Here is a 104562-nt window from a genome sequence, read left to right as displayed (position 1 = left end):
GGCCTTCCTTCCCCCAGCTGCCGGCACCGGCTTCCCTCCAACACTTGGGACTCAGGCTTCCCTCCTCTGGCCACCAGCAGGCATCCGGGACCTGGGCTGGCTTCCCCTGGGCTGCCTGCAGGCACCTGGCACCCAGGCTGGCTTCCCCTGGGTTGCCCACACTCACCGGGTCCCGGGCTGGCTTCCCCTCGGCCCCGGCTTCGTCAGGAAGGACGTCCGGTCTAATTAGCATATTACCTTTTTATTATTATACATTATTGACTACTAGAGTAGTCTGTCCTTTTGCAGAGGCCCAGTGCATGAAATTCGTGCACAGGTGTGGTTCCTAGGCCTGGCTGGCGATTGAAATGTGAGCGTCTGGTATGGAAGGGCAGGTCTCAGCTGACCTCTGGGCTCTGGGCAGCACCTCCTCTCTCCCCCCACATGCACCCTTCGCCTGAGTCACAGCACCTGAGTCCCCACATGGAGATGCAATGAGCGCGGCCAGACGCTGCGGGCTGGGGCGCAGCATGGGCCTCTGGGCTGCCCAGCAGCACCACACGGAAGCTGGACAGGCCGCGCGCTCTCTCCCAGTTGGCCTCACAGACTGGTTCCTGCGTGAACCCACGGGGAGCCCAACCAGCCCCTGCCATCCAGGCGACTGCGGCCCGGCTCACCGGGAAGAGGCTGCGTGGGTGTGGGGCGGGCTCCTCATGGGTGCCTGGAACCTGAGTGCGGGGGCTTCCCCAGCATGCAAGCCCTGGTTTCCTGGGGAAGTGTAGTAGGGGGAGTGAGAGCGAGCTTGGCAGACAACCCACATTGTCACAGCACCTCCATCCCTGTCACTCCCACCCCCAAGTAGCTGGTGAGAGGTCGCAGCCCCCTGCCCTAGTGCCGCGGGAGATTGGTTGCCTCCACCCATCCCCAGATCCCTGTCCCAGCCCAGGGCCCCGGCCCCAATCTGGCTATCAGGGCGTGCTGGTTGCTGGTTGCCGTCTGCAGGGGCAATTGGTCGGGGCTGGGCCCCTTGCCTGGCCAGCTCCACTCCCCACCTCCACCACTGGTTGCCATCTGTGGGGCGATGAGCGGGGCAATTGGGCCCCCGCTCGCACCTACCGTGGCCTGGCGCCACCCGCTCACCTGCTCCACCATCCCACTGCGGTCCTGCTCTCGTCAGGGCCCATTGGGGCCAGCAGTGACTCCACTGCTACCTGCTGCCAGGGCCGTGTTGCTGACACCCACTATGTTCTGCGCCGCCCCTTGTGGTCAGTGCACATCATAGCGAGTGGTCAAACGCCTGGTCGAACAATTTACATATTAGTCTTTTATTATATGGGATATTTCCTATCTGTACACTACATCCCCTTGACTATTCTGTAACTTCCAATAGTAGTTCTTAATCCCTTCACCTTTTCACCTACTCCTCCAACCCCACTCATCTGACAACCATTAAAATTATGAGTATTTCTGTTTTGCTTGTTTATTCTGTTTTTTAGATTCTACATATAAGTAAATCATATGGCATTTGTCTTCCTTTGTCTGACTTATTTCAATCAGCACATTACCTCTAGATCCACCATATTGTAGACGGCAAGATTTTATTCTTTTTTATGGCTGAGTCGTATTTCATTGTATATATGCAACACTTCTTTATCATTTGTCTATTGATGGACACTTAGGTTGCTTCCATATCTTGGCTTCTATAAAAAATTCTGCAGTGAACATATGGAAGTATATGTCTTTCTGATTTAGTGTTTTGGGTTTCTTTAAGATAAATACCCATGCCCTAGCTGGTTTGGCTCAGTGGATAGAGCATCAGCCTGCAGACTGAAGGGTCCCAGGTTCAGTTCCAGTAAGGGCATATGCCCAGGTTTGGGCTCGATCCCTAGTAGGGGGTGTGCAGGAGGCAGCTGATCAGTGATTCTCTCTTATCATTGATGTTTCTATCTCTCTCTCCCTTCCTCTCTCTGAAATCAATAAAAATAAATTAAAAATAAATACCCAGAAGTGAAATGGCTGGGTCCCTTCTTTGTCTCTTGTTACATAGCCTTTGTTTAAAAGTCTGTTTTGTCTGGTATAAGTATTGCTTCCTAGCTTTTGGTTTGTTTGTTTCCATTTTCATAAAATACTAGAGGCCCAGTGCACGAAATTTGTGCACAGCGGTTGGGGTCCCTCAGCCCGACCTGCACCCTCTCCATTCCGGGACCCCTGCAGGATCGGGCCTAAACCGGCAGTTGAACATACCTCTTGCAATCCGGGACTGCTGGCTCCTAACCGCCCTCCCCTGCCAGCCTGGTCGCCCCTAACTGCCCTCCCCTGCCAGCCTGGTCACCCCTAACTGCCCACCCCTGCCGGCCTGATCGCCCCTAACTGCTCTCCTCTGCCGGCCTGATATTCCCTAACTGCCTCTGCCTCAGCCCCCAGCACCGTGGCTTTGTCTGGAAAGACATCCGGAAGGGTGTCTGGAAGATGTCTGGTTTAATTAGCATATTATGCTTTTATTAGTATAGATATTTTTTTCCTTTAATTTCAGTCTGTGTCTTTCGATCTGAAGTATAGACAGCATGTGTAAGGGTCTCGTTATCCATTCAACCTCCATATGTCTTTTTGATAGAAGCATTTAACCTATTTCCATTTAAAGTAATTGTTGATAGAAGAGTATTTATTGCCATTTTATTAATCATGGGTTTTTTTTTTTTTTTTTTTTTTTTAAATATATTTTATTGATTTTTTACAGAGAGGAAGGGAGAGGGATAGAGAGCTAGAAACATCGATGAGAGAGAAACATCGACCAGCTGCCTCCTGCACACCCCCCACTGGGGACGTGCCCGCAACCAAGGTACATGCCCTTGACCGGAATCGAACCTGGGACCTCTCAGTCCGCAGGCTGACGCTCTATCCACTGAGCCAAACCGGTTTCGGCATGGGTTTTGTTTTTTTGTCATTGTTCTTAATCCTCATCCAAGGATATTTTTCCGTTGATTTTTAGAGGAAGTTAAAAGGAGAGGGAGAGACACACAGAGAGAAACACTGATGTGAGAGAGACACATCAGTTAGTTGCATCATGCACACACTCTGACAAGGACAGGATTGAGCCTGCAACCAAGGTATGTGCCCTTGACTGGAATTGAACCCAGGACTCTTCAGTTTGAGAGCTCATGCTCTATCCACTGAGCCAAACCGGCTAGGGCTTATTCATGTTCTTTTTTTTTATCTTTTCTTCTTCTTCTTAAAGAAGACTCTTTGCCCTAGCCAGTTTGGTTCAGTGGATAGAGTGTCAGCCTGCAGACCAAAGGGTCCTAGGTTTGATTCTGGTCAAGGGCACTTACCTCGGTTGCAGGCTCCTCCCCAGCTCAGGCCCTGGTCAGGGCACGTGCAGGAGGCAGCCAGGTTATGTGTTTCTCTCCCATCGATATTTCTGTCTTTCCCTCTCTCTTCCACTCTCTAAAATGAATGAAAATATCCTTGGGTGAGGATTTAAAAAAAGAGATCTTTTAACATTTCTTGTAATACTGGTTTGGTGGTGATGAACTCCTTTAGCTTTTTATTTTCTGGGAAGCTCTTGATCTGTCCTTCAACTCTGAATGATAGCTTTGCTAGGTAGAATAATCTAGGTTGTAAGTCCTTGCTTTTCATCATTTTTTAAAAAATATTTTTTATAATATATTTTTATTGATTTCAGAGAGAAAAGGAGAGGAAGAGAGAGATAGAAACATCAATGATGAGAGGGAATCATTGATTGGTTGCCTCCTGCATGTTGGACTGAGCCCACAAGCCAGGTATATGCCCTATGACCAGAATCGAACCTGGGACCCTTGAGTCCCCAGCCGACGCTCTATCTACTGAGCCAAACTGGCCAGGGCTGCTTTTCATCATTTTGAATATTTCTTGCCAATTCCTTCTGGCTTGCAAAGTGTCTGTTGAGAAATCAACTGACAGTCTTACAGGAGCTCCCTTGTAAATAAATAACTGCTTTTATATTGCTGCTTTTAAGATTATTTTTTTGTTAATCCACACCTGAGAATTTTTTATAATTTCTTTATTGATTAAGGTATTACATATGTGTCGTCCTCATCTCCCCATTATTCCCCCCCCCCCAGAATATTTTTTCATTGATTTTTTTAGAGAGAGTGGAAAGGAGGGGGAGAGACACACAAAGAGAAACATCAATGTCTCGTATCAATTGGTTGTCTCCTGCACACAACCTGACCAGGACCAGGGATCCAGCCTGCAACCCAGGTATGTGCCCTTGATTAGAATCAAACTGGGACACTTCCGTCCACAGGCCAACGCTCTATCCATTGAGACAAACCAGCTAGGGCAACAATAAAGATTTTTAAAAATAAAAAGAATTTGTGGCAGCCTTGGCCCGTGTTTTTCAGTGGTTAGAGCTTTGCCCTGTGAAAGGAAGGTCATGGGTTCAATTCCAGGTCAGAGGTTGTGGACTCCATCTCCAGGGGTGAGTGCCAATCAATGATTTTCTCTCATCATTGATGTTTCTCCCTCTCTCTCTCTTCCTCTCCCTCTCTGGAATCAATAAAAATACATTTAATACTTTTTTCTTTTTTTTTAAGAAAAGAAAATTTCAGCTGGTGGGAAGCTCGGCCCTAAAGAAGATTCTGGGATGTGTAGGCCAAATGCCTCCTGTGATTGGAGCACTTCCGCTCTTGGAAAGCGCAGACATGTTCCTTGCTCTGGCGGGGAAATAGGGAGGTTTAATCAAGTGTTATGCATGTATGGAGGCATTTGGGTTACCAGAGGGTGAGGTTATGAATCCAGCTTCTTTCTGGGAATTTGAATCAGGCCGCCGGTGTTGGAGCCTGCCCTATCGCCCCAAGGGGGCGGGGCAGCAGGGATGCTGGGAAATGTAGTCCGTGAGCTCCGCGAAGTCGGAGGCACTTCCGCTGCAGAAGGCTGAGCTCGTGGCCTCGGTTTCTCCCGGAGGTGAGTGAGCCCCGGATCCCGCAGCCTCTTTTCTGACCTAATCACAGGATCAGCCGCCCGGCCCTCGGTCACAGGGAGGAAAAGCCGCGGTCAGAGGCCGAGAGCGGACTTGAGGGGCGGGGCTGCCGCTTGCCTTCCCCTGGACTGGGCCCCTGCTTTGGGGGCGTTTCGCGAGTACCCGGGTTAGGGGAGGACCGGGATCCCGCAGGGTTTGAGTGTCTCCCGGGCTACCCCGCCTTTCCCACCCCTTCCACACTCTGTCACTTTCTAGCCACAAACATTGGATGAGAGCTTTAATTTCTCGGTGCCTCAGTTTCCCTTCGATATAGTACGAGCCTTATACATTTGTTTTGAGAACTAATGGCATAGTGCAAGTGAAATGTTTTGAACAGCTCATGCGTCTGTCTGGCAAGGTGTTAGCTGTTAATATTAGTATTGTAATAATCAGAAAAATAGCCCTTTCTCTGGAATTCCTCCAACGGCCACTAGCTCGTTCTGATCCCCGCAGAAAAGGAGGCGATGCGTGTGCTACTTATGACCCGTTCTTTAAGGAGCGAGTCACGGATATCCTCTGATTTTTCCAGGATCAGGCAGGATCGAGGTGTCTGCCGCCTCCTTCCCGCCCCTGCCCTGACTTCCGAGAGGGGCCTGTAGACTGGAGGGGAGTGAGCCCAGGGCTCCTGGCAGCGGAGTTCCACCGCGACAGGATTGAGCATCCTCTTCCTTTTCTGTTCTGAATGGAAGAAGGTATTTTAATCATTCGTAGATGTTTCTGTTACGGAGGTGTTCGGTTATTGTTTAAATAACTGTGACATGTAGAACACGTGTGCCGCATGAGTACTGGACATAGTAGTTAAACATTGAGTGCTAAGTATCATTCTGAGGGTTTTATAAAAATTAACACAGTTAGTCTTCACAAGGCCCTATGAAGTGAATACTGTTATTACTTTACAGATGAGGAAATGGAGAGAGAGAGCAGTTACTTATCTGTCACGCTGCTAGTAAGAGCAGTGGGATTTGCACCTAGGGCTTGTGCTTCTTATATCTTTGGATATTCTTGGTCCCACAGCTTAAAATCCCATAATTGGAATTAGGAAACAAAATAGAAAAAAACAATCTACAGAAATATGCAACCATAGGAAACTGGCTGCAGAGGAGTCATTTGGGATCAAATTGTGGAGGAAGGTAGGAATTTTATTGTAGAGGATTTTGAAAGTAGGTTATAAATTTTTGAAAGCATTTAATTTTATTTGGAATAATAATTATAGCCCATATTCTAATTATAGTGTAAGTGCACTCTCATAGTGAATTCAGAAAATATATAAACAAAGAAAAACATTAAGATTTATCCATAATACTAAGATATAGACGATTGTTAAATTTTTAATGTATTTCTCCTTAGTAGTTCTAAAATGTGTATTTGTTTTATGACATTTATCACACTATTCATAGTTACCCCCTTTAACTCTTTACTGTGAAAATTTCCAAACATATTCAAAGTATAGTAAAATGAACTATATAACCTGCTTCAATCCTTGCTAATCTTGTTGCTTTTTCTTCTTCCCAGGTACACATTTTTCCCCTTGAGTGTTTTAGTTTTTTTTTATATATATATATAACTTGATTGTTGAAAGTATTATAGATGTCCCCTCCATTGTCCCCCTCCACCCAATTCCCACCCCACTCCAGGCCTTAACTACCCTATTGTCTGTGTCCATGGGTAATGCATATCCTACATAATAAAGAGCTAATATGCAAGTCATGCCTTAACTGCTCAGACACTCAACACTGGGAAGAGAGGAATGGGGACCAGCCAGGCACAAATGAGCTTGCGAGAGAGGAATGGGGACCAGCCAGGCTGTAGCCCAGGAGAAGGACAAGCTGCCCGCTCCACGGTCCCGGGTGCCAGTGGCTGCTCCTGCACCTGCGGCCCGGGAGAGGGACAAGCTGTACGCCCCGCGGTCCCGGGCGCCAGGGGCTGCACCTGTGCCTGTGGCCTGGGAGAGGGACAAGCTGCCCGCCCTGTGGTGCCGGGCGCCTGCAGCTGGGGCCCAGGCGAAGCCGCCCACCCACGGTCCCCTGCAGCTGCGGCCTGCCCAGGCAAAGCCGTCCTGGGTCCTGGGTGCCTGCGACAGCCAGAGGGAGGGAAGCCCAGGTCCTGGGTGTGTGGCGAGGCAGAGGAGGTTAGCGGTGATCAGGCCAGCAGGGGAGCAGTTAGGGGCGATCAGGCAGGCAGGCAAGCGGTTAGGAGCCAGCGGTCCCGGATTGCGAGAGGCTGTTGGACATCCCTCGAGGGGTCCCAGATTGAAGAGAGTGCAGGCCAGGCTGAGCCCCCACGCCCCCCCCCCCACGCATGAAGTTTATGCACTGGGACTCTAGTATGCATATAAGCTCTTTGGTTAATCTCTTCCCACCCCCTCCCCCCTTCCCTCTGAGATTCTTCCGTCAGTCTGTTTCATGTTTCCATGCCTCTGATATTATTTTATTCATCAGTTTATTTTGTTCATTAGATTCCTTGTTTGTTTGTTTTGATTTTTAGGTTCAATTGTGGATAGATATGTATTTATTGCCATTTTATTTGTCATATTTTTCTTCTTCCTAAAGAAGACCTTTAACATTTCTTATAATACTGGTTTGGTGGTGATGAACTCCTTTAGCTTTTTCTTGTCTGTGAAGCTCTTTATCTGACCTTTAATTCTGAATGATAGCTTTGCTGGGTAATCTTCATTGTAGGTCCTGGCTTTTCTTCGCTTTGACTATTTCTTGCCACTCCCTTCTGGCCTGCAGAGTTTCTGTTGATAAATCAGTTGACAGTCATATGGGCGCTCCCCTGTAGGTAACTGACTGCTTTTCTCTTGGTGTGTGTGTGTGTGTGTTTGTTTTTTTTTAATATATATTTTATTTAATTTCAGAGAGTAAGGGATAGGGAGAGAGAGATAGAAACATAAATGATGAGAGAAAAACATCAATTGGCTGCCTCCTGGATGCCCCCCATTGGGGATCAAGCCCACAACCTGGGGATGTGCCCTGACCCAGATTCTAACTCCTAGTTCATAGGTGGATGCTCAACCACTGACCCACACCGGTAGGGCTCTCTTACTATTTTTAAGATTCGTTCTTTGTCTTTAACCTTTGGCGTTTAAATTATGATGTGTCTTGGTGGGGCCATTTTGGGTTCATCTTGTTTGGGACTCTGTGCTTCCTGGACTTGTATATCTATTTCTTTCACCCAGGTAGGGAAGTTTTCTGTCATTATTTTTTCAAATAGGTCTTCAATTTCTTGCTCCCTCTTTTCTCCTTCTGGCACCTTCATGATGCAAATATTGGTACGCTTAAAGTTGTCCCAGAGGCTCCTTACACTGTCTTCATATTTTTGGATTCTTTTTTCTTTTTGCTCTTCTGATGGGGTGTTTTTTACTTTCTCATATTCCAAGTCACTGATTTTATCCTCTGCATCCTCTATTCTACTGTTCAATCCCTGTAAATTATTCTTCATTTCAGTTAGTATGTCCTTCATTTCTGACTGGTCCTTTTTCATGTCTTTGATGTTCTCATTAATTTCCTTTATTTTTTTATTTTATTTTTTTTAAAATATATTTTATTGATATTTTACAGAGAGGAAGGGAGAGGGATAGAGAGTTAGAAACATCGATGAGAGAGAAACATCGATCAGCTGCCTCCTGCACACCTCCCACTGGGGATGTGCCCACAACCCAGGTACATGCCCTTGACCGGAATTGAACCTGGGACCTTTCAGTCCGCAGGCCGACGCTCTATCCACTGAGCCAAACCGGTTTCGGCTCATTAATTTTCTTTATATTCTCACTAAGTTTCTTAACATTCTCACTAAGATCTTTGAAGCTCTCATTAAGTTCCTTGAGCATCCTTATAACCATGTTTTGAACTCTGTATCTAGTAATTTGCTTGCTTCCTTTTCATTTAGTTCTCTGGAGATTTCTTCTGTTCTTTCATTTGTGACATGTTTCTTTGTCCTGCATTTTGGCTGTTCCCATGTGTTCATTTCTATGTATTAGATAGAGTTGCTCTGTATCCTGGAGTTGGTAGAGTGGCCTTGTGTAGTAGGTGTCCTATAGGGCCCAGTGGCTAAGCCTCTCCAGTCACCTGAGCTGAGCACTCTTAAGTGTGCCTCTGTGTGGGCTGTGTGTGCTGTCTTGTTGTAGTTGAGCCTTGATTGCTGTTGGCATCACTGGGGGGAATTGACCCCCAGGCCAATTGGGTGTGAGGACCAGCTGTGACTACAGTGGAAGAGCTGCTATTCAGGAGACACCCCTGTGGAGCAGGACTTACTTCATTGGGGCTTTGGTCTGCCCCTTGAGTGGGTTACTCATGGATGTGGTAGATTTGTAATCTGGTGTGGTCTGAAGCTGTCCACCGGGTGCACTGGCTTTTGGGCCTCCTGAGAAGTGTGAAGTCAGCCACTGCCTGTGTCCTGCCTGGACCCACCCAGCATGAGCTACAGAGCCATCTTCAGATGGCTGCTACTTGCGTTGAGCTAGAACAGTGGTTGGCAAACTCATTAGTCAACAGAGCCAAATATCAACAGTACAACGATAGAAATTTCTTTTGAGAGCCAAATTTTTAAAATTTAAACTATATAGGTAGGTACATTGTTATTAACTTAATTAGGGTACTCCTAAGCTGGCCTTTGCTAAAAACTCAAGGGGCCAAAGAACCGCATGTGGCTCGCGAGCCGCAGTTTGCCGACTACTGAGCTAGGAGGTCCCCAAGCAAGGCTAAGCTGCTGCTTGTGTTGGGCCTAGGACTATTTATTGAGAAGTATGGGACACATTGAGTCCAGCTGCTGCTTGTTTGAGAGATTTTGTATAAGCCTGAAGCCTGAGCCGAAACAGGCCATAAATATGGAAAAGATACTGCAAACAACTTGGGCGGGGCTGCAAATTGGGTGGGGCAGGAACTCAGGGAATCACTAGGGCAGAGTGAACAATGTGGGCCAAGTTGATGGAGACTCAGATATGGTGCCTACCAGTCAGCTCTGTGGGGGCGAGGTCCCAGCACTTTAGTCTGGGAGAAAGCTGTCCCCCAGTTCTTGCCCAGATGCCAGACAATTTATTTCCTTCCCATATGTCCCTGTATTCTTTAAAGCTGCTGCTCCAGTGCTGGAGCTCAGAGGGAGTGAGTCCAAGTAAGTTCATGCACTGGCCCCTTAAGAGGAACCGTCTAGGACTCCAGCAGCCTTCATGTCACTCAGCCACAATCTCTGCTAGTTTTTATAGCCTGAAGTTATGGGGACTTGACTTCTCAGCAGTGGGGGCCTCGTGTGTGGCTGGGACCTCTTGTTCCTCATGGGAGACCTCCTGAGCCAAAACATGCCTTTCTTTGGATTAAAAACATACCACACGTTGATGTTGGACCAGCCCATCCATGCGTCTGCCTCTCCTACCAGTGCTTTCTTCTTTAATTTTCTAGTTGTAGGACTTCCATTCAGCCAGATTTCCAGTGTTTCTGAATGGTGGTTGTTCTGTGGTTTAGTTGTAATTTTGATGTGGTAATGGGAGGCAGCAAGTATCATTGGTTACCTACGCCACCATCTTGGTTCCCCCCTTGAGTGTTTTAAAGCAAACCCCAATGTTAACTCAGAAGGACTTAAAAACTAATTATCATAAATTGTTTATATCTGATGACCAAGGGAGGAGAGATTGTATTAGTTTGCTAGAACTCCTGTAACAAAATATCAAAGATTGGGTGGTTTACCCAACAGAAATTTGTTTTCTCACAGTTTTGGAGCTGGAAGTCCAAGATCAAGATGTCAACAGGTTTAGACTGGCTGGCGTGGCTCAGTGGTTGAGTGTTGATCTATGAACCAAGAGGTCACAGCTCGATTCCTGGTCAGGGCACATGCCTAGGTTGCAGGCTTGATCCCCAGTGTGGGGCGTGCAGGGGGCAGCCAATCACTAATTCTCTTTCATCATTGATGTTTCTATCTCTCTCCTTCTCCCTTCCTCTCTGAAATCAATAAAAGTATATTTAAAAAAAAAAAAGATGTCAGCAGGTTTAGTTTCTTCTGAAGCCTCTTTCCTTGGCTTACACATGGCCGCCTTCTTACTGTGCTCTCACATGGTCTTTCCTTTGTGTGCATGCCCCTCCTGTCCCTCTGTGTCCAAATCTCCTGTTACAGGGGCAGCGGTCAAATTGGATTAGGTCCCAGCATAATGTTCTTCTTTTAACTTAATCGCCTCTTTAAATGCCCCGTCTCCAAATACAGTCACATTCCGAGGTACTGGGGATTAGGGCTTCAAGAGATGAGTTTTTGGGGCATTCAACCCATATCAGAGATGCTAACTGCAGCTCTAGGCTTTCACTCTTTGCAACTAGGAGAATGTTACCTATATGAGAAAGTTGGAAAGAGTTGCTGTTGGAGAAGGAAGATGATGCATTTTCTTTGGTCCTTAGGAGCTGCTCTTTTTTTTTAAAAATACATTTTATTAATTTTTTACAGAGAGGAAGGGAGAGGGATAGAGAGTTAGAAACATCAATGAGAGAGACACATCGATCAGCTGCCTCCTGCACACTCCCTACTGGGGATGTGCCTGCAACCAAGGTACATGCCCTTGACCGGAATCGAACCTGGGACCCTTGAGTCCGCAGGTCGATGCTCTACCACTGAGCCAAATCAGTTAGGGCAGGAGCTGCTCTTGCTGCTGGCATATAACACTCGGTTTCTTTTTTCTCGCTCTCCTGTTAGGCTGCAGGGACCTCTGTTTTATGGACCTTCTCATAGTCTCCTCAGAGTACCCAGCATGAGGTCGGCAGGGAGTAAGTATGATTCACGTAGCTGTCCAAAAGGGTGCCACAGCCTGGGATTAGAGACGGAAAAGAAAGATACTTTTGGTAGGCTGTAGAATCCACAAACTTTCTCAGAGTATTTGAAAGTTGATGTACACTTATGTACAAAACAAATTTCCTTAGAGACAAATTAGTTTAATGTTCAATTTTTTGAAATCAGTGTTAATGTTCCATTTTTTGTTTATTGCATGGGGATCATAATGGAGATGATGAGAATAGTTTACTTATGTTGGGCACCTATGACTCAGAGAATTTCTAATGCTTTCCATGTCCTAACTCATTTATCCTATCTAATAAAAGAGTAATATGCAAATTGACCGTCACTCCAACACACAAGATGGCTGCCCCCATGTGGACACAAGATGGCCGCCACAAGATGGCCAGCAGGGGAGGGCAGTTGGGAGGGACCAGGCCTGCAAGGGAGGGCAGTTGGGGGCGATCAAGCCTGCAGGGGAGGGCAGTTAGGGGTGACCAGGCTGGCAGAGGAGGGAAGTTGGGGGCGACTGGGCCTGCAGGGAAGGGCAGTTGGGGGGGACCCAGGCCTGTAGGGGAGGGCAGTTAGGGGTGACCAGGCCGGCAGGGGAGGGCAGTTAGGGGTGACCAGGCCTGCAGGGGAGGGCAGTTAGGGGTGACCAGGCCTGCAGGGGAGGGCAGTTAGGGGCAATCAGGCTGGCAGGGGAGCAGTTAGGCATCAATCAGGCTGTCAGGGGAGTGGTTAGGGGGTGATCAGGCTGGCAGGCAGAAGTGGTTAGGGGCAATCAGGGAGGCAGGCAGGTGAGCAGGGGTCCCAGATTGGAGAGGGTGCAGGCTAGGCTGAGGGACACTCCCTCCATGCACGAATTTCCTGCACCCGGCCTCTAGTTTTTTTAATAATAGCGCTATTATTAATCTCATATTTTAAAAAATATATTTGTATTGATTTCAGAGAGGAAGGGAGAGGGAGTGAGAGATAGCAACATCAATGATGAGAGAGAATCATTGATTGGCTGCCTCCCGCACGCCCCGCACTGGGGATCGAGCCTGCAAACTGGGCAAGTGCCCTGACCGGGAATAGAACTGTGACCTCCTGTCATAGGTTGTCACTCAACCACATAGCCATGCTGGCTGGTCTGTTAATCTCATATTGAAATGGAGAATTGGGCACAGACTGTTGAATAAATGACCTGGAGGCACAGTCATCAGGGGAAAGAGCCAAATCAAACCTCAGCAGTTGGGTTTGAAACCTAGCTCTAGGACTCTGTGCATAGTAACTGGGCAAGTTACTTAACTTCTCTGTTCCTCCATTTTCTTACCTGTCAAGTAGGGGCAATATCAATACCTTCCTCTTGAAGCTTTTGTGAAGATTAAATGAGAGCTAATATGTCAAGTGCTTGAAATAGTGCCTGGCACGTAGTGAATCCTCCATGTATTACAGACTAGCTGTGGTCCTTTGTCTATCACAGATGAGTATACAACATGAAAGATGTAGCAAATCAATGAAAAGGCAAAAAGATGTTGGAAGGTATTCTTTTCTCCCCCACCTTCTGCTCTGATACTTCAGTTCTGTCATACAGTTGAACAAAAATAAAAAGCTTCTGTAATAACCATTGTTTAAACCTAAAACTAATTTGCTGCCTTTTGAACTTAGGGAGTCCCTGGGTGATGATTATGTGATCTCTAAGCCTTTAAAAGGTGTACGTCTGCACTATCTAATCTAGTAACCATTAGCCACCTATGACTATTGAGCACTTGAACTGTGGCTAGTGCTAATTAAGGCACACAACGGATTTCAAAGACTTAGTATGAAAAAAGAATATAAATTATCTCAATTTTTATATTGATTAAAAGTTGAAATGGTTAATACTTTAGATATATTGGGTTAAATAAAATGTATTGTTAATATTAAGCTGACTTTTTACATTTCTTTTTATTGAATTTATTGAGGTGACATTGGTTAATAAAATTATATAGGTTTCAGGTGTACAATTCTATAGTACATCATCTGTATATTGTACTGTGTGTTCACCACCTTAAGTCAACGTGTCTACTAGAAACATTTATTTATATATTTAAATATATTTTTATTGATTTCAGAGAGGAAGGGAGAAGGAGAGAGAGATAGAAACATCAATGATGAGAGAGAATTATTGATCGGCTGCCTCCTGCATGCCCCCTACTGGGGATTGAGCCTGAAACCTAGGCATGTGCCCTTGACCAGAATCGAACCCAACACCCTTCAGTCTGCAGGCTAACACACTATCCACTGAGCCAAACCAGTTGGGCCTGTAAATGACCGCTCCTGTAATTATTATTGGGAGTATTTTGTGAATGTCCCAGGTTGCCTTGTGGGTAAAATTAGGGGGTTAGAGTTGATTTTGGCACTCCCTCTGATTCTAACAAACCTTGATTCTAATCTTGCTTATTAGGATCAGAGGGAAAGAGAAGCTTGTAATGTGTGTTTCTCTTTCTTTAATGTTATTGTCTTTGGGCAATAGGGCAGGCTGTTGGGGTCAGAAGAAAAGTTGGAGGTAAAAAGCTCAAAGTCTCTCTGAAAGTATCTAGAGGGCTGGTTTTGATTGATTTTACTCCAAGTGTGATCCAGACATCAGCAGCATCAACATCACCTGGGATAGTTTTAGAACTGTAGATTATGAGTCCCTATCCTTGACCTTCAGGTTTAGAATTGTTGGGGGTGAGACATCGGCAGCTGTATCTTCATGGGTCTCCAGGCTCATGGGCCATTACAATTTGAGAAGTATTGGTAGAAAGGACAGACTTTGCATTTTTCACAAAAATATTGGCTGTTTCCCTCTGGCCAAATTACACCTCCTTCAGATGTCAGATATCAGGAGGCTCTTTCCCCTTTGGTTGAGGTCTCTCCTGAAATGGAAGAGAAGTGTTTCATGACAAAAGCTTATTCCGTAACAGCCCCTCCTTCTCCCTCCCATCCGGCCTTATTGTTCTCCAAAGTATCTCTCCCTGCATTATTGGATTTTTATTACCCTGGTACTCCATTTTAATATCAGCTCCAAGAGATCAAGGTCTTTGCCTGCTTTGAATTTTGAAGGAAGTGATTCTTTATTTTTAGATATTATTTATTTCAAACATTTACAATTTTTACTTTAAATGCAAAATAACTGATAAGAAAAAACATTGAAAAACATATCATACTAATAACCCTTTGCTGCATAACAGACATCAGCCTTTGGTATTTGCTTCAGGTAATTAGGTAAAAAACAAAAACAAAAATCTTAAAACTATTATTTCTCTCCAGAAGAAACCAAGTTGAGGTATTCTATTTAACAGGTGTGTACTCTCCATCCAAACACGGTTCCTCCATGAATGAACAGCCTTGCTCTGTGCTGTTCCAGTCCTTTCCTTCTAAAGCAGATCTTCGTTTGAGCCTACGTTCATAAAACTGGCAATGTTCATAAATACGGAACGCTCCACGAATTTGAGTGTCATCCTTGGGCAGGGGCCATGCTGATCCTCTCTGTCTTATTTCGATGTTAGTTTATGTGCTGCCGAAGTGAGCACGGAAGGGATTCTTGATGAGCTGGCTCCTAACAGTCTCCCTGGCCCCAGCCTCTTCCCCCTCAGACCTCCTGTCTGCTGGGAGAGTGATCTGTTTCCAACACGAAAGGAATCTTACTCTCCCTTCCTCAAGGCCCTTGCTGCTTTCCTGCTGACCTGTGGCAGTCGCTGGGACGTTCACATCGTCCTGGTTAGAACCCTGCATTCCTGCCACCTTCTGCCTCCTGTTTGTCCTCACTTACATTGTCACATTTGTTCTCTTGCAGTCTTTCAGGGGTTCTGTTTCTCTTTGGCTAATAGAGCTCAGTCATCCCCAGGGCTCAGACCAAGCCACCTGTACGTAGAACCCCCTCCAATCAAGTGTGGGCCTTGAGGTGTGACCCTGTGCTTCCAGAGGACCCTGGTCACTACTCTGCTACTTGCCACGTGTAGCACAAGTGCTGGTTTCCTCACCACTAGACTGTGAGCAAGGGGAGACCGGGTAACTGTAGCCTCTTAATAAGGTTTCCACACAAGTGTTTGTTGAGTTAACAAACATATTTATTTAATGAAGAATTATGCAGGCAATGAAACACTTGTTCTCGATATTTTGATGGACACATTCTGTGAATTTGGAACAGGATTCCATGAAGGCATTGACTCTGAAGAACAGAAAGCACCTTCCTAAAATGGCATTTTTAAAAATCCAGAGGCTCTTTTCCTTCCAAAGGTGACCTCGATCTTGCCCAAGGACAGCAAATATTGTGAAAGACCTAGAGCAGAGGTCGCCAACCGGTGGTCTGCGGAACTCTGGTGGTCCGTGAGGTCCGAAAGGTTGGCGACTGCTGACCTAGAGGATAACCTTAGAAAAAGAACCCCTGCTCTCCAAATCCTCGCAGCTGGGATCAGCCTCAGATTCTACAGCTCAATCCTTGGACCAGTCTCTCCACATGCCTCTGCCCGATGGCAGGCACTGACGCTGGCTCTGAGTGTCTGCCGAGCAGTTACTCTGTCACGGGTGCTGTTTCAGGTGCTTGGGACATGACGGCCAAGTAAGCACTCACAAGGGAGAGAGTTGACCTACTAATTAGCCCCCCCCACCCCCCAGAGGTAACGGAAAGGTCTCCCTGCAAAGCACTCTCACTGAGCAGAAGTCACCAGGCAACTAGAGGCCGGAGCAAAGAGAGTGACAAAGTCCAAGGGCATTTCTTCCAAGATGGGAAAGGTTTACGTTCCCCTTACCATACCAGGGTCCTTCTGTCTGAAATCAGATGACTAATAATGATGAACTAATAAACACTTAAACAGTGATTAGCTAATGATGACCTCTTAACCTGGGCATTTTACTCTCAATCTCGAATCAGATTCTTCCTGAGAGCTACAGGAGAACTTGTGTTAGGGCCCCGTGCGTGGTTGGGCGGGACACTCACTGTGCAGGGCTCCGGGAGGAAGGGCTGAGTGATGTCTGCTCATCGGGCTGTGTGCGGGGGCAGCTGCCCGAGGAAGGGGTTCCCTGACTCCTTCCTGTAAAGCAGCCATGTGGGTAACTTCTATTGAATGTTTAAGCTGCCGGACACAGTTCCAAATGTCTCCTGTGTCGTCACTTAGACTGACTAACCTTCCTATGCAGTTTTACAGGTGGTGGTTATTATTATCATTACCCCCAATATTTATTGAGGTGACATTGGTTAATAAGATTATATAGGTTTCAGGTGTACAATTCTATAGTTCACCACCCTAAGTCAGTATGTTTACTAAACATTTATTATTTTTTAAAATATATTTTATTGATTTTTTTACGGAGAGGAAGGGAGAGGGACAGGGAGTTAGAAACATCGATGAGAGAGAAACATCAATCAGCTGCCTTCTGCACACCCCCTACTGGGGATGTGCCCGCAATCAAGGTACATGCCCTTGACCAGATCGAATCTGGGACCCTTGAGTTCGAAGGCCAACGCTCTATCCACTGAGCCAAACCGGTTAGGGCTGTTCACTAAACATTTAAATGACACAGGTAGTTGTGTTTTATTTCTGTTGGGACAGTCCTTTTCACTCTGAGGATTTGCCTTCAGCGGCATGTATAAGTCACTGTTGCCTTATTGAAGCACATTGTGCCAGCACCGAGTGCTAACAAGTTGGAGATGCCAGTATTCAAACACCAGCGGTCTGATTCCAGAGCCTACACCCTTCACAACTCTGTTCTCTTCTCCCTCAAGCAGCTTCTTCGGCTTCAGGTCCTCTCCCGTTTCTGTCTGATCTTTATCCCAAGCTCTCAAGCCCTCACGTCTCTTCCCGTGAGCCCTTAAACTCCCACCTGCTTATTTTTGTCTTTAAGGAGCAACGAAGAGACAAGATCTAGAAAACTGGCTCTGATGTGAGATCTGGATTCAGGGCCCACCTGCCTCTTGACCTCCCTGCGCCTCAAATTCCTTCTCTGTGAAATGAGAACAGCGGTCATCATCATCACTTCCTGAGAACTTCCTACCATGCCAGGTACTGTGCCAAGGGTATTGCATGGATGATTAGCTCATTTATTCCCCACAAGAATCCTGTGCCTGACATTCCGTTACTTTCTTATTACAGCTCAGAATAGACACAGAGGGGTCAGCGATTGGAGCAAGGTCACACGCCTGCTACAGCAGTAGGTTCTTCACAGGTACCTTGATGCAGCAGTGCATGCCAGATGCTTCTCAAGGACCCTACCATGTCCTTGGTGCTTATTTCATGTTAAATATTGCCATTTTTGTTGTTTTTATCAACACTCTGATCACTGTAGCATGTTCTTTTAAATGACATATTGATCTCCAGGCTTATGGTTAAATAAATCCTGCAGCATCACAGGTTTTTCCTTTCTCTTCACCTCCATGGTAGTTTTTTTAAGACCCTGCTGTTTTTTTGTTGTTATTGTCTTTTTGTGTGTTTTTTTAAAAATATATTTTCATTGATTTCAGAGAGGAAGGGAGAGGGAGAGAGAGATAGAAACATCAATGATGAGAGAGTCATTGATTGGCTGCCTCCTGCACACCCGCTACTGGGGATTGAGTCTGCAACCTGGGCATGTGCCCTTGACTGGAATCAGACCCGGGACCCCCCAGTCCGCAGGCCGACTCTCTATCCTCTGAGATAAACCGCCAGGGCAAGACCCTGCTGTTAACAAAGTAAATTTGGAAAGGACTTAATAGCTTATTTTTTTAAATCCTCACCCAAGGATGATGTTGTTTTTAGGCTTTTTATTTTCGGGGTGTGTTGTGTGTTTTTTTTTAATTATTATTTTAGAGAGAGGGAGAGAGAAAGAGAGAAACATTGATGTGAGAGAGAAACATTGATCCTTTAACTCCCATGTGTGCCACGACCTGGGATCAAACTCACAGCCTTTTGGTGTACAGGACGGCGCTCCAGCCAACTGAGCCACACCTGCCAGGGCAGGACTTATTAGCTTTAAAAAAACAGTCATTGTACAGTCAGATTCATAGAGAAAGAATAGTGTTGAGCAGGGGCTGAGGGGAGGAGAGGTGGAGAATTATTGTTTAATGGCCGTTTCAGTTTGGGATGGTGAACAATTCCTGCAGATGGATGGTGGTGATGATTGCACAACAATATGAATGCACTTAATGAACTATATACCTAAAATGGTTAAATAGCACATTTTCTTATGTATATTTTATACAGGAAGAAATTGTCTGCGCTTAAATATTTTTGCAAAGGCATCAAATTAAGTATGCGAAAGCAAGAAAGAATAACATACTTCAGAGGTCATATGAAAGTCACATGACAGAACAACCACCTCTGAAGGCTCCACTGACAGGAACCATTTGTGAGACCGGTTGTATGTTACTTGCTTTTCTTTTTCTTTTTTCTTTTTTTAATATATGTGCAAATATATATTTTATTTTTTATTTTTAAAATACATATTTTATTGATTTCAGAGAGGAAGATAGAAGGAGAGAGTGATAGAAACATCAATGATGAGAGAGAACCATCGACCGGCCGCCTCCCGCACACCCCACACTGGGGATGGAGCTTGCAACCCAGGCAAGTGCCCTGACTGGGAATTGAACCACGACCTCCCGGTTCATAGGTCAACGCTCAACCCCCGAGCCACGCCAGCCGTGGGTCCTCTACCCTCAGTGTCCACTCTCCCAGAATTAGAATCGTCCCCTGAGGGCTGCTTGAACTTGCATTAGGGCCACCGTGTGTGGTTGGGCGGGTTGTTCACTGTGCGGGGGCTCTTGGCCGAAGGTGTCTGGAACGCTGTCTGCACTCTGCTCATCAGGGCACAGGCTCAGTGGGGTGTGTTCACAGGGTGTGTGTGCGGAGTTCATATAAAGCAGCCATATGGGTTAGTGATATCCTTGGCCCAAATCTAATGTTTTTTTCCTTCTTCCCTGGTGTGCCTTCCTAAGACTCAGCCCTTCCCGAGAAGGAGGAGGACAGAATGGCCAAGTTCAAGGTGAGTTGGGCTTGCCTGTCTAGGTTTTAAATTGTCATCTCATTTCTCAATGATTAGACACATCCTGTTTCTTTGGAAGGATTAAAGAGAAAAGTAGGCAATCAGGGCCCTTTTATGTGTCAGATGACCACTACTTTTTATTTTAGTGTAGGTTAATTTCTACGAGAGAGAGAGAGAAACATTGATGTGAGAGAGGAACGTCGACAGGTTGCCTCCATACATGCCTTGACCGGGGATTGAACCCGCAACGTAGGTATGTGCCCTGACTGAAAATCGAACCCTCAACCTTTTGGTGTATGGGATGACACTCTAAGCAACTGAGCCACGACTCATCTGTTCTTTTATTACAAAGAAATAGGATTATAAAATTTCACAAAACTTTTTTAAATTTACACAGGAAACGAAAATCCAACTGATGCAAAAAGACTCCTAGAATTTTACTTGGATAAAGTCAGAGAGACAAGGGAAAAGAATTCCCCCATCAGAGACTTAGCCCTGTGTGTGTGGTGCCTGGTCATGCTGGCGGGTAGAAAACACCTCAAATAATATGGCCTCTCCCTGCTCACTCTTCAGTGGCTCCATCTTCTCTCTGATCTGTTGCACCTGGATATGCTGCAGTCCAGTGCCGAACACAGTTTCCATATAAAAAATTAAGACAAAAGTGTATACCAGTGATTCTTAATCAGGGGCAATTTTGCCTCCAGTGAACACCTGGACACATTTTGGTGTCATAACTTGAGGACTGCTACTGGTATCTCATGTGTAGAAGGTAAGGATTCTGCTAATCATCCTACAACACCCAGGACAGCCCCCACAATGCAGAGTTACCTGGCCAAATACGTCAGTAAAGGATGAAAAATCATGCTGTATTCAAAGCTATATAAGACTAATAGTAAAATGTGGGTGGAAATATTTATAAAGCATATGATAAAGTAACAAAACTTAAATCTCCAATAGAAATTTTACAGTCATAAGATAAAAAATCCCTATCAGAGTCTGAGCAAAGAACATTAACAGGCAGGTACTAAAGAAAAAGTAAAGATGACCAGTAAACATATGAAAATGTGATGTACTTATTAATTATCATGTAAGTGCAAATAACCAAAATAAATTGTATTTTACTGATCAGATTACTAATGATTTTAACACATTTGTTGGCCCCGACCAGGTAGTTCAGTTGGTTAGAGCAGTGGTCGGCAAACTCATTAGTCAACAGAGCCAAATAGCAACAGTACAATGACTGAAATTTCTTTCGAGAGCCAAATTTTTTAAACTTAAACTATATAGGTAGGTACATTGTTATTAACTTAATTAGGGTACTCCTAAGCTGGCCTTTGCTAAAAACTCAAGGGACCAAAGAGCCGCATGTGGCTCGAGAGCCGCAGTTTGCCGACCATTGGGTTAGAGCATCGTCCTGATACACCAAGGTTGTGGGTTTGATTCCCGGTCAAGGCACATATAAGAATCAACCAGTGGGGTGCAGGGTGGGGGCCCGAGGTGGAGCTGACCTGTGGCCGGGAAGACCCTGGCTGAATCAGAACCAACCACAAAGCCCTCCCCTGCTCGCTGGAAACCCTGAACTCCGTGTCCCCCCAAGCCCTGGCCCCCCAAGCCCTGGCCCCCCTACGGGAATGTTCAAAAATGAGTATAGGGGTGTGTGGGGAGGGGCAATGGGAGGTAAAAACACATATGTAATACCTTAATCATTCAATCAATCAATCAATCAATCAGTCAATAAATTAAATTAAATAAAAAATGAATATCAGTGAGGTGCATTTGTTGAAATCTTTAGTGCTTACGGAAAAAATCCCGGAGCAAAGTGGAAGATCCTTGGAAGTCCATCTGTGATTTGGAAAGAGTTTGATAAAGAAGTGAAAAGTTTAGTGTTTGTCCTGGAAGGCAGCAGCCAGACAAACAAAATTCAGTTACCGAAGGAGAATAAGCAAATCCAGGGGTTTCTTGTACTTCAGATTTACATACCCCTGGGCCAGACTCTCCCCTGGATTGCTGTAAGATACACAGAACTTCTTTCAATGCTGCCCCTCTCCCGTGAGACTGGTTATGGACTGAGGTCATCTGTGTTTGGTGCTGTAGGAGGCGGTGACGTTCAAGGACGTGGCTGTGGTCTTCACAGAGGAGGAGCTGGGGCGGCTGGACCCGTCCCAGAGGAAGCTGTACCGAGACGTGATGCTGGAGAACTTCTGGAACCTGGTCTCAGTGGGTGAGGACAGGCGCTCTGTGACTGAACTTGAGCCCCTGCGCTGTTTGTGTCCTTTGATGTGTGGGGCTTTGGAGCTCTGTAGCTGGTTGCCAGTTTTCTTTTCTTTTTTTGAGGTTTTTATAAAAAATATGTATTTTTTTATTGATTTCAGAGAGGAAGGGAGAGGGAGAGATAGAAACATCAGTGATGAGAGAGAATCATTGATTGGCTGCCTCCTGCACGCCCCCACTGGCCATCGAGCCCACAACCTGGGCATGTGCCCTTGACCAGAATCGAACCCAGGACCCTTCAGTCTGCAGGCCAGTGCTCTATCCACTGAGCCAAACCGGCGAAGGTGCCAGTTTTCTAAGCAGCGGGAGACACAGCAATGGCATCTTTCTGGTCTTCCTCCCCCAGGTAAGGGTGTTTTGTAGATCAACTATAAATCGGCAGTGTGGCTGTTGACATGCTTTTGGCCTTTCTCAAATTGTGCTCATGTCCAGTTAGTGGGTCATGACACCCATCTAGGAAATTGAACCAGCACTTTTGTTAATCCGAGGATATTTTTCCATTGCTTTTTAGAGAGAGTAGAAGTGAGAGGCAGAGACACAGAGAGAGAAACATCGATGTGAGAGAGACACATCGATTGATTGCCTCCCGCACTCCCCTAGACCAGGGCTGGGGATCAAGCCTGCAACTGAAGTGCGTGCCCTTATCCGGAATCGTTCAGTCCCAGGGCCGACGCTCTATCCACTGAGCCAAACTGGCTAGGGCTGAACCAGCACTTTTTAGTGAAATAAAATGGGGTAGAAAATATCAGAGCCCCTGGCAATCACTGCACATGGCAGTGAAACCTGCAGCCTGTGCCGAGAATGGGGTGAGAAATGGTGGAGCGGGTGTGATGAAGATAGACTTTTTTTTAACATTTTAACAGGTTTATAGAGATGTAATTTATATACACATGCCCTACGTATCATACAGTTCACCCATTTACAGTATACAGTTCAACAGATTTTAGTATATTCAAAAATAAACATTTTCCCCCCAGTAATTTATACCTAACATCTATATGTCCTGGGTTTTTGCATCAAATGCATTTTCTCTGGCAGGCCATAATTAACAGTTTGGAAAACATGAATTTTGACGTTCTGAAGGTGATACAGTGAGAAGTCACATTTTTTATTAATTTTGGCCTTTAATGTATTAATTTTAAATGTTTGTCCCTTGCCTTTTCACAGGGCATCTGTCCTTCACAGCAGATGTTATCCCCCAGTTAGAGAGAGAAGAAATGCTTTGCATGATGAGGACAGCGACCCAGAGCCGCAGCTCCTCAGGTGAGAACCCGGGGACTCAGCCTGTCCTGCTTCTATTTTTTTTAAAATATATTTTATTGATTTTTTACAGAGAGGAAGGGAGGGGGACAGAGAGTTAGAAACATCGATGAGAGAGAAACATCGATCAGCTGCCTCTTGCACACCCCCCACTGGGGATGTGCCCGCGACCAAGGTACATGCCCTTGACTGGAATCGAACCTGGGACCCTTCAGTCCATAGGCCAACGCTCTATCCACTGAGCCAAACCTGTCAGGGCCATTTTTTTTTTTTTTTTTTTTAAGGACAGGATTCGTTTGTATTAGGGGCAGGGTTATGTTTTTAAAGGTGACAAAACACACTCCCAAGGAGCCAAATTAATATTAGAAGGTTAATTCAAGCTAAGAGTCACACCACATCAACTGGAAACAGCCTGGATTTAAACTCTGCCCTGCTTTTATTTTAAAAATATTTTTTTATTGATTTCAGAGAGGAAGGGAGAGGGAGAGAGAGCTAGAAACATCAATGATGAGAGAGAACCATCGACCGGCTGCCTCCCGCACACCCCACACTGGGGATGGAGCTCGCAACCCAGGCAAGTGCCCTGACTGGGAATCGAACCACGACCTCCCGGTTCATAGGTCAACGCTCAACCCCCGAGCCACGCCAGCCGGGCATATGTTACTTGCTTTTCTGCTGCTACTAGTAAGGTGCCCTGAAAGTGTTCTTTGAGCCTCCTGCCTACCACTTTATTCTTACAACAGTCCTATGTGATAGGCAGTGGTAATCCCTCCGTTTGACAGATGAGAGAATGAAGGCATGAAGATAGTAATAATTTGCTCAAGATTTCACAGCTACTAAGTAGCACTGTCATTTGGCCCCAGGGATTACTTCCCTGACCGGGGTCCTCTACCCTCAGTGTCCACTCTCCCAGAATTAGAATCGTCCCCTGAGGGCTGCTTGAACTTGCATTAGGGTCACCGTGTGTGGTTGGGCGGGCTGTTCACTGTGCGGGGGCTCTTGGCCGAAGGTGTCTGGAACGCAGTCTGCACTCTGCTCATCAGGGCACAGGCTCAGTGGGGTGTGTTCACAGGGTGTGTGTGTGGGGTTCACATAAAGCAGCCATATGGGTTAGTGACATCCTTGGCCCAAATCTAATGTTTTTTTCCTTCTTCCCTGGTGTGCCTTCCTAAGACTCAGCCCTTCCCGAGAAGGAGGAGGACAGAATGGCCAAGTTCAAGGTGAGTTGGGCCTGCCTGTCTAGGTTTTAAATTGTCATCTCATTTCTCAACGATGAGATACATCCTGTTTCTTTGAAGGATTAAGGAGAAAAGTAGGCAATCAGGGCCCTTTTATGTGTCAGATGACCACTACTTTTTATTTTAGTGTAGGTTAATTTCTACGAGAGAGAGAGAAACATTGATGTGAGAGAGGAACGTCGACAGGTTGCCTTCATACATGCCCTGACCGGGGATTGAACCCGCAACCTAGGTATGTGCCCTGACTGAAAATCGAACCCTCAACCTTTTGGTGTATGGGATGACACTCTAAGCAACTGAGCCACCTGGCCACGACTCATCTGTTCTTTTATTACAAAGAAACAGAATTATAAAATTTCAGAAAACTGTTTTAAATTTACACAGGAAACCAAAATCCAACTGATGCAAAAAGCCTCCTAGAATTTTACTTGGAGAGAGGCAGAGAGACAAGGGAAAAGAATTTCCCCATCAGAGACTTAGCCCTGTGTATGTGGTGCCTGGTCATGCTGGCGGGTAGAAAACACCTCAAATAATATGGCCTCTCCCTGCTCACTCTTCAGTGGCTCCATCTTCTCTCTGATCTGTTGCACCTGGATATGCTGCAGTCCAGTGCCGAACACAGTTTCCATATAAAAAATTAAGACAAAACTGTATACCAGTGATTCTTCATCAGGGGCAATTTTGCCTCCAGTGAACACCTGGACACATTTTGGTGTCATAACTTGAGGACCGCTACTGGTATCTCGTGTGTCGAAGGTAAGGATTCTGCTAATCATCCTACAACACCCAGGACAGCCCCCACAATGCAGAGTTACCTGGCCAAATACGTCAGTAAAGGATGAAAAATCATGCTGTATTCAAAGCTATATAAGACTAATAGTAAAATGTGGGTGGAAATATTTATAAAGCATACGATAAAGAAACAAAACTTAAATCTCCAATAGAAATTTTATAGTCATAAGATAAAAAATCCCTATCAGAGTCTGAGCAAAGAACATTAACAGGCAGGTACTAAAGAAAAAGTAAAGATGACCAGTAAACATATGAAAATGTGATGTACTTATTAATTATCATGTAAGTGCAAATAACCAAAATAAATTGTATTTTACTGATCGGATTACCAATGATTTTAACACATTTGTTGGCCCCGACCAGGTAGTTCAGTTGGTTAGAGCAGTGGTCGGCAAACTCATTAGTCAACAGAGCCAAATAGCAACAGTACAATGACTGAAATTTCTTTCGAGAGCCAAATTTTTTAAACTTAAACTATATAGGTAGGTACATTGTTATTAACTTAATTAGGGTACTCCTAAGCTGGCCTTTGCTAAAAACTCAAGGGACCAAAGAGCCGCATGTGGCTCGCGAGCCGCAGTTTGCCGGCCACTGGGTTAGAACATCGTCCTGATACGCCGAGGTTGTGGGTTTGATTCCCGGTCAAAGCACATATATGAATCAACCAGTGGGGTGCAAGGTGGGGGCCCGAGGTGGAGCTGACCCGTGGCCAGGAAGACCCTGGCTGAATCGGGGACCAACCACAAAGCCCTTCCTGCTTGCTGGAAACCCTGAACTCCGTGCCCCCCAAGCCCTGGCCCCTCTACAGGAATGTTCAAAAATGAGTATGGGGGCGTGGGAGGGGCAATGGGGGAATAAGGACACATATGTAATACCTTAATAAAGAAAGAAATAATAAACATAAATAAGAAAGAAAAAAATGAGTATCAGGGAGGTGCATTTGTTGAATCTTTAGTGCTCAGGGAAAAAATCCTGGAGCAAAGTGGAAGATCCTTGGAAGTCCATCTGTGATTTGGAAAGAGTTTGATAAAGAAGTGAAAAGTTTAGTGTTTGTCCTGGAAGGCAGCAGCCAGACAAACAAAATTCGGTTACCGAAGGAGAATAAGCAAATCCTGAGGTTTCTCTTACTTCAGATTTACATACCCCTGGGCCAGACTTCTCCCCTGGATTGCTGTAAGATAACACAGAACTTCTTTCAATGCTGCCCCTCTCCCATGAGATTGGTTATGGATTGAGGTCATCTGTGTTTGGTGCTGTAGGAGGCAGTGACGTTCAAGGACGTGGCTGTGGTCTTCACAGAGGAGGAGCTGGGGCGGCTGGACCCGTCCCAGAGGAAGCTGTACCGAGACGTGATGCTGGAGAACTTCTGGAACCTGGTCTCAGTGGGTGAGGACGGGCGCTCTGTGACTGAACTTGAGCCCCTGCGCTGTTTGTGTCCTTTGATGAGTGGGGCTTAGGAGCTCTGTAGCTGGTTGCCAGTTTTCTTTTTTTAAGGTTTTCATAAAAAATACATTTTTTTTTTATTGATTTCAGAGAGGAAGGGAGAGGGAGAGAGAGATAGAAACATCAGTGATGAGAGAGAATCATTGATCGGCTGCCTCCTGCACGCCCCCACTGGCCATCGAGCCCACAACCTGGGCATGTGCCCTTGACCGGAATCAATCCCAGGACCCTTCAGTCTGCAGGCCAGTGCTCTATCCACTGAGCCAAACCGGCGAAGGTGCCAGTTTTCTAAGCAGCGGGAGACACAGCAATGGCATCTTTCTGGTCTTCCTCCCCCAGGTAAGGGTGTTTTGTAGATCAACTATAAATCGGCAGTGTGGCTGTTGACATGCTTTTGGCCTTTCTCAAATTGTGCTCATGTCCAGTTAGTGGGTCATGACACCCATCTAGGAAATTGAACCAGCACTTTTGTTAATCCGAGGATATTTTTCCATTGCTTTTTAGAGAGAGTAGAAGTGAGAGGCAGAGACACAGAGAGAGAAACATCGATGTGAGAGAGACACATCGATTGATTGCCTCCCGCACTCCCCTAGACCAGGGCTGGGGATCAAGCCTGCAACTGAAGTGCGTGCCCTTATCCGGAATCGTTCAGTCCCAGGGCCGACGCTCTATCCACTGAGCCAAACTGGCTAGGGCTGAACCAGCACTTTTTAGTGAAATAAAATGGGGTAGAAAATATCAGAGCCCCTGGCAGTCACTGCACACAGCAGTGAAACCTGCAGCCTGTGCCGAGAATGGGGTGAGAAATGGTGGAGGGGTGTGATGAAGATAGACTTTTTTTTTTACATTTTAACAGGTTTATAGAGATATTATTTACATACACATGCCCTACGTATCATATAGTTCACCCATTTACAGTATACAGTTCAACAGTTTTTAGTATATTCAAAAATAAACATTTTCCCCCCAGTAATTTATACTTAACATCTACATGTCCTGGGGTTTTTGCATTAAATGCATTTTCTCTGGCAGGCCATAATTAACAGTTTGGAAAACATGAATTTTGACGTTCTGAAGGTGATACAGTGAGAAGTCACATTTTTTTATTAATTTTGGCCTTTAATGTATTAATTTTAAATGTTTGTCCCTTGCCTTTTCACAGGGCATCTGTCCTTCACAGCAGATGTTATCCCCCAGTTAGAGAGAGAAGAAATGCTTTGCATGATGAGGACAGCGACCCAGAGCCGCAGCTCCTCAGGTGAGAACCCGGGGACTCAGCCTGTTCTGCTTCTATTTTTTTTTTTTTTTTTTTAAGGACAGGATTCGTTTGTATTAGGGGCAGGGTTATGTTTTTAAAGGTGACAAAACACACTCCCAAGGAGCCAAATTAATATTAGAAGGTTAATTCAAGCTAAGAGTCACACCACATCAACTGGAAACAACCTGGATTTAAACTCTGCCCTGCTTTTATTTTAAATATATATTTTTATTGATTTCAGAGAGGAAGGGAGAGGGAGAGAGAGCTAGAAACATCAAGCGTCATTGATGAGAGAGAATCATTGATCGGCTGCCTCCTACACGCCCCCTCCTGGGGATTGAGCCCACAACCCGGGCCTGTGCTCTTGACCAGAATTGGATCTTGGACCCTTCAGTCCGAAGGCCAATGGTTCTATCCACTGAGCCAAACCGCCTAGGGCTGTCCTGCTTCTTGTCACCTCCACCAGTAAGACTGTGGTCTGCATCACCTGTCTCCTCCCCCTTGTGGGGCCGGTCTGAGTCAGGGCCTGGTCTGTGGATTACTGCAGCCACTCTCACTTTTCTGTTTAGCTCTTTTCCAGTGAATTCTCTCCTCCACGTGATTTTATGAGTGTTTGTCAGATCGTGTCGGTCCTCTGCTCAAAACCTCCACTAGCTTCTTATCTGATTCAAAGTAAAATCCAGGTACTTAAAGCGGCTTATAGTGTTCCACATGGCTCTGCCCCCTCCCCCCCATCCCTCTATAAACATGACCTGTCACTTTCCCCCTTGTCATCTCCTCCATCCGGTTTGGGCTCTTTGCTGTGCCAAGCGTGCTCCCGCCTTGTCACCCTCTGTTCTTTCTGTCAGGAGCACTGTTTCCCTCTGTCATTCTCCCAGCTCCTCCCTTACCTGACATAGGGCTTTTCTCAAATGTTAGCCTCACAAGAGAGGCCTCCATGACCCCTCTGTGCATAACACCTTCTTCCTCCACTCCCTTCCCTTACCCTGTCTTAGTTGGTGTCTAAGCACTTACCATATTAACATATATTTTTATTTATCTTACTTTATTCCATTGGAATACAATCTTAGGAGCAGAGAAATTCTGTTTTCTTTATTGCTTTATCCTCACTATATAGAACAGAGTTGGAAGAGGGCAGGTGTGCTATAAATATTTATCAAATATATGAATGAGTTGATGATGGTTACATAGACCATTTTCCATTAGTCTCTGAGATCCTTAAAGTGTGTAATAAAAAACGTGTGCCCTGGCCGGTGTGGCTCATGGTTGGAGTGTTGTCCCATGCACCAAAGGGTCACAGGCTCAATTCCCGGCCAGGGCACATACCCAGCTTGCGGGTTCCAACCACGGGAGGCAACTAATCAATGTTTCTCTTTCACATCAATGTTCTTCTCTTTCTCTCCCCCTCTCCCTAAAAAAATTAAACAGAAACATACCCTCGATGAGGATCTTTAAAAAAACTGTGATGAAGGCATAGTCTAGAACAGTTTTTTCCCCTTGACGAGTGTCTGATTTTATTAGGTGTTTTTGGGTATAGATAGAAAATCTTAGCTTTTCATTTGTAACCAACTTGATCATCATTTTCCCCCTGTGATTTTCCTGCAGCCTTTAGTAGTGCATCATACTGTCTTGGTTAAGAACTGCTTTTTCAAATGAAGATTCTTAATAGCCATTTTATACAGAGATGCCTTTACTGCTTACAAAGCACCTCTGATATTTTGTTAATGTTCGTCAAAAGCTACTAAGTTCATTTCAAGTTCACTACCTCCTGCCTTCAGCTTGAAAACCTTTGGTGTGGTCCATATGGAAAATGTATCTCTACCCATCATTTTGAGAGTCTACTTTCACAGACATTATTCCTGGGGCTCTAAATATTGACTCCTACTTGAAAAAGGAAATATTTTGCACACACAGAAAGGAAATATGTACAAAAACCAAAGAAGTCAACGGTCCATAGGCCCATGTCCACTTTTATCCTTGATGATTCTAGAGAGAGAGGAAGGGAAAGGGAGAGAGAGAGAAACATCCATGTGAGAGAGAAACATCAATTGGTTGCCTCTCGTATGTGCCCAACCAGGGATGGGACCTGCAACCTGGGTATGTGCCCTCACCCAGAATTGAACCCAAGTCCCTTTGTGCTCGGGACGCTGCTCTAATCACTGAGCAACACTGGCCTGGGCGAGAGATTGATGTGTATTATTACTGTAAACCTTTACTCACCCCACCCCCATTGTCCTCCTGAAGGATATTTCCCAGCAGGGGGTGAAGGACACTCTCTGCTTACACTCTGAACTTCAGACACGTGGATGTATAAGGATTTTTCTCCCAAACGTGTCTTTCCAACCAGCTCAGTGTCTCAAAGGCTCTGAACATTGGAGTAAACTTCCAATAAAATAATTCAAAGCAAAGGTTTTCAACATTGCCTGGGGACATCCTCTGCTAATGTGTCTGGAAGGGTTTCCCTAGACATTCTGAGCATTTTGGTCAGATGTGCATACAGTAGGCAGAAGAGAAGGCTTTTAGTAAGGTGCAGCTTCATCGTTGAAGTATTTTTCTTTTTCTTTTTTCCAAAACAGATTTGTAAAAAACTGTATTTGTTGTGCTCTGTATAAACCTTTTATACTAAATAAATATCAAACTGTATTCTTCTCAAAGATGTTACTAGTATTTCTGAGGCCTCTTCCATGTGTATTATGCACAGTGAAACCATTTTGCAAAAGCAGTGACTTAAGCAGCCAACTCTAATGCTCTGTTAAAACATTTCTCTGTTTTTAGCTAAAAATCATAGGGTTCTTTCTGCTTTCGTGTAAAGTTTGTACAGCTAGCAGTGTAAAATACGGACACCTTTTAAAAAACAGGAATGAAGTAGAAACTCAAAATCCTTTTGATTCAATTCTTTTATGTTTCATAAAAAGAGGGGGTGGGGGGGAAATAATGCAAGACCCAAAAGTTTGGAGTGGTTGGTGTGCCTCCCTTCTTTTTACTTTTTGATTGGCTGCCTGTGTGCCAGTGACGAGGTAGCTGAGCTGTTTGTGCTGCCCCTGCTGCCCGTATCCATGTGATGCTGCAGGGACCACAACTGCAGCCGCCTGGGACTGCATGAAACTTCCTGCTCCAGCGAGGCTGATAACAGCGGCATGCCGAGCAGAGAAGGCCTGTTCTTGACCCATAGAGCCTTGCTCAGAACCCTGCTGCCCTGGCCGCTGAGGACTAGAAGTTGTAGGTTGCTGGGGTGGTTGAGTTGTCGAAGTATTTTTCTTACTCTGCAGCCACCAAATTTCTAACTTGTGGCTCACTTTTGAAGCCTAGTACAATTCCTAAATGTGTCTTGTTAGTGAGTAGTGAATGGGAGCCTGGTGGACCATCTCTTGGTTCCCAGAGTTATGTAATCAGAGAACATGGTACATGATAATAAAAATGGAGCTTTCTCCTGGTTCCATAAAGCCTCAGGGTGTTGGCCTACGTTTATTTTTATTTATTTTTTAAAAATATATTTTATTGATTTTTTACAGATAGGAAGAGAGAGGGATAGAGAGTTAGAAACATCGATGAGAGAGAAACATTGAAGCTGCCTCCTGCACACCCCCCACTGGGGATGTGCCCGCAACCAAAGTACATGCCCTTGACCAGAATCGAACCTGGGACCCTTCAGTCCGCAGGCTGACGCTCTATCCACTGAACCAAACCAGTTAGGGCTTGGCCTACATTTATATATAACCTTGACATTTCTGAACAAAAGCATCCACATGCCCATCTCCAAATTCTCTTTATTGTTTTAGGAGACAAGAGTCTAAGTAACATGGAAGTTATTCAAGAAATTGGATTAAGGTACCTGCCACATGAAGAATTTTTCTACTCACAAATCTGGCAACAGGTTACCAAGGGTTTAACCAGATGTCAAGATTCCACAGTAAACATTCAAGGAACTGGCTCTCTGTTGGAAAGACAAGGTGATGCGCCCTATAAATATGAGGAATTCGGTAAAGGCTTTAATCAGAGTTCGCATCTTAAAGTTCACCACAGAGTCCACAATGGAGAAAAACGCTACAAAGGAGAGTTGTGCAAGAAAGGTTTTATTCAGGACTCTTATCAAATTAATAAGATGGCCCATGTAGGAGAGAAGCCCTATAAATGTGAAAAATGTGAAAATGCCTTCCATCGGTTTTCAAGTCTTCAAGCCCATCAGAGAGTCCACAGTAGAGAGAAATTGCATAAATATGATAAATCATGTAAGAGTTTTAGTCAGAGGTCACATTTTCATCATCATCAGAGAGTTCTTAAAGGAGAAAAACCACACAAATTTGACGAGTGTGAGAGAAATGTTAAGCAAAGCTCACATTGTCAAACTTCTCTGATAACCCACACATCAGAGAAACCCTATAAATGTGAGGAGTGTGGGGTGTCCTTCAGTCAGAGTGCATATCTGCAAGTCCATCAGAGAGTTCACATGGGAAAGAAACCTTACAAATGCGAAGAGTGTGGGAAGGGCTTCCCTTGGCATTCACGACTGCAGGCTCATCAGCGAATGCACACAGGTGAAAAACCATACAAATGCAATGCATGTGGCAAGGGTTTTCGTTGTAGCTCACACCTTAACGCTCATTGTAGAATCCACACAGGAGAGAAACCCTATAAATGTGAGGAGTGTGGGAAAGGCTTCATTGCACGCTCACACCTTCAAGTCCATCAGAGAGTCCACACTGGAGAGAAACCATACAAATGTGAGAGGTGTGGAAAGGTCTTCGGTCAGGCCTCAAATCTTCTAGACCATCAAAAAGGCCATACTGGTGAGAAACCATATCAGTGTGATGCCTGTGGGAAAGGCTTCCGTCGGAGTGCAGAACTGAAGGCTCACTGTAGAATCCACACAGGAGAAAAACCCTATAAATGTGAGGAGTGTGGGAAGGGCTTCAGTCAGGCCGCAAATCTTCGAGACCATCAAAGATGCCACACTGGAGAAAAACCACACAAATGCGGTACATGTGGGAAGGTCTTCATTCGGAGTTCAGAATTGAAGGTTCACTGTAGAATCCACACAGGAGAGAAACCCTATAAATGTGAGAAGTGTGGGAAGGCCTTCATTCAGTCCTCAAGTCTTCAAGTGCATAATAAAAGAGTCCACACGGGAGAGAAACCGTATCAGTGTGCAGAGTGTGGGAAGGGCTTTAGTGTAGGGACACAGCTTCATCTCCATCAGAGGGTCCATACTGGAGAGAAACCATATAAATGTGAGAAGTGTGGTAAGTTCTTTACTAGGAGCTCAAACCTTCAAGCCCATCAGAGAGACCACAATGGAGAAAAGCCATACAAATGTGAGGACTGTGGGAAGGGCTTTAGTGTAGGGTCACAGCTTCATATCCATCAGAGGGTCCATACTGGAGAGAAACCATATAAATGTGAGAAGTGTGGTAAGTTCTTTAGTAGGAGTTCATACCTTCAAGCTCATCAGAGAGTCCACACTGGAGAAAAGCCGTACAAATGTGAGGAGTGTGGGAAGGGCTTCAGTTGGAGCTCAAGTCTTAAAATTCATCAGCGAGTTCATGCTAATTATGAGGATGATAAAGACTTTCCCTCATCAGAGAACTCATACAGGAAAGAAGATCGGTAAAATTACATGTTTTCATACCTCAAAATGGGTGTTAAAATAGTCCAGTGATCAGCCCTGTTATAGAAAACAAAACATTCGTTTGAAAGAGTCAGTACTTCAGGCAGAGCTTAACATGTCACAGTGGTTGGGTGACCACAGCAGAGAAGCCTCGTGAGAGTGGAGACATAAGGACTTCATGCAGAACCTTGACAGTTAGCAGATATTACACAGAAGAGAGGCATAGAAAGGATGGGTCTGATCTGAAATTAACCAACAACACTAAGATGAAATGCTAGAAACTCCCCTAGCATGGGTGAGGAACGTCCGACCTGTGGGCTGGATAAGGCCCACAAAATCATTTGGTCTGGCCCTGTTTGACCAAAAATAGCAGGCTAATTTTTAAGTTGATAATTTATATGGCCCATGAATGATGTTATAAATATTCAAATGGCCCTTGGCAGAAAAAAGGTTCCCCACCCCTGCCCTAGAATGTAAGTGTGAAGAGGGTAGCAACTTTGTTGACTGCCAAATCTACTCTGCCTTTTCAGTGCTTAACATATTGTGGGTGTTCAGTATATTTTTCCCATTGATTTTCTAGAGAGAGTGTAAGGAAAGGAAAGAGAGAGAGATTGGTGTGAGAGAGACATGTCAATTGGTTACCTCCCACACATGGAATCTGCAATCCAGGTATGTGCCTTTGACCAGGAATCAAACCCGAGACCCTACAGTTCAAAGGCTGGCGCTCAAACCACTGAGCAACACCAGCCAGAGCCAGTAATTGTTAAATGCATAAAAGAGAGAACAGCCATATTTGAAATTTCTATTCAGTTCATCCCTAAATATTTATATAAGTTTGTACTTAAAGGAGGAATTCTGCAAGGCTTGGAGGACATTTAAATTAGATACACGGGCACATTTACCAACCAGCAGGTCCTGTGAGCTAGTGTTTATGAAACTGAGGGTTGCAAACTATTAGTAGGTCCAGAAATCCTTTCAGCTGTTATGACCAGCACTTTTGTATGCAAACAATTGAAATTTGCATTCATATTATAATTTGAAGTAAAAATCTCAAGGTTAGGAAGGAACCAAGATGGCAGCATAGGTAATCACCTGTACTTGTTGCCTCACACAACCACATCAAAACTACAACTAAAAGGCAGAACGGATATCATCCAGAACCACGGGAAGGCTGGCGGAGTAGAACTTCTACAACTAGAAGGAAAGAGAAAAGCGCATTGAGATGGGTAGGAGGTGCAGAAGTGTGGAGGTACGGAGGCGCATGCGGAAACGGGCTGGCAACTGGGTCAGCTGTTATCTCTTTCAGTCGGGAGGGAGATACAAGCTCCCAAATGCTCTGAACTCCAGTTCCGGGCGAGACTCTGGGGACGCAGACTCATACGGGGAGAAGCTAGACTGTCTGGCATCGGGACAGGAACGCGAGGGCGGCTTTCTCATAGAGGTGCTTACAGCAATCATTGTTCCTGCACGGGGCCACGGGAAAGAGAGACCCGGGGACCTCTCAGAGGCAGGGCTGACTGGCAGCCATTGCTGTTTGCTCCACCCTGATGATTCCCTGAGACCCCACCCCACCCAGTTTACACCACCCAAGCTGTGAGCAGAGGTTTTTGCATATGAATGACCTGTTCTTTTGCAGTCTAAAACCTAACAAACTGCTGCTGGGTCAGAGTGCCAAAACTTCCAAAAGAAGGACTAAGGCTGGATGGCAGCCTGCATTGCTTCACAGCTGGGCCTCATCTGGGCACTTCCAAACCCCAAACATGAGGAATCTGCAGATCTCTCTGTAGCTCCTGCTGGGTGGCCTCAGGCAGTGGCTAACTTTGCACCTCCTTGTAGATCCAAGAGCCAGTGTACCCAGTGGTCAGGGAGAGACCATCCAGATTACAACTCTTCACATCCTTGGGCGACACACTCAAGAGGCAGACTCAGTGAGCACCAAAGCCCCACTGAAGCAAGTCCTGCCCCATAAGGGTGTCTCCAACACAGCAGTTCTCCCATTGTAGACACAGCTGGTTCTCACAACCAATTGGCCAGGTGTTCTATTCCTCCCAGTGATACCAACAACAATCAAGGCTTAACTAAAACAAGACTGTGCACACAGCCCACAAAGGGGTGCACCAAGAGTGTCCACCTCAGGTAATTAGGGAGGCTGAACCACTGGGCCCTATAGGACACCTAGCACACAAAGCCACTTTATGAACACAGGGAAGCAGCCAAAATGCAGAGACAAAGAAACATGTCACAAACGAAAAATGGAGGAAAGCAAATGACTGGATATAGAGTTCAAAACCACGGTTATAAGGTTACTCAAGAATCTTCTAGAAACCTCCAAGAAATTTAGCGAGACCCTCAAGGATATGAAAAAGGACCAATTAGAAATTAAGCGTACACTGACTGAAATAATAATATACAGAGATCCAACAGCAAACTAGAGGATCCCAAGAATCAAGTCAAAGATATGAAATAGAAAGAAGCAAAAAATACCCAACCAGAAAAGCAAAATGAATCCAAAAAATATGAAATACTGTAAGGAGCTTCTGGGACAACTTCAAGCATACCAACATCCGAAGTATGGGGGTGCCAGAAGAAGAGAGAGAGCAAGATACTGAAAACCTATTGGAAGAAATAATGACAGAAAACTTCGCCCACCTGGTGAAAGAAATAGACTTACAAGTCCAGGAAGCACAGAGAACCCCAAACAAGAGGAATCCAAAGAGGACCACACCAAGACACCTCATAATTAAAGTGCCAAGGGCAAAAGACAGAGAATATTAAAAGCAGCAAGAGAAAAACAGTTACCTACAAGGGAGCACCCATATGACTGTCAGCTGATTTCTCAACAGAAACTATGCAGGCCAGATGGGAGTGGCAAGAAATATTCAAAGTGATGAATAGCAAGCACCTACAACCAAGATTACTCTACCCAGCAAAGCTATCATGTAGAATTGAAGGTCAGATAAAGAGCTTCACAGATAAGAAAAAGCTAAAGGAGTTCATCACCACCAAACCAGCATTATATGAAATGCTGAAGGGTATTCTTTAAGAAGAGGAAGAAGAAGAAGAAAAAGGTAAAGATAAAAATTATGAACAACAAAGTGACAACAAATACATATCAACAAGTGAATCTGAAAATCAAGTGAATGAAAAATCTGATGAACAGAATAAACTGGTGAATATAATAGAGTCAGGGGCATAGAAAGGGAGTGGACTGACAATTCTCAGGGGGAAGGAGGTGTGGGGGGTGCGGGAAGAGACTGGACAAAAATTGTATACCTATGGACGAGGACAGTGGGGGGGTGGTAAGGTCATGGGGTGGGGTTGAACCGGGTGGAGGGGAGCTGTGGGGGGAAAAAAGAGGAACAATTGTAATAATCTGAACAATACAGATTTTTTTTAAATCTCGAGTTTATAGTTTTATGACTTTTGACAAAGGTGTACACTTGTGTAATTGTCAAGGCCAATCCTCTATAATAAAAGCATAATATGCAAATCAACTGAACGGTGGGATGACCAGTCGTATGATGCGCACTGACCATCGGGACAGATGCTCAATGCAGGAGCTGCCCCCTGGTGGCCAGGGCACTACCCCCTGAGCGCTGCTCAGCCAGAAGCCGGGCTCACAGCTGGCGAGTGCAGTGGCCGTGGCAGGAGCCTCCCACATCCACTGCAGGCGGGTGGTAAGGAGAGAGAGCCCCAGACTGCAAGAGGGATGTCAGAAGCTGGCAGGTGGACCTCCTCCGAGGGGACCTGGACTGTGAGGGCACAGGCTGGGCTGAGGGACCTTCCCCCTCCCAGTGCACAAATCTCACTTGTGTACCGGGCCTCTGGTGTATACAATATTTCTATTAAACCAGAATATCTTGTATATATTTTCAGCCAATCTGATCTCCAATGGCAACAAGTATGATTTTTTAAATGTGTTCATATATATATATATATATATATATATATATATATATATATAAATTTTTTTTTACAGAAATGAAGGGAGAGGGATAGATAGCTAGAAACATCGATGAGAGAGAAACATCGATCAGCTGCATCCTGCACACTCCCCACTGGGGATGTGCCCGCAACCAAGGTCCATGCCCTTGACCGGAATCGAACCTGGGACCGTTGAGTCCGCAGGCTGTCGCTCTATCCACTGAGCCTAACTGGTTAGGGCAACAAGTATGATTTTTATGCCATAGATTAGTTAGATCTGTCCTTGAGCTTCATATAGGTTCAATATGTACTCTTTTGTGTCTAGATTCTTTTGTTCAAATATATGACCATCTCAGTAGATTCAGAGAAAATATTTGACAAAATTAAACATTCCTTCATGATAAAAAGTCCTCAGTGAGATAAAAGGCATCTATGAAAATCTTATAAGCTATCATTCTTTTTTTAAATTAAGGAATAATTTATATGCAGTAAAATGGAACGTTTAATGTATCATTTTGTGTTTTGGCAGAAGCTTATTATCATACTAGAGGCCTAATACATGAAATTCATGCAAGGGGCTCGGCTCTCGCAGCCCCAGCTTCGTCCGGAAGGTTGTCCAGATGGTCATTCTGCTGTTTGGTCTAATTAGCATATTAGCTCTTCATTATATAGGATTAGAGGCCCAGTGCATGAAATTTGTGCACTGGGGAGGGTGTCCCTCAGCCCAGCCTTCACCCTATCCAATCTGGGATCCCTCTCACAATCCGGGACTGCTGGCTCCCAACTGCTTGCCTGCTTGCCTGATTGCCCCCTAACTGTTCCCTTGCTGGCCTGATTGACACCTAACTGCTCCTCTGTGGACCTGATTGCCCCCAACTACCCTCCCCTGCTGGCCTGATCACCCCCAAGGCTTTTATTAGTATAGATATGACCCTTCACAGAAAATTTTACTAACCCTGCTTTACAATAAGGGCTTGACGATTGAATCATTGGGACCAGACACCAAGATTTCCTTTCTTTGAATAGTGAAGGGAATAATTATCTTGTCTTTAAGTTGCCCTGAAATTAAAATGAGATAATGACTTAGAAAAGTATAAAAGCACCATATAAAGACAACTGTCTTTTTCATGTACTGAAAAGACAATAAAGTGGCAAAATGAAAAACACTATTTTTATTCTCCCCCTTCCTTTTCAGCCTGTATTTAAACTTTGAAATTTATAAAAATTTCACTCCTATTTTCATTTCTTTACATTCAATATTATTTTGTATTGGTTCCAGGTTTTATATTAGTTACAGAATAGTGGTTAGGCAATCATATACTTTACAAAGTGTTCCCGATATTTCCAGTACCCACCTGGCATCATACCATCATTACAACACTATTGACTGTATTCCCTATTTAAGTGACAATGGGATTACAGGTTCCTTCCAGGCTTTCTTTTGTGTTGTTCGCCTTTCCTTTTCTTTCTCACTTCTTCCCTCATTTTCCTTATACAGTATCTCAATTGGCCATCAAAGTTCAGTGAAGGCACTGGGACACGCTTAATCCATTTTACAGACCAGGAAACTGAGGCCAGTTTCAGTTGGCTGCGGAACTTGACTCAGCGTGCAGGGAGGCCTCACAGCCGCGCTCTCTGCCCTTCCTAAGGGGCGGCCACCGGGAAAACAGAATAAACCTTCCTGTCAGGCTCCTGAGCCTCTTTCTCAAGCACCTCTTCATCGCGATGCTCCACGTTCTTTCCTCTCCCTGGTCCCCCGCCCCCATTCTTTACTGCCGCCCTTCCTCCGGAGCAGGTGGAAGGCTTTGCACTCACCGCCTAGGCATGCTCTGCCGTGGGGCAGGGCGGCTTGGGCTTGCTTTGGGTCAAGGCAGGAGCAGGAGTCCTGAAGTGCAAAGGCCGCCTGGGGATGCCAGTAGCCTAATACAGTGTGTGTTTCTCTCACATCGATGTTTCTCTCTGTGTGTCTCTCCCCCTCCCTTCCACTCTCCAAAAATCAATGGAATAATATCGTCGGGTGAGGATTAACAACAACAAAAAGGTCGTAACTCCTTAATACCTTCTTTAATGGGACTTTGTGGGTGTTTACAAATTTAATAGGAAGTGGCAGATTCCCTGAGGTCTATTTAACATGGCCAATTGTAAGGGCATTAGATTTGAGCTTTTGAACTGTTTACTCCCAACACTGCTGACACCAAATGTGTGTGTGTGGAGGGGGGAGGGGATTCTCACACCACTTCACCAACTCTCCAACACTGCCAGGATGTTCAGTGATTCGGTTCAGTTCTGACACTAACTACCCAGAGTTAGTCTTAGACCAGAGGTTCTCAACCTGTGGGTCCCAACCCCTTTGGGGGTCGAACAACCCTTTCACAGAGGTCGCCTAAGACATCCTGCATATCAGATATTTACATTACGATTCATAACAGTAGCAAAATTACAGTTATGAAGCAGCAACGAAAATAATTTTATGGTTGGGGGTCACCACAACATGAGGAACTGTATTAAAGGGTCGCGGCATTAGGAAGGTTGAGAACCACTGCCTTAGACCCTGCAGGTTAAGGGCTCAGTCCCATAAGACTGCCTCCACTTTAGACTCCAATCACAAGTCCTCAGCCTGCTATAATTCTGACAGACCAGCTATAAATTAGAAGTTCCCACAACCCCTTTCTTGGGTTCAATAGTTTGCCAGAACAACTCACGGAAATCAGGAAAATGGTTTACTTAATATTACAGGACACTATAAAGGATACAACTCAGGAACAGCCACATGAAATGGATTCATAAAGCAGGGTATGAGTGTAGGGCTTGGTGAGTCTATGCCCTCTGGATGTGCCACCTTTCCAGCACTTAGATGTGTTCACCAACTTGGAGCTCTCAACCCCATCATTTAGAGGCTTTGTGGAAGTTTCATTAAAGAGACATGCTGGATGAAGTCATTGACCATGAGTGATTGAACTCAAACGGAAACCCCTCTCCCCTCCCTGGAAATCGGGGTGTGGGACTGAAAGTCGCAACTTTCTAATCGTGCCATGGTCTTTCTGACACCCAGCCCCTGTCCTGAAGGGGCCCATCAACCATTGCTTCATTGGGGACAAAAGAGGCTCCTATCACACATGAAATTCCATGGGGTTTAGGAGTTCTGTGCCAGAAACTGGGGATGAAGACCAAATAAATATATACTGTATATGTTTCTTATATCGGTATCACAAGGCTTAAACTAATATAAATGTTCATTAGATCAAGCATCCAGATTAAGATGGAGATGATTGAATTCTAAGGACTTCTTGTCCATTGATATTTCTAATAGTGAAGATTATCTTCTTTTTAAACTTTGAAGGGTCACCAGGCACCAGTGTGATCTGTTATCTAACATCAATAAAATTCTATATAATAAAGAGGTAATATGCACATTGATTGTCATGCTCTTGCACAAGATGGGCACTCCCATGTGGTCAAAAATGGCCACCACATGATGGCTGGCAGAGGAGGGCAGTTGTGGGCGACTGGGCCTGCAGAGGAGGGAGGGCAGTTGGGGGGAACCAGGCCTGCAGGGGATGGCAGTTGGGGGGACCAGGCCTGCAGGGGAGGGCAGTTGGGGGGGACCAGGCCTGCAGGGGAGGGCAGTTGGGGGGGACCAGGCCAGCAGGGGAGGGCAGTTGGGGAAAACCAGGCTGGCAGGGAAGTGCAGTTAGGGGGGACCAGGCCTTCAGGGAGGGCAGTTAGGAGTGACCAGGCCTGCAGGGAGGGCATTTGGGGGTGACCGGGCTGGCAGGGGTGGGTAGTTAGGGGTGACCAGGCTGGCAGGGGAGGGCAGTTGAGGGGGGGACCAGGCCTGCAGGGAAGGGCTGTTAGGGGTGACTAGGCTGGCAGGGGAGGGCTTTTCGGGGGGGACTAGGCCTGAGGAGAGGGCAGTTAGGAGTGACCAGGTCAGCAGGGGAGTGGTTAGGAGGTGATCAGGTTGGCAGACAGAAGCGGTTAGGGGCAATCAGGCAAGCAGGCAGACAGACGAGCAGTTGGAAGCCAGCAGTCCCAGATTGTGAGAGGGATGTCCGACTGTAGGTTTAGGCCTAAAAGATCGGGCCTAAACCCACCATTGGACATCCCCCAAGGGGTCCCAGGTTGGAGAGGGTGCAAGCTGTGCTGAGGGACATACCCCCCCCCCCAGTGCATGAAATTTGTGCACTGGGCGTCTAGTGCTCAATAAAATTAGTTGTTTTATGGAGACCAAAATAGCACCAATGAAGGTGCTATTAGTGTGCATCTCTAGGAGGTGATCACAGTGCAATATAAGTGTGCATCTCTAGGAGGTGATCACAGTGCAAGGGACTGCATTGGCAAGAGGTAGTGGTGGAGGTTGTTAAAGGGGTTTGTTATAGACATAGGTTCAGTGAAGCTGTGGAAGGAGGATATTGGGTATGTCAATGGGTGGCATGGTAGCTGGGAGACCCATAGGATTATTAGGAGTGGTGTTAGGACTGGGTAGAAATTGAATGACCTATTTGGAGTAAGGCTTGCATCTTGGAGGTGAACTTTTTTTTTATAGTTCAAGTGATTGGGGAGTCTAAATCCATGAATCTTCACCGAGTTTTTGAATGCGATTCTGATAGAGGAGCATTGTTTGGTGTATCATATTTTTATTTTTGTAATAACCACAATAATTTTAAGTTTTATCTGGGATTGAATTTGGTACATGGTATTATCCAAGACAGATCCACTTGTTGCTTTTCTAATTAAGAGCCTCCTTAATGATGGCCTGGCCTGGTAATGACAGGAGGAGCTCCTCGTATATTCCCTTGTCCTTTTAATGTTCGTGGAATCTGTAGTGATGTTTCTTCTTTTATTCCTGACAATGGTGATTTGGTGTCTCTTCTCTTTTTTGTGTGGTTATGATGGCTTGAGGTTCATTAATTTTCTTGATCTTCTCAAAGAACTAGTTTTTGAGTTTCTCAACTTTTTCATTTCAATTTTATTAATTTTTATTTAGTATTATGTTCTTCTGCTTCCCTTTTTGTCTACTTTGCTCATCTACTTTCCTAAGGTGGAAACTAAGATCATTGATTTGAGATGATGTAAGCACTGCTTTGGCTCTATATTACATTTGTATTATGTTGTGCTTTCATTTCCACTGAATTCAAAGTATCTTCTAATTTTTCTTGTGACTTCCTCTTTGGCCTATGGATTATTTAGTATTCTGTTTTAAAATGTCCATATATTGGGGGAATTAGACAGATTTCTGCTCCGAATTTATATTTTAATTTCATTGTGATCAGAGAACATATTTTTAAAAATATATTTTTATTGACTTCAGAGAGGAAGGGAGAGGGAGAGAAAGATAGACACATCAATGATGAGAGAGAATCATTGATCGGCTGCCTCCTGCATGCCCCACACTGGGGATCGAGCCCGCAACCTGGGCATGTGCCCACACCAGGAATCGAACCGTGACCTTCTTATTCATAGGTCAACGTTCAACCACTGAACCACGCTGGCTGGGCTTGTCTCTCCTCAGAATATGGTCTCTTTTGGTGAATATTCTATGTGTACTTACTGCTGTTGTTGGGTAGTCTATAAATATCAGATCAATTGGGTCAAGTTTATTGATAATGTGAAGATATTCTGTAGACTTATTAATTTTTGGTCTACTTGTTCTATCAATTGCTGAGAGAGGAGTGCTTAAGTTACCAGATGTAATTGCGGATTTGTCTCTTTTTTGAATTCTATCAGTTTTTGCTTCAAGTACTTTGGAACTCAGTTGTTAAATCTATAAATATTAAAGATCAAATGGCCGTTTAATATTTTTAAATAAGTTTTTATTGGTTTTAGAGAGAGAGGAGAAGGAGAGAGAAACATTGATTGGTTGCCTCCCATATGCCACCCTGACTCAGGATCGAACCCATACCCTGGGCATGTGCCCTGACCAGGAATCAAACCTGGGACCTATTGGTGCCTGGGACAATGCTCAATCAATTGAGCCACATGGGCCAGGGCTGACCTTTTAATCTTTATCATTACATAATGTTCCTAACAATATTTCTCTTTTTGAAGTCTACATTACCTGATACTGATATTAATATTTATATAGTCATTCCTATTTCTTTATGATTAGTGTTTGCATGGCATATAATTTTCCATCTTTTAAAATTTTATCTTATCTTGATCTTAATATTTAGTGGATTTCTTGTGGACAACCAATAGTTAGGATTTTTTTTTTCCCCATCCACTCTACATATCTTTATTTGGTATATTTTAACCATTTACATTTAATGTAATTATTGATATGGCTAGATTTAGTTCTTTCATTTTAGTATTTGTTTTTTATTCATCTCCTCTAACTTTTGTTCCTCTGTCTCCCTTTCCTGTTTTCTTTAAAATTTTTTATATTGTTTTAATTTTGCTTGAGTAAATAATTTTGAATGACTCACAAGTTTATTATATTATTATTTTGCATTTATATAAATTGCTTTTATATGTAATTTTTTTCTCAGAAGAGATACAGAGTTCTGTTTTTAAATATATATATATATATATATTTTATTTCAGAGAGGTAGGGAGAGGGAAAGATAAAAAAAAATCAATGATGAGAGAGAATCATTGATTGGCTGCCTCCTACATGCTCCCTACTGGGGACCAATCCCAAAACCCAGGCATGTGCCCTTGACAGGAATCGAACCTGGGACCCTTCAGTGCACAGGCCATTGCTCTATCCACTGAGCCAAATCAGTGAGGGCTATGCAATTATTTTTATATATAATTTCATACATTCTAATTTATATATGTATATAAATTACAATAAATTACTCAGGAATTATAATTATAAAGTTAAATGTTACTACTTTAACATTTTATTTTATTTTATTACTAGAGGTTCAGGGCACAAAATTCATGCACAAGTAGGGTCCCTAGGCCTCGCTGGCAATCAGGGCCAATCAGGTTCCCCGTCTCCCTGCCTCCCCTTCTCCTCCTTCCCTTGTTCCCTCAGCACCCCGCCTCTGCCACTGGTCACCTGCCATGTTCCGCGCCACCCCTGGTGGTCAGCACATGTCATAGCAAGCAATCGAACTCCTGAGGGGCACTTTGCATATTAGCCTTTTATATATATAATTAGAGTCCCGAAATTCGTGCACGGAGGGTTGTGTCCCTCAGCCCAGCCTGCACCCTCTCCAATCTGGGACCCCTCGAGGGATGTCCAACTGCCCGTTTAGGCCAGATCCTGGTAGGATATCCCTCTCACAATCCAGGACTGCTGGCTCCCAACTGCTCACCTGCCTGCCTTCCTGATGGCCCCTAACTGCTTCTGCCTGCCAGTCTGATCAACCCCTAACCACTCCCCTGCCAGCCTGATTGATGCCTAACTGCTTCCCTGCCAGCCTGTTTGCACCTAACTGCCCTCCTCTGCAGGCCTGGTCACCCCTAATTGCCCTCTCCTGCCAGCCTGGTCACCCCTGACTGCCCTCCCCTGCAGGCCTGGTTCCCCCCAACTGCTCTCCCGTGCAGACCTGGGTCCCTCACAACTGCCCTTCCCTGCAGGCCCGGTCACCCCCAACTTCCCTCCTCTGCCAGCCTGGTCACCCCTAACTGCCCTCCCCTGCAGGCTTGATTGCCCCCAACTGCCCTCCCTTGCAGGCCTGGTCCCTCCCAACTGCCCTCCCCTGCTGGCCATCTTGTGGCAGCCATCTTCTGTCCACATGGGGGCAGCCATCTTTGACCACATGGGGGCAGCCATCTTGTGTGTTGGAGTGATGGTCAATTTGCATATTACTCTTTTATTAGATAGGATAGAGGCCTGGTGCACAAGTGGGAGCCAGCTGGTTTGCCCTGAAGGGTGTCCCGGATCAGGGTGGGGGTTTCCTTGGGGTGTAGGGAGGCCTGGCCGAGGGGCCTGTGGTGGTTTGCAGGCCAGCCATGCCCCCGGCGATCCAAGTGGAGGCCCTGGTATCTGGGATTTATTTATCTTCTATAATTGAAACTTTGTATCCTTGAGCGGAGGCCAAGGCAGGCCAGGGCTGTGGAAGCTTGGCTTCCTCCATCGCCGGGGCAACTCAAGCCTCCTGCTCTCTCCAACTCCGTGGCTGCTGTCATTTTTGTTGGGATTTATTTATCTTCTATAATTGAAACTTTGTAGCCTTGAGTGGAGTCCAGGGCCAGACAGGGTGTGTGGGAAGTTTGGCTTCCTCCATCGCCGGGGAAACCCAAGCCTCCTGCTCACTCCATGGCCGCAGCCATTTTTGTTGGGATTTATTTATCTTCTATAATTGAATCTTTGTAGCCTTCAGCAGAGGGCAGGGCAGGCCAGGGCCAGTGGAAAGCTTGGCTCCCTCCATTGCTGGGGAAACCCAAGCCTCCTGCTCACTCTGTGGCTGCAGCCACCTTGGTTTGGTTAATTTGCATACTCGCTCTTGATTGGCTGGTGGGTGTGGTGGAGGTATGGTCAATTTGAATATTACTCTTTTATTAGATAGGATTATAATACTTAACATGAGATCTACCCTCTTAACTATATGTACAATGTTGACTATATGTACAGTGTTGCACAGATTTCTGGAACTAATCCATCCTGTTTAACTTAAACCCGTGGTCGGAAAACTGCGGCTCACGAGCCACATGAGGCTCTTTGGCCCCTTGAGTTTTTAGCAAAGGCCAGCTTAGGAGTTCCCTAATTAAGTTAATAACAATGTACCTACCTATATAGTTTAAGTTTTAAAAATTTGGCTCTCGCCGAAACCGGTTTGGCTCAGTGGATAGAGCGTCGGCCTGCGGATTGAAGGGTCCTAGGTTCGATTCCGGTCAAGGGCATGTACCTTGGTTGCGGGCACATCCCCAGTGGGGGGTGTGCAGGAGGCAGCTGATCGATGTTTCTCTCTCATCGATGTTTCTAACTCTCTATCCTTCTCCCTTCCTCTCTGTAAAAAATCAATAAAATACATTAAAAAAAAATTTGGCTCTCAAAAGAAATTTCAGTCATTGTACTGTTGATATTTGGCTCTGTTGACTAATGAGTTTGCCAACCACTGACTTAAACTTTATGCCCATATTAAACATTTTCCATTTCTCCTTCTCCCAAGCCCCTAGTAACCACCATTTTACTTTGTATTTTTATGATTTTGTATTTTTATGATTTTTATGAATCCACCTCATATTGGTGGACTCATATTGTATTTACTTTTTGTGACTTGCTTATTTCACTGAACATAATGTCCTCAAGGCTCATTCATGTTATAGCATCTTACAGGATTTTCTTCTTCTTAAAGGCTGAATAATATTTCATTTTATGTATATGTTACGTTTTGTTTACCAACTGATCTATCAATGGACATTTGGGTTGCTTCCACCTCTTGGCTAGTGAAAATAGTGCTGCTTGGAACATGATGTTGAAATACCTCCTTGAGACCCTGCTTTGAATTATTTTGGATACATACCCAGCAGTGGGATTGCTAGATCATATAATAGTTCTATTTTTAATTTTTTGAGAAATCTCCATATTGTTTTCCATAGTAGTTGCACCAATTTGAATCCCACCAACAGTGTGGAAGGGTTCCAGTTTCTCCGTAAGCACACCAATGCTTGTCTTTATTTTTATAACAGCCATCCTGACAAGTGTGAGGTGATACTTCATTGTGGCTTTGATTTGCATTTCCCTGATGATTAGTGATATTGGGCATTTTTCATATACCTTTTAGCCACTCGTGTATCTTTGGAGAAATGTCTATTCAAGACTTTAGCTCATTTTTAAAAATTGGGTTATTTGATTTTTTATTATTGAGTTGTAAGGGTTTCTTATATATTTTGGAGGTGAAACCTTTATTAAATATGATTTGAAAATATTTTCTCCAATTCTGTGTGTTGCCTTTTCACTGTTGATTGCTTCCTTTGCTGTGCAGAAGCTTTTTAGTTTTATACAGTCCCACTTGTTTATTGTTGTTTTTGATTACTGAAGACCCAATGACACTTCTGTATTATTCTTGCCAAAAATATACAACCTGAATGTAATCATGCAAAAACATTAGGAAAACTCAAATTGAGGGACAGCCTTCTGCTTTACACAAATCCGGGTATAGACAGCACAAGTTAACAAAAGTCCCTGATGTTTGCTTAAAACTACATTGCTCAGAGGCCACTCTCCCATGGATGCTCCCAGCTAATTCAATAGGAATTCTAAGAAAGCCCATCTGTGGACACTAGAATTTCTCTTCACAATGACTTTTTCTCCAAGAACCCTCTGATGGTTTTGGTTAATATTTCATAGCTTAAAAGGCTAAATAACTATTCCCCCAAATCTTTCTCACTGTCCTTTAGTCTAGGTCACATTTGCATCATGTTAAGATGGTTCTTATAGCCTCCCCTGGCTTTTGCATTTCCCTTAATATTCCTGTTCATTAAATTCTTAGTGTTCATTTCTTGGAGGACCAGGAAAAATCCAACATTTTGCTTCCCGGTTGGATTTTTCCAACCGGAGCACCCCTGATGCCTCATTCTAGTCACAACCCTTTTACTAACTTATAACATGATAGATTTGCAGAGCTTGTTTTTGTATTTTCCAGAAATGAAATCATACAGTATTTACTATTTTGTGTCAAACTTTATTTTCTCAACACTATGTTTATGAAATTCAAATTTGGGGACTAGATGAATTTTATTCACTCTCATTGGTGGATATTTTTACAATGTGTAAATTTACCAATAATCCATTTTATTATAGATGATCATTGGGTAGTTCCACGGTTGGTTCTTAAAAGCAGTTCTGGCCTAAGCATACTGGAAAACATCTTTGGCTGAATGTAAGGATATATTAATTTGAGAAACATGTGTATAGTTTGAACCAAGGGGTTATGGCGTATGAATATCTTTAGCTTTAGTAGCTTTCCCTTCAAAAATGTTCCAAAGTGGCTCAGCCAGCATGGCTCAGTGGTTGAGCTTTGACCTATGAACCAGGAGGTCACAGTTCGATTCCTGGTCAGAGAACGTGCCTGGGTTGCAGGCTTGATCCCCAGTGTGGGGTATGCAGGAGGCAGACAGTCAATGATTCTCTCTCATCATTGATGTTTCTATCTCTCTCTCTCCCTCCTTTCCTCTCTGAAATCAATAATTTTAAAAAAAATATTCCAAAGTGGTTGTACCAACTTACACTACAAAAAACAGTATCTACACTAATAAAAGAGAAACATGCAAATTGACCGTCCCTCCGCTACACCCACCAGCCAATCAGGAGTATGCAAATTAACCAAACAAATATGGAGGTTAATTTGCATACGTAGGCGAGGAGCGAAGACTGAAGAAAGTGTAGAAGGAAGCCAAGCGCTGCAGAAGGGAGCGAAGCGGCGGAGAAGGGAGGGAATGAGGCAGCAGAGAAGGGAGCAAAGCCCACTAAGGCCACAGGAAGCCCTATTCTTGCAGGAATAGGCCCGAGGAAGCCCTATTCTTGTAGGAATCTTCCTGCAACGGGCCTCTAGTTATCAATATAAGAAACATTCAAACCTGTGAAAAATTTTTGTGAATTTATTTGAGCCAAACTGTCAACAAATGCCGGGAAGCAAAATCTCAACAGATTGAGATAATGCTCCAGAGAATGGCAGTTTTTTACTTTATTTTATGCATTACAATCAAAAGATGAGACATACATGCATTACATGAAATCCATTGGTGATAGATTGGGGAGGCAGGAGAAAGCAAGGCGGGAACTTCTGGGATTGGATAAAAGTGAAATGATAGACACATACTTCTTTTACACAGGTGGGTACAGGATAATTAACAATCAACAATGAACTCAATAACTATGAGGGAATTTGTGGTCTCTGAGGAGGAGCCCGTGCTTTGAGGGGTCCGGAAAAAGGAAAATAACTTTGACACTCAAAGATATGTTATTCTAGATGCAAAAAGACAACAGACAGACTCTGTTAGGGTAAAGATTGACCTTTGTCAGTGAAGATGCCGGCCCAGGACATGACTACCAAAAGTGTTCATTTCAGACCATCCTTTGTGGTTACTTTTGGTCTCTGAGTTTGCAAGTCCCCCAGGCAGGCTTCTCTGAGCTTGTCAGATTAGCATGTGGTCCCTTTTAATCCAGAGTATGACAGCCTTGGCATTTTGCTAAGTTTTTTTCTTTTTTGTCTTTTAAGTTCCTTTTAGCTTTTCTTGTGAGAATGTAGTGATATCTCAAATTAATTTAATCAATTTAATTAATTATAACCAATAGTGTTTAATATCTGTACATGTGATTCCTGATTGTAGCATTATAACCTACCAAACCACTGGTACCACTACGTCAAGAATAGAGGTTAATACCTTCTTTGCACATCATTGCCTCTCCCAAACCATTCTACCTCGCCCATTCTTCAAATACCCAGCTTTAATTCTCATACAGTTAAGATTATACCCAAGGTTACCCTCCTTCTTGCTTCTCCCTACTTCCCTTAAATTGAACATTTCCTAGTTTGAGATTAATTTTTAATTTCGTGGCTCTGTAATCATTGAAGACATTTAGACTTCAGGAAGTCATGCCTATCGAAAAATTTCTGCTGGTGGATTCAGGAAAGGGAAACACTAGCCCTCAGTGTAGTTATCCACGTTACCGCCTTGAGGGCGACAGGGCGAACCTTGTTCCCACGACTTTCCTGGTCCTGGTGGTCCATCTCCAGAGAGTACCGAGCACTTCCGCTTGAGGCGGGTGAGAATGCGGACCGAGTTCCCCGGCTTTCTGGGAAGTGTAGTCCACAGGTCCCGCAGAGACGCGGGCACTTCCGCATAGGCACCGCCGGGGCAGGGGAATTCTGGGAAGTGTATTTCAAGCGGTGCGCTTCCTCTCTGGGTGCACAGGTTACCGTCTGCATTCCCTGCTCTGGTGCTAAGTCGGCTCCGTGTTTGTCCCACCTTCCGAACTTCTCTGGATCCCGGTATAACCCGGCCGGCCATCGACTTAGGAGAAAGAGGTTGTATCCGAAAGCGGGGGTGTCAGGGCTTGGGCGGCAGGCATTCCCCTCGGCGGAGCCCGTCTGCGTTTGGGGCGGTCGGGTCCTGTATCTCCAGCGCTTTCCGCCTCCCCGGGCCGCGCACCTTCCACCCGCTCTGCGGTTTCCCGAGGTAGAACTTTGAACGAATTACCTAAATTTCTCTCTCCGATGTCTTTCTGTAAAATTGGGATGACATTACTATCTTCCTTAGTACAGTGGTTTGAGCATTAAACGGGAGTATAAATAAAAGTCTCCAGGCAGTTCTTAGCAGGTGGTGAGTGGTGGCTTCTTGTCAGTACTTTTTAGTTTTGGGAAGTGCTCATTTCCCTGAAAACCGTGGAGTCCGATGGGTTTAGAGCGCTCCAGCCGCGGTGCCCGAGGCATTTCCTTTGATCTCTGTAGGAAGCTAGACTTCCAAACCATTTCTGGCTGGAAAGGAGGAGGGAGTGGGGAAGGCACTATACATCTCTGATTTCTCGGACAGAGATGTTAAAAACAGGACAGGGTCCCAAAAGGAGTCAATTAGGCTAAGTCTCCTGTCACCAAACTGAGACTTACTGACAATTTCGGCACTCCCAGAAGTGGAATCTTAAACTAGTCAATCAGGAATCTCCAGATTAGCACTAGTTAGGTCAGCTGCCTGATGGACCTTTGCCATCCCCTATGGAACGTGACCTTGCAACACCCAAGCTGCTGCTTTGTTCTAATATAACTTCCTTATTCTTGCTCTATTCTGCATATTTACTTTATTTTTTATTTTTTTAACCTTTAAAATTTTATTATTATTTTTATTTTTTATTATTTATTTTTTTAAAACCTTTATGTTCAGATTATTAAAGTTGTTCCTTTTTTTCCCCCCATAGCTCCCCTCCACCCGGTTCCCACCCCACCCCACCCCATGCCCTTACGCCCCGCCCCCTCACTGTTCTCATCCATAGGTGTATGATTTTTGTCCAGTCTCTTCCCGCACACCCACACCCCATTCCCCCCCGAGGATTGTCAGTCCACTCCCTTTCTATGCCCCTGATTCTATTATATTCACCAGTCCATTCTGTTCTTCACATTTTTTATTCACTTGATTTTTAGATTCCCTTGTTGATAGATATGTATTTGTTGTTCATAATTTTTATCTTTACCTTTTTCTTCTTCTTCCTCTTCTTAAAGAATACCTTTCAGCATTTCATATAATACCAGTTTGGTGGTGATGAACTCCTTTAGCTTTTTCTTATCTGTGAAGCTCTTTATCTGACCTTCAATTCTACATGATATCTTTGCTGAGTAGTGTAATCTTGGTTGTAGGTTCTTGCTATTCATCACTTTGAATATTTCCAGCCACTCCCGTCTGGCTTGCATAGTTTCTGTTGAGAAATCAGCTGACAGTCATATGGGTGCTCCCTTGTAGGTAACTGTTTTTCTCTTGCTGCTTTTAATATTCTCTCTTTGTCTTTTGCCCTTGGCATTTTAATTATGATGTGTCTTGGTGTGGTCCTCTTTGGATTCCTTTTGATTAGGGTTCTCTGTGCTTCCTGGACTTGTAAGTCTATTTCTTTCACCAGGTGGGGAAGTTTTCTGTCATTATTTCTTCAAATAGGTTTTCAGTATCTTGCTCTCTCTTCTTCTGGCACCCCCATAATTTGGATGTTGGTATGCTTGAAGTTGTCCCAGAGGCTCCTTACACTATCTTCATATTTTTGGATTCTTTTTTCTTTTTTCTTTTCCGGTTGGGTGTTTTTTGCTTCTTCGTATTTCAAATCTTTGACTTGATTCTTGTGATCCTCTAGTCTGCTGTTGGATCTCTCTATATTATTTTTAATTTCAGTCAGTGTATGCTTAATTTCTAGTTGGTCCTTTTTCAATTCCTCGAGGGTCTCACTAAATTTATCGGCCTTTTCTAGGAGATTCTTGAAAAACCTTATAACCATGGTTTTGAACTCTATATCCAGTCATTTGCTTTCCTCCATTTCTTTCATTTGTGACCTGTTTCTTTGTCTCTGCATTTTGGTTGCTTCCCTGTGTGATAGAGTGGCTTTATGTCCTATAGGGCCCAGTGGCTTAGCCTCCCCAGTTACCTGAGGTGGACACTCTTGGTGCACCCCTTTGTGGGCTGTGTGCACAGTCTTGTTGTAGTTAAGCCTTGATTGTTGTTGGTATCACTGGGAGGAATTGATCTCCAGGCCAACTGGCTGTGAGGATCAGCTGTGTCTATGATGGGAGAACTTCTGTGCTGGAGACACCCTATGAGGCAAGACTTGCTTCATTGGGGCTTTGGTACTCACTGAGTCTGCCCCCTGAGTGTGTCCCTTATGGAACATGAGGAATTGTAATCTGGATGGTCCTACTCTGACCCCTGGGTACGCTGGCTCTTGGATCTCCAAGGAGGTGCTAATTTAGCCTCTGCCTGAGGCCACCCAGCAGGAGCTACAGAGAGATAGGCAGGTTCCTCTTCTTTGTTTGGGTTTTGGAGGTGCCCAGATGAGGCCCAGATGTGAAGCAGTGCAAGCTGCTGTGGGGCCTTGGGCCTTCTTTTGGATGTTCTGGGTCTCACTGACTCAGCTGCAGTTTGTTAGGTAAGTTTAGATTTCAAAGGACCAGGCCATTCACATGCAAAAGCCTCTGCGCACAGCTTGGATGGGGCGGAGTCTCAGGGCGGAGGAAACAGCAATGGCTTCCCATCAGCCCTGCCCTAAGAGGCCCCCGGGTCTCAGTGTCCCTTGGTAATTGCTGGAAGCACCTCTGAGAGAAAGCCGCGCTCGTGTTCTGCCCGCTGCCAGACAGTCCAGTTTCTCCCCATGTGAGTCTGCGTCCCCAGAGTCTCGCCCGGAACTGGCGTTCAGAGCAGTCGGGAGCTTGTGTCTCCCTCCTGATTGAAAAAGCCAGCCGCGTACTAAGTTTCCAGCCCTCTCCGCACATGCGCCTCCGTACCTCTGCCTTTACTTCCGCAGCTCCTCTGAGTCTCAGTGTGCTTTTCTCTTCCCTTCTAGTTGTAGAATTTCTACTTAGCCAGCCTTCCTATGGTTCTGGGTGATGTCCGTTTTGTCTTTTAATTGTAGCTTTGAAGTGGTTGTGCGAGGCAGCAAGTTCAGGTGTTTACCTATGCTGCCATCTTGGTTTCTCCTCTTTTACTTTATTTTTTAATCTTTATTTTAAAGATTTGTTGAGAGTATTACAGATGTCCCTCTTTTCCCTCACATTGCCCCTCCTTCTACCCAGTTCCCACCCACCCCAGGCCTTCACCACCCTATTGTTGGTGTCCATAGGTAATGCAAATAAGATTTTAGGTTAATCTTTCTCCATCCCTTCTCCTCATTCCCTCTGAGATTGGTCAGTATGTTCCATGTTTCCATTTTATTCATCAGTTTATTTTGCTCATTAGATTTTTGTTCATTTATTTTGATTTTTTGATACAATTGTTGATAGAACTGTATTTATTGCCATTTTATTGTTCATCTTTTTTTCTCTTTCTCCTCTTCCCTCTCCCCCTCCCTCTCCTCCGCCTTCTCCTTTTCCCCTTCTTAAAGAATACCCTTCAACATTTCATGTTATCCTGGTTTGGTGATGGTGAACTCCTTTAGCTTTTTCTTGTCTGTGAAGCACTTTATCTGACCTTCAATTCTAAATGATAGCTTTGCTGGGTAGAATAATCTTGGTTGTAGGTCCTTGCTATTCATCACTTTGAATATTTCTTGCTACTCCCTTCTGCCCTACAAAGTTTCTGTTGAAAAATCAGCTGACAGTCGAATGGGCGCTCCCTTGTATGTAACTAACTGCTTTTCTCTTGATGCTTTTAAGATTCTCTCTTTGTTTTTAACCCTTGGCATTTTAATTATGTTGTGTCTTGATATGGGCCTCTTTGGGTTCCTCTGAGTTTCCTGGACTTGTAAGTTTATTTCTTTCACCAGGTTGGGGAAGTTTTCTGTCATTATTTCTTCAAATAGGTTTTCAATATCTTGTTCTCTCTCTTCTCCTTCTGGCACCCCCATAATGTGAATGTTGGTACACTTAAAGTTGTCCCAGAGGCTCCTTACACTATTTTTATATTTTTTTATTCTTTTCCCTTTTTGCTCTTCTGATGGGGTGTTTTTTTGTTTGTTTGTTTGTTTGTTTTTTGTTTTTGCTTTCTCATATTCCAAATCGTTGATTTGATTCTGGAATCCTCTATGTTACTATTGAATCCTTGTAATTATTCTTTTTTTCTGTTAGTGTATGTTTAACTTCTGATTGGTCCTTTTTCATAACTTTAAAATTGTCACTAAGATCCTTGAAATTCTCATTAAGTTCCTTGAAAGTCTTGAACCTCTCATTAAGATCCTTGAGCAAACTTATAATCATTGTTTTGAACTCTGTACCTAGTAGTTTGCTTGCTTCCATTTCATTTCGTTCTTTTTCTGGAGATTTCTTCTGTTCTTTCATTTGTCACATGTTTCTTTATCCCGCATTTTGGCTGCTTCCATGTGTTTGTTTCTGTGTATTAGTTTGAGTTGCTATGTCTCCTGGAATTGGTAGATTGGCCATGTGTAATAGGTGTCCTGTAGGGCCCAGTGGCTCAGCCTCCCCAGACACCTGAGCTGGGCCCTCTAGGTGTGCCACTTTGTGGGTTGTGTGTGCAGTCTTGTTGTAGTTGAGTCTTGATTGTGAGGAGTTGAGCTCCAGGCCAATTGGCTGTGAGGACCAGCTGCGACTACAGTGGAAGAGCCACTGTGCAGGAGACACCCTTATGGATCAGGGCTTGCTTCAGTGGGGCTTCGGCGCTCACAGAGTCTGCCCCTTGAGTGTGTGGTGTGTGATGTGTAGAGTTGTAATCTGGTATAGTCTGAAGCTGTCCACCAGGTACACTGGCTCTGGGGCCTTCTGGGAGGTGCAAAGTCAGCCACTGCCTGGGGCCACCCAGCAGGAGCTACAGAGGGATCTGCAGATGGCTGCTATTTGCTATTTGTATTGGGCTTGGAGGTGCCCAGGCTAGGCCAAACTGTGAAGCAAGGCAGGCTGGTGCTAGTACCAAGTCTTGGGCATGTTATTGATAGATATGGGTCATGTTGACACCAGCTGCTTCTTGTTTGAGAGATTTTAGGAAAGTCTGAAGCCTGAACCAGAACAGGCCATTCAGATGGAAAAGCCACTGCAAACAACTTGGGTGGGGCTGCAAGTTGGATGGGGCAAGGTCTCAGGGAATCACCAGGGTGGAGTGAACAGTGTGAGCCTCACTGATGGAAACTCAGATTTGGCTGCCAGTCAGCTCTGGAATGAGGGAGGTCCCAGCATAGGAACAATGACCCCTTCGAGCACCCCTGTCTGGGAAAAAGCCACCCCTGTGTTCCTGCACCAATGCCAGAGAATCCAGTTCCTCCCCATATGTCCCTGGTTTCCCTAGTGCTGCTGCCCAGTGCTGGAGCTCAGAGGGAGCGGGACTGTGTAACTCCTGTGCTGGCCCTTTAAGAGGAACTGCCTGGGTCTCCAGCAGCCTCCATATCACTCAGCCACAATCCCTGGTGGTTTTTACACCCCAAAGATACAGGGACTTCTCTTCCTAGCCCTGGAACCCTGGGTGGGCATCTGGTGGGGGGCTGGGACCCCTTGCTCCTCAGGGGAGACCTCCACAGCCAATATATCTTATCCCTCCTGAGTTAAAAAACAAAAACAAAAAAACACATGTGTGTCGGACCAGCCTGTTTTGTGCCTCCGCCCCTCCTACTAGTCTTGATGCACTTTCTTTTTTACTTTTCTAGTCGTAGGACTTCCATTCAGCCAGATTTCAGGGGGTTCTGAACGATGGTTGTTGTGTATTTTAATTTTAACTTTGAAGTGGTTGTGGGAAGATGTGAGTACCGGCATTTACCTGCATCACCATCTTGGTTCTCTCTGCTTATTCCCATATATAGTTAATCCTCGTTCTCACATCTAGCTTACTTCCTGTCTCTGTATTTTTCAACCTTTTATTTAAATGGGATACTACAATATGTGGGCTTTTGAGACTGGGTCTTTAACTTACAATGTTTCAAGATCATGTTGTTGTACAGTGGTCAGCAAACTGCGGCTTGCGAGCCACATGTGGCTCTTTGGCCCCTTGAATTTTTAGCAAAGGCCAGCTTAGGAGTACCCAAATTAAGTTAATAACAATGTACCTACCTATATAGTTTAAGTTTAAAAAATTTGGCTCTCGCCCTGACCGGTTTGGCTCAGTGGATAGAGCGTCAGCCTGCGGACTGAGGGGTCCCGGGTTCGATTCCGGTCAAGGGCGTGTGCCTTGGTTGCGGGCACATCTCCAGTGGGAGGTGTGCAGGAGGCGGCTGATTGATGTTTCTCTCTCATCGATGTTTCTAACTCTATCCCTCTCTCTTTCATTCTGTAAAAAATCAATAAAATATATTTAAAAAAAAAAAAAAAAAGAAAAAAAAATTTGGCTCTCAATAGAAATTTCAATCGTTGTACTGTTGATATTTGGCTCTGTTGACTAATGAGTTTGCCGGCCACTGTTGTAGCATATATCATAATTTCATTCCTTTTTATTGCCCATGAATATTTTATTGTGGATATACCACACTTTCCCTATCCATTCACCCACATAAGTGTACATTTTAGTTTTTCCTGTTTGGGGTGCTTATGAATAACAGTTTTATAAACACTTAGGTGTAAGTTTTTGTGTGGAATTATGTTTTCATTCCTCTTAGATAGATACGTAGAAGTGGAATTGCTTGATGATTGGTAACGTTAGGAATAACTTTTTGAGAAACTGCCAAAACTGTTTTCCACAATCTTGTGTTTCTTATCAGATACTAGAAACCATTTTTTGTTGTTTTTTTAGAAAACAGTTGTCTATGGTAATTTAAAAATTATTGCTAAAGTTACACGTTATTAGGTAAGACAGTGAGGCAGAGTCAACAGATTTTTCAGAAGTTATGACTGACCTTCACAGAACAGAACAATCACTTCAGAAGTACAGGTAGTATACAGTGTCTTTTGGTAGTGATCACATATAACAATTTCATATTTAAAATACCATGTTTTTGAAAGGAAACCAAGATGGCAGCATAGGTAAACACCTAAACTGCTGCCTCGCACAACAATTTCAAAACTACAACTAAAAGACAAAACGGACATCATCCAGAACCACAGGAAAGCTGGCTGAGTGGAAATTCTACAACTAGAAGGAAAGAGAAAAGCACACTGAGACTCAGAGGAGCTGCAGAAGGCAGAGGTACTGAGACGCATGCACGTGAAGAGGGTTGGCAACTGAGTATGCAGCTGGCTTTCTCAAGCGGGAAGGAGACAAAAGCTCCTGACTGCACTGAACTCCAGTTCTGGCCGAGACTCTGGGGACCCAGACTCATTCGGGGAGAAACTGGACTGTCAGGAAAGAGAAAAGCACACTGAGACTCAGAGGAGCTGCAGAAGCCAGGGATACTGAGACGTGCGTGTGGAGAGGACTGGCAACTGAGTACGCGGCTGGCTTTGTCAAGCGGAAGGGAGACAAAAGCTCCGGAAGGCACTGAACTCCAGTTCTGGGTGAGACTCTGGGGGACCCAGACTCATTTGGGAAGAAACTGGACTGTCTGGCAGCAGGCGAAACTTGAGAGTGGCTTTCTCTCAGAGGTGCGTGCAGCGATTACCGCAGGACACTAAGACACAGGGACCTCTTAGGGCAGGGCTGACTGGGAAACCAATGCTGTCTGCTTTGCCCTAGGACTCCGCCCCGAGACTCCGCCCCATCCAAGCTGAGCACAGAGGCTTTTGCAAGTCTTGTCTCATAAGGGTGTCTCCAGCACAGAAGTTCTCCCAGCGTAGACACAGCTGATCCTCACAGCCAATTGGCCTGGATGTCAATTTCTCCCAGTGATACCAACAACAATCAAGGCTTAACTACAACAAGACTGTGCACACAGCCCACAAAGGGGTGCACCAAGAGTTTCCACCTCAGGTAACAGGGGAGGCTGAGCCACTGGGCCCTATAGGACACCTAGCACACAAAGCCACTCTATCAACTCAGGGAAGCAGCGAAAATGTGGAGACAAAGAAATAGGTCACAAATGAAAGAAATGGATGAAAGCAGATGACTGGATATAGAGTTCAATACCACGGTTATAAGGTTTTTCAAGAATTTCCTAGAAAAGGCCGATAAATTTAGCGAGACCCTCAAGGATATGAAAAAGGACCAACTAGAAATTAAGCATGCACTGACTGAAATGAAAAATACAGAGATCTAACAGCAGACTAGAGGATCGCAAGAATCAAGTCAAAGATTTGAAATATGAAGAAGCAAAACACACCCAACCGGGAAAGCAAAAAGAAAAAAGAATCCAAAAATATGAAGATAGTATAAGGAGCCTCTGGGACAACTTTAAGCGTACCAACATCCGAATTATGGGGGTGCCAGAGAAGAGAGAGAGCAAGATACTGAAAACCTATTTGAAGAAATAATGACAGAAAACTTCCCCCACCTGATGAAAGAAATAGACCTACAAGTCCAGGAAGCGCACAGAACCCCAAACAAAAGGATTCCAAAGAGGACCACACCAAGACACATCATAATTAAAATGCCAAGGGCAAAAGACAAAGAGAGAATATTAAAAGCAGCAAGAGAAAAACAGTTAGTTACCTACAAGGGAGCACCCATACGACTGTCAGGTGATTTCTCAACAGAAACTATGCATGCCAGATGGGAGTGGCAAATATTCAAAGTGATGAATAGCAAGAACCTACAACCAAGATTACTCTACCCAGCAAAGCTATCATGTAGAATTGAAGGTCAGATAAAGAGCTTCACAGATAAGAAAAAGCTAAAGGAGTTCATCACCACCAAACTGGTATTATATGAAATGCTGAAGGGTATTCTTTAAGAAGAGGAAGAAGAAGAAGAAAAAGGTAAAGATAAAAATTATGAACAACAAATACATATCTATCAACAAGTGAATCTAAAAATCAAGTGAATAAAAAATCTGATGAACAGAATAAACGGGTGAATATAATAGGATCAGGGGCATAGAAAGGGAGTGGACTGACAATCCTCGGGGGAATGGGGTGTGGGGGGTGCGGGAAGAGACTGGACAAAAATCGTACAACTATGCATGAGGACAGTGGGGTGGGGTAAGGGCAGAGAATGGTGTGTGAACCGGGTGGAGGCTAGCTATGGGGGAAAAAAGAGGAACAATTGTAATAATCTGAATAATAAAGATTTATTAAATTTTAAAAAAAGGTTAATAAAGGAATCTTTTCTATAAATTTGAAAAAAAAATACCATCTTTTTTACTCTAGCTATAAAAATACAAAATCCTTTTAGTATTTAAAGTGCTTTCCAGCTCTGAAGAGTTCAATTAAATTGGAACTAATATTCTCTCAGTTGTATATATGACACAATTGAGGAAAAGAGATGTTATTAATTTGCCCAAGACAACCCATCTCAGTGAGGTGCTGAACTAGGATTTGAACCCATATATTGCTGCCCCAGAGATGATCCTTGCTCTGGACATTCTATTGTCTCAGTTTGTATCATATCAGAATCTCATTTGTGACCTTGGGTAGCACAAGGCAGTGTTGGAGATGGTGCCAGTGTGTGTGTGGTGCAGGGGTGGAGGCCCTGCTGAGATTTCGCCAAGCTGTGCACAGCAGCAGCCACCTCAAGGAAGGGGCTCCTTGGCTAATTCACAGTAAGTGTTCATGGAGGTGAGGAACACCCCGGTCACCCTTTCATGTCCTTTTTCTGTCTTTTCAGACACTACCAGGCACAGGTCTGCCTGCCAGGACTCTCCACATCTCCGTCAGGAACCTACATTTGCAGAAGTAAGAAGAAAAGAATGACTGCATTTAAGGTGCATATGGTTCACCTTTTTTACTGTTAAAATTCCATCTCACTACTCAGAAGATCACGTGTTTTTGCCTTTCCTGAGATGGCTCAGGGAGAACACCAGGCATTTACAGGCCTGTTTACTTTGTATTTGCTTTTAGTGTTGGTTTTATTTTGTCATTATTCATTTTACTTCCAAAATGTGTGGACAAATTAATAGAAATGACCACAAGTTCTCCAACTTTATTACTTCGCTGCTGGGACATTAACCATTATTTTCTCATATTCTCTTCCTCGTGTAGCCATAGCTTAATTAATACTCACAATTACATCTAATACTAAATAGGGCTTTTTAATTTAATATAACATTTACTTTTTATGATTATGTAGTATTTCTATTATTAACACACTTTTTAATTTTTAACTACTTACCACTCATCGACATTAAGGTGGTTTAGGAGTTTTGTTGTTTTAAGTAACATTGCAGTGACAATTTTCCTACCTGCAACTTTTTTTCTCCAAAAAACTCAGTTCTCCAAATAACATGCCTATGTGTTGTCCTCAACATACTAGGAGCTTAATGTTGAAAAAGTGCATTGATACATGCCCCATTGGAATTTTATAGATAGAATATTCAAATCTGGCATAGCACAGTAGGCACAAATATTGTTGGAGATTTTCACTCAGGAGGGGCTAGATTCTGTCTTTCCTATGTCTGAGTCAGATCCTACATGTCTTTTACTTACTCATCTACTCTTTTTAAAATATATTTTGATTGATTTCAGAGAGGAAAGGAGAGGGAGAGAGAGACAGAAACATCAATGATGAGTGATCCCCTACTATGGATCAAGCCCACATCTTGGGCATATGCCCAGGAAATGGAACAGTGACCTGGTTCACAGGTCGCTGTTCAACCACTGAGCCACACCAGCTGGGCTACTAATCTACATTTATTCCTGCATATAATAATTCTTTTTTCAAAGTAATATATAACCTTATGTTTGTGTGTATGTTTTTAAATAATAGACTATTTTTTAGGGCAGTTTTGCATTCACATTAAAATCCAGCAGAAGATACACAGATTTCCCTATACCTCCTGCCCTCACACATGCACAGCTTCACCTATTTTTTTTTTCTGTTAATCCTCACCTGAGGATATTTTTCCATTGATTATTTTATAAAGAGAGTGGGAGCAGGGGAAGGGGAGAGGGAGGGAGAGAGAGAGAGAAGCATCGATGTGAGAGAGACATCAATTGGTTGCCTCCCACAAGCGTTGAGATGGGGGCCAGGGAAGGAACCTGCAACCCAGGTACATGCTCTTGACTGGGAATCAAGCCCTCGACCCTTCAGTCTGCAGACCGACATTCTAATCACTGAGCACACTGGCCAGGGCCTCTCCCATTTGTAACACCCCCCACCAGATTTGTACATTCGTTAGAATTGATGAACCTGCATTGACACATCATTATCACCAGAATCCAGACTTTACATTAGGGTTCCCTCTTTTTTGTTTAATAATGTATTTTTTATTGATTTCAGAGAGGGAGAGAGTGATAGAAATATCAATGATGAGAGAGAATTATTGATTAGCTGTCTCCTGCAAGGCCCCTACTGGGTGTGCCATGACCAGGAATAGAACCATGACCTCCTGGTTCATAGGTCAACGCTCAACCACTGAGCCACGCTGGCCAGGCTTAGGGTTCACTCTTTGTGTACATTCTGTAGGTTTGGACAAATGTATTACGGCATGTCCCCGCCATTATACTCTCATACACAGTAGTTCCATGTTCTGAAATCCCCTTGTGCTCCACCTCTTTATCCTTCTCTTCCTCCCGCCCCTGGCAACCCCTGATCTTTTTAGTCTGCATAATTTTACCTCTTCCAGAATGTCATGTAATTGGAATACCCATAAGTAACCTTTCAAACTAGCTTCTTTTACTTAGTAATATATGTTAAAATTACCTCCATGGCTTTTTGTAGTTTAACAGCTCATTTCTTTTTAGCACTAAATTATACTCTGGTCTGGATGTACCACAGTTTATCCATTCACCACCTGAAGGGTATCTTGGTTGCCTCCAGTTATAACCTAAGGTATAACCGTGGTTAAAGATGTCCACTCTAGCCCTGGATGGTGTGGCTCAGTTGGTTGAGCATGGTCCCGGGCACCAAAAGCTTGCTGGTTCGATTCCTGGTCAGGCCACATGCCCAGGTTGCCGGCTCCATACCCATTAGGGGGCGTGCAGGAGTTAGCTTATCGATGTTTCGCTCTCACATGGATGTTTCTCTTTCTCCCTCTCACTTCCTCTCTCTTTAAAAATGAATTAAAAAATACATATATTTTTTAATTTTAGAAGACGTTTATTAAAGCTAGGGACAATGAAACAAAGGAAGGGCTGGGGAAATGAGTGTAGGCTGGTCTGCTTTGGCTCACTAAGAAGTCAGAGAAAGGGGGCCATGGGGACAGGTTCAGGGGGTTTGCCTGAGATGAACTGCCACCACCCATTGCTGCCCTGGTTGCAAGCCTCATAGGGTCCCTTAGAGTTTAGGAGATGCACACCTTTCTCCTGACTCCGGCAGCCAAGGCCTGCGGAAAGCCCGCCTCCTGGGCCGGAGGTGAGAGGCTGAACCCGGACTCCATCGTGAGCCTCATGGCAGCCTGGTGCACGTGGACCCGCAGCCCCCTCACTTTCCCCATGTCTCGGGTTGAGACCCACAGTGGTCCGGAAGCCGTGGGGCGCACGAGACGAGCCTGCAGGAAGATGCTGGGGCGGAAACTGGATCTCAGGCAGCTGGGTTTCCAGATCCTCCCTGCAGTGGCTGCGCCTGAATAAAAATACTTTTAAAAAATGTCTAGTCTTGCCCTGGCCAGATAGCTCAGTTGGTTAGAGTGTTGTGCCAATAAACCAAGGTTGCGAGTTCGATCTCTGGCCAGGGCACATACAAGAAGCAACCAGTGAATGCATAAATAAGTGGAACAACAAATTGGTGTTTCTCTCTCAAATCAATAAAAAAGTAAAAGTCCAGTCTTGCTGGATATGCCAGGCACTTATTCCTTTGAGCTACTGGATAAGGAGTTTTTTAAAATACATATATATATTTTGATTTTTTACAGAGAGGAAGGGAGAGGGATAGAGTTAGAAACATCAATGAGAGAGAAACATCGATCAGCTGCCTTCTTCACACCCCCTACTGGGGACGTGCCCGCAACCAAGGTACATGCCCTTGACCGGAATCGAACCTGGGACCCTTCAGTCTGCATGCCGACGGCTCTATCCACTTAGCCAAACCAGTTAGGGCTGGATAAGGAGGTTCTTGATTTCATGTTTCACTTAAACAGGTAGAAACTGAGAAACCTGCTTAAGTCATACAGGAAACCAAGCAAGGGTCAAGGAATATTAGCCATTCTGTTTGAAAGAACACATAGACAGCATCTGCTCAGTGCTGGTTGAGTTTACATGTGTTTGGTGCTGTAGGAGGAAGTGACGTTCAAGGACGTGGCTGTGGTCTTCACGGAAGAGGAGCTGGGGCTGCTGGACCCGTCCCAGAGGAAGCTGTACCGAGACGTGATGCTGGAGAACTTCCGGAACCTGGTCTCAGTGGGTGAGGACAGGCGCTCTGTGACTGAATGTCAGCTCCCAGGAGTAGCTTTGTATCCTTGGGTGTTCAAGGCTTTGGAGCCCTTGTAATGGTTCCCTGAGTTTGGGGATCTGACTTTTCTAATATACAGTGGACACAGCGAGTGAATTATTTTGGTTTTTACCAACAGGCAAGTTTGTGTTTTGTTAAGGAATTATAAATGCACAGTATACTGCTCTGTCTTATCAATTTTTGACTCTATCATGAGTTTTAAAACCAATTGAGACCTATTCTCAATTTTTTTTTAATCCTCACCCAAGGATATGTGTTTTTTTTTGTTTGTTTGTTTTTTTTAAATATACTTTATTGATATTTTACAGAGAGGAAGGGAGAGGGATAGAGAGCTAGAAACATCGATGAGAGAGAAACATCGATCAGCTGCCTCCTGCACACCTCCCACTGGGGATGTGCCCGCAACCCAGGTACATGCCCTTGACCGGAATCGAACCCGGGACCCTTGAGTCCGCAGGCCGACGCTATATCCACTGAGCCAAACTGGTTTCGGCTCAAGGATATGTTTTTATTGATTTTTAGAGAGAAAGAGAAACATTGGTCGGTTGCTTCCCACATGCACCCCGACCTGGGATTGAACCCAAAACCTAGGTACATGCCCTAACCGGGACTCGAGCCTGCAACCTTTTGGTGTACAGGACGATGCTCCAACCAACGGAGCTATCCAGCCAGGGCCCTACTCTCAGTTTTTAGGGAAATAAAATTAGATAACTAATTCTCTCACACTCTTCCAAAATATTCAAGGAGGAAGTATTTCCTAGCTCATTCTACATATGTGTATGGGTCTTTTTAAAATTTTATTTTGACAGTATGTTTATTAAAGCTGGGGACAGGGAAACAAAAGAACGACTTAGGGTAGAAGCAACGGAGAGAGCCGAGGCCGTGCTCTGCTTTGGCTCTAGGAATGCTGTAGGGAAGAAAGGAGCCACGGTGGGGCCACTGTTAGCTCACTGAAAAGTCAGAGGAAAGGGGGCCTCGGAAACAGGGTCAGGGGGTGAGCCCCGGATGAGCTGCTGCTGTCTGTTGCGCCCCTGGTCGCAAGTCTTGTGAGGACCTTTAGGGTTTAGGAGAGAAAAGTAAGGATGCACACCTGGGAGGGAAGAAAGGCATGGGGGGTGCTCCAGAGATAACCCACCTATATGGGTCTTGACAAATGGCATTTCTTCACACTGGTCATTTAAAAAAAAATGTTTGAAAAACACTGCTTCTGATTACTGGGAGAGTATGCAGTGGGAACCTAATTTTCCAGGAAAGTTTACCTAGCATGTTTTGGTGTTAAGCACGTGACTTTGCATGTTCACCGGGCATCAAACATTCAAATAAGACATGGCCCACTTAGTAAGGGGAGAAAAGTTTTGGATGGTGAATATGGCAATTCAAAGAAAAGGGAATTCAGCCCTGGCTGGTGTGGTTCCGTTGGTAGGAGCATTGTCCCATGTACTGAAAGGTCTCAGGTTCGGTTTTTGGTCAGGGCACATACCTGTGTTATGGGTTCGATTTCTGGCCCCAGATGGAGCATGTATGGGAGGCAACCAGTTGATGTTTCAATGTTTCTCTCTCTCTCTCTCTCTCTTCCCCTCTCAATGAAATCAATGAAAATGTCATCAGGTGAGGATTAGAATTTTTTAAAAATTCTTTTATGGTTGTTTTTTTTTTTTTCCTTCCAACCACTTAAAGTGGCTCTTGGAGTCTGGAGTCCCCGGTGGTCACCCACATTGTCCCCCTTGCTGTTCCTCAGACCTGCCAAGGATGCTATATATTGCCTGTTGCTGCTGTAACAAATTACTATAAACAGCAGAGCTAACAACAACATTTGATTATATTTTAGTTCTTTAGGTGTGAAGTGTGACGTCTTACTGAGCTAAGTCAAGGTGCCTGCAGGGCTGTGTGTCTTTCTGGATGCTCTAGGAGGGGCCCTTCCCCTTGGGTTGCTAGTATCTAGGACCTTCCCAATTCCTTGGTTCTTGTTCTCCTTCCTCTGTCTTCAAAGCCATCAATGCTGCATTTCTAACCATTCTTCTGGACTTTTCCTCTACCACTCTTCTGACTGTCTCCCACCTCTTGGAACCCTTCTGATTGGTCCCTCTGAGATAATCCTGGATGCTCTTCCCATTTTTATGGTTAGCAACCTTAATTGCATCTACAACCCCATTCTTTACTGTGTAAATAACACGTTCATAGGTTCTGAGGATTGGACATGGACATCTTTCAGGGACCATTGTTAAGTATACGACACAAGCTTTTCCTTCAGGGTCCTTCACTTCCTTCTGCCTGGAATGCTCTTTCACCCCAAATACTCCTGGCCCTTTCTTTCTTCTTTCATTGCCTGCTCAGTTTCAATATCATGACACAGGCCTTCTGACCACACTATTTAAAAGACAATTCTGTTGCCCGGCTGGCATGGCTCAGTGGTTGAGTATCGACCTATGAACCAGGAGGTCATGGTTTGATTCCTGGTCAGGGCATATGCCCCACTTGCAGGCTCGATCCCCAGAGGGACCAATTTGGTTATAATTCTCCCCCTGTAGATTATATTCCACATGTATATATTCCACAAATATAACCAAAACAGAAGAGGTAACTGAAATATTTGCACAACCGAGGCATGTGCAAATATTTGGTTCTATTTGTTTTGGTTGGGTATCAACACAGAACAATAAGATGAACTACACATATTACGTAGAATTTACTTTGCATATATAGATACAAACAGCTCTAGGTTTTTTACGTATAGGATTGTAAAGAGTTTAGCCAGCTACAGAGTTTAGAGGGACAGTTTACACTTCTCCTCCTGCACTTGACACCAACTGCACATTTGGGGGGTGGGGGTTCCCAAACTACCTTCACTTTGAATGAGTCTTTAGGTGGCCTAATAGAACTCACTGAATGCTGTTATACTCATGGTTAGTGTTTGTAAAGGGAAGGATTCACCTTACAATTAAGTAAGAGGAAGGGCACGGGAAAAGGGGTCTAGAGAAGAGCCAGACACAGAGCTTCCACTGTCCTCTCTGTGTGGATCAGGGACGTGTTACTGTGTTACTTTCCAACATAAAGGTGTGAAATTGCACAGGGTATTGCCAATCAGGGAAGCTCACCTAAGCCTCAGTGCGATGGGGTTCCGTCACAGGGCCAGTATACCTTGAATAGTTTTATGAGGTTATTCTGTCTCTTGATTCACACCACCAGGTAACGGAAAGCTTTATCCACAATCACAATCTGGTCTTTCTGGTGTTGTTAGCCTCATTCCAGAATCATATTGTTATACCAGCCACTGTGACCCCAGGCCCTCATATCTTTCCCGACATGACATTTCACATGCTTAGAGCTTCTCTCTCAGAAATGGAAAGCAAATGCCAGATCCCTTTTTGGGTAAGATATCTAATGTAAGGATGTGTAACGTAAATCCAAATATAGAAAGTATTGATTATGTTACTGCTTTTCCTTAAAATTTGATTCATACTTCATTGTGTATTTGCTTCATAATTTTCTATCGAAGACTTTACACTGATTATAAAATTCAACAGAAACAGCAGCTGATTAACATGTATCATATTACTATATTTGTTATGAAGTCTTTGATTTCTAAGTTATACCTCACATAGGAAACTTGGTGTGGTTCTAAATTTATTTCATTGATGCTTAGTGGAGAAGAACCTGCTGGACTACTACTTAGTTTCTGTAAACCAGATACCATGACACATATCCAAAGGACATAGTGAATACTCTGGATTTATTGAAGTCTCATGCTCTACCTTAAATGTGAAATCTTGAAGACAATGAACAAAGTCTTCATTTATCCACATCTTTAAATTCTCTCTTCTTATAGGAGGCAATATCCAATATGAGATGGAGACTGTTCCAGAACTAGAACAACATGAAGAACTTTCCTGCTGGCAAATATGGCAACAAATTGCAAGTGACCTAATCAGGAGTCAAGACTCCATGATCAAGAGTTCTCAGTTCCCTAAACATAATGATTCAACCAGCCAGGTTGGGGCAGGACTATCTATAACTCACACAGGCCAGACACCTCACTGGGGAAATGAATGTAACAAATTCTTTTATGATATCTTCAACTTTGATCTTCATCAACAAATACACTCAGGAGAGAAGTCTCATACATGTGGTGAGTGTGGAAAAAGCTTCTTTTATAGTTCAGCATTCCGTATTCATCAGAGAGTTCACTTGGGAGAGAAAAGCTATAAGTGTGATAAGTGTGGTAAGGAATTCAGTCAGAGCTCACGTCTGCAAACCCATCTGCGAGTCCACACTGTAGAAAAACCATTTAAATGTGAGCAGTGTGGGAAAGGCTTCAGTCGTAGGGCAACACTTAGTGACCATTGCAAATTACACTCAGGAGAGAAACCTTATAAGTGTGAGGAATGTGGGAGGACCTTCCTTCATGCTTACCATCTTTACAACCATCAGAGAGTCCACACTGGGGAGAAACCGTTCAAATGTGATATATGTGGGAAGAACTTCCGTCAGAGGTCAGCACTTAATAGTCATTGTGTGGTCCACACGGGGGAGAAACCTTACAAGTGTGAAGAGTGCGGGAAATGCTTCAGTTGGTGCTCACATCTTCATATCCATAAGAACATTCACACGGGACAGAAATCATACAAATGTGACAAGTGTGGAAAGAGCTTCTACTCTAAGGCAGATCTTTATTACCATCAGAGGATTCACACAGAAGAGAAGCCCTATAATTGCGAGGAATGTGGGAAGAGCTACAGATGGGCCTCACATCTTCTGGCCCATCAGCGAGTCCACAGTGGAGAAAAACCATTCAGATGTGAAGAGTGTGGGAAGAGATTTGGTCGGAAAGCATACCTACAAGCTCACCTAAAAGTCCACACAAGAGAAAAGCCATTCAAGTGTGAGGAGTGTGGGAAGAGCTACAAGACAAGCTTGGATCTTGAAGTGCACCGGAGCATCCACACAGGAGAGAAACCATATACATGCTGGGTGTGTGGTAAGCACTTAAGTAGGGCCTCACACCTGAAACTTCATCAGAGAGTCCACACTGGAGAGAAACCGTACAAATGTGATGTGTGTGGTAAACTTTTCAGTCAGTTTTCACATCTACAGTCTCATCAGAAAGTTCACACAAGGGAGAAGCCTTACAAGTGTGAGGTATGTGGTAAGCACTTCAAGTCAAGTTCATACTTTAAAATTCATTACAGAAGCCATGCTGGTGATAAATTTCATCCATTCTCAGAAGAAGGAAAACCTTTGTTTCATTAAGTGAATGTTTCAGCCATAGCTCAACATATCCCAATGATTCTGAGACTACACAAGTGGTGCGGTGGGGGCCTGAGGGCAGGGAGCGTGTTTGCTGCTGAACCTACACAACCTTAACATTGATTAGCACTTTGTATATGTATTCAGCACTCGTTTGTTAAATCAGTCAAGGGAAGAAAATATGTAATATTTAAAAACTATCTGGAAGAGGAAACCTGCAAAAAACAATTCAGGGAAACAAACATGAGTTGAAATACAGAAGTACACTGGGTCCTGCCCGCCACAGCATTATTTTGGTAGTATCCTTGCAGTTGGCTCCTGGCCTACCCTCTGGCTCTGTTCTGAGGTTGGGTTCTTATTATTTGGGTTTCTGTCTGGTGTTCCGTTAGTATATATAGTATAAATTCATCTTTTGGTTTTTCTCACAGTCCAAACAGTTATAACTTTGCAATAACTGGCTACTGCACATATCACAATTGACATTTTTCAACAGTGTTAAGGCAAGGGTTCAAAGTAACCCATTAAAAGGGTCAGATATAGCACCAGTGATAATAGTTCTCGTAATCATGAATTCATTGAATTTTAAGTCTTTGTTTTTCCATGCAGGCTTTGATATGACTGCCTTCTAATTGTAGCATGCATTTCTTTATCTTCTTTTTTTTTTGGGGGGGGGGATGGGAGTAGGGGTTAATCCTCACCTGAGGATATTTTCTATTTTCCATTGATTTTTAGAGAAAATGTAAGGGAGGGAGAGAAACATCGATGTGAGAGAGACACATTGATTGGTTGCCTCCCGTACGCACCCCAACCAGAACTGGAATCTAACCTGCAACCCAGGTATATGCCCTTGACCAGAAATCAAACCCGAGACCCTTCAGTGCTTGGGCTGACGTTCCAACCGATGAGCTACACCAGCCAGGGCTTGTAGTATTTCTTTTGTCAAACTTCTCTGGTGGGGGCTATGCCAAATTTGAAGGACATTTAGTATCTCAACTTCCTATATTCTTCCCTTATCCCCATGAAATAAATACCAGAAAAAGTTGTTGGGATTTGGTAATTTCATCAAATGTATTCATTACTGGCATAGGAATGCCATTTATTTTTTTTTTAATATATATTTTATTGATTTTTTACAGAGAAGAAGGGCGAGGGATAGAGAGTTAGAAACATCGATGAGAGAGAAACATCGATCAGCTGCCTTCTGCACACCCCCTAATGGGGATGTGCCCGCAACCAAGGTACATGCTCTTGACCGGAATCGAACCTGGGACCTTTCAGTCCGCAGGCCGACGCTCTATCCACTGAGCCAAACTGGTTAGGGCAGGAATGCCATTTACATGCTTTTTTTTTTTTGGTAAAAACACATCTTTGGAAAATCAGATATAACAATGTGTAATTTAGAAGTCATAGTTTAAGAATTTAAGATTATGAGATTCAAATAATGAAAAATGAATACCACATCAGTAATGCCACACAATTTTTAGAATGGAAATAACAAGTGTTCGTCAGTAAAAATTTATTTAAATTATATATTTCCAAAATAACTTGGAGTCATTAAAGTGATGGCAAGGACATGTAATAACAGAAGAAGAACATAATATGGGCTTTGTGAACTTGGACTGTGGCCTTCATAGAATTAAGTTCATAAATCTGTGTATGTGTGTATACAAATAAAATGTGGAAAGTGATACTCGTAGTAATGATCTTCTTTAGCAAGAAGTATTTGGCGGCATTTCCATTTTTAATCCCATTATGTGTTTTAATTTCTCAATGAGCATCAATTTGATCAAACTGGTAAATTATGTATAATGGAATTTGAAAAATGATTAATATGAATCATTTACAGTTATGGACTCCTAATAAGATTGTGCTATATTATCATATAAGATCAAAATTAAGGAATAGGACTCCATCAGTATTCAAAATTTTTTCTGGTTATTTGAATACACAAATAAGTTAATGCATGTGACACATCTTTAGGCATAAGCCAGGGAGCCGGCAAATACTGGAGATAGATATAAAGGGATACACATTTTGTGGAGGTTAAAAAGAATTCTGTACTTTTTTAAAATTGATTTTTTTAATATTTTTTAGAGCGAGAGAGAGAGAAACATCGATGTGAGAACAGTACATCTATCAGCGGCCTCCTGCACACCCTCTACCAGGTATCAAGCTCACAACCCTGGCATGTGCCCTGACTGGGAATCGAACCAGCAACCTTTTGGTGCATAAGACAACACCCAACCAACTGAACCACATCAACCATTCAGTACTTCTTCTTTTTTTTTAAAAATATATTTTTATTGCCCGGCCAGCGTGGCTCAGTGGTTGAGGGTCGACCTATGATCCAGGATGTCACGGTTTGATTCCTGGTCAGGGCACATGCCTGAATGAAGAATAAAGGGAGTGACTTTTTATCTCCCAACCCCAAATTATCCTGTAAATTCTTATGGACACAATCCTTCCTTTCCTGGCTGTCAAGGAACTGAGGAAATCCTTGGCAAAGTTTGTCTGTTATAATCTCTAAAGAATTTTTTGCATAGTTTGGCAAGGGAGTCCAAAGACCAGTACTTTTGTGACCCACTAGCTCTGTCTGTTGCACCCATCTCTCAGTGTCACTCCATCATGGCTGGCTGGAACAAGGTTCAGAGTTCTCTCTCCAGTAGTTGCCAAGCCTACTTAGACCTGGTCTGGATGAATGAAACAATTATCTCCTGGATCAACGCAGCAAAGAAGGATAAACACTGGCTTTTTCTTACCTAAACAGGAGAAAGCTCCTGGCTGAGGTGTGGCCATGGTGGGCTGTGGCTGTGGTGGTGGCTGAATGATACAGGGGGCACCAGACTATTCTAAACAGAACCAGCCTGTCCTCCAATGAAACAAGGAACCCACATACCAACTGAGTATTCACTTTCGAACAGGTCACCACCAATAAAACAAAATGACTCAACCCTAAGCCAGCCCCAGAAGAGAGATACTGTCCCTTTCCTGCTGGAATTTCCTGGTTCATTGGTACTTAACATTGTCCCATCGGCTATGACTACTCTTTATTCCCTTCACTCTGGCAGGTCTTTGTTGGAGGGACAAGGAAAGGCCCCTGGATAAGTTGGAATGGTCCAGTGTTGGCAGTGATGCCCCTGCACACACAGGGTGGGTCTGTGTGCCCATCCTTGCCAGAGCTCCCACTGAGTTGGACTGGCTGCTCAGTCTTTTTTGGATCAGTTGTCTCACTGAGTGCCCACAGGGCCCAGGACTGTCTTTTTCGCTCTGAGCTTCTGGAGGGCAGGCAGCGGCAACAGTTGTTGAAATACATGCCTTGAGCACCTTGAAGGGCAAGAGATGTGGCAGTTTCAAACTCTATTCCTGAATTAGCTCCAGTAGCTACAACCAACCACTTTGCCAGTGAAATCCCGGCCCTGGGATATTTTCATGGCTTGGGTGCTACCGTCGTATTCTGTCTGGTGATTGGTTTTGTAGAATTATCATCCATATTAAATGCCAGTCTTGGGTCCAAACAGTTACATTATTTACTAGTATATGGTTGACCAAATACAGTGTCCTTTCTCATCGGTTTCGTGTTCCCACCTATAAGACAAATCTGCTATTTGTTTTATTTTCCCACTTTTCGGATGTTCCCATTGAGTCTTCTCAGTGTGATTGACATCATAAACGCAGCCGTCTTTGGTGGTTCTCTGCTCGGAGCCTAGTGGCGGCTGGCCCCCGTCCAGGTCCGCGAAGCGCAGGGTTGTCATGGCAGCAGGGGCGTTGCATCACGCGCCTCCTCAGATGCCGGCTGCCGGATCTCGCGCCCAGGAACTCGCTCCTCTCAACCGAGCGGCCGCGCTCCCAAACTCCCTTAATTTCTTGAAGATTGTATCTCCTCACTTATTCTCTTTCCAACACTATTCCTGTCATAATTGGACTCATTAAGACTTCAGGACGTCCTGAGTCTAATATTTTCTCTGGAAGATTTAGGGAACGTTAACAGATTCTCAGTGAAAGAACCCAGGTTACTAACCAGGAAGTTGGGATTCTGGGAGTCTCTCCCCTCTGGCATTTTGGGACGTGTAGTCAAGGAGCTTCTTGTAGTCACAAAACTTTTTCCTACAGGGTGAGCCTATACGTAAACGTTTTCCTTCGGGATTCTGGGAAGTGTAGTCCAGACGTCTTGTGCAGTCGCGTGCACTTCTGCTCAAGAAGGTGGGTCTGGTGAATTCTGGGAAATGTAGTCCCGAAGCCCCGTGAGATCGCAGGCACTTCGGTTCTGGGAGTGTAAGGTTTTTACTGTGTTTTCCGTGGGGTGGTCTGTCCGTTCGGCCTCTCACCGGCCTTGCCGAACTTTCTGGATCTATGCTTAAGATCCGCAATGACACAGCGGTCTATTTAGGGGAAAAGAAGCCTCTGCGGAGGATGCTAGTATGGAAGGGCGAGGTCGGCGATGCCTCTGAGCTATGGGTTTGGGGCGCTCCTTTCGTCCGGAGTGGAACGGGCTCGAGTCGCATTGATCGCCTGGTGTGAGTTCCGGGGCTGTCCTCTCGCCCAGCCCACCCCCTACACCCTCCGTGCGCGTGCTGCCGCCTGGCATCGGGCGTTAATCTCCCCGTGCCTCCCGTGACTGTTCTTTAAAATGAGGATATCAGGACCTTTCTAACAGAATTGTTTTGGGAATTGGAAAAAGTGGTAGAAATAGAAATAGTAAGTTAGTTCTTGGCACTTTGTGAATGGTGATCTCTCCTTAGCTTTAATTTTCTCCGGGTTAGGGTCAGATCCCCGGCTGCACTGACCCTGCTCTTCTCTGATCCCCGAGTGACGCTGTTAGAATGCCGGACGGACCTCCTTTTTTCTTTTTTCTTTTTTAATGTAAAAGTTGCTTCCAGATTGCATGGAGGGAGATGAGGCTTTAACTTTTCTCGAGGACTTCGGCACGATCATGGCATTTCATAGCATTTCATAGCATTCTTCTTCCCCAGGCTGACTTCTCAAAAAGGCTGCACCGAAGTAGAGGGAGTGACTCCTTGGATGCTGATAGCAAAGCTCCGCGTGAGTGTGACTTGAGATTTTCATTTTACAATGATGTTAACATAAATCGGAAAAAGTGTAGGATGTGTAATCGGGCGTGGGTATGGATGATAATTAATCCCTAACTGCCAACTTTGGTGATAAGGGTTTTATACAAATAAATACATGATGCCACATCGTGGCTCTGTGAAAAAGTGCTGCCTTTTTCCTAGTCTATAAAATGAGGTCAAGTCCCAAGGAGCCTAAGTGTCCCCCCATAGTCACCCACCTAATAAGAGGCTGAGCTGGGGTTGGAATTTAGGAAGTCCAAGTCCAGAGCTGGAGTTCATAATCTTTTGGATATTCTCCTTAAGCCATAGGAACTAGCTGGAATCAGACCAGATTGAGAGACCTTAAAAGCAAGGGCTTGGACTTTTCTGTGAGTTTTATAAAACATTGTCAACCATTTTGTTTCACTTATTTCAAAAAATATTTCTTGTTCTTTTTAAAAATATATATTTTATTGATTTTTTTACAGAGAGGAAGGGAGAGGGATAGAGAGTTAGAAACATAGGTCAGCTGACTCCTGCACACTCCCTACTAGGGATGTGCCCACAACCACAAGGTACATGCCTTTGACCGGAATTGAACCTGGGACCCTTCAGTCCGCAGGCTGATGCTCTATCCACTGAGCCAAACCGGTCAGGGCTATTTCTTGTTCTTATAAAACATTCAGAAGTTACAATATGGAGCATTCAAAAATTACAGAAATATGAGAGAAAAAACACTTTTTAATTACCCATTCATCTAGGATATAAATATAGCAAGTGTTAAGTATCTAACGCATTTTTGTTAAGTGTTTTTGTGTATATTTGTTTAGTATAAACATTTCTTTTAAAAAATATATTTTTTTTATTGATTTCAGAGAGAAAGGGAGATAGAGAGATAGAAACATCAATGATGAGAGAGAATCATTGATTGGCTGCCTCCTGCACGCCCCCTGCTGGAGGGGGGAATCTAGCCCACAACCCAGGCATGTGCCGGAATCAAACCTGGGACCCTTTAGTCCGCAGGCGGACGCTCTATCCACTGAGCCAGCCAAACCGGCTAGGGCTGTAGTATAGACATTTCACAAAATTTTTATCATACCTTTCTTAATGCTTTTCCCCTTGCATGTTTTAACAATGATAATTTCCAAACACTGCCAAGAAAGAATAAACTAATGAACTTCCATATAATTTCATAATTTCATATGGTTAATAGTGTTGCCTGTTACCCTCACTGGTTTGGCTCAGTGGATAGAGCATCGGCCTGAGGACTGAAAGGTCCCAGGTTCAGTTCCGGTCAAGGGCATGTACCTTGGTTGCGGGCACATCCCCAGTAGGAGGTGTGCAAGAGGCAGCTGATCGATGTTTCTCTCTCATCGATGTTTCTAACTTTCTATCCCGCTCCCTTCCTCTCTGTAAAATATCAGTGAAATAATATATTTTTAAAAAATAGTGTTGCCTGTTAGGTATTGCTAGAAAACATTAGCTAACATACTGTTCTATGATCCTGTATTTATTTTGTTCTGGTTTTCATTTAAAATCCTCATAATATTTTTGGACTCAGGGAAGGGCCACACAGACTGGCAGTGTATGTAGTTGATTTTCCCCCAAGTTTCAAAGTCCAATTTTATGCCTTAAGTTGTACATTTGTTTATAAACATCTTACAAAATTTTTGTAATACTTCTTTTTAAAATATGTTCTATTGGTTTTTTACAGAGAGGAAGGGAGAGGGATAGAGAGTTAGAAACATTGATCAGCTGCCTCCTGCACACCCCCCACTGGGGATGTGCCCGCAACCACGGTACATGCCCTTGACTGGAATTGAACCTGGGACCCTTTAGTCCACAGATTTGGCTCTATCCACTGAGCCAAACCAGTCAGGGCTATAATACTTCTTTTTTTAAAAAAAAAACATATATTTTATTGATTTTTACAGAGAGGAAGGGAGAGGGAGAGAGAGATAGAAACATCAGTGAAAGAGAAACACCCATCAGCTGCCTCCTGCACACCTCCTACTGGGGATGTGCCCGAAACCAAGGTACATGCCCTTGACCAGAATCGAACCTGGGACCTTTCAGTCCGCAGGCCGACGCTCTATCCACTGAGCCAAACTGGTTAGGGCTATAATACTTCTTTTAATGTTCTTTAATGGGAACAATTCCACAGCCTTTGTCTTTTTTTTTCTTGATGCTTTTTAAGAGTATAGAGTCAAGTTATTTAGAAGACAGTCCTTCCTTTGGGGTTTATTTGGTACAGTCCATGTTTAGGTTCAGATCTTGCATTGCTGGCAGGGATTCCACAGAAGTGGTGAGGGGTCCTTGTCATTAAAACAGCAGGAGCCGAAGGATGTTGGTTTGTCCCTGTGTTGATGAACTCAACTGCATACACTAAGCTAAGGTGATATCAGATTTGTCCGTTGTAAAGTTACTGGTGTTTTTTTTTTCTCTCAAAAATAACATAGTTTGCCGAAACCAGTTTGGCTCCGTGGATAGAGCGTCAGCCTGCGGACTGAAAGGTCCCAGGTTCGATTCCGGTCAAGGGCATGTACCTTGGTTGCGGGCACATCCCCAGTGGGAGGTGTGCAGGAGGCAGCTGATCGATGTTTCTCTCTCATCGATGTTTCTAACTCTCTATCCCTCTCCCTTCCTCTCTGTAAAAAATCAATAAAAAATATATTAAAAAAAATAACGTAGGTTATGGGAAAATACATTTATTAGTGGGCATTCTACTGTAAAGACAAGCTTCTCCTCCCCACTTATTTATTCATTTATTCAAATATAAGTATTCTATCAGTATGGACTCAGAATCCATAAATTAGTTTTACTAATTTAAGTGACGTGTAGATTAACAAACACTTATTATATAACTTGTGGTGTATTATACATGTCATAGAATTCACCCATTTTAGGTGCAACTTTGCTTAGTGGAGCACATTTTTGTTTCCCCGATGGGGTTCTTCCTGCCCAGTTGTAATCAGCTAACCTTCATTCTCTTCCCAGATACCTAAGCAACCAGTAACTTACTTCCTGTCTCCATAGACCTGCTTACTCTGGACATGGCATATAAATGGGATCACACAACATGCAGTCTTTTGTGACTGAGGTTTCTGTCTCTATTCATAATGTTTACAAGGTTTACCCATGTTCTACCATAATCAGTAGTTCATTTCTTTTAATTGGGGAATAATAATCCATTGTACAGATATGCCACAATTTTATTCACATATAGGTCAACGTTTCAGTTGTGCCCAGTGTTAGGTTATTTATGAATAATGCTGCTATAAATATTCACATGCTAATTCACAACAATCATCCATGTGGGTGAGCAGCATGCAGGCCACCCTTTCATGTCTTGTTTGCAGGCACGGCCAGGCACAGTTCTGCCTTCCTGGGATCCGTATTACTCAGGTCTCTGTGTACCTCCAGAAGTAGGAGGAAAAATGACCAAATTTAAGGTGAGTTGGACATGCCTTTCTCACTTCTAAAATTCCACCTCATGCCCTAGCCGGTTTGGCTCAGTGGATAGAGCGTCAGCCTGCGGACCCAAGGGTCCCGGGATCGATTCCCGTCAAGGGCACGTACCTGGGTTGCAGGCTCCTCCCTGGCCTGGGCCCTGGTCGGGGCGCATGCAGGAGGCAACCAATCGATGTGTTTCTCTCACATCGATATTTCTCTCTGTCTTTCCCTCTCTCTTCCACTCTCTCTAAAAATCAGTGGGAAAATATCCTCAGGTGAGGATTGAAAGAAATAAATTTAAAAATAAAATAAAATTCTGCATCATTATCAACTTGTCACGTTTTTCTTGGGATCATTACCAACTTGTCACGTTTTTCCTGGAACAGCTCAAGCAGAAGAGCGGGTATTTGAGGACCTGTTGTGCTCCAGGGTTTTGAGTTTACTTTGCATTTGTTTTCAGTTTTTGTTTTATTCTTTATTTTGTAGAACAGAAAAATTACTAGAAATGAACAGTTCTCCCACTTTACTGTTTCCCTGCTAACAGATCCGCTGTTTTCATTTTCTAACATACTTTTCCTCATGTGCATTCATAGCTGTGTTTGTATTCATGATATACATCTCATTTTAAATTGGGATTTTCTTCCCTCTAGTGTTCTATAATGTTTCTTTTTTAGGGTTATGTCACATTCCCCTTGAATTGACATACATTTTAATTTTTTGTTTTTACCTATCCCACATTCCCATGATAGCTGAAAGCTATTTCTTTTTTCTTGTTACTATTTATTTTTTAAATCTTTATTGTTGAGATTATTACAGATGTCCCTCTTTTTTCCCCCCATTACTCCCCTCCACCCAGTTCCCGCCCCGCCCCAGGCCTTTGCCACCCTATTGTCTGTGTCCATAGGTAATGCATATATGGATATAAAATCTTTGTTTAATCTCTTCCCACCCGCCTACCCCCATTCCCTCTGAGAATTGTCAGTTTGTTCCATTTTCATGCCTCTGATTCTATTTTATTCACCAGTGTATTCTGTTCATTAGATATTCATTTATTTTTATTCTTAGATTCAATTATTGATAGATATGTATTTGTTGCCATTTTGTTGTTCATATTTTTTTTCTTCTTCCTCTTCTTTTTTTTAAATTATATTTTTATTGATTACAGAGAGGAAGGAAGAGGGAGAGAGAGATAGAAACAGCAATGATGAGAGAGAATCATGGATCAGCTGCCTTCTACATGCCCCCTACTGGGAGATGAGCCCACAACCCAGGCATGTGCCCTTGACCGGAATCAAGCCTGGAACCCTTCAGTACACAGGCCGATACTCTATCCACTGAGCCAAACTGGCTAGGTCTTCTTCCTCTTCTTAAGGAATACCCTTCAACATTTCATATAATACTAGTTTGGTGATGATGAACTCCTTTAGCTTTTTCTTGTCTGTGAAGCTCTTTATTTGACCTTCAATTCTAAATGGTAGCTTTGATGGGTAGAGTAATCTTGGTGTAGGTCCTTGCTATTCATCACTTTGAATATTTCCAGCCACTTCCTTCTGGCCTGCGTAGTTTCTGTTGAGATATCAGCTGATAGTCTTATGGGCATTCCCTTGTAGGTAACTAAATGCTTTTCTCTTGCTGCTTTTAAGATTCTCTCTTTGTCTTTAGCCCTTGGCATTTTAATTATGATGTGTCTTGGTGTGGTCCTCCTTGAGTTCTTCTTGTTTGGGACTCTCTGTGCTTCCTGAACTTGTAAGTCTATTTCTTTCACCAGGTAGGGGAAGTTTTCTATCATTATTTCTTCAAATAGGTTTTCAATATCTTGCTCTCTCTCTTCTCCTTCTGGCACCCCCATAATGCAAATGTTGGTATGCTTGAAGTTGTCCCAGAAGCTCCTTATACTATCCTCATATGTTTGGATTCTTTTTCTTTTTGCTCTTCTGGTTGGGTTTTTGTTTTTTGTTTTTTTTTTTTGCTGCCTCATATTTCAAATTGTTGATTTGATTCTCAGAATCCTCTACTCTACTGTTGAATACCTGTATATTATTCTTTATTTCAGTCACTGTATGCTTAATTTCTGACTGGTCCTTTTTCTTTCTTTTTTTTTTTTTTTTTTTTTTTTGAGGTTTCTACAAGATTCTTAAGTAACCTTATAATCATAGTTTTGAACTCTATATCCAGTAGTTTGCTTGCTTCCATTTCTTTCATTGGTGACATGTTTCTTTATCTCCACATTTTGGCTGCTTCCCTGTGTTTGTTTCTATGTATTGGGTAAAGCTTCTATGTCTCCTTGAGTTGGTAGAGTGGCCTTAAGTAGTAGGTGTTCTGTAGGGTCCAGTGGCTTAGCCTCCCCAGTCACCTGAATTGGGAGCTCTAGGTGCACCCCTTAGTGGGCTATGAGCACAGTCTTGTTGTAGTTGAGATTTGATTACTGTTGGTGTCACTGGGAGGAATTGACCTCCAGTTCAATTGGCTGTGAGGACCAGCTGCAACTACAGTGGGAGAGCTGCCGAAGCAGGACTTGCTTCAGTGGGGCTTTGGTGTTCACTGAGTCTGCCCCTTGAGTGTGTAGAGTTGTAATCTTGTATGGTCTGACACTGACCACTGGGTACACTGGCACTTGGGTCTCCAGGGTGGTGTAAAGTCAGCTGCTGCCTGGGGCCACCCAGCAGGAGCTACAGAGGGATCTGCAGATTCCTCCTCTTGGTGTCAGGTTTGGAAGTGCCCAGATGAGGCCGAGCTGTGTAGCACGGCAGGCTGGTGCTGCTGCCGGGTCTTGGGCCTTTTATTGTTAGGTTTGGAGCTCCCTGACCCAGCTGCAGCTTGTTTGAGAGATTTTAGCCAGAGCAAGAACGGGCCATTCACATGCAAAAGCCACTGCACACAGCTTGGGTGGGGTTGTAAATTGGATGTGGTGGGGTCTTAGAGAATCACCAGGGAGGAGCAAACAGAAATAGCTGCCAGTCAGCCCTGCGACTTGGGAGGACCCAGCATAGGAACAATGATCCCTGTGAGCACCTCTGTCTGGGAGAAAGCTGCCCCCAAGTTCCTGCCCCAATGCCAGACAATCCAGTTGTCCTTGTATGTGTCTGTGTCCCCCAGAGCCTCGCCCTGGCGCTCAGAGGAAGTGGGACCTTGTAAGTTCGTGGGCTGGCCTTTCAAGAGGAACACTGGGTCTCCAGCAGCCTCTGTGTCACTGAGCCCCAGTCCGCACTGGGTTTTACAGCCTGTAGTTCTTACTGCCCGTAGGGACTTCTTTTCCCAGCTCTGGGAGCCTGGGCTGGGGGTCTGGTGTGGGGCTGGGACCCCTTGCTCCTCCAGGTGGCCTCCGCAGAGATGCTCTCCCTCTTGGTTATAAAAGCAGCACACGTGGGTGCCAGTGTAGCCCGTTCTGCACCTCTGACCTTCCTACCAGTCTCAGTGTGCTTTCTTCTTTACCTCTCTAGTTGTGGGACTTCCATTCAGCCAGCTTTCCAGTGGTTCTGGGTGATGGTTGTTCTGTATTTTATTTGTAATTTTGATGTGGTTGTGGGAAGCGACAGGTGCATGCATTTACCTACACCACCATCTTTAAACCATCTATACCTTTTAATTTTTAACTGCTTGCCACTTACAGGCATTTAGATAGTTTAGGAATTATGCTAAGGTTTAAAAATTTTTTTTAACCTTTTTATTTTTTCCTTTTTAAAAAAATTTATTTCTATTTTTCCATTACAATTGCCATTAATTATCATATTGGTTTAGGCATACACCATAGTGGTTAGACATATAACTTGTGAAGTGATCCTCTCATTAAGTCCCCCTGGCACCATACATAGTTACCACAATATTATTGACTAGATTCTCTGTGCTGTTCTTTACATCTCTGTGAGGAATGTTATTGTTTTAAACAACTCTGCAGTGACAGGTGTCTTATATAAAATCTTTTCCTCCAAAATCAATTCTGAAATCAATCTGGCAGTTTTTTGTATTTGATGTGCAAATTGGCTGTCTTCTTTCTATTTTTTTTTAAACAAGGACAGTTTCCTTTTTTTGTAATGATTTTTTATTTTTATTTTGTTGATTTTACAGAGAGAGGAAGGAAGAGGGAGAGAGAAACATGGATGTGAGAAAGCAACATCGGTTGGTTGCCTCTGGCACACACCCCAACTGGGAATCAAACCTGCAACCTGGGTATGTACTCTGACCGGACCAACTTAGGCACACTAGCCCGGGCAAGTTGGCTGTTTTCTAGATAGAATATCCAAAAATAAGCATCGCATAGCAAACTCTCACTGCTGCTTCACACAAATATTATGAGAGGTTTTCACACAGGAAGAGCTAGATTCCATCTTCCCCATGCCTCAGTCAGGCCTGTGTGTTTTTTATTTAGTGGCCTTTTTTTTCTCTTGTGTAATAACTAGTTTGACTAAAGTAATATGCAACCTTAGTTTAAAATGTCCAGATGGCCCTGGCTGGGTACCTCAGTTGGTTAGATCATCGTCCCGATACACCAAGATTCTGGGTTCGATTCCAGGTCAGGACACATATGAGAGACAACCAGTGAATGCATAAATAAGTGGAACAACAAATCAATGTTTCTCTCTCTCTCTCTAAAAATCACTACTTTTTTCTTTTTTTTTTAAGTAGTTTTGAGAGATGTTGTGTGTGCCTTGAGGTTACATAGGACAATTCGCGTAAAAAAGTGATAGCATCCGGGATTCATGTGTGAGAAAGGAAGAAGGCAGGTGCTATATGTTTGGACTAAGTTACTAAACACTTCTGGGGACCACTTGGCAATATTCACCTAAAAGTAAATTACATGTAGCCTGGGATGCATATTTAGGTTCTTTTTTTTTTTTTTAATATGTTTTATTGATTTCAGAGAGGGAGAGAGAGAGAGAGAGAGAGAGAGAGAGAGAGAGAGAGAGAGAGAGAAACATCAATGATGAGAGAGAATCATTGATTAGCTGCCTCCTGCACACCCCCTACTGGCGATCAAGCCTGCAACCAAGCCATGTACCCTTGGCTGGAATCGAACCTGGGACCCGTTAGTCCACAGGCCGACACTCTATCCACTGAGCCAAACCAGCCAGGGCCATATTTAGGGTTCTTGGAGGTTACTTGTAAAGAGACCCAATGAGGGCACAAAATAAAAATATGAGGATTGTGGTCACTGCCGTACTTCTACTGAGGCTGAGGAGAATCAGTGTGTGGAGTTGGAGGAGAAGGGCTGGGAGTTCTACACATTGACTTAAGTTGCTCAAAATCTGAGACCATTTCCTGCCCATCCTCTCTACCTTCTCAGTGCTATCCCTTTTCAAGAGGCCGCTGATTGAGGTTACATGTGTTTGGTTGTGTAGGAGGAACTGACCTTCCAGGACGTGGCTGTGGTCTTCACTGAGGAGGAGCTGGGGCTGCTGGACTCTGTGCAGAGGAAGCTGTACCGAGACGTGATGCTGGAGAACTTCTGGAACCTGGTCTCAGTGGGTGAGGACAGACCCTCGGTGCTCACTGTCAACTCCCAGGATTGGCTTGTGTCCTCGGGCGTTCAAGGCACTGTTGATCTTAAAATAGTTGTTTGCATTTGTGGACCAGACTTTTATACCAACACTTTTTAATGCAATAAAATAAGGGAGAACTATCAGTTTGTTAGGAAGAACAGAATACTTTGCAGCAAAAACACTGGCCAGTTGCACGAGTGATCTAAAAACTAGTGGGAGGAGCTTTAATGAAAATAGGCATTGGTTAGCAATTGGGTTTTGTAATACGTTTTGTGCATATCTCTCTGAGTCTTGAGATTTGGTATTTCTTAAAATGGGTCATGTTTTTTAAAAACATTTGAAAAACATTCCTTTGACTAATTGAATATGCAATAGGAATCTTAAATTTCCAGTAAATTATACCTCTAGTGTGTTCATTTAAAATACTAGAGGCCCGGCCAAAACCGGTTTGGCTCAGTGGATAGAGCGTCAGCCTGCGGACTGAAAGGTCCCAGGTTCGATTCCGGTCAAGGGCATGTAACTTGGTTGCGGGCACATCCCCAGTGGGAGGTGTGCAAGAGGCAACTGATCGATGTTTCTCTCTCATCGATGTTTCTAACTATCTATCCCTCTTCCTTCCTCTCTGTAAAAAATCAATAAAAATATATTTAAAAAAATAAATAAATAAAATAAAATACTAGAGGCCTGGTGCATGAAATTCATGCACGGGTAGGGTCCCTAGGCCTGGCCAGCGATCAGGGCCAATCGGGACCTTCCGCTGCCAGCCGGGGCCTTCCTTTCGGCTGCCAGCAGGGCCTCCTTAATTCCTCACCACCCCCTGGTGGTCATTGCACTTCATAGCAAGCGATCGAACTCCCAATCTCCCGATTGAACTCCCGAGGGGACACTTTGCATATTAGCCTTTTATATATATAGATGTGACTTGCCCCAGCCTGCGTGGCTCAGTGGTTGAGAGTCAGCCTATGAACCAGAAGGTCATGGTTTGATTCTCTGTCAGGGCACATGCCCGAGTTGTGGGCTCGATCCCCAGTGTGGGATGTGCAGGAAGCACTGATCAATGATTCTCTCATCATTGATGTTTCTGTCTCTCTCTCCCTTTCCCTTCCTCTCTGAAGTCAATAAAAATACATTTAAAAAATAATAATAAAATATGTGACTTGGCTTGTTCCCAGGGCATCACACCTTCACATATGACATAGTCCACTTAGAAAAGGAAAAAAGGCTTTGGATGATGACAGTAACTCAAAGAAAAGGGAAATCGGGTCAGCACCAAGCAGATGGAGTCCTTTGGGAGTTCTCTCATGTCTTTTACTTCTTTTGTCCACCCCTTTTGCCGTCATCTGGTCCAAATTGCCAAACCTCTTTTTTTTTTTTTTAAATATATTTTATTGATTTTTTTCACAGAGAGGAAGGGAGAGGGATAGAGAGGTAGAAACATCGATGAGAGAGAAACATCGATCAGCTGCCTCCTGCACACCTCCTACTGGGAATGTGCCCGCAACCCAGGTACATGCCCTTGATCGGAATCGAACCTGGGACCCTTCAGTCCGCAGGCCGACGCTCTATCCACTGAGCCAAACCGGTTAGAGCCAAACCTCTTTTTAAAATTATTTCAACTACCTTCATACTGGCTGCCCTGCCATCTCAAGCCTTAGGAAATAAAGTCAGATTGCCATTCCTCTGCTCAGAATCCTCTGTGTCTTCTAATTTTTCTGAAAACCCTTTAATGTGGCTTCTGGAGTCCTCCGTGGCCGCCTCTGCACCCCCTCTCCCTCTGAATGCACCTCCGGTACTCTCTTGCTCCATCTCTTCCATTGTCCTTCCTGCCGATTCTCAAACCTGCTAGCAACACTGTTGCCTGTAGCTGTTACAAATTCCCACCAACATCATGGCCTAAAACCATACCTGTCAGTTATCTTACAGTTTTGTAGGTCAGAATTGTGACATGGTTCTTCTGGGTGTAAATCAGGACTTCTAGAGATTCTCCATCTTTCTTAACTCTGGCCCCCTTCCTCCTCTCTGCCTGTTCTTCTGTGATCACATTTCCTTCTTCCACTTGGAAGGACCCTCCGGATTGCATGGTGCCCACCTGGACAATAGAGGATTATCTTCGAATTTAAGGTCAGTTCATTATCAACCTTAATTAGCATTTGCCATGTAACCTAACCTATTTTAGGTTCCAAAAATTAGGATGTGGCTTCTTTGGGGGAAACTTATCCTGCCGACTACAGGTACTTGTGCCTCAGAGTCCTGCTTGTTTTCTCTGCCAGACATGCTCTTCCACCTAAACCTTCCTGTTCCCTCCTTACTTCATTCGGGTCTCTGCTCAGTTTCAATTTCACGAGAAAGGCCTTCTCTGACCACCCCGTGTAGAGTACATCCTTTCTCTGCTCTCTTTGTTCTGCCTTCTATTTGGACTCACATGTTTTTGTTACCTACATGTCACCTCTGTCTCCACATTGGAGTGTAATTCCCCCGAGTGAGGAATTTTTGTCCGTTTTGTTTATTGCTCTATCCTCCATGGCTAGAGTAGTCTGGTATATGGCAGCTCTCTGTAAATATTGTTGACTTAGGGATTGTGTTCATGGGTTGGAGACCTCAATGTTTCCATAGGTCATGGAGATAGCTGTAGGTCATGTGCAAGCCAGAGTGGATGAGGGATGTTTCAGAATACTTGTTGTCTTCTGATGAATGCCCATCTGGTTACTTTGTGTTTCATTTCCTTTCCTGGGTACCCTTCATATGAATGTGTCAGCATTTGACCCACATTCCAGGGAAACCTGTAAGCATTGTGCTTGTGACCGTACTGAATAGCCAGCTTTCCCCGTGGCTTCCCTGGAGCTTTCCATAGGGGAGCATATTTGTTTCTAGGAAGAATACATTCAGAATGAGGATTCTGGAGTCTGATTCTCACATAGCTCCCCCACACAGGGAAAAAATAACTATTTCCTACAGTGTCAGACAGTGCCCGGTCGAAAGTTGCCTTTCCCTTGAAGATCTTCTATCTATAGCCCATTCACCTCTTCCAAAGTGCTCACCCATGTCACCACCCCAGGTTTCTCTTCCTGTCCCTGAGGGGGAAGATTTAAGATGAGAGTGACATGAGACACACACCTGAATGTTGCCTAACTCTGGTTCAAAACTCTGTTGTGCCCTTGTTTGCTACAAATTTAGCCATTTAACAAATGTTAAGGAATATAGATTTCATACATTTTCCTTCTGGTTTTTATAAAGACTTGGTGTTTTCTCAACCAGTGAACATTCTAACCTTGTAAGAATCAGGACAATTCCTGCTCAAAATTGTCACATCCTCAGAGAGACTCCCTGTCCCTCTCACACAACTATTTTTAAGGGTCAGTTTGTTAAATATAACCATAAACTATGTTCCTTACCAAGAAATGCATACTCACCAAGTAATATTTTTTTTAAGCTTCCATTCTTGGAACTTATCTTTCCATTTGAATAATTTCTTTAATTAAGGACTGGGTAACTTCTAGAACCAAAGCTTTCAGTTTTTGGTGTTTTTGTTGTTTTTATCATGAACCATGGTAAGCAATGCATCATTCATTGTAACTAGAACGAATGTTTCTGTTTCACATGTGATAGAATTATATGTATGACTTTCCTAGGCATTTCATATAATGATCCCTTTCCTCTTAGTGATGATGCTCTGATACTTTCTATCCCCCCCCCTTTTTTTTTCTGAAAGCCTATTACAGGCTTTTAAATTTATTTCACAGCCCACTGGATGGCTGGAATTTTCAATTTAAAAAACTGTTGTAATGGACTTTTTTATCTACAACCAAAGTTTTCCCAAACTCTGTTTTGAAAGAGACAATCCAAAAGCTTCAGAAGGAACCAGGGATAGGTTCTCCTGCTTTCCTTTCACTCCAAGGAATTTTGCCACCTTTGGTTTTCTCATCAGCATCATGCTTGGTGTATGCATCCTTGGGTCTTTTGATTTGACCAAAAGTGAAACTTTTTGGTGGGATTCATTATTCATTCAACATACATTTGCTGTGTACTTACTATGCTCTAGGCATGGTTCTGTGCAGTGGTTATGTGCTCTAGGAAATGTGTTCAGTGTAAAAGTTAACATGTGTTCAGTGTATCCTATATAATAAAAGCCTAATATGCAAATCGACCGAACGGGGGAACAACTGGTTGCTATGACACACAGTGACCACCAAGGGGCTGATGCTCAATGCAGGAGCTGCCCCCTGGTGGTCAGTGCCCTCCCACAGGGAGAGTGCTGCTCAGTCAGAAGCCAGGCTCACAGCTGGCGATGGCCGTGGTGGAGGCAGGAGCCTCTCCAGCCTCTGCAGCAGTGCTAAGGAGCAGCGAGCCAAGCAGTAAGGAGCAGCAAGCAGGCGGGCAATAAGGAGCTAGGAGTCCCGGACTGTGAGAGGGCGCAGGCCAGACTGAGGGATACCCCCCTCCCAGTGCATGAATTTCATGCACCAGGCCTCTAATAAGGTATAAAATGCATGCCTCTTTGATGCTGTGTTGTGATGGGAAAGACATCATTAAACCACAATTGCCTTAGTGTGTCTCATGGTAAAAAGAGCTGTGTAGAACCTCACCAAGGAGGAGCTTGGAAGTTGCCAGAGGTGAGCTGAGTCAGGACAAGATTTGTTATTTTACACTGGGTGGTAAAGAGCCTTGTTGGCGGGCTGACATTGAGTAGAGACCGGAAAGGCCTGAGGAGCCATCCATGTGTCTGTCTGGAAAGAGGTTCTGGCAGGAACTAACTTGTCCTGGGTTGGCTTTCTGAGTTCATGCTGTGACCTCGCCTTTTCCTTCTCCCAGGCTCTGTCTCTGTTGTAAAAGATTACCTTCCGCTTGTTCACTCCTTTTTCTAGCGATCTGGATTCGTGTCAGGCTTTAGAACTATGTATATTATCTGTTCCACTTGATTTCCCTTTTGTCCTCGTGAAGGAAACTTGCCAGGAGGAGCTAACATTTCACTGTCTGCTTTACGCTGTGTTTTGGCCTGTATGTGATTAAATGTTTACTCCCAAATCCGCACGTCATTCTAACCATTTCAGTCACCTAGGCATTGAAGTAACTTTCCAATAAAATGACCCAAGGCGGCGTTATATAGAGGTTATTTATCATATGTCTACTGGAGCAACAGAGGAGGCTTTTAACTGACTATTCCTACAGGAAGGGGAGTGAATTTTTCCTTGATAAAAAAACCTTTCAGAAGTGCTTTCTTTTAAAAAACAGGTTATTTTTTAGAACAGTTTTAGGTTCACAGCCAAATTGAGAGGGAGGTAGAAGATATCCCATATATCCCCTACCTTCACACACCCACACACGCTTACATTATTGACATCCCCACGAAATACAATGGATGACTCTACATTGACACCTCTTATCACCCAGAGTCTATACTTCACATTAGGGTTCCCTCTTGGTGTTATACATTTTATTTATTTGGACAAATGAATAATGACATATATCCACCATTATAGTATTGTATGGAGTATTTTCACTGCTCTAAAAATCTTCTGTGTTCCACCTATTTATCCCTCCCTTCCCTTGACCCCTGGCAACCAGTGAAAATTTTCATTGTCTCCATACTTTTGCCTTTTCCAGAATGTCTTATAGTTGGGATCATACAATATGTAGTCTTCAGATTAGTTTCTTTCACTTAGCAATATGCATTTACCTTTCCTTCATATCTCTCCATGGTTTGTTAGATCATTCCTTCTTTAGCATTGAATAACATTCCATTGTGTGGATATACCACAGTTTATTTATTCACCTACTGAAGAACATCTTGGTGGCTTCTGAGTTTTGTTGTTATGAAATAAGCTGCTATAAACATCTGTGCGCAGATGTTTGTGTGGACTTAAGTTTTCAGTTCCAATTAGTAAGTACCAAGGAGTGTAATGCTAGATGGTATGATAAAAGCATGTTTAGTTTAGTGGCTGGACATTTGGCATTCTTACCAGAATGAATAAGAGGTCCTGTCGCTCCACATCTTCACCAGCTTCTGGTGGTGTCAGTATACTGGATTTTGCCCATTCCAATAGGTGTCTGGTGGTATCTCGTTGTTGTTTGAATTTCCATTTCCCTGATCACATAAGATGTGGAATGTCTTTTTTCCTTTTATTAATTTCAGCGAGGAAAGGAGACGGAGCAAGAATTAGAAACATCTGCCGAAACCGGTTTGGCTCAGTGGATAGAGCGTCGGCCTGCGGACTGAAGGGTCCCGGGTTCGATTCCGGTCAAGGGCATGTACACTGGTTGCGGGCACATCCCCAGTGGGAGGTGTGCAGGAGGCAGCTGATCGATGTTTCTCTCTCATCGATGTTTCTAGCTCTCTATCCCTCTCCCTTCCTCTCTGTAAAATATCAATAAAATATATTTAAAAAAAAGAATTAGAAACATCAATGATGAGAGAGAATCACTGATGGGCTGCCTCCTACATGCCCCCTACTGGGGATCAAACCTGCAGCCTGGGCATGTGCCCTGACCACAAATTGAACCTTGACCTCCTGGTTCATAGGTCGATGCTCAACCACTGAGCCATGCCGGCAGGGCTGGAATATATTTTTATATGCTTAATTGCCATCTATATATCTTCTTAGGTAAGGTGTATGTTAAAGCTTTTGACTCATTTATTCTTTGTTTTCTTATTGTTGTGTCTTAAGAGAAGTACTTTTTAAACTAATTGAAAATTTTATTGAGAAAGTAATCTTCAGATGTTTAGATAACTTTGTATAAACATAGTGTTTTTGGAATACCAACAAGGATAAATCTTTTAGAAAATACATTTCTAAACTGAAATTACTGGATATAGTCAAAAGTTTGTAAGAGCTGCAGAATTTCCAGGAATACTTTGAACATGTAAATATAAATATTTTAAAGTATTGGATATTAGATTATATTACATGAACTTAAAATTCGAAGTATTTGTTATTGTTTTTTCTTAAAGTTCTATTAGATTCATATTTTACTTATGTAACTTTTCTATCTACATAATTTATTAACTACATGATTTACTATTCAAGATTCTACACTAACTTTGTTATTCATTAGAAACTATTGGCCCAGTGCACGAATTCGTGCACATTGAAAGGAAATCAATTAGAAGAAATTTTTTAATATCGCTATTTGCCCTTTCTCTATAATAAAAGTGTCAACCAAATTCACAATCGACAATGACAGATCAAAACACATACATGCGATTGGCGCCAGCGAGAGCTTTATATGTATCGCTCCTGTGCGAGTCAACTTAGCCTTTTATAGATATAGAATAAACTTGCTTAATTAGACCTGCTTTCTGATTTAGCTAAACTTTTTCCAGCCCAGTGAAGCACCCCAACTTCTGTTTCAGGTAATTGTCAACAACGTAGCAGTATATATCAACACAAAGCAGATTATTATTGTAAATCACTCATGAAGAACAAAGGGTAAAATATTTAATTGCAGCAGTGTTTGGCTATATTCCTCGCAGTGAGAAAACTTGAAGTCATTTTCTTTTTTTATATTTTCACTAGAGGCCTGATGCACAAAATTTGTGCAAGGGGCTCAGCCCTTGCAGCCCCGGCTTCATCCCGAAGGTCGTTTGGCTGTCCAGTCTAATTAGCATATTATGCTTTTATTATTATAGATTGATTTCAGAGAGGAAGAGAGAGATAGAAACATCAATGATGAGAAAGAATCATTGACCAGCTACCTCCTGCACACCCCCAACTAGGGACCGAGCCTGCAACCCGGGCACGTGCCTCCGACCAGAATCAAACCTGGGACCCTTTGTTCCACAGTCCAACGCTCTATCCACTGAGCTAAACCAGCTGGGGACTGAAATCATTTTCAAGGTCCACCATTTCTTTTTAGTTGGGTCAACTTTCTAAGCTTTCTAAATCTCTGTTTTCTGGCTAATGAAAAGAAAATAGGGTTCCATCAAGTCTCCTATCTACCTACTCCAGGACTTCTGTGAGGATCAAATGAGATGAGGCACAGGAAAACGCTTCACAGACATTTGGTTACAGTGTAAAGTGTTTTCACCTGGCTATAAAGCAAGTCGTGTTCCTGGGCTGAAGAAACTGCAAGGAGGCTAGTCGTCGCTAGGGAGAGGAAGCCGGGTGTTGCTATGTGATGTCATTACCCACTGCCCACAGCAACTGTTTCTAGGCTGGGCTGGGCTGTGGGCTGCATTTTGTGCCATGGGGTCCTGGTAGCGTTAGCTGTAGTTTGGTGGGCTATTGGTCCAGGGTAGTGGCAGGGCCTGTGTCCCACTTGGGGGAAGCCGAGTGTTGATTTGTGGGTGCCAGGTCCGTGGAGCCGTTTCTCTGTGTGTCATGGCAGTTCCTGCGTTGAGCATTTGCCCCCTGGTGGTCAGTGCGCATCATAGCGGCCTGTCGGATGGAGGGAAGGACACTTATCATATTAGGCTTTTATATATATAGATGGCCATTGGTTAACACTTTGAATCTTAACAAAATTAAATTAAATCTTAATTAAATTAAATCTTTGACATATAACTTGCACCTCACATATGAGACTTGGTGTGTACCAATGGGTTTCGTTATGCTTAGTGCATAGGAGCCAACTGGACCACTTCATGGTGTCTATAGACATGCAAACCAAAGAATGTGATACCCAGTGGAAAAGACAAACTGTGTATTCCCTGGATGCATTGAAGTCTCGGGCTCTCTCTTAAGTGTGAAATTGTGAAAACACTGAACAAAGCCTTCAGTTGTTCATTTCTCTTAATTCTCTGTCTTTATAGGAGGAAACATACCAAGTGAGACAGAGACTGTTCCAGAAGCAGAACCTCATAAAGAGCTTTCCTGCTGGCACATCTGGCAACAGATTGCAAGTGACTTAATCAGGCATCAAGACTTCCTGATAAAGAGTTCTCAGGTTCCCAAACAAGGGGATTCACCTGGCCAAGTTGGAGCAGGACTATTTATAACTTACACAGGCCAGAAACTTTACCAGTATAATGAATGTAAAAAATCTTTCAGTGATGTCTCCAACTTTGATCTTCATCAACAAATACATTCAGGAGAGAAGTCTCATACATGTAGTGAGTGTGGAAAAAACTTCTGTTACAGCTCAGCACTCCATATTCACCAGAGAGTTCACTTGGGAGAGAAACGCTATAAGTGTGATGAGTGTGGTAAGGAATTCAGTCAGAGTTCACATCTGCAAACTCATCAGAACGTCCACATTGTAGAGAAACCATTCAAATGTGAGCAGTGTGGGAAAGGCTTCAGTCGAAAATCAACACTTACTGTTCATTGCAAATTGCACACAGGAGAGAAACCTTTTAATTGTGAAAAATGTGGAAGGGGCTTCATTCATGCTTCACATCTTCAGGAACATCAGAGAATCCACACTGGGGAGAAACCATTCAAATGTGATATATGTGGGAAGAACTTCCGTCGTAGGTCAGCACTTAATAGCCATTGTATGGTCCACACGGGAGAGAAACCATACAAATGTGAAGACTGTGGGAAATGTTTCACTTGTAGTTCAAATCTTCATATCCATCGGAGAGTCCATACAGGAGAGAAACCATATAAATGTGAGGAATGTGGTAAGTGTTTCATACAGCCTTCACAATTTCAGGCCCATCGGAGAATCCACACTGGAGAGAAACCGTATATATGTAAAGAGTGTGGTAAGGGCTTCATTTACACTTCAAGTTTTCAAGCCCATCAGGGTGTTCACACAGGAGCAAAACCATACAAATGTGAGGAGTGTGGGAAGAGCTTCAGGATGAAAATCCATTATCAAGTTCATCTGGTGGTCCACACAGGAGAGAAACCCTATAAATGTGATATATGTGGGAAGGGCTTCCGTCAGAGTTCATATCTTAAAATCCATCAGAAGGCCCACTGTGTAGAGAAACCTTATAAGTGTGAAGAGTGCGGGCAGGGCTTCAATCAGAGTTCACGACTTCAGGTTCACCAGCTGATCCATACTGGGGAGAAACCATACAAATGTGAAGGATGTGGGAAAGGATTCAGTCGTAGAGCAGATCTTAAAATCCATTGTAGAATCCACACAGGAGAGAAGCCATATAATTGTGAGGAGTGTGGGAAGGTCTTCAGTCAGGCCTCTCATCTTCTGACCCATCAGAGAGTCCATAGTGGGGAAAAGCCATTCAGATGTGATGAGTGTGGGAAGAGCTTTGGTCGGAGTTCACACCTTCAAGCCCATCAAAAAGTCCACACTGGAGAAAAGCCGTACAAATGTGAGGAGTGTGGGAAGGGTTTTAAGTGGAGCTTGAATCTTGACATGCATCAGAGGGTCCACACAGGAGAGAAACCATATAAGTGTGGGGAGTGTGGTAAGTACTTCAGTCAGGCCTCGAGTCTTCAACTTCATCAGAGTGTCCACACTGGAGAGAAACCATACAAGTGTGATGCGTGTGGCAAAGTCTTTAGTCCGTCTTCACAACTTCAGTATCATGGGCGAGTTCACACAGGGGAGAAACCTTACAAGTGTGAGATATGTGGTAAGAGCTTCAGTTGGAGATCAAATCTTGTAAGTCATCACAAAATTCATGCTGGTGGTTCACTTTACAAAGATGATGAGAGTGGTAAAAACATCAAAGAATTGTCAGAGGAAAGAAGTTCTCCAAAATGATGTTTTTAAAAACTCACATGCAACCTGAATTCTTTTTTTTTTATTGTTTTTTTTTATTTTTATTTTTATGCAACCTGAATTCTTATCACCAGGTCTCACAGGAGAGAAAATAGTTGTTTTAGTTTAGTCCAGCCTTGGGCAAACTACGGCCCGCGGGCCGGATCCGGCTGTTCTATCTGGTTCTCTTGCTCTCCCCTCTGCTCCTTTACTTTGAATTTATATTAGTTCACACAAACACTCCATCCATGCTTTTGTTCCGGCCCTCCGGTCCAGTTTAAGAACCCATTGTGGCCCTCAAGTCAAAAAGTTTGCCCACCCCTGGTTTAGTCAGTGTTTAAGCATTAGCTGAAAACATCTCCATTTTCAGCAGGTCATTCAGTAAAGAACCCTTATAAGTGGTGCAATAAGCACTACATTCAGAACTTTGACATTTATTAGATGACACTTAGGAGATGGTGCTTAGAAGGAAAAGAGTTTGGTCTGGCCTTTAACAAAAGTGCACTGTTGTACCTCAGTCTTTCTGCAGCTAGGGTTCAGGCATCTGGAGAAGGGGCTGCGACCTAAATGAATAGAGAGTAGACATGAAATACAAATTTGGAAGGCATGGGGGAAGGCCAGGCAGAAACTTAGCTCTAGTGACTAAGCTCCCTGAATATCCGAACCCACAGCTTTTTATTACCACATTTTGCCCTTTAGCAAAGCAGATACACATATCAAAGGTAAGGTTTGGTAAACAATAAAGGATTATCAGGTTAGGGGAATTGCCCTCAGCTGTTTGGCAGCAGGTAATAATATGCAGATCTTCAGCCCTGCTGAAGTTCATCAGCCTTCTGATGAACTTCTCGCATTTATTATGCTAACTACTGTCCTTAGCCTCCAGCAGTGGTGGGCATACCAGAATTGCTGCCCAGTAAAGTGTAAGCTCCATGAGGGCAGAGACTTTGCTGTCACATCTGCACAGTCTTAACATTCACTCAGTACTTGTATGTTAAATAAACCAAAAGGAAAAAATGTACAGTATATGAAATCATATTCAGAGAAGAAACCTGGCAAATAAAATTAATTCAGGGAAATGAACATTTGTTGAAATACAAAAACACACATTCAGTATTCCCATCCACAATATTAACATGGTACTACCCTATTGCAAATGGCTTTTGTCTTCCCCATAGCCTCTCAAGTTGGGTCCCTATTATTTGGGGCCCTGTCTGGTTTTCTAAGGATTATGTACAGTGTAATTGACTATCTTTTGTGGTTTTTCTGACAGTACGTACTGAAAAAAGTTTGTTTTTTTAAGTTTTACAAGAAGTTAAAAAGCATGTTACACAATTAGTTTTTATCAGTGTTAAGGCAGGGGCTCGCCTTTGACACTTTGAATGTGTCACAAGTAGTTACCAATGTCAGGATTTTTTTAACTTTGAACTTATTATTGATTTCTAATTCTGTGCATCTCCAGCCTGATTTTGAAATGTTCGCCTTCTAATTATTGTAGCATGTCTTTTATCAAAACTTCTCAGATAGGAGCTATGCCATATTCTTCTCCAACTCCCATGATACAAATACCACAAAAACCCAAAACCTTGTGGGAATTTATTTTATCAGATGTATTATCAAGGCAAGACACATTTATGTGCTTTTTCGTATTGGTAACAGTAAAGCATGATTTTGGGAAAGGAGTATATATCAGAATATAGGTTGTACATCTTTTTGATCTGGAAATCATATAATGGAAGTTATGATTATGAGATTAAAATACAAATGAGTACATATTGATGATGTCACTGAACTATTTAAAATGCAAATATGCATACAGCTGTAGGAGTTTGAATTTTGATATATTCTGATATTAGCCTGAAGCCATTAAATATTATGGCAGGTATCTGTAAGGACAGGAGAAATGCATTATATGGGCTTTGAGAAATCATAGATTGTAGCCTTTATAGCATAATCAAACATTCATCTTAGTGTGTTTGTATGTGTGTGTTTCCATGTGTGTATGTGAGAGTGTTGCTGAATGAGACTGGCATTTGAGTCAGCTGACTCAGTAAAGTAGATTGCTCTCCCCAGTGTGGGTGGGCATCACCCAATCTGTTGAGGACCTGAATGGAACAAAAAGAGGGAAGAGAATTTGCCCCTTTTCATTTTCTGCCTCCCTGCTTCCGTGGGGCAATACCTTCTTGGGCCCTGGGACTGGATTTTAAACCATTGGCTCTCCTGGTTTCCAGGCCTTGGGGCTTGTCTAAATAACACCACCAGCTCTCCTGGATCTCAGCTTTCAGACCTGTGTGAGCCATTTCCTATGACATCTGCATGCATGCGTGTGTGTGTGTGTGTGTGTGTGTGTGTGTGTGTGTGTGTGTGTGAATCAGGGATATCTGCTCACCAGGCTTCCCTTTTGGAACTGCTGCTGGCCACAGGTCTTAGGGACAACCACATAGACATCATCTTGCAGTTTCTTGGAGCATTTGGTCAACCACACACATTTGGGTAGAAGTCACAAGACAAACCCTAGATAAATGGACGAGGCAGCCCACCTGGATAGCACTGCTAGTGGATCAGGGGAAAATTTCAAAATCTTTGAGGCAGGAACTACAAATTGTAGGGACCCTTGAGGCATAGGGCTCAGAGCAGGGGCCCCATTTACCTGGACCTAAGGTGGTACCCATCTCCCATTGCTAACACAACCCCATCATCTTGCAAAGTGCACCACAACTATCCTTGTTCACTTGTTGGGTAGCCCTAGCCTCCTGGATGGAGAGTTTCCATTCCTGGATGGAGACTGCTAAGACAAGGACATAAACATCTCAGTGAGATTGGCATCACCAAACCCACATTCCAAAAAGAGTGGGCTTAAGTCACAGTGATTACACTGATAAGTATATTCTCAAGAGAACCAGAAACACAGCCCACACAAAAACTGGTGCAAAAGTGTTCATAGCAGCACTATTAAAAAACTGGAAACAATCCTATGTTCATCAACTGATGGATAAACAAAATGTTACATATCCATACTATGCAATATTTTTCAGCAGTATGAAAGAATGAAGTACTGGCTCATGCTACAAAATGGATGAACCCTGAAGACATGTCACGTGAAAGAATCCAAACACAAGAGATGATGTGTGGTATGATTGCATTTGTATGAAATGTGCAGAATAGGCAAATCCACAGAGAAAGTAAATCAGTGCTTTTTCCAGGGCCTGGGGGTGGGGGCTGGAGTTGGGAATGAGGAGTAATTGCTAATGTGTAGGGGCAGATGAAAGTGTTCTGGGATTAGACAGTGGTGATCATTGCACAATATTGCGAATGTTTTCAAACGTGGCAAAATGATATGTGATACCCCCTATAAGTGTTAAAATGTAGCTGTATTAGACCAGTCAAGGTTCTCCCAAGGAAAAAAATCAGTAGTACTACTATACATTAGCAGAACTTGGGGTGCTGAGTAATCCAAATGGAGGTGAAGAAGTGGTTACACAAAAAACTTCATATGCAACTTAATAATGTCGACTGCTGTAGCCTTTCTAAAGGTCAGTCACACATATTAAATTTAAGTAGACACATATGCTATGAAATCATTTCATTCTTGTGTATATATTCCAAACAATTCTCACATTGGTCTCTTCCAAAGGGTTCCAAATTCTCACATAGGTCTATAGCTAACATGTATGATGATATTCATTTCATTGCTTTTGGCAAAGGCAATGGTAAGAGATAGGTAAGATGGTGCAGAAAATAAAGTTCTATGAACTTCTGTCTACTTTCTTTGATGTTGCTGTTCATTTGGTAACTTCTTTATATATTTTAATGAGTTTTTACAGAGAGTTAGAAACATCGATGCGAGAGAAACATTGATCAGCTGCCTCCTGAACACCCCCCACTGGGGATGTGCCCGCAACCAAGGTACATGCTCTTGACTGGAATCGAACCTGGGACCCTTCTGTCTGCAGGCTGATACTCTATCCACTGAGCCAAACCAGTCAGGGCCACTTGGTAACTTCTTGAGATGAATATTTTTAAATCAGTTTTCAGCTTCTGACACTTATGCATTTAGGGCTCAACATTGCCCTCTATGTATAAACTAAAACTACAGTTCCAATTATGAGTTTGACTTTTTTTTCTTACAACATGTATGCTTTTGCTTCTGGCAAAACTAATGATTTGCTTATGAAAATAATAGCTGCCATTGGTCACTATCTCCCACATGCAACGCACTGTGTTTAATACTTGACATTGTCCCTAATCCTTCTAACAACTTGTAGACTTGGTCATATTAGCCTTGCCTTACAAATGAAGACACTGAGACTGAGCTTGTTAAGAAGCCATACAAGGTCACACAGCCTACAGTGGCAGAGAACTTGAACCCATGAATACCGACTCCAGAGCTCAGGCAGCCCTCCCTGCGCCCCTCACTGCCTCTTCACTCACTCCCTTACCCTTACAGGCTCTTGCCAAAGACTGTCATGCCATGGTTGAGAAGAGTCTTTTTGTGTAAAGAAAATTGTGTGCATCTGTGTGTTTTGGGGATTTATTGCTTGGTTTGGATTTCCTGCAATAATACTTGGGGGAAGGTTGGGTACTGAATTATCTTTTCAAGGTTGAGCATCACTGTAATGAAGTAAAAGTTTGGCATCCTTGAGTGTGAACAAATATTACCCAAGACCCTACAAGTGTCAGGCAGATGGTTCTTATTCATTCAGTCACCAGATACTTCTGAAGAGACTATTTCTTAGGGAGCATCGTCTGTGATGCTGTAAGAGATGGAAACAAACAGCAGGATCACTCTGGAGCCTTTGCTCCCTTGATCCCTGCTTGTCCCATGACTAGAGCAGGGAACACTTGACCCTCACTGATAGGTTCTTTGAATACTTTAGTCAGATGTGCTGTCATTTGTGTCCCTCAAAATGACGGACGGGGGTGGTGTTGGTAGTAGTTATAAATGTAAGATGACCACCTGACACTGACCCAGTAAGGAGTGAGAGCAGTTAGAATGAATTGGCTCCCTGAACTGCCAGTTTCTGATAACTTGAAAATTTTATCATTATGAAGTGCCCCTACACAGGTCAAGTGATTCTTTTTTTTATTTTTCTTAAAATTCACTAGGTCGAATATTAATATCACAAATGTTATAATTATATAAATAATTTAAGGCTAGGATGATGGTACATTTCTCTAGAAAGGCTTTTCATTTGCTTCTGCCAGGGCTGGAAGATGCTAACAAAATACGTTCCCCTTTATGCAATGTCAGGGATTGAGGTGACTTGACATTTGGTTTCAGTCGTGATAAAGAATGCACAATTTCCTTTTGCTCTTATTCCTACGGATGACGCTCTTGGGGTTTACCAGGAAGCCTCTATGGTAGGCAATGGGTTTATGTTGTTTAGTCCCTCAGGCTCCCCAAAGTGCTACTCAGCATCTCAATTAACAGAACTTATATTCTTCTAAAGCCGACGGGCTAGAATAGCAAGACACTGCCGGAGACCTTCTTAGGCATTCCGAAAAGTGGAAATTGGCCGCTCAGAGTAGTTAGACACGTCGGCATCAGGGGAGCAGCTTTGTTTTCTGCTCTGGAATTGTTGTCCACAAGGAGGTATTGTTGCCATTTTCCGCTTAGCATTCTGGGACATGTAGTTCAGAGCTCCATGTCTTACTACACCTACTGCCAGGCCAGGCTGCAAATGTTTTTTCCCCCGCGGAATTCTGGGAAGTGTAGGTCCAAAAGCTCCGAGTAGCCATAGGCACTTCCAGTCCAGGTGGAGCGTGCTATGGAATTCTGGGAAATGTAGTTCGGGGGCTTGGGTTAGTCACAAGCACTTCCGCCCCTGGACGACTGAGCAGCTGTCTTTTCCTAGGTTGTGGTTATTGAGGTCGGTTATACACGGACCCATTCAAACTTCTCCTGCCCGGGACCAACCACCACCGGCCTTTCATTAGTGGAGAAAGAGGAGGAGCGGCTAGAAAACGGAGGTCTGAGGCTGAGATGGTGATTTGCGTTCCACAGGGCGGAGCTTCTTTGCGTATGGCAAGTCCCAGGGATGGGGCGGGCTGGGTCGCGCTTCCCGGGGTTTGAGGGTCTCCCCGGCGCTCTGCAGCCCCAACCCGGCCCCCTCACCTACCACTCCATGCGATATCACATTGGATGGGTTACCTAACACCTCTGTGCCTTCTCTTGCTGTTCTGTAAAAGGGAAATACAAGTAAAACAGTCCTAATTAGAATGTTTGATACACAAAAACGAGAATAGTACAAATAAAAGGTTTAATTAAAATTGCCGGGCACATGGGTTATTAATACTACTATAACTCTCTGAAAAGCATCCATCTCGCAGTTAGATTCTAGGAGCGCAGGAATCTGAATTGTCCTGGATTTCTGGCCTTTAATTTTTATTTTTTAAAATATATTTTTATTGATTTCAGAGAGAAAGGAAGAGGGAAAGAGAGAAACATCAATGATGAGAGAAAATCATTGGGCTGCCTCCTGCATGCCCCTTACTGGGGCAGGAGCCTGCAACCTGGGCATGTGCCCTCGACAGGAATTGAACCTGGGACCCTTCAATCCGCAGGCCGAGCTCTATCCATTGAGCCAAACGGGCTAGGGCAGATTTCTGTTCGTTTATAGGGGCGGATTGACTCTAGCTGGTACCTGGGATGTGATTTATCAGGGATGCAAACACAATCCTGGTATTTCACAACTTCCTTTTTTCCCCAGACCTCACTTCTCAAAAAGCACTGCGCAGAGAAGGCAACAGAGCCCCAGGTGAGTAGGACTTGGCATTCTTTTACCAATCCTATCTAATAAAAGAGTAATATGCAAATTGACTGTCACTCCAACACACAAGATAGCCACCCCCATGTGGTCAAAGATGGCCGCCCCAATGTGGACACAAGATGGCCACCACAAGATGGCCTGCAGGGAGGGCAGTTGGGGGGGACCCAGGCCTGCAGGGGAGGGCAGTTGGGGGGGACCCAGGCCTGCAGGGGAGGGCAGTTGGCGGGGACCAGGCCTGCAGGGGAGGGCAGTGGGGGAGACCCAGGCCTGCAGGGGAGGGCAGTTGGGGGGACCCGGCCTGCAGGGGAGAGCAGTTGGGGGGAACCAGGCCTGCAGGGGAGGGCAGTTAGGGGTTACCAGGCCAGCAGGGGAGGGCAGTTGGTGGCAACCAGGCCTGCAGGGGAGGGCAGTTAGGGGCAACCAGGCTGGCAGGGGAGGGCAGTTAGGGGTGACCAGGCCAGTAGGGGAGGGCAGTTAGGGGCAACCAGGCTGGCAGGGGAGCAGTTAGGCGTCTATCAGGCTGGCAGAGGTGTGGTTAGGGGGTGATCAGGCTGGCAGGCAGAAGCAGTTAGGGGCAATCAGGCAGGCAGGCAGGCAAGCAGTTGGGAGCCAGCAGTCCTGGATTGTGAGAGGGCAGTCGGACATCCCTTGAGGGGTCCCAGATTGGAGAAGGTGCAGACTGGGCTGAGGGACAACCCCCCATGCATGAATTTCATGCACCAGGCCTCTAGTATTCACATAAATTGGAGAATGAATGGGACATGTACTTGGACAGGTATGGATAATGATTATAACTGAGCCTTAGTTGCTACGTTCTAAAAGCTCTATGCAAATAAACATATTTCTGTCACACAGTGGCTCTGTGAAGTGCTGCTCATTTCCCTACGTTAAAGATGAGACTGAGCCCTAGCCGCTTGGCTCAGTGGATAGAGCGTCGGCTTGCGGACTGAAGGGTCCCGGGTTCAATTCCAGTCAAGGGCATGTACCTTGGTTGCAGGCTCCTCACCGGCCAGGGCGCATGCAGGAGGCAACCAATCAATGTGTTTCTCTCACATTGATGTTTCTCTCTCTTTCCCTCTCTCTTCCACTCTCTCTAAAATGAATGGAAAAATACCCTCGGGTGAGGATTTAACAAAAAAAAAGTTTATTTTAGCTTGCTGCAGCAGGAAGCTCACACAGCACGGGGGAATCAGGGGATGTTGACAAGAAGCAATTAGGGTTTTGGTATGTGTTTGCTGAATTGGGGAGAGCGGTAGGCAGTGAGGGTTTGTTCTGGACTGGATGCTGTCAAGAAGCAGAAGCAATTTTTTAAAATATGTTTTTTATTGCCTTCAGAAAGAGGAAGAGGAAGAGAGAGGGAGAGAGGGAATTGAAACATCAATGATGAGAGGGAATCTTTGATCAGCTGCCTCCTGCACGCCCCCTTCTTGGAATCAAGCCCACAACCCGGGCATGTGCCCTGACCAGGAATCGAACCATGACCTCCTGGTTCATGGGTCCATGCTCGACCTCGGAGCCACACTGGCCTGGCTAGAAGCAAAAGCAATTTGTTTTGTTTGTTTGTTTGTTTGTTTTGTTTTGTTTTAAGAGAACATTTTATTCTTGTGTCCTGCAACCCAAGATTTCTTAATATATATATATATATATATATATGTTTATATATATATATATATTATTGATATTTTACAGAGAGGAAGGGAGAGGGATAGAGAGCTAGAAACATCGATGAGAGAGAAACATTGATCAGCTGCCTCCTGCACTCCTCCCACTGGGGATGTGCCCGCAACCAAGGTACATGCCCCCGACCAGAATCGAACCCGGGACCCTCCAGTCCGCAGGCCGACGCTCTATCCACTGAACCAACCCGGTTTCGGCGAAGCAAAAGCAATTTGATTACTGAATATTGTAAGAATTTTTACCTAGTAGTGGGAGAAACAAAATGAAATTGGGGCTGTCAGTTGTTCCCAAAGTAGTCACTCCTGTTGGCTGGGAGCGGCCGTTCTTTGGCAGTTTTTGTCAGTGTGGAAAGTCTTGTTTCTGTGTTATGGAGTATCTTGTCTTTTTCTTGTTCACCACCATCACTGAGTGGTTCTGTCTGATTTTTGTTCATCAGTTGAAAACATCAAGTTCTAGCTTTTGTGGCTTTAGCTGGTCAGAGTTTCTTTTTTTCTCCTTCACTGCTTTATCATACTTGTAAGTTTATTGTTGTTTTTTTCTGAACCATCTGAGAGCAAGCTACAGACAGTGATCAAAATGGAATTACTTACATTGATAACATACTGTTATCTAATCCACAGTCCCTATTTACATTATTTTCAGTTTTCCAAGAAAGTGTTTTGAGAGCAATTTTTCTTTTCTAGTTCAAGGTCCAGTCCACTTACATACATTGTATTTAGTTTTTGTTACATTCCTCTCCTTTAATCTAGAATGATTTCTCTTTTTTGCTCTTGATATTTGTACAGTATTGCAAATTATCTTTAGAATGCCCCTCATTTTTGTTCCTGGTTAGATTCAGGCTCAGCAGGGATGCTGCCGAGGTGGTGGGGCATCCGCTTAGTGCAGTGGTCGGCAAACCGCGGCTCGCGAGCCACATGCGGCTCTTTGGCCCCTTGAGTGTGGCTCTTCCACAAAATACCACGGCCTGGGCGAGTCTATTTTGAAGAAGTGGCATTAGAAGAAGTTTAAGTTAAAAAAATTTGGCTCTCAAAAGAAATTTCAATCGTTGTACTGTTGATATTTGACTCTGTTGACTAATGAGTTTGCCGACCACTGGCTTAGTGCATCATATGTAGCAAATGCCAATTTGCTGGTTTTTCCCAATTGGTGGTCTCCACTTCGCTTTCTTGGTTAAGGTGTTTGCCACGTTACTGTTTTTCCTTTTACAGTTAATACTTTGAGAATATGTAGCTATCTTATTCCTCACCAGACTTTCACCAATTTTAGCATCCATTGATGATTTTCTAACTACTTTTCATCTACATCTATTGATTTGTATTCTGCCATGACAGCGTTCTAAGATCTTTCCCTTCTCACCCACTTACTTTTCATTTATCCTCACATCTGTAACAATATATTTATAACTTTGACTCCTGTCTGTTTAATTTAAATTAGGTATGGACTGTCAAACTATTTTTTTTTGTATTGTTGCAGAGTCATGGATTTTAATTAATTTTCTTTATCTCTGTGCATATTCATCAGAAGGGCTTTAAAATAAACTTCCTGCCGAAACCGGTTTGGCTCAGTGGATAGAGCGTCGGCCTGCGGACTGAAAGGTCCCAGGTTCGATTCCGGTCAAGGGCATGTACCTTGGTTGTGGGCACATCCCCAGTAGGAGGTGTGCAGGAGGCAGATGATCGATGTCTCTCTCTCATCGATGTTTCTAGCTCTCTATCCCTCTCCTCTCTCTTCCTCTCTGTAAAAAATTAATAAAATATATTTAAAAAATATTATTAAAAAAATAAATAAAAATAAATATTATTGTTGAGGTAGCGTGTTATAGAAAAAAACAAAACCAGAGATTTTTCAGAAGTGATGAGTCCATAACATGACATAGCAACAATCCCTGAATGCCATGTATCTCTGTTGGCAGAAATCGCATTTACAAGGATAATATCAAATTATAAAATATCGTCTGTATTACTGCGGTTGCAAAGAAGTGTTCTTAGAACTGTCTACCTTGTGACAATCCCATGAGATTGATACAGTTATTCTCGCCTACTTGTAAGTGACAGGATTGAGGCAAAGAGACGTTCATGATCTCACCAAGATGACACTGTTAGTGGATAGCCTGGCCAGGATTTCAACCCGGGCATGTTAGCTCCAGCGCCTGCTCTTAGCATAACCCGCACAGGAATGACTGCGGAAGAAGCTACAGGCACACTGGTGATGGGGCCACTGAGTGTGGTTGGGCAGGCACCCGGCGTCCACGCCACGTTCTGTTCATCAAGCCGCACGCGCCGCTGCCCCCCTGAGGAATGGGCACTTTTGCAAATTCACAACGAGCAGCCGCATGGGTTAGTGACACACTTGACCGGTTTTCATTGACTTTTTTCTCCTTTCCAGTCTGTCTTCTTACAAGTCTTTGTCTCCCCAGAGAGAAAAAGAAAGAATG

At 43.9% G+C, this 104562-nt stretch overlaps 4 protein-coding genes across 11 annotated transcripts in view; all 4 read left to right on the top strand.

Moving 5' to 3' along the window:
- The first annotated feature begins 4864 nt into the window (after positions 1–4864).
- On the top strand, positions 4865–36066 carry ZNF45 (zinc finger protein 45). 3 transcript variants are annotated; one of them, XM_080643715.1, is made up of 13 exons: positions 4865–4923; positions 5508–5670; positions 17576–17733; positions 17824–17896; positions 18910–19066; positions 19167–19272; positions 19644–19690; positions 21785–21911; positions 23129–23224; positions 24395–24441; positions 26511–26637; positions 27857–27952; positions 31732–36041. In XM_080643715.1, exons 6-13 carry the CDS (start codon positions 19203–19205, stop codon positions 33558–33560), a joined length of 2439 nt encoding a protein of 812 aa, XP_080499841.1. In that variant the 5' UTR covers positions 4865–4923; positions 5508–5670; positions 17576–17733; positions 17824–17896; positions 18910–19066; positions 19167–19202; the 3' UTR covers positions 33561–36041. The 3 variants fall into 3 exon arrangements, with proteins under 3 accessions (XP_080499841.1, XP_080499842.1, XP_080499843.1); XM_080643716.1 differs by lacking the exon at positions 5508–5670 and having other exon boundaries at positions 31732–36047; XM_080643717.1 differs by lacking the exon at positions 5508–5670 and having other exon boundaries at positions 4871–4923; positions 18910–19054; positions 31732–36066.
- Positions 36067–50299: 14233 nt separating this feature from the next.
- LOC308235072 (uncharacterized protein) lies at positions 50300–70776 on the top strand. Its single transcript, XM_080643714.1, has 4 exons — positions 50300–50407; positions 60132–60228; positions 63677–63803; positions 67678–70776. Exons 2-4 carry the CDS (start codon positions 60214–60216, stop codon positions 69096–69098), a joined length of 1563 nt encoding a protein of 520 aa, XP_080499840.1. The 5' UTR covers positions 50300–50407; positions 60132–60213; the 3' UTR covers positions 69099–70776.
- A 2521-nt stretch (positions 70777–73297) lies between these two features.
- On the top strand, positions 73298–95449 carry LOC308235071 (uncharacterized protein). Of its 2 annotated transcripts, none has more exons than XM_080643713.1 (5): positions 73298–73367; positions 74066–74135; positions 77503–77595; positions 82933–83059; positions 91820–95449. In XM_080643713.1, exons 2-5 carry the CDS (start codon positions 74115–74117, stop codon positions 93685–93687), a joined length of 2109 nt encoding a protein of 702 aa, XP_080499839.1. In that variant the 5' UTR covers positions 73298–73367; positions 74066–74114; the 3' UTR covers positions 93688–95449. The 2 variants fall into 2 exon arrangements, with proteins under 2 accessions (XP_080499839.1, XP_080499838.1); XM_080643712.1 differs by having other exon boundaries at positions 73345–73609.
- Positions 95450–99473: 4024 nt separating this feature from the next.
- The window catches only part of ZNF226 (zinc finger protein 226), a 14586-nt gene continuing 9497 nt past the window's right edge, over positions 99474–104562 (top strand). Inside the window, exons 1-3 of one of the 5 annotated variants that reach the window (XM_080645004.1) lie at positions 99487–99667; positions 100392–100439; positions 104514–104562. The exon at positions 104514–104562 is cut by the window's right edge and continues 12 nt beyond it. In XM_080645004.1, coding sequence (XP_080501130.1) covers positions 104560–104562 — 3 coding nt within the window. In that variant the 5' untranslated portion in view covers positions 99487–99667; positions 100392–100439; positions 104514–104559. Of the gene's footprint in view, positions 99707–100391; positions 100440–104447 lie in introns of those variants that run through there. The other 4 variants (XM_080645003.1, XM_080645001.1, XM_080645002.1 and 1 more) reach the window with 4 other exon arrangements.

This window comes from Plecotus auritus (assembly GCF_963455305.1).
Source record: "Plecotus auritus genome assembly, chromosome: 10".
In the NCBI taxonomy this organism is placed as follows: Eukaryota; Metazoa; Chordata; class Mammalia; order Chiroptera; family Vespertilionidae; genus Plecotus; species Plecotus auritus.
The sequence above is the reverse complement of the archived record's forward strand: the minus strand, read 5'-3'. Positions and strand labels throughout refer to the sequence as shown.

Excerpts from the sequence above, each read along its gene's own strand:
- LOC308235071 (XM_080643712.1), top strand. The coding sequence starts at position 73,446 with ATGCTTAAGATCCGCAATGACACAGCGGTCTATTTAGGGGAAAAGAAG. Across the intron at positions 74,136-77,502 it reads TGCTGATAGCAAAGCTCCGC|GCACGGCCAGGCACAGTTCT; the intron begins GTGAGTGTGACT and ends TCTTGTTTGCAG. Across the intron at positions 83,060-91,819 it reads CTGGAACCTGGTCTCAGTGG|GAGGAAACATACCAAGTGAG; the intron begins GTGAGGACAGAC and ends CTGTCTTTATAG.
- LOC308235072 (XM_080643714.1), top strand. Across the intron at positions 63,804-67,677 it reads CCGGAACCTGGTCTCAGTGG|GAGGCAATATCCAATATGAG; the intron begins GTGAGGACAGGC and ends CTCTTCTTATAG.
- ZNF45 (XM_080643717.1), top strand. The coding sequence starts at position 19,203 with ATGATGAGAGAGAACCATCGACCGGCCGCCTCCCGCACACCCCACACT. Across the intron at positions 19,691-21,784 it reads ACAGAATGGCCAAGTTCAAG|GAGGCGGTGACGTTCAAGGA; the intron begins GTGAGTTGGGCT and ends TTGGTGCTGTAG. Across the intron at positions 26,638-27,856 it reads CTGGAACCTGGTCTCAGTGG|GGCATCTGTCCTTCACAGCA; the intron begins GTGAGGACGGGC and ends GCCTTTTCACAG.